The sequence below is a fragment of the Euleptes europaea genome, chromosome 20, assembly GCF_029931775.1.
Source record: "Euleptes europaea isolate rEulEur1 chromosome 20, rEulEur1.hap1, whole genome shotgun sequence".
Lineage (NCBI taxonomy): Eukaryota > Metazoa > Chordata > Lepidosauria > Squamata > Sphaerodactylidae > Euleptes > Euleptes europaea.
In genome coordinates, this window is record NC_079331.1 from 21,013,260 (window position 1) to 21,151,220 (window position 137,961).

The following is a 137,961-nucleotide window of genomic DNA, read 5'->3' on the forward strand; positions in this document are numbered from 1 at the left end:
CACTAGCTGATATTTCCCTGGAGAATTCACACAGGCGCTTGGTGCAGGTCTATTTTCCCTTGAGGACTCGTACAAGTTGGTACACCCTTGAAAGTGGTAAAATCTGTCCCTGAGGGCACCAACCCAACAGCCCTTTCCAATATCGCTGTGGATGGCAAGACCAATGAACACATGAAGCTGCCTTATACTCAATTAAGCCCTTAGTCCATCAAAGTCAGTAATGTCTACTTGGACCAGAAGAAGCTTTCCAGGGTCTCCGGCAGAGGTCTTTCACATCACATCCTTGTCTTTAACTGGAGATGCCAGGGATTGAACCTGGGACCTTCTGTATGCCAAGCAGATGCTCTACCACTGAGCCACAGCCCCTCCCCATGAATGGGGACTTGTGTGAGGGAAGATCTTTCGGAGCTCACATTTCATTACAACATCAGTCAGGAGGGAAATGCCACCTCCCGCAAACCCGGCAGCCAAAGCCAAAAGGAAAATCCAGTGTCAGCCAGCATATTTCGGAACTAAGATGGCAGTGGACAGAGCCATCAAGTTATCTAGGGTTATCGAGGCATGAGATGAGCCAATCTGGTTTGCCACTGCCTGCCTCTGCCTAGAGACCATGGATTTCAATTGTGGTCTTCCATCCAAATACTAACCAGAGCTCAGTACTGACCCTGCCCAATAAGATACCCATCACCAAATCTTCTACTAGCAATCAGATCTGGACACGTCAAAGAAATTTAAAAAAAACTTTGAGTTTGTAGCAGAAGAAGTCATGTCCCCTCCCCCATGGACATTCTTTGCCGAAGAGTAATTGCTAAAGCTCAAACCTGGATGGCTCAGGCCATCCAGGTTTTGTCAGATCCTGGAATCTAAGCAGGGTCAGGCCTGGTGAGCACTTGGATAGGAGACCACCATAGAATCATAGAGTTGGAAGGGACCACCAGGGTTATCTAATCCAACCCCTGCACAATGCAGGAAATTCACAGCTACCTCCCCCCATACCCCTAGTGACCCCTACTCCATGCCCAGATGGCCAAGATGCCCTCCCTCTCATCATCTGCTTAAGGTCATAGAATCAGCATTGCTGACAGATGGCCATCTAACCTCTTCTTAAAAACCTCCAGGGAAGGAGAGCTCACCACCTCCTGAGGAAGCCTGTTCCACTGAGGAACCGCTCTGTTAGATAATTCTTCCTAATGTCTAGACAGAAATGCTTTTGATTTAAGGAACGGGGTTGCTACACAGAGGCAGGCAATGGCAAACCGCCTCTGTTCATCTATCGCCTTGAAAACCCCATGAGGGGTTGCTACAAGTCGGCTGCGACTTGACGGCAGTTTCCACCACCAGTCGCTAGAAGCTGGGGGTAAGGGACTGGGTCAGCCACCCTATAAGCCTGATCTGTAGTGGGACAGACAAAAGGAAGCACTTTTGCACATTATATATACAAGATGTGGGATTTACTGCCACAAGGACTGGGGATGCCAGCTTTTTTAGATAGCTCTACAATCAGGTGAAGGCTAATACCCAGGATAGTTAAATGATACCACCAGGGTGCCTCTGAACATCTTTTGCTGGGGTGTAGCCAACAGGGGAAGGCAGCTTTCTTTGTGTCGTACTTTGTGGGCTTTCTGGAGGTATCTGGTTGTCCGCTGCAGAATGCTGGATTGGAACCCTGCAGGACTCCCTTTAGGTTTGTGTCAAAGACCCGCGTGAAATAACGCAGGAAAGGGAAGCGAGCATCCCTACGCTTTGGCCAGACTCAAACCAGGCTTTGTACTCGAAGAAGAGTTGGTTTTTATATGCCATCTTTCTCTACCTTTTAAGAAGAATCAAACGGGTTTATGATCGCCTTCCCTTCCTCTCCCCACAACAGGCACCTTATGAGGCTGAGAGAGTTCAGAGAGAACTGTGACTAGCCCAAGGTCACCCAGCTGGCTTCATGTGGAAACCAACCCGGTTCCCCAGATTACAGTCCGCTGCTCTTAACCACTACATCACACTGGCTCCAAAAATTTTGAAACCCAGTGACGGAAAGGAACAGAATGTTGCTGGATTCACAGCTGCAAGTCTTGAAGGTGAACAAACTAAAAAAGAAAATCACATTTCCCCCTAAGTCCTTCAAACTTTGGGTTTCTCTGAAGCTTAAATACTCTGGTCATAGAGAACTTTATTTCGTAAAAAATAAACTGCAGCTTTGTTCCCTGCCATTTCATCTCCCCAACACCCCTTGATGAAACATTTAACACTGGTCGGAAAAAAAACACACCAAACCCCACACCTGCCTGGCGCAAACAGAGACACCCGCCGGCTCTGCTCCTCATCTGCAGCCAGGCTTGCAAAGCCTCCGGCCTCCCCTCCCCACGTTTCCTCCCCCCAATCTTTCTTTTTACATATATACACAGGACTAAGGGCAAATGCGGAACCATTTAAAAAACAAATAGGAACTTGTTCGAAGCAACATCGGGAAATGGCTGGTGTGCTCTCTCCCCCACCCCATTAACACAATTTCCTAGTTTTTTCACAGTTCTGAGAAAAGCAAGGCAGGGATGTCTGAAGATGGACAACTTTTCAGAGGCCGAAGCTGCATACGCCATTTTGAAGAAGAAGAAGAAGAAGAAGAAGAAGAAGAAGAACTGGTTTTCATATGCTGACTTTCTCTACCACGTAAGGAAGAATCAAACTGGCTTACAATCACCTTCCCTTCCCCTCCCCACAACAGGCACCTCGTGAGGAAGGTAGGCTGAGAGAGCTCCAAGAGAGCTGTGAGTAGCCCAAGGTCGCCCAGATGGCTTCATATAGAGGAGTGGGGAAACCAATCCGGTTCTCCAGATCAGAGTGCACCGCTCCAAACCACCACTCTTAACCACTACACCACGCTGGCTCTCATAGCAGCCTCAACGGAGTGGCTGGAACCGGCACACAGGTCTATCTTTCTTTCATGCGTCCTGCACTTGCCTTTGAATCGGGAGAGGTAAATTCGAACAAATGCCCCAGAGATGCAAGATTTGTCCATAGGGCTGCTGGAGCACCTGACTGAACAGAAATGGGTGGATTTAAAAGTACAGCGCCAACCCCTGATCGGTAGCAAAGTTACAGGGATCTACTGCTGTCTTCCTTTTCGGTCTCATTCACATTATTGCTGATTTAAAATACAAATCACTGTGGTATTATCTTAAATCCTCTGTGGTGGATGAATAAATCCCAGTACTATCACAGAGGAATGAAGAGAGAAAGACAGAGAGACAGAGAGAGAGAGACAGAGAGAGAGAGAGAGACAGAGAGAGAGAGAGAGACAGAGAGAAATGAAGCAGATTACATTTGGCAAAGACCGGAATGGACTAGGATTCCCTATTGCAACAGCAGACTCTGGGTCTAACCTTAGCTGGATCAGGTCCGGTGGCCACTACCTGCCCCCGAAACAAACGGGTGTCCTGCACCAGTGCTTTCCTTTCAAGTAGGCCTGTGTACAAGACAAAGGTGACGGATCGTGGCCAAAAGCTGGTTAACGTTTCTTTTTTTCTCCCTGAGGTAGAAACCATCTCTGGTGAGTTTGAATGCCAGCTGCCTGGACCATACTCAGTAGAGGCGCCCAACAAAACTTTCTTCTACAGAATGGTGAAAAACAGTGACATCAGGCACGCTTCCAGTGTCCTTCATGTACATCATCTCCTTACCATGGCTGTGTAAGGTAGGACAATATTATCGAGCACGTCTTGTAGCTGAAAGAACAGTGGCTCGCCTGAGGCCGTGTAAGGATTCTGGGGGAGAGGTGAAGTGGGGCCTTCCCAATAAATGCCAAAGTATTCCTTAGGACTTTTTCCTGTCACAACTTCCTCTTGTAGCAACCAGGAAATATAGGGGAAAGTACAGCAGTGCTTTGAAGCAATTCAACCTGGTTTAGTTTACAACATAAGGTGGGGTTCACTCACCAACATTGCCCGTCTTTTCACACGCCAACGCTGCTGGTCTTTTTACCAGTCAGTGAGAGTTGAAAACAATTATCTCTGGGGGGGGGGGGGTCAAAATATTTTTAGTACACATCCTGGCACAATTTGGAGATCCCCAATTTTCATGGCCAAACATTCTTGAAGAATTATTTAGAGGCTCAAACTGTCCCACTTGCAAGATTAACCCTAACCCTTTTTGTGTGAAGGGAGGGAGATTGCTATTACAAAGCTCTGTCATTTTCCCACTTTTGTGCTGAATCCTGGCTCAGAAGCAGAAGTCGCAGAGGGCTAAGAAAGTCACTTCTAGCAGAATGTTTCATACCTGAAAAATTCCCAGGAAAAGTCCACATTCAGGTAAGAATCCCTTCCTCGGCTGCAGAAACAACGTTACGCTCTTACGAATCTCTGCCCATTATGACATTTCTGTGCCTATTTTGATACGAAATTTTCAAAAGCTTAAAGAAACCCCAAAAGAGAGAAAAATCTAATCATCTAAAAATAACAATAATAATGATCTTTAGTAATTCACATCCATCATCAGTTGTCTCAAACCAATGGGAAGTCCACATTGGGTTAAGACATCACATTTCCGTATATTTAAAAAGAAAGAGAAAGGAAAAAGAAAAACAGAATCTCTACCTGATAGGCTACTGTAACCTTGCTTAATCAAATGGCACAACATTTCCCCTTTTAATCAAGGGAAACAGTGACAAATTTGTTTACAATATCACAATAACATGATATTAAATTAATAGCAAGTTCACACAGTCCTGGGTATTTGGGGCCAAAAGCTAGTCTAAAATAATGTCTTTTGCTTTGGCAACAGTTCTTTATTCAAATCAGATACTTCACATCGCTACGAAGAGTGGTTGTATTTAAAAAAAAAACAATTAATGGATGACTTTCACCCTGAAGAAAAGGTGTTATGAGTTCACCCTGAAGAAAAGGTGTAATGTAGGGCACACGCACAGAAATCAATGTACATTTTTCTTCTTGTTTTTCCTTAGCTGTAAAATGTAATCTACGCCTTGAACAATTATTGGGGGATGCAGCAAGCTGGGTGAACCATCAAAGGGGGACTCTAGCCAAATTTAGATGCCGGACAGAAATCTAGATTCTCTTCCTCAATCCTGAACCATTCTGCTAAACGTGTATGCTTTGTCTGAGGTCACCAATCCCCTTCTGGATGCCGAAAGTAGCCCTTCTGACATGGGGAAGCATGTGGGAAGATCTGTATCCACGAAAAGCTGTCCTCTTTAATTCATTAGCCTTCTGTTTTGCACAGCTGTTCCCTGAAGCCACTTTAGGTTAAGGGCAATGCAGGTTTTGTGTGTGTGTGTTTTTTTAAACCTGGGATGAAAAAGTGTGACCAGTCTTAACCTGGTTAAACAGGGGACTTTTCAGCCTCAATTAGCCTTGGAAACTCCAGTTCCCAAGGTGCTTTGCTGTGGGTGGAGCTAGACAATTAAAGGGGTATGTAGCTGATATAAACAAACAATGGGTACATCTGGAAAGAGCCTCTTGAAAAGCGGTGGGAATAAAGAATGTAGTTTCATTCTATTCCTTCTCTATCGGTTTGGGACCTTTTTCGCAGCTGAGCCTAGACAGGTCAGGCGGAGTATGGAAGGGGACTGCTCTCTGTTTCTCTTACCACCGCTGGACTAGCTCAACTGCCACAAAACGAGCTCCACCAGCCCGTTTCTGTTGCCACATTTTTGACGACGACCCCGAAACAGAGAGTAGTGTACATTCCATCCGTGATATTTACACATTTAATGCATACACTCCATTCGATGAGCAAAACGGGACGAATGGGGAAGGGGCGGGGTGGAAGCTGCTGGTGCTCACAATGGGACATTTTAGGACATTTTTAGTCAGCTTTTAAAAGGCCATAATAGTTTTATTAATGTCAACTAGTTTTTTCTCCTCCCCCCCTTGATTCCTTTTGCTTATCCTTTAACAACGGGTGTATCTGCACACTTCACTCAGCTAAACTGGGATCCCACTCCATGGATCTCTTACTCCAGAGAAAGTCTTGTTGTGCTGGAATGTGCCCTCATTAACTGAGCGATGGTGCTAGGATACAACCTCCAAATAGATTTTTGTTTTTTTTAGAAAAAAAACATCTTTTTTAAAAAAAAATTAACCACCTTGTACAAAAATAGCTATTGGAATAAAACATTCTGAAAGAAAGAAAAAACACACACACATGATAATGAAACGACTGCTCTGGAAGCAGTAAGCCCAATCCACAGAGCTCCTGCACGCATGGGAGAAATTTAGGGTCCATTTGCTTCTTTCCTGGAAGAGCATGGAGGAGCTCCAGCCAAACGGAGCTCTATGCAAGTTTGTGGAACCCTTTCCCTTACATCGCACCAATGAAACTGAGGAGGGATCCCCCTCCCTTACCAATGATAACAACATCACAGAGGTGATTCGTCCTTGTTCTACACTGTGTGGCTGCTTGACTGTATGTGGATTGAGGTAGGTCATCAGCCCATAGAAAACGCGCTACATTCTAAGGCTTCAAATATGAGGTCTACAACCAACAGCGCCACCCACTGGTGACCTGAAGAATTGCCAGAGGGAACGCCCACCCCCACCCCGAGGTCAACGAGGGTGCCAGCCGCACCCGGGTGCTCGGAGGCTCGGTAGGGGGCGCTCATCCTTCACAAACAGGCCTGACTGCGGTTCGATTCACACAGACGTGTCCATAGCTTGGATGGCAACATACTAAAACTGGAATGATACAGGATTTAGCAGTCACACACACAAAAGCCCAACAACTGTACCCCACAAAAATGCAAATTTGTGCAAACCTGGTGGGGAAGGACCAAGACTGCAGAGCACCAAAAGGGCCTCAAGGCAGCAGGACCAGGAAAGAAAAAACCCCTACTGGTGGTCTTGGAGGGCAAATATCTGCCCAGAGCAGGCTGTGCTGGACAAAACAGACACCCTACCTTACTTGGTATGAGGCATCTGCTGACTGGTAGCCAAAGGCATGAATTTCATTCCCGATCATTGTGTGCGAGGGAATATGACGGCCCTCTCTGTGGGAGACCACACATGTGACGGCCAATTTCCCCATGCAATTATTACTTAAAATTGCAACCATCCAGCAATCAATTGGCACAGGTGTGTGAACCGGTGGAGAGTGGGCGCTTCTAGTCATAAGCCTGTAACTTGACTGCGCCCCCCAGCACCTCAGCATTACAGGTCACAGTTATCTTTAGGTGATCGGTAGCAAACAGCAAGAAACAGCACAAAATTTCAATGCAAAAAATATATATTATAAGTGCACAAGGTGTGAAGTGAGTACATTAAAGACACACAATAGACAATTACAATTAACAAACTGACAAAAAGATCGACTATTATAAGTAAGTACACAGTAATTATTACTAATGGTATTGATCAGCTGATCAATTTCTCAACAAAATTAATAAATATGTGCCACCATAATAGGTATAATTCTCAGCTGCCTGGAGGGATTGGTATCAAATCAGTATAAAACCTGAGAATTATACCTATTATGGTGTTGGCACATATTTATTTTGTTGAGAAATTGATCAGCTGATGAAGCCTTGGCAAAACGTGGACACCGATCTAGACAACACGTCCATCATATTCTGGCTGTTTTGTTGACTGTTGTATTCTTCTTAAACATTTGGGAAAGAACTGTACTTACCTGGAATTTTATGTAAAAAAGGAAAAGAATACCATTAGTAATAATTACTGTGTACTTACCTATAATAGTCGATCTTCTTGTCAATTTGTTAATTGTAATTGTCTATTGTGTGTCATTAATGTACTCACTTCACACCTTGTGCACTTATAATATATATCTTGCGCATTGAAATTTTGTGCTGTTTCTTGCTGTTTGCTACCCTATACAGCACAGAGCCTTTCTTTTTTAGGTGATCGGTGGCATGCCTTTTGCTACAACTCTAACAATCTTTAACAAAAAATTCTTTTTAAAAAAATTAAACACCATGATATAAAATGACTCTCGACACAGTAAAAAACTCTACACCAGTTAGCTAGCAACTTGACTAAAAGTAAAGCTTGTAACACTATGGGGGAAACATCTTCAAGATTCCACACCTGCTCCTTTGTCATTTAGCCTTTTGGAACGGCGGGACAGAGCAGAAACCGAGAGATGAAGGGGCGGTCCAGAAGACTCAAAACACCACGGGTTCTTCTATAAAAAACGTCTTGAGGTAGAACATTGCTTTCAAGGTTTTGGAAGTGCTTTACATTGGAACGACGATGACAACAAAGGAATACTTAAAAAAAAACCCGACAACAACGAAACAAAAAAATGGAACAACCAACACGGTAGACATGGAGTATGACTTCTCTGAGGTAGTACCAAAACACGTACTGACCAAATGCTACACTACTCGCTTTGAAAAAACAAAAGGAAGACACAAGGTATTTGCTTCTTCCCAGGAGACATTCAATTCCGGTTGAGGTAGGTTCAGAGTTTACTCGGGATGTTAGTCCAAGTCTTTTCTTTTCTTTTTTTCAGTAGCCTTCTCGAAGGCCCTCATTTTGACACGCTAGCTTTGCCATTAAAACAGTCAGAAACAAAGCATCCTGAGAATTAGAGAGAGTTGAATGCACACCGTGACAAGTGTCATCAAATCCCATGGAGAGATTTGGCCAACCAAAAGCCTGATATTTTTATTTTTTGGAGTCAAGTTGAACTTTTCTGTCGTAATCAGTTATCTCGACATGTTACAAAAAAGTGGATTCATGGAGTAATCCTTCTAAAGCTGCCCATAGGGGAACGTGTTGGTCGACCAAGACAATAGAAGGTCCCCGTTGCGTTTGGCATCAATACAAAGTAGTCTTGAGGAACTGCCAAATTGGCTGCCGTGGAGCGAACAGCTGAGATCCAGAGAGGAAGGAATGTACTAAGAGTCCTGAGACACGTCAGGAAGATAAAACTTCATGGAGCTTCCACAAGGCTGCCCTAAAGAAATCTAAGGAAGGGGCCGTGGGAATCTCTCAATTGACCTGAGATTGCGGAGTCTTCGTAAAGTCATTGAAAACAAGACTTGGCAAAATTATCCTTCATTGGTTGGAGCGGGCTTCAAAACGGGATCTTCCTGGCTGACGCCGATCAGAGACCTGCTGTGGGAGCCAGAGGGCAGGTTTTGGAACCCGGGGTCGCTCTGCTCTTCTACGATGTTGAATTCATCTGGCAGAAGCGTGGAGATCTGGGTTTCGTTGTGTGAGGTAGGAGGAAGAGGATCGAGCTGAGGACAGGAGAGAACAACATTACCGTGGGATGCCCCAGAGTCATTAAAAACAACAACAGATGCTGTCACACATGAACACATGAAGCTGCCTTATACTGAGTCAGACCCTTGGTCCATCAACATCAGTATTGTCTACTCAGACCGGCAGCAGCTCTCCAGGGTCTCAGGCAGAGGTCTTTCACATCACCTACCTGCTTGGTCCCTTTAACTGGAGATGCCGGGGAGTGAACCTGGGACTTTTTGCACGCCAAGCAGATGCTCTACCACTGAGCTAAGACCCTTCCCCAGAACACATGAGTATATGAAGCTGCCTTATACTGAATCAGACCCTTGGTCCATCAAAGTCAGTATTGTCTACTCAGACCGGCAACGGCTCTCCAGGGCCTCAAGTAGAGGTATTTCACATCACCTACTTGCCTAGTCCCTTTAACTGGAGATGCCAGGGATTGAACTTGCGACCTTCTGCATGCCAAGCAGAGGCTCTACCACTGAGCCACAGCCCCCTCCCCTTATAGCTGCCCTTCTACTGAATCAGACCCTTGGTCCATCAAAGTCAGTATTGTCTACTCAGACCGGCAGTGGCTCTCCAGAGTCTCAGGCAAAGGTCTTTCACATCACCTACCTGACTGGTCCCTTTAACTGGAGATGCAGGGGATTGAACCTGGAACCTCCTGCATGCCAAGCAGAGGCTCTACCACTAAGCCCACTAAGCCACAGCCCCTCCCCAAGCACCCGCCCCATCTGTAGCAGGTCCACATTCAATCCCTAGCATCTCCAGGTAAAGGATTTCAGACGGTAGTGGTGGGGACAGACCCTTCTTTGCCCGGCATCTCCTGCCAGTCCAAACAAACAGTACAGAACTGGATGGCCCAGCTCAGTATAAGGCAGCCTTGTTTGTTTGATGGCCTACCCCAGTAGTCCCCAACGCGGTGCCTGTAGGTGCCATCGCTGCCATCTTTCTTGGTGCCCACCAAGTGATTTTAGAAAGTGGGCAGGGCCAGGTCAGGCTCTTGCCCAGCCAGGCTTCTGACTGGCTGTGGAGATTTCATTAAAATGTTGTTACAGCAGCAGCTGCCATCACAGTATTGGTTTTATTTTCTCTCACTCCCCTTACTCCATGTATTTTTTTTAATTACCCCTTTCCTCCCCTGAACTTGAGCTTCCTGTGTGTGTGAAAGAGTGGATGTGTGAGAGATTCTCCCCCTCCCATTAAACAAAACTTCTGCCTGAAATGTTGAAGAACCACTAGCAGAATTATGAATAACTTCATTCTCCGACATTCATTGGTTGGCTCTGCCTGGCGCTGCAGCTATTTTGTAGTTGACTCCACCTTCTGCAGTAGCCATTTTGTGGTTGCGCCCGCTACCCTGTGTCGGAATTTAAAGGGGGTCCACAGGCTCAAAAATATTGGGGGCCCCTGGTCTAGCCTTTTCTCTCTCTGCTGGGATTACTTTATTTGTTACTTAATCTTATACCCCACCCTCTTCCCCTGCTGAGGCCAGGCTCTCTGCCCACTGCCTTGGTGAAGATTTTGGGGCAAAATCCTGTCTATATAGGAAGGTATAAAATGACTCTCATCTCACATTGTTTTACCAGGTTGATAACTGCACACATTTTATATGGGAGACATATACAGCATAACAACTTGAGACAATCTTACCAGATGTTTGTATAATTGGTAATATATTATACTACCTGTATACATGCCTGGTCTGACATATATTGTCTGTATATGTATATATATCTGTAAATGTGTGTATGTTTTACCTGGGTTTCAACTGACCACTGAGGAAGGCCAAACAGGCCGAAATGCGTCTGGCATGCAGTTATAGATATCAACCTTAGGAAATGCCATTGTGCTGTTTTAACGTTTTTTAAATAATTTTTATCTTGACATAGCACTTTAAATAAATTATATTTTCATTATCTATATATTTCATTTATCCCACCCAACCTTGGGTACCCTACAAAATCTTGTCTGTCACACTCAACCAAAGCTCAGCATACAACTACGCGGAGCTGCATTCGCACACATCCTGCCTCTGTTATCCAATTCTCTCCCTTCTCAGTCTCTCTCCATCGACTTCCTGACCGTCAACAATTTAGAGTACCAGATCTTGGACCGGTGGGGATCTCTCTTTCTGGGCTTATGTTTACATACAGATGATCGTGCTGAAGCGCTACCATCTTTGCCACGCGTTCCCCCAACCTGAATTCGATTCTCCCCAATGTTAAAGCTGAGGTGGACCTGCCACGTGGGGCACGTTTACACTTTGAAGATACGAGGTCTGGTCTACCATTATCACGTATTACACTGGACAGGGCTGGTCTTCCTTTCAGGAGCCTGCAGCAGCATATGCCCAGATCCTGGTCACCTTGCATCCAAGTGGTTTATGGTCCTTTAAAGGGGTATCTGAGGGTCTCTCTTCTCCCACACGTTCCTGCCCAGGAACTAAGATTACAGGGAGAGGCTTTCCTGACTGCCCCACCCATCAAAGAATCTTGGCTAGTGGGGACATGAGAGAGGGTCTTTTCGGTGGCGGCCCCATGATTATGGAACAACTTCCCCTGGGAGCTGTGCCTGTCCCCCTCACTGTCGATCTTCAGGAGGCAGCTGATGACAACTTTATTTAGGATGGCATTTAATTACTTTAGTTTTTATTTACTGCCAGTCCTAACTGGAGATTTTAAATAGATGGTGCGGAAATCAAACCCGGTTCTCCAGATTAGTCTGCCGCTCTCAACCACTACACCATGCTGGCTAGATTTCAATAAACAGAGAGGCAGAGAAGCAAGTTCATGAAGAAGTAGTGTTGCTTTTTCTATGCCGACTTTCTCTACCACTTAAGGCAGAATCAAACCGGCTCACTTTCCCTTCCCTTCCCCACAACAGGCACCTTGGGGGTAGGTGGGGCTGAGAGAGCTATGACTAGCCCAAGGTCACCCAGCTGGCTTCTTGTGTAGGAATGGGACAAATCCAGTTCACCAGATCAGAGTCCACTGCTCCAAACCACCACTCTTAACCACTACACCATGCTGGAAGGCACGGGACCGCATTCCCTCTCTTCCTAAGACTCAGCTTTGCTTAAAACCTTGAGGTTTCAAAAGGAGGAGGGGGAACCCGGCCCACCTGGTCGCCTTCCTTTCCTTACCGCAATCCCTTTGTTGTGATGCTCGGGCAGGGAAGACAATGCCGGAAACAGCCTTTCCAGTTCATTCATATCCAGCTGCTTCCCATTGGTGTCTGGATCCTCCCTGTCCCTCCGGGCTGATCCGTTCGAGGCCAACCCGGCAGCGTTCCTCTGGCTTCGTGGGACCTGTGGAGTGGACAACTGCTCCTGGACATTCTTACACATCAGCAGCCTACAGGAAACCAGAGAGAAGGGGAGCTGAAGCAGACAAGTCGTCGTTCCAGGGACGGTGCAGAAGCTACAAAACCTGAGGCCCCACAGTCCCTCCCTGATCCTGCCATCAGGAACTCCATAAGAACACAAGAATCCAGCCCTGCTGCATCAGACCCAGGCCCATCTAGTCCAGCATCCTGTTTCACACAGTGGCCGACCAGGTACCTCCAGGAAGCCCACAAACAAGACGACTGCAGCACCACCATCCTGCCTGTGTTCCACAGCACCTCATAGAATAGGCCTGCTCCTCTGATCATGGAGAGAATAGGTATGCATCACCACCAGTATCCATTTTTACTAGTAGCCGTGAGTTGTTATTCTCTTTCTCCTAGAAAGCTTACCCACACTTTTTCAAAGAAACTGAAAAGAGCTTGTTTCCCAAAATGCAGTTCCTGACTGAGCTGGTCAGTGGACCACTGCTGCCGTGTTCATTTGGGCTGTGTCACGAAGCTGCCTTATGCTGAACCAGACCCTCGGTCCATCAGAGTCAGTATTGTCTAAGACCGACAGCAGCTCTATGGGGTCTCAGGCAGAGGTCTTTCGCATCACCTACCTGCCTAGTCCCTTTAACTGGAGATGCCGGGGATTGAACCTGGGACCTCCTGCATGCCAAACAGATGCTCTACCACTGAGCCACAGATCCGAATTGGCTGTATGAGCAGTATCATTAAAGTAAGTAACTGCAGAGGAGAACCCCTGCCTCCTTTCCTCAGGCCTCCTCAACCAAAGGGCCTCACTGTGCAGCTCAATCCCAGGGCAGACCAGGCAAGAAGAAGAAGAAGATGATGATGAAGAAGATGATGATGACGAAGAAGAAGAGTTGGTTTTTTATATGCTGACTTTCACTTAAGGGAGAATCAAACCGTCTTATAATCACCTTCCCTTCCCCTCCCCACAACAGACACCCTATGAGGTAGGTGGGGCTGAGAGAGCTCTAAGAAAGCTGTAACTAGCCCAAGGACACCCAGTTGGCTTCATGTGCAGGAGTGGGGAAACAAAGCTGGTTCACCAGATTAGTGTCCGCTGCTCATGTGGAGGAGTGGGGAATCAAAGCCTGTTCTCCAGATCAGACTCCACCGCTCCAAACCGCTGCTCTTAACCACTACACCACACTGGCAAGCAAAGTGCTCCAGGTGGATGACAAATTATGGGGAGGAAAAGAGACTTCGCCGCAAATTCTAAAGCAGGCTACTCTACACCCGAAGCGTTCCTTGCGGGACACCCCTCAAAGTCCTCCAGGGCAGTCAGGTAGCAAGGAGATTTCACAGCTTGTCCCAGGGCTTCCGAATGCCATGCCGGCCTCACTATCCCCCCATCCCAGTCAAAGCACCAACAGAGAAGACCGTACCGTCCCCTGTACCCAAACATAAGGAAGAGCACGCAGAAGATGATGCAGGTGACTCCGATATGGATCCCAATGATGATCCCTGTCGCCGAGGTCTTGTTGGCTTGTTCGTCTTTCATGCAGTCGCACGGCGGGTTCAGACCTGGTAAGCAAAAGCCAAGGGTAAGCGAGATCCGGGGTGGTGGGTGGGGAACTGTACTAGCGAGATCCCACACGACATCCAGAATCAGAGGACGGAGAATGGGAATCTCTGCACCATCGGGCCTTTTGCAGAGGACTGGCTGTACTAAAAGGCGAGGCAAATGGCAAATGTAGTGTAGTGCTTAGAGCAGGGGTGTCGAATTCAATTGTTATGAGGGCCAGATATGACATAAATGTCACTTGGTCGGGCCGGGCCATGCCTCACCAGCCCAGATCGAGAGTGGGGTGTGTGTGGGGCTGCCTTGGCTGGCTTGCGGGCTGGATAAGAGCTCTCAAGGGGCCAGATCCGGCCCTTGGGTCTTATGTTTGACACCCCTGGCCTAGAGTATCCCTGACAAGTGTTTGCCCAGCCTCTGTTTAAAGACTGCCAGTGAGAGGTAGCTCACCACCTCCCTAGGTAGCTGATTCCACTGTCAAACAACTCTTAATGTAAAAAACATTTTCATAATATCCAGCCGGTACCTTTCTGCCCTCAATTTAAACCCATTATTGCGAGTCTTATCCTTTGCTGCCAACAAGAACAGCTCCCTGCCCTCCTCGAAGTGACAGCCCTTCAGATACTCCAAGAGAGCAATCACATCCCTCTTCAACCTCCTCTTCTCCAGACTAAACATTCCCAACTCCCTCAGCCCTTCCTCATAGGGCTTGGCCTCCAGGCCCCTGATCATCCTTGTCACTCTCCTCTGCACCTGCTTCATTCTGTCCACATAGAATCATAAAGTTGGAAGGGGCCATACAGCCCATCTAGTCCAACCCCCTGCTCAATGCAGGATCAGCCTAGACCATCCCTGACAAGTGCTTGTCAAGCCTCTGATTAAAGACTGCCAGTGAGGGGGAGCTCGCCACCTCCCTAGGTAGCTGATTCCACTGTCAAACAACTCTTACTGTAAATAGTTTCCCTAACATCCACACTGTACCTTTCCACCCATAATTTAAACCCATTATTGCAAGTCCTATCCTCCGCTATCAACAGGAACTACCCTTCTGTAAGTGACATCACAAACAGCATTCCCAGATTAATATTTCTGTGGGTGCAATCACCCACGCAAAGACCCATGGAGCATAATTTCCCCACCTTCCCCCTCCCCGGATAACCCCAAGGATTCGGGGGAAACATGTTGGTCTCCCATGGGAGGGGAAAGCAATAAAATCAACTCCATGGGTAAAATTCCTTGCCCTCATGGGAAAAAAAGTAGGTCTGGATCCAACCCTTTCTGTCACCCAAGATGTCCTGCCCAAAGATGTTCCCCAAGACCACCTGGCCCCTCACCTGTCCTTTCGACGGACTCTCGCAGTGACACAAAGCGGATGGTAGCGTTCCCGTCCCCGTGCTGGTTGTAGGCAAGAAGCTTGACTTCGTACACTACCGATGGGTCTGGAACGAAAATGGTGGAAGAGATGTCAACTGATATTGGAAGCCCACAAGTCCATTTTCTGGTGCATTTCCCCCAAGAGGCTGTGACTCAGGGAACATGGTGGCAAGCAGTGGGGAGTCAGGAGCCATCAGAGGGGACAGAAGACAAGGGTCATTTATGCATGGGTAGTTTCATTCATGTTCGCCCCCAATCTGAATCGGTTGTTCCTTGGAGGCATGAGTTTACTGTCCATTAGAGATGACCTCACTGCCAGCCCTCACAATGTTGGGGTCTTCCCATACCTCTGTTAACCCGGCTCTTCCATCTTCCCTGAGCAAAGCTCAGATGAAATCCCCATGCAGAAGGCAAAGCACGGGACACACAAGCTTGGTTTTTCTCACAGCCAATTACAAAGCAGGGTGTAAAGAAATGGTGATTCAAATGCTTCCTGCTTCCTGGGAGCTCTTTCTGAGCAGAAGAAAGGCTTTTTAAAACCGAGGCTTGGATTCCCCCACCCCTGTCAGGCACTAGCCTGGGAGCCATGCCTAGAGCGCAGGTGGCTTTCCAAGGTCTCGGAGTTGTGTGGTTTTACTTTTGTTTTGTCTGCAGAGACTTCTGAGAGTGTGATAACTGTAATCCTTCCTGGGAACCAGGGAATCGCCCTGGCAACCAACGTGCATTGTGATTTCCTTTATTATGTTCTGCCCTGTCTATTTTCCCCCATTAGAGTCCATGAATAGCTTAACATTAGTTTCTGCTCCTCACTGTGTGCTTTCCTTAATAAATCAGCTCCTTTACCTGCCGTCTGGCTTGGATGTCTGTTTATTGGGATTTCTCTGGTGAACTCAGAGCTGACACCCCGCCCCTGTTCCTTTCAGATCGCTCCGTTTTCTGTTTCTTGTTCTTAAAATGCTTTTTTATACAGCAATTGGGTTTTGGGGGGAACTTTTCTCTCACAATAAGAACTATAAAGTAAGCCAATTACAAACCAGCATTTAAAAAGGCAGGGCCTTGATTTGATCTTGGAGACTGCTGGTGCATAGCTTTCCAAACCTAAAAGTGTGGGTCCAGTGAGCAATGAACCTCAGGTAAAACTCCCATGCATAAGCGACCAAGGGTGGAGGAGTGGGAAAAGAAGGGAGAGGCCAGGTTCACCCCAGGACAGCCAATGGCCCCTCCATCCCAGGCCCTTCTGAAGGGCACCCAAGACTGGCCAATGGGCCTCCGACCTGCTCCCCTGCCATACTCACCCAGATGAGAGATGTTGTAAGATGTGGTGTTACTGGGCAGCAGGATCGGGCCAGTGAAATGGGAGAGGTGAACCCTGCGGTAGTACAGCCTGAAGCCTTCATGCTGGCCCAGTTTAATGGAGGGCTCCCACATGGCCTGGACAGTGGTGCTGTTGAGAACTTTGATGAAGAGGGATGGGACAGCCGGCACTGAAAGGAAGCAGGAAGTGAAGAGACCTCTTGGCAAAAGCTCGGCCTTTTCTCGGTCCCTCCTCGTCAAGAGAGGAAGTTTGCAAAGGCCCTTCAATGCAAGGGGCCTTTGTTTAGTTAGTTTTGTATCATGCCCTCACTCCCCGGCCAAGGCCGGGTACAGGGCGGCTTACCACATGACAATTGATGTTGTAAATATACAATAAAATTTCAACAAAATTGTAAAAAATAAAACAATTTACAAAACCAACTATTTTACATCCTCATAAACATTAGACAATAAAGAAGAAGAAGAGCTGGTTTTTATATGCTGACTTTCTCTTCCACTTAAGGAAGAATCAAACCGGCTTACAATCACCTTCCCTTCCCCTCCCCGCAACAGACACCTTGTGAGGTAAGTGGGGCTAAGAGAGCTGTGACTTGCCCAAGGTCACCCAGCTGGCTTCATGTGTATGAGTGGGGAAACCAGCCGGGTTCACCAGATTAGTGTCCGCCGCTCATGTGAAGGAGAGGGGAATCAAACCAGATTCTCCAAATTAAAGTCCACTGCTCCAAACCACCACTTTTAACCACTACACCATGCCGGCACTACACCACGATCTGCCTGGGTTCCAGCCACCTCCCTCTCCTGGCCTTCCTCACTGGGATGAGTCTGGGCCCTGGCTCTCCTCAACTTAGGCAGCCAGGGCGGGATCAATTGGGAACCGGACGTCGGATCCCAACAGGGGCAAGAACACAGCCATGCTGTAATCCCCTGCTGACTGTAACCAACTCAGAAAGAGAGCCTTGGGAATTATAGCGTCCTTTCAATGAGGAGGGTTTACACAATGGCTTAATTAGAAATTAGAAATGTCACCCAGCTCAATTTCTCCAGCCCTGTCCAAATGAAACCAAAACCAATCTCTAACCTAAAGGAAGGACTTCTTCTCTGAGGACATGCACTGGAGGCCCCAGTGGACTTTTGCTTCCATTTCCCCCTTAGATGGCTTTTGTAGCTTGGCTCACTTTCCTGAGCCATCTAGTCCTTGACTACTCCAGATCTCTGCTTAATGCCTCTCATGACCTGAGTTCATTGTGACCTGAATCAGGGCTGTGTGCATTTCTCAGTCACATGCAGATGAAGGGTTTTGGCTACCAGCAACAGCAGTCACCATTCTGACAGTCTTGGTTTTAATTCAGAACAAAAAACCTCTCAAGTTTCTAGTCCTTAATGCTGCAAAGACTGCCTGGAAGGTATGTGTAGGCAGTGCCTGGTGAGATCTCAGAAGACAGAGAAGGAGGGACGCATAGGGTTTTCACAGAAGTCGAGGGGAGATGTTTCAGTACCTTGGATAGCTCACTGCCCCTTCTCATGCAGAAGATAATTTGCAAAATTGGCATATGTATACGGTGCAGAATTATGGGTTTCCTTGCACAGAATTTGAGAAAGGGGGGGTTAAGCAGCAAAGAAATTATCTTGTACTGTTAGCACCACACTGTCTTCTAGCCAGCGTGGTATAGTGGTTAAGAGTGGTGGTTTGGAGCAGTGGACTCCGAACTGGAGAACTGGGTTTGATTCCCCACTCCTCCACATGCGCGGCGGAGGCTAATCTGGTGAACTGGATTTGTTTCCCTGCTCCTACACAAGAAGCCAGCTGGGTGACCTTGGGCTAGTCACAGCTCTCTTAGAGCTCTCTCAGCCCCACCTACCCCACAGGGTGTCTGTTGTGGAGGGTGGGGGAAGTGAATGTGATGTAAGCTGGTTTGATTCTGCCTTAAGTGGTAGAGAAAGTCAGCATATAAAAACCAACTCTTTTTCTTCCCTGACTGACAGTGACTCTCCAAGGTCTCAGGCAGGGGTGTTACCCGCCTCTGTTACTCAAGATCCTTTATTAAAGGGAGATGGCAAGGTTCAAACCCAGGACCCACTGCATGCAAAACAGGCGCTCTTCCACAGCGCTGTGGCCCCTCTCGCTTACCTTCCCCCAGCGTGCTCACCACCATGATGTCAGAGGCCTTGCTCGCGCCCCGAGAGGTGTACGCTTTGATGTAGAAGCTGTAGCTCGTCGAGGGTTCGAGATCTGTCACGAGATGCTGGAAAGTGTTTTTGCTGACGGCCTCTTGGTACTCCATCTTCACGGGGTCTGAAACCCAAGGGAAAAGACACTGCAGCCGTTGCAAGAATCCCGCTACGGACCTGAGATAACGAACTGGCATTCCAAGGTTCGTTTATTGTACAGGGCCAAACACCATTACAAAAATTAGGCTAAAAACACAATAATTTCATATGACAATCTTTGGTAGCATTTATATTTACATTTTAGTACCAAGTTAAAACTCAACAAGGAAGAAGAAAAAAGGTTTCTCTAGACCACTGAAACTTACAAAAGACATTCGAAGTTATCAAAAAATTAGCTAAACAAAACCCATAACTGCTCATGACTTGAAATCATAGCTTTTAACGCTTGCCTGAATAGAGCTCACTTTTGTGAATGGAGAATCTCGCCTCTTACCATGTCAGCCACTTATAAACGGGATATGCAGTTCAGTTCTGATCTCTAACAATACTTTGGGTCAGCTTAGCCCGAATTTTCTTTGCCACTAAAGCAAAGAGGGTGAGAATCAATGTTCCAAAATCACAGCCTGCCAATTCTGATCTGTGACGATTTGAGGGACGTCTGTTATGTCACATGGGTCTTTAAAGCTGAGCATGACAAAGATTCTGTGTCCTTAGGCAGATGATGAGAAGGAGGGCATCTTGGGCATCTTCTGGGCATGGAGTAGGGGTCACTGTTCAAATTCTCTCAGTCATAAAGATGTATGAAGTCAAAATGGATGAACAGGGCTCGATATAAGTTGTTTATTTGTGTGTGCATTAAATTTATTATGCATCATTCATAAGATCACTTGTATCAATATTAGCCCCATGGTGCATGCTCTTTCTTACCCTTAGGGTACCTTATGCAAACATTCCACAGCGATGGCTGCTGTTCCCGTTTCCACTCCCCCCGCCCTGCTCCCGGCGCCTACCTGTTGCTCTCCTTATGTGCAGGACATAGCCAATGATCTCCTTGGTGTTCTGCAGCGGCTCGCTCCACGACACTTGGATGGTCGTCGCTGAGACGATCGTGGCTTTCACTTTCTGGGGTGGGCTGGGCAGCCCATCAGCCCAAAGTACCGTCAGCCGGGCGCTGGCTTGCGTGGAGCCGGCGCTGTTCTCGGCGATACACTGGTAGATGGCCTCGTCTCCCTGGCTGATGCCGTAGATGGTCAACGTGCTGCACAGGCAGGCAGAGAAAGAAATGCAAAGGGGGGCCGAGCTGAGTATTTTCTAGCAATGATCCTAGAAATCACTAGCGGTTCCATAATCCCCCTCTTTCCCCCCCGCCAGGCTGCATCTAGGTTAATCCTTCTGTGTCTGAAAATGACATGCTAAGTTCGCTAGTCTGCTTAGTCAGAATTTCACTACTTCCTTCTCCTCCCTACCCTGGTTTGAACACTTCCCATTTCTCAGAGGCAGCATTATGTAGTGGTTAGAGTGTCATAGGATCTGGGAGACCCAAGTTCGAATCCCCACTCCGCCATGGAAGCCTGCTAGGTGTTCCTGGGCCCATAAACAATCTCTCAGCTTAACCTATCTCAAAGGGTCGTGAGGAGAGGAGAAGAGAACGGAGGAGAAGAGAACAGTGTAAGTCGCTTTGAGTCCCCAACAGGGAGAAAGTCGGGGTATAAATGAAGCAAATAAATAAAATAAATTCTTTAAGGCTTGTGAATAACACTGATTGACAGTGTTGGAGTGGGGGTTGTGGTAGCTTTGATTAAATATGTTCTCTTCCTATGTTTTAGAACTGTTTTAATATAGTTTTTGGAGGAAAATTGGCACGGTATAGAACGATCTTGTCAGATCTCGGAAGCTAAGCAAGGTCGGTACTTGGAAGGGAGACCACCAAGGAAGATTGTGCAGAGGAAAGCAATGGCACCTCCCTTGTCTTGAATGCCCCTTGCTGGGGTCACCTTGAGTTGGAAGCTAAGCAGGGTTGGTACTTGGAAGGGAGACCACCAAAGAAGGCTCTGCAGAGGAAAGTGATGGCAAACCACCTCTGCTTCATCACAGGCCTTGAAAGCCCCTTGCTGGGGTCACTAGAAGTTGGAAGCTAAGTAGGGTCAGTATTTGGATGGGAGACCACCAAGGAAAGCTCTGCAGAGGAAGGTGATGGCAAATCACCTCTGCTTCTCGCTTGCCTTGAAAGCCCCTTGCTGGGGTCATCATAAGTCGGTTGTGACTTGACAGCACTTACATACATAATTATACTGTTTTAACAGGCAGAGGTGCTTTGGGTGCAGTGACGGCAAGGAAACCCAGCCAGAAGGTGCCTGCCCTCAAGGCATGCGCAGAGCACCGCAAGCCTCCCAGGGTAAGATTCTGTGCCAACTCTGACCGAAACTCCCTTGAACAGGGGTATCAAACTCAATTGTTACAAGGGCTGGATATGACATCAATGCCATTTGGTCAGGCCGGGCCACGCCTCACCAGCCCAGATCGGGACTGGGGGGAGTTGGCTGCCTCGGCTGGCTCGCGGGCTGGATAAGAGCTCTCAAGGGGTGTCAGGCTGCTATCTCGGTTTCGTTATTGCCTCTGTCTCTGCGCTGTACTGTCTGGCCCTCAAGGTCGCATACCTAGGCCTGGGAACTCAGCTCCTGGGAAACTGTATTCAGCCTATGCTTGTAATCTCCCGCCTTTTCTGCCTTATATTATCTCCCAGCTAGTGAGTCTCTCATAGCTGTCATTTTATTCGTTTGCACTGTATGCCTATTTGACCAGTAAAAGCCATCTGTTTGGACTCTATATGACTTTGTGGTGATTTCTGGTTCTGTGGGCCAAGGGCTGACATTATGACAGCTATCTCTTCACCATTCTACTAGCCAGGCTGGAGCCCAGGGGGGTTCGCCTGCCACTTGGATGGGAGCTGTGCAGCTCTCCAGGTGATCTACTACCCTGGAGCCCTTCTCTGAGGATCCTACTCTGTTACAAGACTTAATCGCTGAACTTTTCCGGACTACCCGAGAGGTTTGCCGCTTGAGGGGACTGGTACAGGAACAGTGGCAATCTCTTAAAGGAACTCTCTGGATGTTGACGTCGGAGGATACTGATACTCGTTTAGATCTTCAAGACTTGGATCAATTACTGGACGATGCCCGGTTGGCAACTGAGGATTTACAAATATTAACTGGACTTTTGGATAATCTTATTTCTCGAGAAACTCTTTCTACCATGGCGGGAGCCCCGCCGGAGGGTTTTTCCCTGATCCCGGATGCAGCCAGCTGTCAGGCTGAGGCCAAGCGAGTCGCTATTAGCACCGCTCTTCTCCTTGTGGAATGTACAAAGGACACCCCGGTAGCCACCTTGGCTCAAGTTTTGACCTCGACTTTTGGAGCCGAGGCACCCGCACTGGCGGTTCGAGTACAACCTCTGCTGGGCGGGGAACCCGACCCCATACTCTCACTCCTGGAGACAGAACTTTTGCCGCGCATTACGGCAGAGGCTGCCCTAAGACTTGAGAACGCCAAAGTTCTTGCGGATCAGCAAGCCGCCGAAGCGGCTAAGGTCGCAAGAGAGAGAGAAGCTGCGGAAGCAGCCAGGGCGGCTGCAGCAAGGATTAGGGATCGGGCGAACGTGGACACGCGCCCCAAGGACAATGTACAAGGGCTATCAGGTCTGTCTTTTTCCCCGGCGTTTGTCCCGTCGCGCGCGACCCAACGCGCACGCCGGTTGGCTGACCGACGTCGAGACTCAGGAGAGTCTGAAGACGAGGATCTATATGGGGATAGCTCTCAATGGGCCACAAGCTTCCGGACCAGTAAACCTCATCTTACTGGTGGCCCAAGTGAGGAGGTTCATCTCTTACGAGCCCAGAATCGGGAGCTCTCCGACCGTGTTGATCAACTCCAGGAACTAATGGAACGTATGCTTCAGGAGAACAGGCAATTACAACAAACCCTGATAGCTCAGAGACAGCCCGTTCCGATACCGGGTCAGGGGGTACCCGTACAGCCACCCCAACCACCCGCTAATGTGCCTGCTCCACCCTTGCCTCCTGGAGCTCCTGTTGTTCCTCCGCCTGGACCACCCGTGCAACCGGGCCAACCTGCGCCCGGCCCTTGGAAGCAACTCAAATTGAGGACTACGTACGACGGATCTCTCGAGACTTTGCCTTGTTTCTTGCATCAAGTGGACAGTTATATGCGAGAACAAGGACAGCTTTTCCCCACGGAAGATAGCCGGGTGCGTTACGTAGCTTCCCTTCTGACAGGTAAAGCGGCTGACTGGATGGTCCTCCAGTTTGACACCCGCTCTCGTGCTATTCGTTCCCTCAACAACTTCATGACTGCCCTGAGAAGGAGGTTTGAGGACCCCTTCCTGGGGGAAAGAGCCAAAACGGAACTCTTACAATTAAAACAAGGCTCTGCTACAGTTCGAGAATTTGCCGATGAATTTCAACGACTGGCAAGTAAAATTGTAGGTTGGCCCGAGACCACCCTGATCCATCATTTCAGGGAAGCCTTGCATCCTGACATTCTGAACTGGTCTTACATGCGGGGCGATCCCGATACCCTCGAAGACTGGATCCTATTAGCCGAGGAAGTGGAAAGCCGCCGACGCTTTATTTCTCTCGTCCGTCAAAAGCACAAGGAAAAAGGCACCCAAAAGCCTCAACCCAAGGCACCACTGCTCGTCCCACGAAATCCCCCACGTCCGCCCCAGGAACGTGAAGCCCGATTTCAGAGGGGTGCCTGTCTTACTTGCGGAGAAATGGGCCACTTTGCAGCCGTTTGCCCGCGCCGCCAGGAATTATTTCGTCCCAGCACGACAACCCGCGCCCGAGGTCGTCCACCACGCAGAGGCACCGCGGCCACCCGCAGCGCAGCTCCGGGAAGACCCACACCCTCTGCACTCCATGCCGGGGACCCAGCCTCCCTGCCTACTACCAACGACCCCGCCGGGTCTCGGATTACAAGTGCCCCATTGGGGGACAACTTTCCCTCTTCGGATGAGGAAAATCCTTGGATTTCTCCAGCCTTAAACCTGGAATCTCCCCTCGACTTGTCAAAAAACGGCTCCGGTCTGTGGTGAATGGAGCGTCTCCACAGACCTCTCAGGATCTTCCTATCAAACCGAATGCTCCTACCAAAATCAAAGAAGTGGACTCCACCGTCTACGTGGATGCAGTTTTACAACACCTTAACGGTGGCCCACAACTCCCCGTCAAAGCACTAATTGACTCCGGTTGCTGTCGCACTCTCATAAGCGAAGCCACTTTTGCTGCACTCAGAGCCGACTCTGAGGCTTTACCCGCCCCCGTCCAATTTGCCCAAATGGACGGAAGCCATTTCCAGGGGGGTCCAGTTGATCACCGCACCATAGGGGTGGCAATGGGAATTGGTTCCCACTGGGAACAAATAGACTTCACTATAGCCCCTATCCGATTTGAAGTGGTCTTGGGAATTAACTGGATTAAAGGACATAGTCCCAGTATTGATTGGGAAACAAACACTATCTCCTTCGCTAGTCCCACCTGCGACCAGCATCGGCAGAACTTTGCTCTGCTATATCCGCCCGTTCCAGCATTAACCTCTACTGCCCCAGCACCACCGGTTCTACCTGCTGTATACCGGGACTTTGAAGATGTCTTCGACCTTAGGGAATGTGATGCCTTACCCCCCCACCGGGCCTCAGACTGTGCGATTGAAGTGGTAAAGGACTGCACATTAACCAAGAGTAAGATTTACCCTATGAGCGCTTCCGAGCGCACTGTCCTCCGGGACTTTTTGGACAAAAACCTCGCCAGAGGGTTCATTCGCCCTTCGAATGCCCCAAACTCGGCCCCCGCGTTTTTCGTCCGGAAAAAAGAGGGCGACCTTCGCCTGTGCATTGACTTCAGAAAGCTCAATGCGGTTACCCAGACCAACGCCTATCCTATCCCATTAATATCGGATATTTTGGGACAATTACAGGAAGGCCGTGTGTTCTCTAAATTAGACTTGGTGGAAGCTTACTACCGAGTCCGTATCCGCGAAGGGGATGAGCACCTCACTGCCTTCTCTAGCTGTTTCGGAATGTATGAATTCCTTGTGATGCCGTTCGGATTAAAAGGGGCCCCGGGGGTCTTCATGCAACTCATCAATGAAATCCTACATGACCTTCTATATCGTGGGGTGGTGGTCTATTTAGATGACATTCTCATTTATTCGAAAACTATGAACGAGCATGTGGCTCTGGTCCGGGAAGTTCTGCAACGCCTGCGTGACCATCAACTTTTCGCAAAACTAGCGAAGTGCGAATTTCATCAAAGCAAACTCACGTTTTTGGGATACATCATCTCCCACCAAGGTCTTCGCATGGACCCCGCCAAAGTCCAAGCCGTCCTCGATTGGACTCCCCCCACCAACCGTAAGCAAGTACAACAATTTCTGGGATTTGCAAACTTCTATCGGGGATTCATCCCTAACTTCGCCCAGGTGGCTCTACCCATTACGGACCTACTGAAAACTAAGGGAAAAGTAAGCTCGGCTGCCTTGCCCTCCGCAAAAATCCTATGGACTGAGCAATGCCAAGCCGCTTTTCTGGCCCTCAAACGCCTCTTCACTTCGGAGCCGGTGCTACGGCACCCAGACCCAAATCAAATGTTCATTGTGCAAGTCGATGCTTCCGATGTAGCCATGGGAGGGGCTCTCCTCCAGCAAGGACCGGATGGTCTTCTTCACCCTTGCGCTTACTTTTCAAAAAAATTTGCGCACGCTCAATTAAACTGGCCCATCTGGGAGAAAGAGGCCTCAGCAGTTCATCATGCACTGACTCTATGGCGGCAATTCTTGGAAGGGTCTAAAGTCCCCTTTGAGGTTTGGACCGATCACAAAAATCTAGCTGCCCTCACGGGGTCCCATAAGCTATCGGCGAAACAACAACGGTGGGCGGAGTTCTTTGCTCAGTTCCGTTTCACCCTGAAGCACGTCCCTGGGAAGCAGAACGTTCTCGCGGATGCCCTCTCCCGTTTACCACAATATCCGGTAAAACTCGAGAGACCCACCAACTCTCTGTTCACCCCTATGCAACGTGGGGCCCTACCTATGCTGGCTGTGCAAACTCGATCCCAGCATCAGCACGCCTTACCCAACTTACAAGCTCCGCCAGCCCAACCGGCTGCCCAGCCGCCACCGCAACAGACCGGCGTTCCCGCCCTTCCTACCCCTCCGGCCGCCCAGCCGCCTGCAGTCTGCGCGCCGCCGCACGTAAGCACTAGCCCCATAACTGTTTCTAAGATCTCCATGGCCGACGGGGGGGCCCCCTCCAAAATCCCCATCTCCGAGTCCTTTTTAAATGTCCTTCGGGACCAGTGCCTTTTAGAACGCTCCGCTCATACCCTACCTCCTGGTGTTTTGGAACAGGGAGGGTCCTGGTACAAGGACTCGAAATTGTATGTACCCAAAGCTCTCCGGAAGGACGTTTTACATTTAGCTCATGGAGCCAAAACAGCTGGGCACTTTGGGTTTCTGAAAACCCTTCACTTATTGCGCAGACAGTTCTGGTGGGGGGGAATGCGTTCCGACATTGACTCCTTCATCCGCAGCTGTCCCGTTTGTGCCGCTGCGAAACGATCGCAGGGCAAACCCCCGGGACTGCTACAACCTCTTGACACGCCCAGCAAACCTTGGGAAGTGATTGCTATGGACTTTATGACTGATCTCCCTCTTAGTGGGGGTAAAACTGTGTTGTGGGTTGTTACTGATTTGTTTTCTAAACAAATACATTTGATTCCATGCGCAGGGATCCCCTCTGCTCAGAAACTGGCCCGCCTCTTCGTGACGCATATCTTTCGTTTACATTCGTTTCCGCGTAAGATAATTTGTGACCGCGGAAGTGGTTTCGTTTCTAAGTTTTGGAAAGCTTTCCTCAAGTTGGTGGGAGTGGAACAAGGGTTGTCTAGTGCATACCATCCTCAAACTGATGGTCAAACTGAACGTGTCAATGCTGTACTTGAATGTTATTTACGCTGTTATGTTAACTACCACCAGGATGACTGGGTGGAACTGTTACCTTTAGCAGAATATGCCTACAATAATGCCATGCATCAATCCACAGGTTTTAGCCCATTTTTTGCTGTGTATGGACAAGATTTCAGTCCTATTGCTCCTGCAGATGATGTAGAGGGGGAGGGGAACCCCGACATTGCCTCCTGGGCACACGCCCTCCGTACCACTTGGCCCTGGCTCGTTAGCAACCTCGACCGGGCCAAGCGTAAATACAAAGCGCAAGCTGACAAACATCGCTCCCCCGGGGGTGATCTGCAAGTGGGTGCTTTGGTTTACCTTTCCACCAAAAATCTCCGTTCCACCCGTCCGTGCCATAAGCTCAGTGCTAAATTCATTGGCCCTTTCCCCATCACCCGGGTCATAAACCCTGTCACGGTGGAACTGGCTCTCCCCAAATCCTTGAGGCGTGTGCATCCCGTTTTCCACATTAGCCTCCTCAAACCCCATGTTGCTTCTCCACAGTGGCATCCGGATCCACCTCCTGCGCAACCCATCATGGTGGGGGGGGAGGAACACTTCGAAGTCTCCAAGATCCTTGACTCCCGTGTTCACCATGGCAACCTGCAGTATTTAGTCCGTTGGAAACATTTCCCCCCTGCCTATGACGAATGGGTGCGCGCATGGGATGTCTCCGCCCCCGACCTCGTCAACGCCTTTCACATTGCTTACCCGGATAAGCCAGCCCCCTTGCGAACTGGGAGGGGGCCTTGAGGGGAGCAGAATGTCAGGCTGCTATCTCGGTTTCGTTATTGCCTCTGTCTCTGCGCTGTACTGTCTGGCCCTCAAGGTCGCATACCTAGGCCTGGGAACTCAGCTCCTGGGAAACTGTATTCAGCCTATGCTTGTAATCTCCCGCCTTTTCTGCCTTATATTATCTCCCAGCTAGTGAGTCTCTCATAGCTGTCATTTTATTCGTTTGAACTGTATGCCTATTTGACCAGTAAAAGCCATCTGTTTGGACTCTATATGACTTTGTGGTGATTTCTGGTTCTGTGGGCCAAGGGCTGACAAGGGGCCGGATCCAGCCCATGGGCCTTATGTTTAACAGCCCTGCTCTAGAATGTTCCAAAGCTGAACACACACACACATACCATGCACGGGACTGCACCACGTACATGAAGAAGAACTGAGTGAGGTGGTACGATGCTGTGATAAAACGGTAACTGAATCCACGCACGCACACACAACGATGGAGAAATCAAAAGGGCAGGAGTGCGAGTGAGCAGAAAGAGTTGCTGCGGTTCTCCTCTTCTGGCACACACTTCAAAAAGGATGTGGACAGAATGGGGCGGGTCCAGAGGAGAGCGAAGAGGATGATCAGGGGCCTGGAGACCGAGCCCTGCGAGGAAAGGCTGAGGGAGGTGGGAATGTTCAGCCTGAAGAAGAGGAGGTTGAGGGGGGGATATGATTGCTCTCTTGAAGTTTTTTTTAAAAAATTATTATTTACTTTTTCAACACAACACAAAACACAAGATACGATACAAAACATGTAACATAAAGTACATGTTTAATCGTACACATCTCAGACAAGACACTTCTCTATAAATATCTGAAGAGGGTCTACAACCCGTCTAACTCCAATTATTCTTAAACAATTATACACGTATTACAAAATCTTATTAGATATATGAGTATTAAATAAATCTAATATTTTTGCCCTAATATTTTGCCCTGTCACTTAGAGGAGGGCAGGGAGCTGTTCCTGTTGGCAGCAGAGGATAGGACTCGCAATAATGGGTTTAAATTGCGGGCGGAAAGGTACCGGCTGGATGTTAGGGAAATATTTTTTTACAGTAAGAGTTGTTCGACAGTGGAATCGGCTCCCTAGGGAGGTGGTGAGTTCTCCCTCCCTGGCAGTCTTTAAGCAGAGGCTGGACAAGCACTTGTCAGGGATGCTCTAGGCTGATCCTGCATTAAGCAGGGGGTTGGACTAGATGGCCTGTAGGGCCCCTTCCAACTCTATGATTCTATGATGCCTCTACATCAGCCTGAGTAACGGCAACACCACGTCTGCAACGGCAACGGCACATCTGAGTAACGGCAACACCAATTTACACCCTATCCCATCTGCTAATTTTAGGACAGGCAGCGACATTATCCCAATTCAGCAGTTCGGGGGAACAAAATCCGGCCTTTGCTTTTCCAAGCTGGGTGCTTCTCCCGTGACCAACGCAAATACCAACACCCAGCCTCCAGTTCTCCTCAAAGAGAAGCCCCCAACTCCTCCCAGAGCTGCCCCCCCAGAGGGCCTCTCTGAGCACAGGAAAACTATGCAAGATATGTGCCTGGTGACCCCTACTCGCCAGGGGTCGGGTGCCCCTCTCGGCAGAAAACATTAATTCTCTCCTGAGGACTGGAGAGGGTTAGCATGCCCACAGGGAGGGGAGAAGATGGGGTTGCAGATATTATTCCGGGCCTTCTGCAACCAGCGAGGCTCTAATTTATGTCGAGGCACCATCTGGCAAGTGTGTGAAACAGTCTCCGTTTAAAGACCTTCGAGGGGCCGCGAGTGGTAGACACAACACAGCAACCAGGCGACCCCCCCACTCCGCCCTTCGGCTGTCAGGGGAAGGGAGCAACCTTCTCTGTCACTGTAATGAGGGGCAGGGGGGGAGATTTGCCAGCTGCTACCCCCCAAAAAAAGGATGTATTTGATACCTATAATGCCTTACCCCTCAATGAATTAATGGGCAGATTTCTGAATACCCCCGTCAAACAGAGGGTCCACTCGCGTAGAAAGGCAAAGGCAGAAACGCGTACCCATTTTTTTACTCTGTTGTGATTTATATTCTTCTATAAAATCTTCTTTGATTACTCCATTGATTGCACACTTCCCCATATGCCCTCATGACCACCACTTAATCTATCTGCTGTCTGGTAAAGGTAAGGTTGTTATTCTATCCGTAGTTTATTACTTAACGGCCGCTTTGAAGATACGGTGAAAGTTATAATCAAGTTACACCTAAATGCTCATTTACATACTGAAGAAGAAAAAGAAGAAGAGTTGGTTTTTATATGCCAACTTTCTCTACCACTTAAGGGGAAAGCAAACAAGCTTACAATCTCCTTCCCTTCCCCTCCCTACAACAGACACCCTGTGGGGTAGGTGGGGCTGAGAGAGCTCTAAGAGAGCTGTGACTAGCCCAAGGTCACCCAGCTGGCTTTATGTGTAGGAGCTGGGAAACAAATCCAGTTCACCAGATTAGCCTCCGTCGCTCATGTGGAGGAGTGGGAAATCGAACCCGGTTCTCCAGATCAGAGTCCACCGCTCCAAACCACCGCTCTTAACCACTATACCACGCTGGCTCTTAAATTAATTCTCTCACAATACATGGGCCAGGAATACCTCTTTCCTCAGAGACTATTCCTCCCCAATGTGACTAGAGCAGGGACCTTTCCCCCACAAACTCTCTCTTTCGTCACCCTTCAGGTTTTTTCCCCAGTCACACTAGGCACAACCATCACACCGGAACCCAGAGTAAAGAAAACACACCTTTTCCCCAGCAGCTCAAGAGTCTCCTGTCTTAAGCTCTGTTCCTTCCCTGCAGGCCCCTCTCACAAACGGTCACTGACAGACAATAACCCTTAGTCAGAGAGCCAGCATGGTGTAGTGGTTAAGAGTGGTGGTTTGGAGTGGAGGTGAACTGGATTTGTTTCCCCACTCCTCCACATGAAGCCAGCTGGGTGACCTTGGGCTAGTCACAGCTCTCTCAGCCTCACCTATCTCACAGGGTGTCTGTTGTGGGGAGGGGAAGGGAAAATGAATGTAAGCCGGTTTGATTCTTCCTTATGTGGTAGAGAAAGTCGGCATATAAAAACCAACTCTTCTTCTAGTCTGTCATATATGGTTTCCAAACAGAGAAATCTGGTTCAGGTTGCCAGAATTTCAGGTGTTGTGCAGTTTCTACATTTTAACACAGGGTTAGCAATGGCTTTGCGTAGCCCATGCTATGTTAATGGAGCCTCCACATTTGGAGGAAGTCTACCACTGAGTATCAAAGGCCAGCAAAGCAACAGAGGGCTCACACTCGCGTGCATGCTGTGTTTGTCAGCCTCAGGCTAACCGCAGCTTGGTCTGACTCCCCAAAAAAGCAATTCTTGCCACTCTTGTGCTTGGCAAATAGCCACAGCACTTGAAAGGGCGAGATAGCGACCTTGGAGGGAGATTGCTTGGCTGTGGCTCAGTGGTAGAGCATCCGCTTGGGCATGCAAAAGGTCCCAGGTTCAATCCCTGGCATCTCCAGTTAAAGGAACTAGGCAGTAGGTGATGTGAAAGACCTCCACCTGAGACCCTGGAGAGCCATGGAGTGGGGCTGTGGCTCAGTGGTAGAACATCTTCTTGGCATGCAGGAGGTCCCAGGTTCAATCCCCAGCATCTCCAGTTAAAGGGACCAGGCAAGCAGGTGATGTGAAAGACCTCTGCCTGAGACCCTGGAGAGCCGCTGCCGGTCTGAGCTGACAATACTAACTTTGATGGACTGAGGGTCTGATTCGGTATAAGGCAGCTTCATGTGTTCATATGTGAACCCAAGTTGCCCATAGATATTTCGCAGGTGTTCTGAGGGTTGGATGCACCAGTCAGGGTTGGGGAAGGACGGGAGGAAAGGTCGTGTTAATGTGCAAATAGTTTCAGAGGGTAGCTGTGTTGGTCTCCAGTAGAAGAGCTGGATTCGAGTCCAGTAGCACCTCAGAGACCAAGAAGATTTTCGGGGGATAAGCTTTCAAGAGTCAAAGTTCCCTTCATCAGATACGATTTTCTGGGGATAAGCATTCGAGAATCAAAGCTCCCTTTGTCGGATAAGATTCTCGGGGTATAAGCTTCCGAGAGTCAAAGCTCTCTTCATCAAATAGCTGATGAAGGGAGTTTTGACTCTCAAGAAGAAGAGTTGGTTTTTATACCCCAATTTTCTCTAGCTTTTAAGGACAATCAAACCATTTTACAGTCTCCTTCCCTTCCACCCCCCACAACAGACACCTTGTGAGGTAGGTGGGGCTTAGAGAGTTCGGAGAGAACTGTGACTGGCACAAGGTCAACCAATGACTGCACGTGTAGGAGAGGGGAAACCAACCCGGTTCTCCAGATTATAGAGTCTGCCGCTCATGTGGAGGAGAGGGGATTCGAACCCAGTTCTCCAGATTAGCGTCTGCCACTCATGTTTAGGCATGGGAATCAAACTCGGTTCTCCAGATTAGAGTCCACCGTTCTTAACCACTACATGCTGGCACTCAACAGCTTATCTCTCCCGCCCCAATCCTGTTGGTCTGTAGAGCATTACATGCAAAATTCAGTTTCTCAGGTTGGTTAAAGATATTCCTTTTTGTGATGGCCAATCTGAAGTGCATGATCATTTCCCTCTGCATGGAAATTTACCACCTCCAGACATCTGCTGTCTGGGAAATCTTGCTGCATCGGCCAAGCAGGAGGTTCCATTAACAATGAACTAGTGCTGGAATCCTGCTTTCCGTGGTCACTGAAGATACCATCCGAGAGGCACGCTGGTTTGATCAAACCTTTGCACAATAACCGCTGGCAGTCCTTGAGGGAGGACAATTTCAGAGGGTAGCTGTGTTGGCCTGCAGTAGAAGAGCTAGACTGAAGTCCAGTAGGACCTTAGAGACCAACAAGATTTTCGAGGCGTAAGCTTTCGAGAGTCAAAGCTCCCTTCGTCAGATAAGTTGGAATGACCCGTCTGCATCTGACGAAGGGAGCTTCTCGTATATATTCTCGTTTGGTTAAAATAAGAAATTTGAAATGATATAGAATCATAGAGTTGGAAGGGACCACCAGGGTCATCTAGTCCAACCCTCTGCACAATGCAGGAAATTCACAACCACCTCCCCCCCAATTACCCAGTGACCCATACTCCATGCTCAGAAGATGGCCAAGGTGCCCTCCCTCTCATGATCTGACAGATGGCCATCTAACCTCTGCTTAAAAACCTCCAGGGAAGGAGAGCTCACCACCTCCCGAGGAAGCCTGTTCCACTGAGGAAACGCTCTAACTGTTAGAAAATTGTTGAAGGCTTTCACGGTCAGAGTTCATTGGTTCTTGTAGGTTATCCGGGCTGTGTAACCGTGGTCTTGGAATGCAACTGTGGCAGGCATCTTCAGAGTAGTAACACTGAAGGACACTGTCCTTCAGTGTTACTACTCTGAAGATGCCTGCCACAGTTGCTGGCGAAACGTCAGGAAAGAAAATTCCAAGACCACGGTTACACAGCCCGGATAACCTACAAGAACTAATGTTAGAAAATTCTTCCTAATGTCTAGATGAAAACTCTTTTGATTTAATTTCAACCCGTTGGTTCTGGTCCGACCTTCTGGAGCAACAGAAAACAACTCGGCACCATCCTCTATACAACAGCCATTCAAGTACTTGAAGATGGTTATCATATCCCCTCTCCTGGCTAACATACCCAGCTCCTTCAACCTTTCCTCATAGGACTTGGTCTCCAGACCCCTCACCATCTTCACTGCCCTCCTCTGGATACGTTCCAGCTTGTCTAAGTCTTTCTTAAATTGTGGTGCCAAAAACTGAACACAGTACTCTAGGTGAAGTCTAACCAGAGCAGAGTAAAGCGATACCATCATTTCGTGTGACCTGTTATATATGATTTTTATACTATTTTTTTACCTGTTGGTCTTTGAGCGGTAAATTTAAAAAATTGGAAAAGTCACCCAGCTGGCTTCATGTGGAGGAGTGGGGAATCGAACTGCTACACCAAGCCGGCTCTCTGTCCGCACTCTGGCTTTGTCGGTCACAGGCTACAAAAGCCACAAGCTTCATCTTGGCCACAGAAAGCCAACCCGGATGACAAACTTGCCCAAACTGCTCAGGCAGTTTGGCAAACCTCCACGGTTGCTGAGCTAATGCTTCTATCTTCGCCATTCCCCAAAATGAAAAATAAATTATCGCATGCAAACTACTACAATCAATTAGCAAACAATCCGACCTGAGAGGGCTCGCTGGCTCTTTCTCCTTATTAACGAAAAGAAAACCCTTTGGGGGCATTCTGTCTTTTTATTACTCTATGATGGGTTTTTTAATCCATGCAAAATTTTCGGGGTTGGGTGAGGGAGGGCGTATAATCTAATTAAGAGGCTCCTGCTATAGTTTCATTGGACTCATTACTGGAAGATAAGAGATCCCTCATTATGCAGAAAAATATTTTTCCTAAACGCAATTGGCTGATATGTGATGAAGGCTATTTTGCAAACCGATTCCGCCTGGAACTAAGCATCTCATGGCCTTTAGTCATGCACGTAAGAATGGGATAATGGGAGAGGCTGAGGAAAAACAGTTGAAGCCATCACGAAAGGCTTCTTCTCTGCCTGGCTTTGTTTGAAGAAGAAGAAGAGGAAGAGGAGGAGGAGAACTGTACCACTCTACCACTTAAGGAACTCTATCACTTAGATCAAACTGGATTACAATCACCTTCCCTTCCCCTCCCCACAACAGACACCCCGTGAGGTAGGCAGGGCTGAGAGAGCTCTAAGAGAGCTGTGACTAGCCCAAGGTCAACCAGCTGGCTTCATGTGAAGAAGTGGGGAAACCAATCCGGTTCACCAGATTAGAGTCCACCGCTCCAAACCATCAGTCTTAACCACTACACCACGCTGGCTCTCTAATACTTCTAAGAGCATTCCATGTGTTCACAGGCACACAAAACTGCTTTGCTCACTTCCAAGGGGTTAGAATCATAGAATCATAGAGCTGGAAGGGACCATCAGGGTCATAGAGTCCAACCTCCTGCACAATGCAGTAAATTCACAACTACCTCCCCTCCACACCCCCAGTGACCCCTACTCCATGCCCAGAAGATGGCTAAGATGCCCTCCCTCTCATCATCTGCCTAAGGTCATAGAATCAGCATTGCTGACTGATGGCCATCTAGCCTCTGCTTAAAATCCTCCAGGGAAGGAGAGCCCACCTCCTCCTGAGGAAGCCTGTTACACTGAGGAACCACTCTAACTGAAAATTCTTCCTAATGTTTAGACGGAAACTCTTTTGATATAATTTCAACCCATTGGATGTGGTGATGGCTGCCAACTTGGAAGGCTTTAAGAGGGGAGTCCTAAAGATTCGTCGAAAAGAGAACTTGGGGTAATCTGATGTATTTAACTATGTTTCTATGGTTGTTTGATATCTGAATGAAATTTATATTAATTGTTATCTTATGCCATTAAAGGTTATTTGATTTTAGTTGCTGAAAAAGCGTTCGATAGGGTTGAACACTGTTATTTGAAGGAAACAATAGCTAGCTGGTTTCGAGGGGAAATTCCAGAAATGGGTTAATATTCTATATAACAAGTGTCAGGCTAAAATAAGAATTAAAGATGAAAGAACAGAAAGTTTTGATATCATGCGGGGCGTTAGGCAAGGCTGCCCTTTGTCAGTTCTCCTATATGCTCTCTCTCTAGACAAGAAATTTAAATTAAGCCTATATGCGGATGATATAGCGCTCTTCCTAACTGAAGCAGATAAATCTGGATTAGAGGTTAGAAAAGTGATTGCAGAATTCAGTAATATATCTGGATACAAGTTAAATGCAAATAATTCTGAAGCTCTTTTTTTAAATATCGATAACAAAAAGGAGAAACAATTATGGGCAGAAGATCTAAGAGAAGCTGATAATGTTAAATATTTAGGAATATGGTTAAGTAAAGATAGAACTAAATGTTTAAATTTAAACTGCGGAAAAATAGCAAAAGAACTGAAGGATTGTTTTCAGAAATGGCTCCCTTTGAATTTTTCTCTCTTAGGCCGAGTCAACCTAATTAAAATGATAATCTTGCCAAAAATGAATTTTATTTTTAATAACTTATTTGTAGACATACCGAAAAAATGATTGAAGAATGGCAAAAGATCTGTAATAGATTCATTTGGCAAAATAAAAAGAATAGATTTAGAAACAATAACCTATATGAGATTAAAAGCAAAGGAGGGATAGGTGTGCCAAATTTATTAACGTATTATCAGGTGGCTAGGATAAAGTAGTTAAAATCATGGGTAGTAAATTATGAAAAAGAACCATATATCATAATTGAGCAGGACTTTGTTAAATTCCCGCTAAATAGATGGCTTTGGGTTAAAAAAACTTGTAGGAAAAATTTCTACAACAAAGATAAGAATTGCATTAATACCATTCTAAAGCAATGGGATGCGTTAAGAGAGAAACTAGCTCCAGATATTTCCCCAATGTCTTCCTTTTTATGGAATATCTTAGCTGAGAACCCAGAATTCCAATTACCACATAGAATAAAGATAAACAGAATGAATGTAATTATTGGATTAGAAATAATAATTTAGAACCTTTACGTAAAATTATGGATAAAAAAGAAATTAATATTACATTTTTAGAATATTTACAAATAAAAAAATATTGGAATAACCTAAAAGAAAATGACATATCTGAAATTAGAGATAAATCAAAGTTTGAGAAGCTGATGTTACAAGACAAAACTCCAAAAATATATACAATTATACTTAAAGATAAATTAAATCAAACAACGGGATATTGGGATAAATGGAACACTTACTTAGAGAGTTAAGTGACCAAGAATGGGAACACATTTTCACAAAGGGATTAGATTTTACAGTCAGTATGCAAATGAGAGAAAATCTAATAAAGATGGCATATATGTGGTATATAGCCCCACTTAGACTAAGTAAAATCCATAAATCAGAAAACGACAGTTGTTGGTACTGTGATCGAAAACAAGCAGATTTTATACACATGTGGTGGAAATGTGAGAGAGCTATATCATTTTGGTCTGAAATAGTGAAATGTCTAATGGTTGGAATGGAGGTTGATATTCCATGTAAACCCGAGATATTCTTGTTAAATCTGGTACCTAATCTAGCTAAAGATCAACTTTGTATGGTGTTACATATGATAACTGTGGCTAGAACAACCTTTGCCAGTCACTGGAAACAAAAATCAACTCCAAAGATAGAATGGCTGGTTAAAGTTAAAGAAATATATGTTTTAATTAAGCTAACAGCATATCAGAAAAACAGAGATACAATAAAATTGGATGGGGTATGGTCACATACAATAAGTAAAACAGAGAATTTCATAAATAAGGGCGGGAAAGAGGAATGCGTTGCTCTCAGTCAGGACGTAATGATGAATATGAAGACATAGAAATAAGCTGTAGCATGGGAGACTTGATCTTATTTTAGTGTGTGTGTGTGTGTGTGTGTGTGTGTGTGTGTGTGTGTATAGTATTTTAAATTACGAAGACTGTCAGTAATTCTGCTTTTTTTAGTTGTTACTGTCACTGGTTTTTTTCTAATAAAATTATAAAAAAAATAAAGGTTGTTTGATTTGAAGAGAGGAGTGGATATGTTCATGGAGGAGAGGGCTATTCATGGCTATTAGTAAAAGTGGATACTAGTCATGATGCGTACCTATTCTCTCCAGGATCAGAGGAGCAGGCCTATTATATGAGGTGCTGTGGAACACAGGCAGGATGGTGCTGCTGCAGTCGTCTTCTTTGTGGGCTTCTTAGAGGCATCTGGTTGGCCACTTTGTGAACAGACTGCTGGACTTGGTGAGCCTTCATCTGATCCAGCAGGGCTTTCCTTATGTTCTTATGAAGGTGGTGTGAAAGACTTTCCCTGAAACCCTGGAGAGCTGCTGCCAGTCCGAGTAGACAATACTGACAGTGATGAGCAAGGGTCTGATTCAGTATAAGGCAGCTTCATGCATTCATGTTTGTCAGTGTGTGTCAGTCAAGACCTGACAGGCAGAAAGATTGAAAACCACTGAGCTAGCACAGTGCTGGCTGCTTCCATGCTCTGGGGAATCCCCCCACCCCAGAAAGCAGGAAGGCTCTGGATTCAAGAGGACATCCAGGTATCATCATAGGCTCATTCTAAGCATGGTTGGTAGCACTCCAGGGGCTTCCCTCTCTCAGCTGGAGCACAAGTAACTCAGTTTTTCTCTGGTTTAAATGAGAATCTTTTGAAAGAGGCCAGGGTGGCTCCATAAACACCTGGTTTCTTTAAATGAAACAAAATCCTCTGGGCCAGATGAATTGCACCCAAGGGTACTCAAAGAACTTGCAGATGTAATTTCGGAACCTCTGTCCATTATTTCTGAAGTCTTGGCAAACAGGTGAGGTGCCAGAAGATTGGAGGCGGGCAAATGTTGTCCCCATCTTCAAGAAGGGGAAAAAGGAGGATCTGGGTAACTACCGACCCATCAGCTTGACTTCTATACCAGGAAAAGTGTTCGAACAAATCATCAAACAGTCTGTCCTTGAGCATTTAGAAAGGATGGATCTGATCACTAAGAGCCAGCATGGGTTTCTCAAGAATAAGTCATGTCAGACTAATCTTATCTCCTTTTTTGAGAAAGTTACTACCTTGCTGGATCAGGGGAATGCTGTAGACATAGTTTATCTAGATTTCAGTAAGGCTTTTGATAAGGTTCCACATAGTATTCTAGTTGACAAATTGGGAAAATGTGGGTTAGATCCTATTATTGTTAGATGGATCTGCAACTGGTTGACAGATCGTACCCAAGAGTGCTAGTTAATGGTTCCTCGTCCACTTGGAGACAAGTGACTAGTGGAGTTCCTCAGGGATCTGTGCTGGGCCCTGTGTTGTTCAACATCTTTATAAATGATTTGGATGAAGGAATAGAGGGGATGCTTATTAAATTTGCAGATGATACTAAATTGGGAGGGGTAGCAAATAAGGTAGAAGACAGAGCCAAGATGCAGGATGATCTTGACAGGCTGGAGAAATGGGCTAGAACTAATAAAATGCACTTCAACAGCATTTAGGTAGGAACAATCAAATGCATAATTATAGGATGGGGGAGACTTGTTTGAGCAGTAATGTGTGTGAAAAGGATCTTGGGGTCTTAGTAGACCAAACACTGAACATGAGTCAGCAGTGTGATGCTGTAACTAAAAAGGCAAATGCAGTCTTGGGCTGCATCAACAGAAGCATAGTGATGGTATCGCTTTACTTTGCTCTGGTTAGACCTCAACTAGAGTACTGTGTTCAGTTTTGGGCACCACAATTTAAGAAAGATGTAGCAAGCTAGAACGTGTCCCGAGAAGGGCAACAAAGATGGTGAGGGGTCTGGAGACCAAGCCCTATGAGGAAAGGTTGAAGGAGATGGGTATGTTTACCCAGAAGAGGAGAAGACTGAGAGGGGATATGATAACCACTTGAAGGGCTGTCATATAGAGGAGGGTGCCGAGTTGTTTTCTGTTGCTCAAGAAGGTCAGACCAGAACCAATGGGTTGAAATTAAATCAAAAGAGTTTCCGTCTAGACATTAGGAAGAATTTTCTAATAGTTAGAGCGGTTCCTCAGTGGAACAGGCTTCCTCGGGAGGTGGTAAGCTCTCCTTCCCTGGAGGTTTTTAAGAAGAAGTTAGATGGCCATCTGTCAGCAATGCTGATTCTGTGACCTTAGGCAGATGATGAGAGGGAGGGCATTTTGGCCATCTTCTGGTCACTGGGGGTGTGAAGGGGGGAGGTAGTTGTGAATTTCCTGCATTGTGCAGGGGGTTGGACTTGATGGCCCTGATGGTCCCTTCCAACTCTATGATTCTATGATTCTATGAATGGCTGGGTGGAGAGTGTCTCTGTGGTCTCTCCCTCCATCACCCCCAAGGGGAGGGGTTAAGCATTCGTTATGAGAGCCGGATATGACATAAATGTCACTTGGTTGGGCTGGGCCATGCCTCACCAGCCCTGGAGGGGGTGGCTGCCTCGGCTGGCTTGAGGGCCGGATAAGAGCTCTCAAGGGGCTGTATTCGGCCTACAGACCATGTGTTTGACCTTAGGTAGGATGCCTGGATTAGAGCTAAGCTCCAGTTTCAAAATGTCATGGGGCCATGAAGTGATGAGATCCTGAATAATGTTTCCTAAACATTTCCCAAAGAACCCCAGAGAACTCTATGCTCTAAAAAGAAGAAGAAGAATCATAGAGTTGGAAGGCACCACTAGGGTCATCTAGTCCAACCCCCTGCACAATGCAGGAAATTCACAACTACCTCCCCCACACACACACCCTCACTGACCCCTACTCCATGCCCAGAAGATGGCCAAGATGCCCTCCCTCTCATAAACTGCTTAAGGTCATAGAATCAGAATTGCTGACTGATGGCCATCTAGCCTCTGCTTAAAAACCTCCAGGGAAGGAGAGCCCACCTCCTCCCGAGGAAGCCTGTTCCACTGAGGAACCACTCTAACTGTTAGAAAATTCTTCCTAATGTCTAGACGAAAACTCTTGTGATTTACTTTCAATCCCAGCCTTGTGGAACAGTCTCCCTAGAGCCTGAAAAACGGAGCTGTTCCGCCGGGCTTATGAATGAGGGCAGCCACAAGTTTTTCTCCCTTTGTCATCATTGCTGGTCTCCCCATTCTTCACCCCAACTGGTGTATGGGGGGCTTACTGCCTGGCCAGGTTTTTCTTTTTTTTATTTTATTTTTTTTTATTTTCTTTCAATAAGGATACAGGAAAGGAAAAAGGGAAAGGGGTAAATGTTAGCATAGTAAAAACAAAACAGTATTGTAAGATGATTTCTAATAAAGTATGGTTACAGAATGACTTTGGTATGTTGTTCTTACTTCTAAATAATCTCTGGTATTTTAAAAATTATAGTTCTTGTTTAACAGTTAACTTAGCTAAAAAAAGAAGAAAAATTTTAAAGCAAAGTTGGTTATAGTATTTTAGCATCCCTTATTCGTGCTAATTAGACTTCATATATAAATAAAAAGATGCCCACTTCTCCTGAAATTGCTCAGAAGATTCACTGGATTTAGCATTCAGTTCATCAGTCATTTTTGCCATTGTTGCATATTCTAACAGTTTTTCTTTCCAATTGTCAATATCTGGTATATGAGTTTGTTTCCATGTCCTTGCTAAGATTATTCTAGCAGCTGTTGTGGCATATTTGAAAACGTCATGTTGTTTTTGAGGTAGGCTTGACGGTACTATGCTGAGTAACTAAAATTTTGGATCAAGTATAAATTTGGTATCTAACATCCGTTGTAGTTCATAATGAACTCTTTTCCAATATATTTGTAACTTAGGGCAAGTCCACCAAACATGGAAATAGGAACCGTCAGATTCTTGACATTTCCAACATGCACCCTTTTTCCCAGGAGTTGCCATCTGAGAAAGCATATTTGGAGTCAGGTACCATCTGTAGAAGGTCTTATACCAGTTTTCTTTCACTTCTTGAGAAACTGTGTATTTCAATTCAGAGGAGCAAAGTTTTTCCCAGGAGTCGGTATTAATCATTTCTCCAAAATTTTGCATCCACTTTATCATGTTTGTCTTCACTTGTTCTTCTTCTGTATCATATTTCAGGAGGAGCTTATATATTTTTCCTGGCCAGATTTTTCTAGTGGTTGCTGTTTATGAGTACTGAATGCCATCCTGTGTTGTTAATTATTTGGAGTACAGAGTTTTAAAGTATGTTTTAACTGATGGTTTATGACGTATTGAACACAAGAACACATGAAGCTGCCTTATACTGAATCGGACCCTTGATCCATCAAAGTAAGTACTGTCTACTCTGACCGGCAGTGGCTCTCCAGGGTCTCAGGCTGGGGTCTTTCACATCACCTACTTGCCTAGTCCCTTTAACTGGAGATGCTGGGGATTGAACCTGGGACCTTCTGCATGCCAAGCAGATGCTCTACCACTGAACCACAGCCCCTCCCCATTGTTGTAACCCACTCTGAGCCCGGCTTGCTGGGAACGAGGGTGGGCTATAATTAGAAGGAATAAATAACAAAGAAGAATTAATTTGAGAAAACATATTAATTATACCATAGGGTGGTTAATTTTGTATGAAGAAGAATTAACGCCCTCCCATAATCCCAGGTACGCGGTGCTAGCTGTGGTGGCTGATGGAAAAGCATTTTACACAGGCCCAGAGGCACTCTCTTCTTTACAGGCATTTCAGCGCCTGTCCTTAGAGGAACTGCCAGATTCCAAGATGACAGTGGGTGCAATGGGAACACTGAGGCTCTTGAGATGATTAGGATCGGGGAGACCCAGGTTCGAATTCCCACCCTACCATGAAAAAGCTAGATTCAAGTCCAGTAGCACCTTGGAGACCAAAACGATTCCGGGGTATGAGTTTTCGAGAGTCAGAGCTCTCTTCGTCTAATGCCAAGGCAGATATACTCTGCCATAGAGGCTTGCTGGATGACCTTGGGCCAGTCACATACCTTCAGCCTAGTCTACCTCACAGGGTTGCTGTTGTGAGGGTAAAATGGAGGAGAGGAGAATGACGAAAGCCGCTTTAGGGAGAAAGGCACGGCAAAATGAAACATAATAAAATAAATAAATGGTGTTTTATTTGTTGATTGATCCCCCATGTGCATACACACACACAAAACACAAAGAGAGCAGTTAATATATTTAACACTTAGATATTAGATTAGGGGATTACACTAGCCTGCAGATTTATAGCTCAATATCCGCTATTTCCAGCCACGCTGTTCTAAGTCATTTCCACAGCAACTGAGCCCGCCAACCAGTAATTTTCGCCCTAAGCTTATCCCACCCGGCTATTTCTACAACACAAATATCGCCACCTTCTGCCATGAAAACACGGTTATTTGGCCCCCACTGGAAGAAAAATACGGCTCCATGGGGAAGTTGGCAACAAGGGCACCATTATCTCCAAGGGCAGGGAAAGCAGACTCCGTTTGCACTCCGCAGGGAAGCAAAACAAGACACAAGCAAAAACGCAAACCCGCTCTGCCCAAGATTATAGAATCAGCATTGCTGACAGATGACCATCTAGCCTCTGCTTCAAACCTCCAGGGAAGGAGAGCTCACCACCTCCCAAGGAAGCCTGTTCCACTGAGGAACCCCTCTAACTGTTAGAAAATTCTTCCTAATATCTAGATGGAAACACTTTTGGTTTAATTTCAACCCGTTGGCTCTGCTCCGAACTTCTGGGGCAGCAGAAAACAACTCTGCACCATCCTCTATACGACAGCACTTCAAGTACTTGAAGATGGTTATCATATCCCCTCTCAGTCTTCTCCTCTTCAGGCTAAACATACCCAGCTCCTTCAACCTTTCCTCATAGGACTTGGTCTCCAGACCCCTCACCATTTTCGTTGCCCTCCTCTGGATACGTTCCAGCTTTTCTACATCCTTCTTAAACTGTGGTGCCCAAAACTGAACACAATACTCTGGGTGAGGTCTAACCAGAGCAGAGTAAAACGATACCATCACTTCACGCAATTTGGACACTATACTTCAGTAGTGGTTAGTGAGTCAGACTAGGCTCTGGGAGACCCAGGTTTGAATCCCCATGGAAGCCTGATGTGTCACTGTGGGCTGCACGTTAGTCACGCACTCTCACATCTACCTCACAGGGTTGTTATGCAGATGAGAAGGAGAAAGGGAGACTAATTGCAAGCCGCTCGGGTTCCCATTGGGGAGACAAGCGGGGCAGGAATGAAAAGAAGAAATAAATAAATAAACGTCTGGATGCTTTTGGCCAGGGGCTGTTAGAATCATACAGTTGGAAGGGACCACCAAGGTCATCTATGTCAGGAACAGGTTCTGAGAATGGTATGTTGTGGTTGGAAGCAGCTGCTGTTGTTCCCCGTTCAAGGTCTCTTGCCTCGTTCTCTGGTTAGGCTTCACACCTTGCGAAGCACCGAATGCCCCTTTTGATCTCCTTTGGTCTTTGGAGGGGGGAGGTGGTTGCCCTGACCGTTTATCTCCGTTTAGCTACTCATGTTCTGTAACTGCCTATTGCCTGCATTAGAGTCCATTGGACTGTTAGGCTTCTGTAACCTGTTGAATTTTCTGAATAAACTTGATTTACTGGACTTTGCATCTCATGGACTTTATTCATGGAATGATCACAGGGCTAGAGCTTACATTTGGACTCTAATCCGACCTTCTTTCTACAATCCTGGTGGGCTTTCAGCCTGGGGCGCAAGACGAATTCCCCGAGGACGACCTTCTACATACCATCCTCGTTGAGGCCATGCGGACTTGTGCGGAGGCCGACCGTTTGGGCAGCCAAGTGGTGCGCCAGTGCTTTGTATAGCGGAGGCAGCTCCCTGGCACATGAGGGACACTGACCTACTAGCCCGCAACGAACTTTTGTGGCTGGAGCAGTTGCTGGAGGAGTTCCAGGCGGCTCGGCAGGATTTTGCTCTCCTGGTCCGGTTGTTCAGTGAGCTTGCTCTCCGAGAGGCGCAGCCAGCGGCCCCGATCCAGGAGGGCGAATTGTGTTTCCAAATGGCTGGGGCCCCAGAGGTTGTTCCGGACCCTACCAAGTCTTGCGACCTACATTTAATGCTGCCGCCGCGGATCTTGCCCAGCAGGTGCACCCATTGCTGGGCAGGCACAAGGAGATCCTTCCAATTTTAGAACAGGTGGCTTTATCTCTAACATCTGCTGCTGAAGCAGCTAGATTGGCTGCATTAAAGACGCTCGTTGACCAACAGCGGGCGGAGGAGGAAGCCGCGGCTCAGGCTCAGGGCGCACAGGGGGTGCAAGCGGTGAGCCACGACAAATCGGAATGGTCTTTTCCTTCGTGGTCCCCGGAGCCCCGTGATGCGGCCCGTAGACGGCGACTGGCGGCAGGTCTGCCACGGGACAGAGACTATGAGGATGACTATGAGGATTGGAATACCCACCTCCGGGCTAGCCAAGCCCGATGGACTGGAGGGGCTGAGGAACAGATCCTCACCTTGAAGTATCAAAAACGAGACTTAATGGATCGTATGGGCCAGATGCAGGACCAGATCGACGTCCTAGTGTGCGAACTAGCATGACAGCATCAGGGGCTGCCAACTCCGGGGCAGCCGGCCGGCTCAGGACAACCAACCGCGCCGCCTGCCGGCTTAGGGCAACCGGCCGCACCACCTGCCAGCGTAGGGCAACCAGCGGCACCTCCAGCTGCTCCCCCAGTTGCCCCGGTAGGACCAGTTGCTCCTGCCACCCCGTGGAAGGTGCCTTGGTTGCGTATTACTTTCGACGGCTCCGCTGACGCATTGCCGTGTTTTTTACATCAAGTAGACAGTTATATGAGAGAACATGGGCATGCCTTCCCCACGGAAGACAGATGAGTGCGATTTGTCTTGTCTCTGCTGACAGGGAGGGCTGCTGAGTGGAAGATCCTGCAATTTGATACGCGGGCCCGATCCATATACTCTCTGAATGAATTCATGAGGGCATTGCGGAGGCGTTTCGAGGACCCATTCCAGGGGGGGAAAGCCAAAACTGCCATCCTGCAACTCCGCCAAGGTTCCACCCCAGTGCGAGAGTTCGCCGACGAGTTTCAAAGACTGGCGAGTAAAATAGTCGATTGGCCGGAGGCCACTCGGATCCATTACTTCCGCACTGCCCTCAATCCCAATATTCTCAATTGGGCCTACATGCAAAGAGACTTTGGAGGAGTGGACTTTACTGGCCGAGGAAGACGAAAGCCGCCACCAGTTCATCACCCTTACCCGTCGCCAAGCCAAGGATGGGGGGGGGGACAAAGAATCCACCCGAAGTCGCCGCGGAGGCAGGCTCAACCTACGCCTGACCGTACCTTGCGTTTTCTGCGGGGGGCCTGCCTCGTTTGCGGCGCGGTGGGACACTTCGCTGCAACCTGCCCATTACGCACGGAACGGCCGGGCCCCTTACCACGGCCCGACGGAATTCCCCGAGGGAGAGGACGAGCTCAAGGACGGGGCACCGCGGCCGAGCGCAGCATCGCTCCGGGACGGAGAGCGCCCCCAGCCTTCCACGTCAACGAGGCGACCCCAGAGGTATCGCCAGTGGACCTGTCGGGGTCCAGGATTATAATTACTGTCCCCCCAGGCGACAGTTCTTCTTCATTGGATGAGGGTGATGGCTGGGAAACCGCTGCCCTCAATCTGGATTCACCCCAGGAGCAGCCAAAAAACGAGCGGTGTCCGCGGTAGAAGGAGTGCTGCCGCAGACAACAGCAGGACCTCCTGCAAAACCTCAAGCTCCCTTAATGGTGAGTGCAGTTGAAGAGACAATGTATGTGGATGTACTTTTACGACATTATAAGAAGGGTCCCCAATTAAAAGATAAAGTCTTAGTTGACTCGGGGTGCGCCCGCACTTTGATTAATAAAGTCACTTTTAATGCACTCCGGGTGAAATCCCAGCCCTTACCAACCCCCGTCCATTTCGCCCAGATGGATGGCAGCGATTTCAGGGGTGGGCCAGTGTCTCGACACACAGTTGGGGTGGCGATGGGGATTGGCCACCATTGGGAACAAATTAATTTTACCATAGTACCCGAGATCTGATACGACGTAGTACTGGGTGTGAACAGGCTCAAAGGACACAGCCCTACTATTGATTGGGGGGCTGGAACATTGGCATTCAACAACCCGCTGTGCAACCAACACCATTACGAGGTGGCAGTTAAAACTGTCACTACTCCAACCCCGGCCCTGGCCTCGGAACCCACTGAATTGCCTGCACTGCCCCCCCCAATATTTGGACTTTGCGGATGTGTTTGACGTGCAAGAATGCAACATCTTGCCCCCCCACCGCCCGACGGACTGTGCTATTGAGGTGGTGGGCGATGAAAAACTATCAAAAAGTAAAATTTACCCTATGAGCCCTACAGAACGGGGGGTACTTAGAGACTTCCTGGACACAAACCTAGCATGAGGTTTTATCCGTCCCTCCACTGCCCCCTTTTCAGCACCCGCTTTCTTTGTGCGCAAGAAAACAGGTGATTTACGTTTGTGTATAGACTTCCGCAAACTAAACGCAGTTACACAGACCACAGCTTACCCCATCCCTCTCGTTTCAGATTTTCTTGGACAACTGAAAGAGGGATGTATCTTCACTAAATTGGACCTTGTTGAAGCGTATTACAGAGTTAGGATCCGGGAGGGGGATGAAGCGCTAACAGCGTTTTCTAGTTGCTTTGGGATGTTTGAGTTTGTGGTCATGCCTTTCGGATTAAAAGGGGCTCCGGGAGTCTTCATGCAACTCATTAACGAAATCCTACATGACCTCCTATACGAGGGGTTATGGTTTATCTAGATGATATCCTTATTTACTCTAAAATGATGGACGAACATGTTGCCTTGGCTCGGAAAGTGTTGCAATGTCTCAAAGACAATCAGCTCTATGCTAAGGTATCCAAGTGTGAATTCCATCAGAAGCAGTTGACTTTCCTCGGCTATGTCATTTCACACCATGGACTTACTATGGACCCTGACAAAGTGCAAGCAGTACTCGATTGGGAGCCACCCTCCACCAGTAAGCAAGTCCAAAAATTTCTTGGATTTGCTAACTTTTACAGAACCTGCCTCCCTAATTTCGCTCAAATTGCACTCCCCATCACGGACCTCCTTAAGACTAAGGGGAAGGGGAATGCAGCTACCTTGCCCAACTCTCAAGTAAATTGGACCCCCCACTGTCAAACAGCTTTTGACACCCTGAAAAGCCTGTTTACTTCTGAGCCTGTTTTACAACACCCAGACTGTAATCAACCGTTTATCGTGCAAGTTGATGCATCCGATGTGGCCATGGGGGGAGCCTTGTTACAACATGGGAGGGATGGTCAATTGCATCCATGCGCTTACTTCTCTAAAAAATTCACACAGTCCGAGCTCAACTGGCCCATATGGGAAAAAGAGGCTGCTGCTGTCAAGCATGCACTGACTGTGTGGAGACAGTTCTTGGAGGGTTCCAAACTGCCTTTTGAAGTCTGGAGCGATCACAAGAACCTGGAGGCCCTCACGGGAGCTCGTAAACTGTCCGCAAAACAGGTGCGCTGGGCGGACTTCTTTGCTCAATTCCGCTTCGTTTTAAAACATGTGCCTGGGAAACAGAACTTACTGGCCGATGCTTTGTCTAGACTTCCTCAATACCCTACCAAAGTTGATTGGCCCATGGACTCGCTCTTCACCCCTGCCCAGCGTTGCCTCTTGCCCACGCTAGTGGTGCAAATGCGGTCCCAAACCCGATCGCTGCCACTGTCGTCTGAGACTGGGCAAACCCCTGCAGAGCCAGCGGGGTCGCCCATCCCGCCGCCCCCACCGTCCTTCCTTCCCCTGGTAAGGAGCCCCAGCCACTCAGTCCCACTCCCGTCCACGGCACCGATTCTGCCTACATCACCCACCACCAAAGTTAAGGGGATGGAAAAATTGCCTGATTCGTTCAAAGAAACTCTACGTCATAGCTACCTAGCTGACAGCTCAGAACAAACTTTATCGACTACTCTGGTGAAGCGAGGAGATTTTTGGTACAAAGACTCCAAGTTGTACGTTCCTGCTGGGTTAAGGGGGGAGGTGTTGGGCTTGGTTCATGGTGCCAAGACGGCTGGTCATTTTGGTTTCCTCAAAACGTTGCATCTGTTACGGCGTCAGTTCTGGTGGGAGGGCATGCGGTCAGACGTGGACTCCTTTATTTGCAGCTGCCCTATCTGCGCCGCAGCCAAACGACCCCAAGGTAAACCGCCCGGACTCTTACAACCCTTGGAGACCCCCTCTAAACCCTGGGAAGTGATAGCAGTGGATTTCATGACAGATCCCCCCCCCCAGTGGGGGAAAGATGGTGCTTTGGGTAATTACTGACCTGTTTTCTAAACAGGTACATCTCGTTCCTTGTGCAGGTATTCCTTCTGCCCCAAAACTAGCCCGCCTCTTTGTGTCACATGTCTTCCGCCTACATAGCTTTCCGCGCAAGATTGTGAGTGACAGGGGGGGCACCTATGTGGCCAAATTCTGGAAAGCCTTCCTGAAATTAGTTGGGGTGGAACAGGGTCTGTCTAGTGCCTTTCATCCTCAAACAGACGGTCAAACTGAACGAGTGAATGCTGTACTGGAATGCTATTTGCGCTGTTATGTTAATCACCACCAGGATGATTGGGTAGACTTTTTGCCATTTGCGGAATACGCTTATAATAATGCAGTCCATCAGTCCACTGGATTTAGTCCCTTTCAGGCAGTGTATGGCAAAGACTTCCGCCCCGTCGAGCACCTCGATGTGTCCGCGGAGGGGGAGCACTCAGACGTGAAGGAATGGGCACACACTATCCAAAAAACATGGGCATGGCTCATCAAGAATTTAGAACGGGCCAAACGTAAATACAAATGTCAAGCTGACAAGCACCGTTCGCCAGGGAAGGAGTGTAAGGTGGGTGACCTAGTATACTTGTCCACCAAAAATCTGCGCTCCACTCGCCCCTGTGGCAAACTCAGTGCTAAATATGTAGGACCGTTTCCCATCTCCCGCATCATCAACCAGGTCAGTGTGGAACTCTCCCTTCCTAAGTCTCTACGTAGAATTCATCCGGTCTTTCATGTCAGTCTCCTCAAGCCATATGTGCCCTCGCAGAAATGGCACCCGGAACCGCCGCCCGAAGTGCCCGAAATGGTGGGGGGGGAGGAGCATTTCAAGGTTGCTAAGATACTGGACTCCCGCTGGCACCGAGGCAGCCTTCAATATTTAGTTCGCTGGAAACACGATGAGTGGTTGCATGTCAGGGATGTCTCCGCCCCTCGGCTGATTCAAGACTTTCATGACGCCTACCCACACAAACCTGCCATTGCGAAGTGAGGGGGGGCCTTTGGAGGGGCAGAATGTCAGGAACAGGTTCTGAGAATGGTATGTTGTGGTTGGAAGCAGCTGCTGTTGTTCCCCATTCAAGGTCTCTTGCCTCGTTCTCTGTTTAGGCTTCACACCGTGCGAAGCATTGAATGCCCCTTTTGATCTCCTTTGGTCTCCGGAGGGGGGAGGTGGTTGCCCTGACCATTTATCTCCGTTTAGCTACTTATGTTCTGTAACTGCCTATTGCCTGCATTAGAGTCCATTGGGCTGTTAGGCTTCTATAACCTGTTGAATTTTCTGAATAAACCTGATTTACTGGACTTTGCATCTCATGGACTTTATTCATGGAATGATCACAGGGCTAGAGCTTACATTCTAGTCCTACCCCCTGCTCAATGCAGGATCAGCTTAGAGCATCCCTGACGAGTGTCTGCCTCATGGAACACACCCGTCCCTCCCAAAAACTCCACATGGCATTCATTTACCTGTTGTTGTTCTTCAGCTTAATGTGATCCGTCGGTTCCAAAATCTGCCCGTTCTTCAGCCATGTGATCTGCGGTGTTGGCTCCCCCTGGGCCAAGCAGGTGAAGATGGCGGTGGTCCCTATGGGCCTGGAAATAGACTGAGGGTGCTGGACGAATTCTGCGGGGGCTGTAAAGAGAAGGCAAAGAGATATAAGCCAGGCTCCATTGTTTGCAAAAAAAAAAACCACACACACACAACAGAATGTCAATGGAAAATTTCTCTGCACCAGCCCTAAAGAGCAGACGTGCAGAAGAAGCTCTTTCCAGTGTATGACATCCAACAGCAAACTGAAAATTCTTGATTGTTCAACATCTGATTTCTCCTGTTGAGACTTATAACTGACAGCCAGGGGCAGGAGGCACATTCTGAAATCTTGGGGGCTATTTGGTTCTCCAAGAGGCAGCGTGGTGTAGTGGTTAAGGTGTTGGACTAGGACCTGGGAAACCCAGGTTCGAATCTCCACTCGCGCTTTTCTTATGTTCTTATTATAATTATATTATACATAATTAAATGAGGTGCTGTGGAACACAGGCAGGACAATGCTGCTGCAGTCGTCTTGTTTATGGGCTTCCTGGAGGTCCCTGGTTGGCCACTGTGTGAACAGACTGCTGGAGTCGATGGGCCTGGGTCTGATTCAGCAGGGCTTTTCTTGTGTTCTGTGTTCTTGGGCATCTAAAAGTGTGACACTCACTGCAAAAAGCTGAAATGCATCAGAGCGAGGAATGCAGGAAGGGCTTCTAGGAAGGGAAGGGGTACCGTATTTTTCGCTACATAGGACGCACCTTTCCATAAGACTCTATTTTTTAGAGGAGGAAAACAAGAAAAAATCTTGTTTTCCTCCTCTAAAAACTTGTCCTATGGAGTGAAAGCCGGCTGGGCGCGTGTGCTTCGGGATGGCGTGAACTGGCGTTCCCCGCCCCGACGGCCAGCTGGGAGACGGGTGGGGCCGCACAGAGCGAGCCGGAGCATGCGCCCAGCCGGCTCTGTGCCGCCCCGCCCGCCTCCCAGCTGGCCGTCGGGGCGGGGAATGCCGGCTCACGCAGTCCCAACGCGCATGCGCCCAGCCGGCATTCGCTCCATAAGATGCACGGACATTTCCCCTCACTTTTGAGGAGGAAAAAAGTGTGTCTTATGGAGCGAAAAATACGGTAATTGTTCATTCGGGTCCAGCAGTCGGAGTGGGTCATGAGTGAGGCAGAGGTCCATGAACGCCCCGGCACGACCGGGTTTGAGTCCCCATCCTGTCATGGACGCCCGCTGAGTGACCCCAGGCCCATCACAATCTTTCAGCCTAGTCCACCTCACAAGTCATCATTGTGGGGATAAAGTGGACGAGGGGAGACTGACATCCCAATCTATCAGCCTAACCTACTTCAGAAGGTTGTCATTGTGGGGATAATGCAGAGGAGGAGAGAATGATGTGATAAGCTGTTTTGGGGGAAAGCCAGATAGAAATAAAAAAAATAAGCACAAACAAAATAAAATAATGGAAACTAAGTGCTTTGAACCCGTTAAAGTGCTATGTAAGGTTATTATTATCCTATGTCCTTCTAGTGATCGCTTAAACCAGTGGTTCTCAACCTTTTTCGAGTCGCGACCACCTTTTACAATCGCCAAGTAACCTGTGACCCTCGTCACATTTGCATAAATTTGCATAAATGACATTTTCAATAGGATAAAGAAAACACATTTTTTTTTTGGCAGTCCAGGGTATCCATATATATAATTACTTTAAATTTTAAAGTTTAAAGCAGACAAGCAAACGGTACTACCACCTGTTGCGCAGCGGCTGTGACTGTGTGGCGCGGCAACCTTTCCTGGCACGGAGGAAAGAGTGCCTCTGAGCATGCACTGCGATCCTTGTCCTCCCCTCTCTCCCCAAAAATTCTTCCAAGCAGGCCGGGGCTCTCGCGAGGAAACCCCCTCTCTTGTGACTGGGACGCTGCTTGTGCACAGAACTGCAGTTATCCATCAAAGCGGAGCTCCGTTTAACCACCTCACGAGAGCGAAGGGCCAGGAAAGAGCCGAGGGCCGCTTATCCCGCTCGGACTTTTTGTGCCTTTTTCTCCCCTCCGCCAGTCACCGCTCCTTCTGCGCCTTACCAAACCTGCGCGCTTGAGGGGGAAATCCTGAACTGCGCATGCACCTCGACTCTCTCCCCCTTGGCCTTGCCAGAGCGGAACTGATGACTCAGGGCAGAGCGGAACTGATGACTCAGGGCAGAAAAGCGAAGCCACACTACAGACATGCGCACTTGGATTCCAGGCTGAAGCTCCCGCCCCACCCGAGTGCGGCTAAAAGTAAAAACAACGTGGCTGTAGCGGCCTCAAGAGGGACCGCCCTCTTCTCCTCCGAGACCTGAACTGGCCGAGCCAGGGGAGCTTCCTCGGCCTCCCACACATCCTGCCGCATCATCCGCCTGGCGCAGGTGCGACCGCGCCCAGGGCTGGCCCGTCCGCCTCTCAGCTGGGCAGCGGGGCTACAGCTGGTGTGCGGCAGCACACCGCCACGTCTCTGCAGCCCGGCTCCTTCTGGCTGTCGGTCGGCCAGTTCCTCACCTCTCTGCTTGGGGTCTTCCCTGCCCTCGCGGACGGATCAGGGTTACAGGGTGTCTGGGTTAGTCCTGGACAGCCCGTGATGGGGGCTGTCCCAGGACAGTGGCAGCGACCCCCCAGAAAACACTTCGCGACCCTCTTGGGGGTCCCGACACCCAGGTTGAGAACCACTGGCTTAAACTCTTAAGTATAGAGACACAATCAGGAGGCACAGCAATTGTACAGCTGTCTTGTGTTTCGGCCGTACCTGGATCTTTTCCAGCTCCTTCCTGATTTACTGCCCCAAACCTTCAGCCTGCCTGCTCAACACCTATTCATAGAATCAAAGAGCTGGAAGGGACCACCAGGGTAATCTAGTCCAACCCCCTCCCCCAAAAACCCCCCAGTGACCCCTACTCCATGCCCAGAAGATGGCCAAGATGCCCTCCCTCTCATCATCTGCTTAAGGTCATAGAATCAGCATTGCTGACAGATGGCCATCTAGCCTCTTCTTAAAAACCTCCAGGGAAGGACAGCCCACCACCTCCTGAGGAAGCCTGTTCCACTGAGGAACCGCTCTGTTAGAAAATTCTTCCTAATGTCTAGACGGAAACTCTTTTGATTTAATTTCAACCTGTTGATTCTGGTCTGACCTTCTGGGGCAACAGAAAACAACTCGGCCACATCCTCCATATGACAGCCCTTCAAGTACTTGAACATGGTTATCATATCCCCTCTCAGTCTTCTCCTCTTCAGGCTAAACATACCCAGCTCTTTCAACCTTCCTTTCGAGCCATCATTTGCATCTATTTGGCAGCATGCAAGCAGAAGAAAACAAATGTACAGATGTTCCAGACCCTGCTGTGCCTCCAAACCGGTGCTCAGCCTTGTGTTGCCCCCTCTGGCCTGGGAAATTCCTGGAGATTTGGGGTGGAGCCTGAGGAGGGCAGCGTTTGGGGAGAGGAGGGAGCTCAGCAGGGGTGCAATTCCAGAGAGTCCACCCTCCAAAGCCACCCTGTCCTCCAGGATAATTGATTTCTGTAGTCTGGAAATCAGATGAAATTCCAGGAGAACTCCAGGCCCCATTCGGAGATTGTCAATCGATCAGAGGCCTTTCACATCACCTCCTACCTGATCCTTTTTAACTGGAGATGCCAGGGATTGAACCTGCAACCAGTGTGGTGTAGTGGTTAAGAGCAGTGGTTTGGAGCGGTGGACTCTAATCTGGAGAACTGGGTTTGATTCCCCACTCCTCCACATGAGGGGTGGAGGCTAAACTGGTGAACTGGATTTGTTTCCCCACTCCTCCATATGAAGCTAGTTGGGTGACCTTGGGCAAGTCACAGCTCTGTTACAGCTCTCTCAGCCCCACTGACCTCACAGGGTGTCTGCTGTGGGGAGGGGAAGGGAAGGTGACTGTAAACTGGTTTGATTCTGCCTTAAGTGGTAGAGATAGTTGGCATATAAAAACCAATTGTTCTTCTTCTTCCACTTCCTCTTCTGCATGCCAAACAGATGCTCTACCACTGAGGCACGGCCCCTTCACCTGTGGCAGGCCAGAACTGCCTTCCAGCAATGGGCCACAGAAGCTTTGTGGAAGTTCTTTTAGGTGAACGATGACTACCACAAGTACATAAGAGGGCACGCTAGGAAAAGATTCTGGTGAAGATCTTTGTGTGGCTAAAGCAAACCAAAGAACTGGGGACCTGCGGGTCAAATTAACGTCATCCTGAACCGCGGGAAAGGAGCAACAAAGGAATTCCTCTGCAGGCGCCAGCATAAATAGCAGGTGAGCATCCCTGCATGCCAAACCCCTGTGAAAATGTCCAATTAGGCTGCTCAGGAGGGAGAAATATCATTTTAGATTCAGGAGCTCATCAAGCCAGCCGTTAACGAGGAAAGCTGATGAGAATGAGAGGCTGCTTGAAACGGGCGATTTCAAAGATGAAAACGAGGGCTCGTAATCAGGGACGGATTAACGCCATTCAGCTCCGCGCTGCCAGCTGGGTATATCCCCCCCCTTCTTTCTTGCAAAAGGAGTTCACTTTGCTGAAACTCTCGCCATAGAAACGGGATGCTCCACAAACATTCGAGAAACTCGTTTCTGGCCGCCATCAGCCAAGGTAATTAAAAGTGGCTTTTCAGAACATTGTTAGGGGGCCGGGGGGAGGAAAAATATTTCCTTGATGAGAGCATGCCGAGTTTCAAAGAGCCGCCCTGCGTGCCCGACTCAGAGATTTAGCCCCAGGACCGTAGCTACAGGGGGCATTCGCTGGTAAATCCAACCCACCTCCCTAAATGTTCAGTTTTCATTTTGTTCCCCCACCCCCCAAAACAGGTCTTTTACTTATGGAGAGATGAAGAAAAATGTATAGACAGGATTCCACCTGACCGTTCAGTAAGAAATCAACTTGTGATCAACCTTCAGCCTATTTATTGGACGAATGCAAAGAGATGGTTGACAAGAGCCTTGGCTCTTTTTAAAAAACCGCTAGAATTTAATCTGATTTAAAGATATCATTTGATAAATAAACGACAATCTGGCTGTTCTAAAGAACCATAACGCATGCAGAAGATGACTCCTGAGGTCAATTTCTGGCACTGCTAGAAGACCTTTCTGTGCCGCAGAACGCTGCAGCCTCTCTCAACGAACAGTCCTGGCCTAGTCAGACAAACTGTCCAACTCAGACGAAGGCAGCTTCATAAATTCACAGTGAGAGAGACAGAGATACTCTATTCTGGAGAACTGGGTTTGTTTCCTCACTCTTCCACACAAAGTCAGCTGGGAGACCTTGGGCCAGTCACAGTTCTCTCCAAACTCTCTCACCCCCACCTACCTTGCAAGTTGCCTGTTGTGGGGAAAGGAAGGGAAGGTGATTGTAAACCGCTTTGAGACTCCTTAAAGGGAGAGAAAATCAGGGTATAAAAAACCAACTCTTCTTTTTCTTGAGGGAGAAGTTAATTGGGGTAAAACACATAGGTTTCTTGTGATGATAAAATGGAGACAGATTTATGAGAACCCATCCATTAATGTCACCTAGCTAGAGGCTGGTTTAGCCGATCCTCAAAAGGTAACGTTCAGGACTCTGTGGGATGAGATACTGCTCAGTTGTGGAACACATGTAAGGCAATCTGGGTTCAATCCCTAGGATCTCCCATTCAAGAATCTCAGGTACCAGGTGCTAAAAAAGACTCTGAGAAAGAGCCAGTGGAGTGTAGTGGTTATGAGCGGTGGTTTGGAGCAGTGGACTCTGATCTGGAGAACCGGGTTTGATTCCCCACTCCTCCACATGAGCAGCGGATGCTAATCTGGTGAACTGGGTTGGTTTCCCCACTCGTCCACATGAAAACAACTAGGTGACCTTGGGCTAGTCACAGCTCTCTCTCAGCCCTACCTACCTCACAGGGGGTCTGTTGTGGGGAGGGGAAGGTGATTATAAGCCAGTTTGATTCTGCCTTAAGTGGTAGAGAAAGTCAGCATATTAAAACCGACTCTTCTTTTTCTTCTTCTTCTTCTCTGCTCTGAGATCCCAGAGAGCTGCTACTGAGCAAATCGGACCAACGGTCTGATTTGGTGTTCAACAGCTCCATGCGTTCGCTGCTATGCCCGATAACTGAAGACATACCGTATTTTTCGCTCCATAAGACGCACTTTTTTCCTTCTCAAAAGTGAGGGGAAATGTGGGTGCGTCTTATAGAGCGAATGTGCGCACAGAGCCGGCTGGGCGCACTGGGAGGCAGCCGGGGAAAGCTGCCTCGCGCCGTTCCAGTGCGCCCAGCCGGCTCTGTGCGCCCGCCCAGCCCGCTCTGTGCGCTTGCTCGCCTCCCAGGTGGGAAGCGGAGGGGGGGCGGCTTGGCGCGCCCGCCCGCCTCCTCCCCGCCCGCTCTGAGCGCTTGGCGCGCCTCTCCCGCCCGGCTCCTCCCAGCTCGCTCTGAGCTCTTGGAGCGCCCGCCCGCCTCCTCCCCGCCCGCTCTGAGCGCTTGGCGCGCCCGCGCGCCCGCTCCCTGCCCGCGTTTTTAGAGGAGGAAAACAAGATTTTTTCTTGTTTTCCTCCTCTAAAAACAAGGTGTGTCTTATGGAGCGGTGCGTCCTATGGAGCGAAAAATACGGTATTTGAAAAGTAATCATTGTTATTGGAGACTTTCATGAAGGGTGTGTCCGGACGTTGTTGGATACTGGGCTTCTGTTGAGCTATGGCAATAATAGTCAACTGTATTTCCTCATTTAGCCCGAATAATCTAGCCCTGTAGGATTACTGTGGTGCTGCCATAGGGTAGAAATCAAACAAGGTAAGCATGCATCCAATGTGACACTTGGAAGGAACGCCGCTTGGAACATGTCACTCCAAATGCCGCTTATGGGAGTAGAAGCAGAGTGATTTTAAAACAAAGTGTCTCTTCCAGTCCCTTGGCCTACCTACACTGGTTTCTAATTTGCTTCCGGACACAATTCAAGGTGCTTGCGTTGACCTTTAAAGCCATATATAGTTTGGGACCAACATGCCTGAAGGAACGTCTACTCCCTTATGAACCCTCGACTACTACTTTCATCTTCTGAGGCCCTGCTTTGGATGACCCAGCCTTCTGAGGTTAGGTTATGACCTTAGGCAGATCATGAGAGGGAGGGCTTATTTATTTTATCACAGCCAAAGGCCAGCATAAAATATAAAATATACATCTTATAAAATTATACAGCTCCCACTTACAGCATCTCATTCATACTAATTAATCTGAAGGTTTGCCCATAAGGTCTTTGTTCTTCATAAATGCCTTCCGTTTCCAGCAAAAGTTTGCTACCGAATATGAAATGTAAGTCACCCTATCTTCTAGTCGATATTCTTCCAAGGAGGCCTCAGATGTGTAAGAGTGTACAAATCAAGATAGGAGGGGAGTAATTAAACAATTTCTGGCATCATCATAATGTTCACATGGGAGCAAAGTATGTGCTAGCATCTCCATTGTATCCATGGAACAACAGCATCTCTCTTGGACAATGAAGAAACCTTCCTGAAAATATAGCAGATGGAAGGGCATCATATTGGGCCCTAGAAAAGGCCCATCTTAATGTTGGGGAAATGTTGGAGAGGGAGGGCATCTTGGCCATCTTTTGGACATGGAGTAGGGGTCACTGGGGGTGTGGGGGGAGATAGTTGTGAATTTCCTGCATTGTGCAGGGGGTTAGACTAGATGATCCTGGTGGTCCCTAGTCCTGGTGGTCCCTAGTCCATAGAACTCTATGATTCTATGATAGGTGGGTGGCAACCCAGGACAGGGTCTTCTCGGTCATGGGCCCAAAGCACTGGAACTCTTTCCCCAGGAATTTTTTCTGTCCCCTTCTGTCGCCATCTTCCGGTAAGGGCTTTCTTTCTTTGTTTGGCATTCCCTCAGTGAGCCTCCCTTCCTACTCAATGTTTCAATTGTTATTTTTTAGATTTTTGTATTTATTTTATTTCTGCTCTTAGTTATTTTAATATGTTGTTGTTCCTTTTGGTTGGTTTCAATGGTTTTAAAATGTGATTTTATTATGTATGTTTTAATTTTTAGCCACCTTGGTAGCCTTTGTGAGGAGTAGAAAGGTGGGATATAAATTTTGTAAAACAAGTGAACAAAAAAATGGCCAACCTCTGTTCCATTAGCAGATGTAGGAAACACACTCCATTTCTCTGCTTTGGCTATGTGGAAATCCTGACACGGACTACCTTACCTTGGACCACTAGCCGTCCCTGGGCTGTCCTCCTCACTCTCGTGCCGGGCTTGTTGGCTGCACACACGTATATCCCAGAATGCTGCACAGTGAGGTCAGAAATCATCAGGTTGCCCGTCCCGAGGACCTGAATCCCCTCCACTCCGATCGGCCGCCCATCTGCGTAAGAGCAAAGCAAAACAGTTCACCGTGTGGTCTGGTAACTCTGAGAGGACTTACAACCTCTGCACCCATCAGCTCCAGACATAAATTTAGCAATGATTGTGGGGAAACACAATTATAGTGTGGTTGATCCATGTGGTTCTCCTACACCACATTGGCTTTGAAGTAAAGAAATAAATAAGTTAAATGAATAGGCTTAAGATGCTTGGTGGTGAAAAGCACCTCAAGACATAGCTGACATATGGTGATCCCGTAGGGTTTTCAAGGCAAGAGAAGAACAGAGGTGGTTTGCCATTGCCTGCCTCTGCGTAGAGACCCTGGACTTCCTCAGTGGTCCGAATACTAACCAGAGCTGACCCTGATTTGCTTCTGAGATCTGATGAGATCAGGCTAGCCTGGGCCATCCAGCTCAGGGCAAAATAGTGGTGGAAAGTGCCATCAAGGCACAGCTGACTTATAGTGACCCCATAGGGTTATCAGGGTAAGAGACGTTCAGAGATAGTTTGCCTTTGCCTGCCTCTGCGGAGCCACCCTGGGCTTTCTTGGTGGACTCCCATCCCAAGAACTAATCCTGCTTAGCTTCCAAGATCTGATGAGATCGGGCTAGCCTGGGCCATCCAGAGCAGGTCAAAAGTGATTTGCCATCGCCTGCTGCTGCATAGAGACGCTGGATTTCCTTGGTGGTCTCCCATCCAAGTACTAGCCAGGGCCGACCTTGCTTAGCTTCTGAGACCTGATGAGATCGGGCAAGCCAGGTCGGAGAAAAATGGCTGGTCAAGTCTGTACTGTGGCTGGGAAAACAGGCTCAGAAACCAAAAGCAGTCCAGCTTTTCAGGGCGGTTCTCCCCTGCCCATTCGTACCCTTTCCCTTATGGCGCATGAGCATCAATCTCAGACATCCACTACAGATCCTGCCTTCCAATGTGAAGATGACACCCTGTTTCCCCTTCCGGGGCAGTGATTAGGTAAAAAAACAATGACCATCTTAGGGTGACTGTTCTCTGGCCACTGTCCAGAAGCCATGTGCTTTTCAAGCAAAGAGACTTTAATCCGCGATACACCAAGCAACCTCTGGAATTTGCATATAGAATAGAATTCATAGAGTTGGAAGGGACCTCAAGTGTCATCTAATCCAACTCCCTGCACAATGCAAGAAATTCACAACTACCTCCCACAAGCACCCCAGTGACCGCTAATCCATGCCCAGAATATGGCCAAGGTGCCCTCCTCCTCATCATCTGCCTAAGGTCATAGAATCAGCATTGCTGACAGATGGCCATATAACCTCTGCTTAAAAACCTCCAGGGAAGGAGAGCCCACCTCCTCCTGAGGAAGCCTGCTCCACTGAGGAACCACTCTAACTGAAAATTCTTCCTAATGTCTAGATTGAAACTCTTTTGATTTAACTTCAACCCGTTGGTTCTGGTCCGACCTTCTGGGGCAACAGGGAACAACTCAGCACCCTCCTCTCTATGACAGCCCTTCAAGTACTTGAAGATGGTTATCATATCCCCTCTCAGTCCTCCTCCTCCTCAGGCTAAACATACCCAGCTCCTCCAACCTTTCCTCATCTCAAGTACGCGGAGACAGGTGACTGTTCAAAGGGTGGAGATGCTGAAATTTACTGTTATGTTATGAACAGTGTGCCTGCAAGCCAGAAGTCAACGTCCTGGGCTCAACAAAGTATCCAATTAATCGGGTCCTTCCATTGTGATCTAGATTCACTCTGAATAGCTCCTTACTTAGTTATTTCTCGCTATATCCCCTGTTTTGACAGCTATCTGACGATCCTTGAGCTTTCTGATCCTGCTTTTCCAGCTCTCTGTTCAGCTTTTGGATCTTTTCTGGAGTCCAGACTGCAAACTGCAGAGTTAAAAAGATACACGCGTCTAAAAAAATTAAAAATTAAAAACCCTCTGTGTGTTCTGAAAGTTTTTGGAAGGAGCCGGAGAGCTCATTAGAGTCTGAGTGGGAAAATCTCAAATGAGGATTTCTGATTATCCTCAGCGAAGCAAAGACTTAATTGTTTAGAAATGCTCTCTGAGATAATCTCCTGTAAATTAACTTTGCAATGAATTGTGCCGTAGGGGTGGGGGTTACTGGGACCCTGGAATTCCGCCCTCAAGGGTCGCAGTATTCAGGGAGGGAAGGAAAACGGCCTCGCACTTCCGAACTGGGGGATTGCTCAAGGAGATCCCCCGCATCACTGCAAATTCTTCAATTAGAGTTTTCCTCCAATCAACACATTTTCAATTGGAGTTTTCCTCCAATAAACACATTTTCTTGCACATCAATTCAAACTAAAACAGTGGAGAAGAGGAGAATGTTGTCACCACCAGGAAGTAAAATAAAGTAACTGAACAATAAATAAAATAGTAATGAAATCTTTCTACTGCCTTACCAAATAAATCCAAATCGCTATATTGTGACACATGCATGAATATTCTTGATATTTTTTATGAACGTGACATTGTACTGTTTATCTTATTTGGGCTCCTATAAACAATCGCAAAATAAAACAAGACATTAAATGACAGTTGGAATTTCCACAACCCTTTTCAGCTTTCAAAGCAAGGCAAATTATTTGAGTGGGCTGTACAACAGCCCCCAAAAGGTAGGCCAATGTGGTGTAGTGGTTAGGAGAGGCGGACTCTAATTTGGAGAACCAGGTTCAATTCCCCACTCCTCCACATGAGCAGCAGATTCTAATCTGGAGAACCGGGTTCAATTCCCCACTCCTCCACATGAGTTGCGGACTCTAATCTGGAGAACGGGGTTCAATTCCCTGCTCCTCCACATGAGCCGTGGCTCTAATCTGGAGATTCTAGTTTGATTCCCCGCTCCTCCACATAAAGCCTGTTGGGTGACCTTGGGCCAGTCACAGTTCTCTCTGAACTCTCTCAGCTCCACCTACCTCACGACGTGTCTGTTGTGGGGAAGGGAAGGGAAAGTGATTGTAAGACACTTTGAGACTCCAAAGGTAGAGAAAAATGGGGTATAAAAAACAACTCTTCTTCTCTTTTTATGAGAAAATTGAGGTAGAGAGAACAGGGGCTTTCCGAAGACTACCCAAGGGTTTCCTGGTCCACAGGTGAAGTCTCTACTACCCTACTTCTAACAAACATGCTCTGGGCAACCCAGCAAAGAGGTTTCCATGCAAAATCGTCCACTTCATCAACCCTCCAATCATACTTAGACTCAGGACTCTTATTGAAGAGTACATTTAATATGCTCATAGCACACAAGCAAGATGACTGTGGGCACTATCAGAAGTACTGTGATGCAACATCTCACCACCTCTGCTTGCGGTTTGTGAATTTTGATAGCTCTCATAAGCTACCTCAAAGCAGCGGGTGTCAGAAGGCAGGGCAAAATGTCAGCAGGAGAAGAAGAAGAGTTGGTTTTTATATGCGGACTTTCTCTATCACTTAAGGGAGAATCAAACCAGCTTACAATCGCCTTCCCTTCCCCTCCCCACAACAGACACCCTGAGGGGTAGGTGGGACTGAGAGAGTTCAGAGAACTGTGACTAGCCCAAGGTCACCCAGCTGGCTTCATGAGTAGGAGTGGGGAAACCAACCTGGTTCTCCAGATTAGAGTCTACTGCTCTTAACCACTATACCACACTGGCTGCCCAGACAGGCCGGGGGTGGGAGACTTTGTTAGTTAATAATAGAATTTCATATTTGTTTTAGAATAGCATTGCATGTTGGTTAGCTGACATGGGTGTTTTTCTAAATACCATATTTACTCAAAAGGGGGACAACACTGAATATAAGATGACCCCCCCCCTTTAAAAAGTTATCCTGCTCCAAAGTTTTTTACTGGACATAATGGTAACTGGTATGCGGATGTAAGATATACTCCTCTTTTCTTTGATGGCATATCTGGGGGGAAAGCTCTGTAAAATATTATAAATAACACTGACGCTACTATCAGAACTCTCAATGGGCAGGTATGATTAATTTCAACCTGAAGGTCGGACCAGAACCAACAGGTTGAAACTAAATCAAAAGAGTTTCCGTCTAGACATTAGGAAGAATTTTCTAACAGTTGGAGCGGTTCCTCAATGGAACAGGCTTCCTCAGGAGGTGGTAAGCTCTCCTTCCCTGTAGGTTTTTAAGAAAAGGCTAGATGGCCATCTGTCAGCAATGCTGATTCTATGACCTTAGGCAGATCATGAGAGGGAGGGCATCTTGGCCATCTTCTGGGCATGGAGTAGGGGTCACTGGAGGTGTGGGGGGGAGGTAGATGAGAATTTCTTGCATTGTGCAGGGGTTGGACTAGATGACCCTGGTGATTCCTTCCAACTCGATGATTCTATGATTTCTCCACCACGGTGGCAGGGCCAAACCACTCAAAAACATTTCCTACTTACCGAGCCGGCTCCAGGATACGATCGGCCTGGGGTTCCCCGTTGCCATACATTCCAGGACGGCAGTTTGGTGTACAGTTAGAGTCAGGTTCTCTGGTCCGACGAGGATCATGGGATCCTTGTACACCGCAGAATGGGACCCTGTGCAAACAGGACAACGGTTAGGTGTTGAAACCGAAGTGGTCCCTTGTGCCTTCATACACCTGACACACCAAGCAGAATTTATTGCCTAAACCACGGTTTAGGGTGATGTCTGAATGCAGCCTACGCCCCTGATCTTCTAACACTTGCGTAACTCTTTTGAGGAACATCTTTGCTCTTCTGATCTAAGCAACAGGAACTCGAAACTGTTCACACTACGTCCATTTATCAACAGATTATTCCCAACTTAAAGACTGGGTCTACAAATCCGATGCCCTGATGGACAGAACACAGATTCTGAAATTGGGAACTGCTCCTTAGTTTAAACTTTTCAAAACTGACCATCTTAGACCTTATTTAGCCAACACACCAAATCCAAAGAGCAGCCTTTAAGTCCCTATGGTTTCAAACAATGCCAATGGCTGTATTGTCCGGGCGTTATTGCTGAATTCCCAAAGATCATCATTTTTGCATCTGTGGAAGGTTTGCTCTGGAGGACTTAGACCACTACTTATTTGAATGCCCTCTATATGTGGAACCCAGGGCTAAATTTCTTGCCGGGTTGGTTTCTGACCTAAACACTTGTCCAAGTACTAAGAAATGAGTATTTTTGTTAAAAAAGACTCTGATAGGTTTGTTTCTTACAGGGCCTCCCTGTATGCTCTGGCGGCAAAGAAAACAAGGTCCAACATGGTTGCTAAGAGAGCTGACCCTTCGAGTTGATTTTAATGATTGCCAGGTCTCACTGGCTGATTGGGACACCACCGCAATTTTTAGTTATTATTGCCCTGTATGCATCAATTTAGCATAGTTTTATTATGTATATTTATTATCAATCTAGCATTTTAACCTAGCATTTTTCTTTTATTATATATTTGTGGTATCGTTGACATGTTTGTAATGGCCTAGGGCTATATGCAAATAAAACTATTCATTCATCCAGCGTGGTGTAGTGGTTAAGAGAGGTGGTCTGGAGCGGTGGACTCTGATCTGGAGAACTGGGTTTGATTCCCCACTCCTCCACATGAGGGGTGGAGGCAAATCTGGTGAACTGGATTTGTTTCCCAACTCCTACACATGAAGCCAGCTGGGTGACCTTGGGCTAGTCACAGCTCTTTTAGAGCTCTCTCAGCCCCACCTATATCACAGGGTGTCTGTTGTGGGGAGGCGAAGGAAGGTGATTGTAAGCTGGTTTGATTCTTCCTTAAGTGGTAGAGTAAGTCGACATATAAAAACCATCTTTTCTTCTTCTTCATTCACTACGCCCATGTGCTCTTATGGACCTCCATTCCAGACCTTGCTCTCTCCTCCATTCCTGTTAGCTGTTTGCCTACCTGTCCTCAGACAAATCTCTTGGGAGATTTCAGCTCTAGATTTCTTGGCTGGGGTCACTCCTGCTTTCCACCGAAAAGCAAAACAGTGTTTGCATCGGCGGCCGACATGAGCAAGGATGTCTTTCTGAAATAGGCCAGCAGAGTCACGAACAAGAGACAAAGTCCAATTTCTAAGTGCCCGGGAAGTCGGTTTCAGCGACATTCCGTAAGCAGGAGGGAGCTGTCATTTGCTAAGTGGGTGTCCAGGCTGAAGGAAGGTGGCAGATAATGGTGGAAACAACTTTCGAGAGGGTGTGAGCAGACGGGAAGCTCTTCCATTACTTCCATGTCTGTCTTGCCAGGTGAAGACAAAGATCTGCAGACAGCAGCTTCCTCTTTACATCATCAGCCAGATAGCTGCCAGTGGGTAGGAAAGTGAAGACTTCCTCTTTATCTAGCATAGTCAGACGGTGCAGGGTGCTTACAAAAAGGTTTATGATGATCAGGGGGGCTAGAGCTACTTCCCTATGAGGAGTGGTTAAAATGCTTAGGGCTTTTTAGCTTGGAAAGAAGGCAGTTAAGGGGAGGTTTGATAGAGGTCTAAAAATTATGCATGGTATGGACAGAGTGGACAGGGAGAAGCTCTTCTCCCTCTCTCATAATGCCAGAACCCAGGATCATCTGCTGAAGCTGGAGGGAGAGATTCAAAACAGATAACAGGAAGTATTTCTTCACAAAATGCATAGTTAAATTGTGGAACTCCTGCCTCAGGTTGTGGTGATGGCTCCCAACTTGGAAGGCTTTAAGAGGGGAGTGGGCATGTTCATGGAAGAGAGGGAGTGGGCATGTTCATGGAGGAGAGGGCTATCCATGGCTACTAGTAAAAATGGCTACTAGTCATGATGCACACCTATTCTCTCCAGGATCAGAGGAGCATTTCTATTATATTAGGTGCTGTGGAACACAGGCAGGATAATGTTGCTGCCGTCATCTTGTTTGTGGGCTTCCTAGAGGCACCTGGTTGGCAACTGTGTGAACAGGCTTCTGGACTTGATGGGCCTTGGTCTGATCCACCAAGGATTTCCTTATGTTCTTATGGAGGATGGAACTATCAGTGGCTACTAGTCAAAATGGATACTAGTCATGATGCATACCTATTATCTCCAGGATCAAAGGAGCATGCCTATTCTATGAGGTGCTGTGGAACACAGGCAGGAGAATGCTGCTGCAGTCGTCTTGCTTGTGGGCTTCCTGGAGACACCTGGTTGGCCACTGTGTGAACAGACTGCTGGACTTGATGGGCCTGGGTCTGATCCAGCAGGGCTTTTCTTATGTTCTCATGTTGTAGTGCCAAGAAAACACAACATCCTTCCTGTGGTGCTTGCCTCTTGTATCTGATGCTCAGAAAGATATACTGCATCTGAACATGGGGGTTCTATTTAGCTGTTGAGGCTGCTAGCTGTGACCAGACCTGTCTACCAAGAACTGGTGTAATTCTTCTTTTTTTAAAGAGCAATCAAAGCAAAGTGGTCAGCACCCACTCAGAAATTTGCTGGAAAATGGAGCACCCCTCCCTCACCTCTGGCTTGGCCACTGGGGTCTCCATATGGTCCAAGTACTAAACTGTTGGAACCGACCAACCAGAAAACAGAGCCAGTGTGGAGTAGCAGTTAGAGTGTCGGATTAGGGTGGGGAAGACCCAGGTTTGAATCCCCACGCTGTCATAGAACCTTGTGTGGCTCTCAGCCGAACCTACCTCACAGGGTCGTTGTGAGGATACAATGAAGGAGAGGAGGAGGATGAAAGCCGCTTTGGGTCCCCTCTCAGGAGAGAGGTGGGGTATAAATCATAGAATAATAGATTCCCTAGGCAGCTGATTCCGCTGTTGAACAACCTTTCCGACAGCAATTTAAACCCATTATTGCAAGTCCTATCCTCTGCTGCCAACAGGAACAGCTCCCTGCCCTTCTCTAAGTGGCAGCCCTTCAAAAACGTAAAGAGAGCAATCATGTCTCCCCTCAACCTCCTCTTCTCCAGACTAAACATTCCCAGGTCCCTCAGCCTTTCCTCGCAGGGCTTGGTCTCCAGGCCCCTGATCATCCTTGTCGCTCTCCTCTGCACCCTCTGAAGTAAATAAATGTAACTTGAGATGAGGGTGACACAAATCTATCCCAAGTTCTCTGGGGGATGAGAGCAAGGGGTATATTCGAATTAAATATGCTAACTTTGGCTCTAGCTGCCCAGTGCAGGACAGTAAACTGACTCTTCAGTCTCACCACTGCGCTCATTTGCCCCTCGGTAGAATAATTCTTGTCCAAATATCCGGAGGTGAGATTCAGGCCGCAGAATCCCAGGAACCCTGCTGAGAACAGCATTGCCGAGCAAAGAGCTTGAGGAATTTCAACCCTCTACTGCTTGCTGCTGGCAAAACAGGTCCCTACGCCGGCATCAAGCAAACCTTACGCTGTTGGGGTTGGGTTTTTTTTAAGTCTTTGGAAGGACTATCAGCAGCGTTACAGCAGGAGTGGAAAGAGGCAAAACGGGCTGGAATAGAGTTGCCAGCTGTGGGTTGGGAAATACCTGGAGATTTTTGGGGCAGAGCCTGATGAGGGCGGGGTTTGGGGAGGGGCTTCAATGCCATAGAGTCCAATCGTCAAAGCAGCCATTTTCTCCACCTGGAGAAAATGATCTCTATCGTCTGGAGATCAGTTGTAATAGAACGACCTCCAGCTAGTATCTTCAGCAACCCTAGGCTGGAAAGATGTAACTGGCTGTTTATTTAATCTGTCAAAGGGGGCTTTGTCTCTCGAAAGCTCACTCCCCGAAAATCTTGGTCTCTGAGGTGCAACTGGGCTCGAGTCTTGCTCTTCTACCGCTTTCACGCATGCTGAACAATGCACTTTCGATCCACTTTCAATGCACTTTGCAGCTGGATTTCACTGTGTGAAACGGCAAAATCCACTTCCAAACAATTGTTGAAGTGCATTGAAAGTGGATTGAAAGTGCATTATTCAGCACGTGTGAAAGTGCCCATAGTGTGTTTTGGGGGGGGGGGTGTGGACACTACAAAGTTCTTATGCAGAAAGAAAAATTTTCTAGCAAATACTTGGAGAATAGCTTCCAACTCATTGTCGCAATCAGGTGCAAAGGAAGAGCGATCCGGATAGGGAAAGAAGTCCTCCCACTGACCGAGAAGCCATGTTCACAAATGCTGTCTGATGGGTCATGGGGAAAGGACAAGAACGGCTGTCACCCACCTGAAACCGAGAGTCTGGCCTCCCGGCTGAACTTCACGCTGGCAATGTTGGTAGCCACGCAGCGGAAAATCCCGGCGTCTTCGGCTCGCAGGCCAGTAATCTGCAAGACCCCTTTGGGGAGCAGCGTGAATCTGTGGCAGAAGGAACACAGAAGGAAACTTGTAAGCTGAGGAGAGGGAGTCTTGCAGGCAAAAAGGAGCCCCTCTGTCCGCCCCCGAAGCGGAGGGGCCAAGTGGATGGGCCTCACAGCAGTAGCTTTGGGGGGCCATTCCCAGAAGCACTCTCTGGAAAAACAAACATCCTGATTCCATTTGAATTCAACATCCAAACACCCATTCTATCTCGATTAGACTCTGAATTTGGTGGAAGAGTTAGATTTGTGTCCAGTAGCACCTCTAAGACCAGTAAGATTTTGGGGGCATCAGAAATCAGAAATCATGACTGAAGCCTATAGTCTGATTAGCCTATAGTCTGATAACCTAAATGTTTTAGGTATGTTCCTGTAAGCCAGGGACCTCCAATGTGGTGCCCGTGGGTGCCATGATGCCCGCCGACACCTTTCCTGGCATCCTTCTGCCTGAAAAGCTGAAGAGGTACTATTACAATTATATATAACCTCTCTAAGTGACATTATGTGGTTGGCTACCCCTCCTGTGGTGGCCATTTTGTGGTTGACTCCACCTGCTGTGGCAGCCATTTTGTGATTGTTCCCACCTCCCTACATCAGAATTCCAAAGGTGCACGTAGGCTCAAGAAAGGTGGGGACCCCTGGCGTATAAGAACCCTAGAACACCTCTCCGAAGCCTGTACAACACACAAGGAGCACATAAGACAATTCTATGCAGAAAGGTGATTTCTAAAGCTAGAAAGTTCAAAAGCTGCTCCGGGGCACACGAGACCCCCGTAGCAGAGAACGGGCCCCGCATCCCTTACCTGTCATTGTCTGTATCAATGGGGAGCTGATTCATCTTCCACGAGATCACCGGCTCCGGCAAGCCATGAATCTGGCACTGGAACCTGGCCACACCCCCTTCTTCCACCACTATGCTCTGGGGATGGACGTGGAAGTTGGACATAGCTGTAGGAAGGAAGGGAGACAGGGAGGGGAGAAAAGAGAAAAGAAACACTGATGGTGGATATGTTTTCTGTTCGAAGGAGAGCGCTTTGCTCTACTGAGACATTCTGCCAAAAATAACCCGTTCCAGGCGACACAAATGAAACATGCTGAGGACGCCACACCAGACTTATGGTGGAAAGTGCCATGCGATTTTAGCCAACTTATGGCGACTCCGTAGGGTCGCCAGCGTGGTGTAGTGGTTAAGAGCGGGGGTTTGGAGCGGTGAAGTCTGATCTGGAGAACCGGGTTTGATTCCCCACTCCTCCACATGAGCAGCGGAGGCTAATCTGGTGAACTAGATATGTTTCCCCACTCCTACACATAAAGCCAGCTGGGTGACCTTGGGCTAGTCACACTCTCTCAGCCCTACCTACTTCACAGGGTGTCTGTTGTGGGGAGGGGAAGGGAAGGTGATTGTAAGCTGGTTTGAGTCTTCCTTAAGTGGTGGAGAAAGTCGGCATATAAAAACCAACTCTTCTTCTTTTCAAGGCAAGAGACAAACAGAGGTGGTCTGGCATTGCCTGCCTCTGCACAGCAACCCTGGACTTCCTTGGTGGTCTCCCATCCAAGTACTAACCAGGGCTGACCCTGCTTAGCTTCCAAGTTCTGACAACATCAGCATGACCTGGGCCCTCCAGGGCAGAGCAAAATACATACAGAGGTGATTTGCCATTGCCTGCTTCTGCATAGCAACCCTAGATTTCTTGGTTGGCCTCCCATCCAAGTACAAACCATGGACGATCTTGCTTAGCTTCCGAGATCAGACAAGACAGGGCTAGCCTGGGCCATCTAGGTAAGGGCAAACCTATACACGACCTCATTTTGCAAATCAATCCATCTGCTCCACTGACATCGTGCTTTTGGTGAGGGGCCGTGGCTCCGTCGTAGAGCATCTGCTTGGCATGCAGAAGGTCCCAGGTTCAATCCAGTTAAAGGGACCAGGCAAGTATGTGATGTGAAAGACCTTTGCCTGAGACCCTGGAGAGCTGCTGCTGGTCTGAGTAGACAATCCTGACTTTGATGGAACAAGGGTCTGATTCACTAGAAGGCAGCTTCATGTGTTCATGTGTGTTCCTTTGAAGAGTATCTTCTGCTTCCCAGGTGCTCCTCAATATCATGGCCTGAGAGTGGCAGAGAGTGGAATCTTTTTGCCGTTCCTCCCTCCCTGACAAGATTCTTTCTCACTGCAGACATGCACAGGCATACATGTGAGCGCCTCACACCAATCTCCTTTCTTCGACATAGATAACACATGCTCATCTCGTTGGGGGAGTCTACAGACCTGTCAGGAGGGATCCATCACTCATCCGTCGTCTCCCTTTGGGCTCCGACAGATGGAAGACCCCGGATTCCTTTTCATACATTAAACATGAACCACATTAAACATGCACCTCTCGCGCTCCTCTGTCATAAGCCCCAACCGGCTAAACAAAAAAGGTTTGAAAAACGCACTCCGGTTGTGCTTTTAGGGGATGCGACCCTCCCAATCTTTCACAAACAAAATCCAGTTCAGACTGGATTTCCCCGTAATCTGAGAGCAATTTATTAAATAACACAAGTTCCTCGGGCGCTAATTGCATTATATTGCATTAAGAAAAGCTCCCCGGGACACTAACCAACCGGGGCAGAAGTCTAACAGAAATGCAGTTATTTCATTACTGCTTATTGTGATGATTCATTGTTATTGTCAAGCTATTATCATCGTAGAGGAAGCTAGACATTCGCTCCCTGAGCTCAGCTGTATCGAGAGGTATCCATGGGGCTACTTTTGAGTAAGTGTTCTTTCGGGGGGGGAGAAGACCCTAATTCTGGTTTTCAAGCTGTGTTAGAGAGAGCTTTTTCTCCCTTTCCCATCATACTAGAATTTGGGAGCACCCAATAAAGTTGCTGGGAAACGGGCATAGGACAGACAAAAGGAAATATTCCTTCACTCAACATGTAATTAAACTATGGAATTCACTCCCAATAGAGGTAGTGATGAGAGCCAGCATAGTGTAGTGGTTAAAGTGTCGGACTAGGGTCTGGGAAACCCAGGTTCAAATCCCCAGTCTGCCATGGAAGCTCACTGGGTGACCTCGGGGGAGTTACACACTCAGTCTTGACCCTGGCCAGTATTTGGATGGGAGACCTCCAAGGAATACCAGGGGCGTGATGCAGAGGCAGGCAATGGCAAACCACCTCTGAATGTCTCTTGCCTTGAAAACCCTCTGGGGGAAGAAGAAGAGGAGGAGGAGCTGGGTTTTATACCCCAATTTTCTCTTCCTTTAAGGAGTCTCGAACTGACTTAAAATTGCCTTCTGGAGAAAATGGCTGCTTTGGAAGGTGGGTTCTATGGCATTATACCCTGCTGAAGTCTCTTCCCTCCCCAAACCCCACCACCCTCAGGTTCTGCCCCCCAAAATCCCCTGGAATTTCCCAACCTGGAGCTGGCAACCCTATGCATCACAGACGAACTGGAACAAAGAGAAGTGACAAAAACAAATATTTTTGCAATGTGAGTTTACCAGTTAAAGGTTTATTGGGACAAAAGAGAAAGGAGAGCTCAAGAATAATATTAGTCTCTGGAAATCCCTGGTACGGCAGTCCTGCAGTTAGTGAAACGGTTAGCTAGAAGGCAAAGGTACGCCATACACGAGGTCAGCAACAAGAATTAAAAAAAATGAATTTTGCAAAGATCGTGTGTGAAATTTATGAAAAGCGAAATACTAAAATAATTAAATTTGTGTCAAAATATGACAGACAATTCATCAATAGTATCAAATGTGTGAAAGAAGAACATGTTGTTAGGCATTACACCATCAGAAATATCCCCGCAATTGCAAGGTCTATTTAAATACGCAACAACAGCTGCTAGAATGGTTATAGCAAGGAAATGGAAACAGGCACTCCTCCCAGATGTAGAACAGAAGGTAAAACTAATGGAATATGCAACCATGGCTAAAATGACTATTATGGCAAATAGCAACAAGAACTATGCGCAGTTTCATGAAAAATGGAAACTATTTTATCAGTATATTGAGGTTTAATAATAATAATCAAGCATATTGAGATCTAATAATAATAACAATAATAATCACAATAGAATAATAGAGTAGATGTATACTTTCAATAATACAATTAGCATCTGGCTGTAAGATTAGTAATGTTAAACTTTAAACTTCCCTCTTTATGTAGGGCAGTCACTCCGGCCATAAGACTATGTTGACAAGCATGGCATTGTAATCTGTTTCATTTGCTTTCCTTTTTTCTGGTTTCTTTTAGATCTGTTGTTGATATTCCTATCCCCCCTCCTTTTGTATACCTTTTATATCAAAAATAAAATTTAAAAAAAATGTGTGAAAAAACTATTTACAAAGTCACACATCAAAAACTGTACTCATAATAAGGAATAAGTCTTAACAAAGTCTTAATTCTTAACAAAATCACACAGCAAACTTACAACAAGACCCTAATGCCGGCTGATAGTTTCTGTTTCGTTTTCTTCTTCAGTCAATACGGCACATATCTATCTAAACCACAAATTTCCAGCAGAATCAGAATAAACAACTGAACTCATGTCCTAGAGTCGGTAAATGTTATCCATTAAGGTATGTTGTCAAATGTGTTAAGAATTATTACTTATTATGAATGCAGTTTTCGATGTGTGACTTTGTAAATAGTTTTCTCACACATTCGATACTATTGATGAATCGTCTGACATATTGTGACACAAATTTAATTATTATTTTTTGTTTTAAGATACAGAAAAAAGTAGGGAGGAAAAGGGGAAAAGCCAAATAAACCATACTTTGTCCTCTGATAGGTTTGCCAGGTCCCTCTTCACAATTGGCGGGAGGTTTTTGGGGCGGAGCCTGAAGAGGGTGGGGTTTGGGGAGAGACTTGCCATAGAGTCTAATTGCCAAAGCGGCCATTTTCTCCAGGTGAACTGATCTCTATCGGCTGGAGGTCAGTTGTAATAGCAGTTCTGCTATTACCTGGAGGTTGGCAACCCTATCCTCCGAGCTTTAACAAAATTTGTATTAAAGAGAAAAATAAAAGTTTTATCCGAAATTCAATCCTTAATCTTTAGCCATAAAACATCTTGGAACTTTATCAAGTATATAAACATGCCTACTCTTTATATATAAGTGTAAGTTCTTACTACAAATACTGTCGAGTTATTTTAAATTATTTATGTACAGTTTGAATAATAATCATAAAAAGGCTGCCATTTCAACCCAAATTCTTCCATTGGTCCACTCTGTAATATCCAGAATTGTATTGGATTTCCAGAGTTTAGCGTACACAATTCTGGCAGCTGAAGTTGTGTATTGATAAAGCTCTTTGTACATAGAGTTTAACAGAGGGAAACATTCCTAACAGCATATATTTGGGGTCCAGTTCGTAATTTTCCCGAAGCATTTTCTGGAGTTCTGAATGTATCATTCGCCAGTATTTTTGGCTTTTGTATTTCACTTTTCATAAATTTTACATACAATCTTTGCAGAATTCTTTTTTCATTGAATTCTTGTTGTTGACCTTGGGTACTGGGTACCTTTGCCTCTATGACATTTTGAGGTCTTCTTTTACCTCTTTCCTACTTAGCTAGAAGGAAAGCAGGCCAACTGAGCCCCAGGTAGGGACCTGGATCCCTCTCGCTCCCTTTCAATAATATCATTGCTATCTGGTAAAATTTCTGCAATAACCTCCTCTCTTAGAGACACTGGTATTAATATTTACCATGCATAAAACATGGATGGGGGGGCATCAATAATTCAGCGACGAGATGTTAAGTCAGACGTGGCTCTCTGGTGACCCTGAAATGTGGCTTGAAAGCACAGTTCCAGGTCAGATGCCAGGGAAATGCCACAACCTTTGCCAGAGCAAATGGTTCTTAGAGAGGGCATGAATTTTTCATGCCCGGCTCTTACCACCCCCACCCCAAATAAATGGGCTTTATGCAAAGGTTCTGCAAACTTTAATTACAGATGCAAAGACAACTAGATTTGAGTTTAGTAGCACCTAAGTCCAGGAACACCTTTGAGAGCAACGAGATTTTTGGGGTGTGAGCTTTTGAGAGTTGGAGCTGTGGCTCAGTAGTAGAGCTTCTGCTTGGGATGCAGAAGGTCCTAAGTTCAGTCCCTGGCATCTCCAGTTAAAGGGACTAGGCAGGTAGGTGATGTGAAAGACCCTCTTCTGCCTAGGACCCTGGAGAGCAGCTGCCGGTCTTAGTAGACAATACTGACTTCGATGGACCGAGGGTCTGATTCAGTAGAAGGCAGCTTCATGTGTTCATGTGCGTCTGACAAACGGAGCTTATACCCCGAAAATCTTGCTGGTCTCAAAGATGCTGCTGGACTTGAATCCAGCTCTTCTACTGGAGACCAACATGGCTACCCTGAAACTAGTTGCAAAGTCGGCGGTTCTAAGTGGCTCTCCGTGACACAACTTGGGGGCAAAACACATACTGTAGTGGCTAGCTTGTCAGGCTAGGGGCTGGAAGACCTGGGTTCTCTTCCCTACCCTGCATGGAAGCTTACTGGATTACCTTGGGCCAGTCACAGACACACGGTTTAGCCTACCTCTCAGAGTTGTTGTGTGGATAAAATGGAGAAGGGAAGGATTATGTAAGCCACTTTTTGGTTCCCACTAGGGGGGAAAGGGGGGTATAAATAAAGTAAATAAGCAAAATTCTCCAAAACTGCTCAAGAGCAGGCATGAAATGACTGACTAACCGCAGCTACTGGCTACACCAAAAAAATGTATACCCTTTCTCACAGCTGCCCCTTCGCCCCCCAAATTATCTTTTGTCCTCACCAATGGAAACGGCTTCCCAACAGAAGCTCAAACAGAGTCAAGTCGGCAGTCCCTATGAGGAGCAGTTAAAATGCTTAGGGCTGTTTAGCTTGGGAAAAGGGCGGTTATGGGGAGACATGATAGAGGTCTATAAAATTAAGCATGGTATGGAGAGTGTGGACAGGGAGAAGCTTTTCTCCCTCTCTCGCAATAACAGAACGTGGGGTTATCTACTGAAGCTGGAGGGTGAGAGATTCAAAACTGATAAAAGGAAGTATTTCTTCACACAATGCATAGTTAAATGGTGGAACTCCCTGCCCCAGGATGTGGTGATGGCTGCCAACTTGGAAGGCTTGAAGAGGGGAGTGGACATGTTCATGGAAGATAGGGCTATCCGTGGCTACTAGCCAAAATGGATACAAGTCATGATGCATACCTATTCTCCTTAGTATCAGAGGAGCATGCCTATTTTATGAGGTGCTTTGGAACACAGGCAGGGTAACGTGGCTGCAGTTGTCTTGCTTGTGGGCTTCCTAGAGTCACCTGGTTGGCCACTGTGTGAACAGACTGCTGGACTTGATGGGCCCACAAACAAGACGACTGCAGAAGCATTATCCTGCCTGTGTTCCACAGCACCTAATATAATTATATATACTATAATTATAATAAGAACATAAGAAAAGCCTTGCTGGATCAGACCAAGATCCATCAAGTCCAGCCGTCTGTTCACACATCCTGGGGCAGGGAGTTCCACAATTTAACCATGTGTTGTGTGAAGAAACACTTCCTTTTCTCTGTTTTCAATCTGTTTTGAATCTCTCACCCTCCAGCAATGTCACAAGCCCCGCCCTGCTCTTCTGCGATTTAAAGGGCAGATCAAAACCTCCTCCGTATTCGTAGGCCTGGCCAGAGCCGTCTTGCTAGCCTGGCAGCAGAGGCAGGAGATCTGATGTAATAAAGAAGAAAACAGGTATTGAATAAAATGTGCTTTGCTCCACGAAAGAAGTAAATGGGAGCCATTAGTGGGCAATCCGTTTTCATTCAGCGGGGCATTAACGCTAAGGAGGAGCCTGACCTAGATTTGGTGTGGGAAAAGAGGAACATTAACTCAGTGTGTCACAGCAAAGCCGAGGCTAGTTGGAAACATTAAGGCACAAATGTTAGGCTCAGAGGCAAGCCGTGGAAACTGAGACAGGAGGGCTACATATTCCCCAGCAGTTACAAAACACCGGTTTTTTGCATCAAGTGGGAGGTTTTTGCACTAGTTTGATATCCATTTTTAGGGGAAGCGTCCACACAACGTCAGCCCCAAACCATCTACTATCCAGGTCCCAGGGTAATCCATGGCTATTAGTCAAAACTGATACTAGTCATGATGCATGCCAATTCTCTCCAGGATCAGAGGAACATGCCTATTATATTGGGTGCTGTGGAACACAGGCAGGATAATGCTGCTGCAGTCGTCTTGCTTGTGGGCTTCCTAGAGGCCCCTGGTTGGCCACTGTATGAACAGACTGCTGGACTTGATGGGCCTGGGTCTGATCCAGCATGGCCTGTTTAGCCCGTATCGGCACTATTTTTCTCAAATCGCCCCCCACCCCAACCACCATTTCCCCCCACCATGGACGGCTTTTAAAAGAACAAATGTGTAACTGCAATATTGCTATGGCGTACAATGATTTTCTAAGCCCTCCAGTGACATGGGAGGGACGTCAGCCCTCAGGGGGGCAAGGAAAGTGCCCCCTGTGGCAAAGACAGCAACAATGCTTGCAAATCATGAGAGTGCCTGAGAGCCCGTATGGTGTAGTGGTTTGGAGCGCTGGACTCTGATCTGGAGAACCAGGTTTGATTCCCCACTCCTCCACCTGAGCAGCGGAGGCTAATCTGGTGAACTGGGTTGGTTTCCCCACTCCTCCACATGAAGCTAGCTGGGTGACCTTAGGCTAGTCACACTCTCTCAGCCCCACCTCCCTCACAGGGTGTCTGTTGTGGGGAGGGAAAGGGAAGGTGATTGTAAGCCGGTTTGATTCTTCCTTAAGTGGTAGAGAAAGTTGGCATATAAAAAACAACTCTTCTTCTTCATGGATCCCTCGAAGAAGGGATCCCTCTTTTTCAACAAGTGTCATTTCTCCAGCTTGTGATCAAGTCTACTGCCATCCTCAGCAGAATTAGACCCTTCCGAAGTCTAGCGACCTGCCCCAGATGACCCAGGCTAGCGTGATCTCATGAGGGTCATCTGCTGCAGCTGGAGGGTGAGATTCAAAACAGACAAAAGGAAGTATTTCTTCACACAATGCATAATTAAATTGCGGAACTCCCTGCCCCAGGATGTGGTGATGGCTGCCAACTTGGAAGGCTTGAAGAGGGGAGTGGACATGTTCATGGAGGAGAGGGCTATCCATGGCTACTAGTGAAAATGGATACTAGTCATGATGCATACCTATTCTCTCCAGGATCAGAGGTGCATGCCTATCATATTAGGTGCTGTGGAACACAGGCAGGACGGTGCTGCTGCAGTCGTCTTCTTTGAGGGCTTCCTAGAGGCACCTGGTTGGCCACTGTGTGAACAGACAGCTGGACTTGATGGGCCTCGGTCTGATCCAGCAGGGTTTTTCTTATGTTCTTATGTGCTACTGGACTCAAATTTAGCTATATATATGTCCGTTCTGCAGGGAAAAAGTGGAACCGTCATCACATTTAGAGAACACCCACTTCTCCGTGTTCTATGGTCTCTTTATATATTGAATTTATGCTGGGGTTGTTGTTTTTTACAGATGTAGCAAGTTTTATAAAATCAAAGGAAGTGAAGGTGCCACCTTGCAAAGGGGTAAGATTAACAGGAGCCCACCCCAGAACCTCCCTGAGAAAGTCGGAAAGACCCCCATGCTTTTATCATTCCAATTTGTAGGACCAGAATTGTTCGGTGGAGCATTTTTATAAAGGGGAAACAGGGTGGCCATAAAACAGAATTGGGTAGCAGTAAAAGAGGAATTGTTCAGGAAGGCACTTTTTAGGGTTGCAGTTTTAATGTCTGTGGAAAACAAATCAGACAGGATTTTTTTTACTGCACTGTTTATTGGATGCCCTATACTGCTTTTATTTAGTTGTTCTCTCATTTTGTGATCCGGTTCCATTGCATTATTTGTCGCTTGCATTACATCGCCCTTTTTCTAGCATTGTTTTCTAACTCTGGAATTTGCCTCGATTCTGAACAAGAAAAGCAGACTATAAATGAAGTTAATAAAACAAATGTTTAAAAGGAAAAGACCGTCTAGGTTTGTACAGCTGGATGAGCCCCCACCACCTTGGGTTGTACCTCTCGGTTTTTCGAAGAATCGTTTTTCTGGTGTATCACAGGAGGCTCCCTAGACCCCTTCTGCACACCACCATGGAAATCTGCGGCAGTTGTCCTGAGGTCCGGTACAAGCAAAACCCCCAGAGCATCAGCAAAAGGGATGGTCGAAAAACCACCTCCTTGGACACTCCCTGAACACATTTCACTTATTGTGGTTTCGCTGTTGAGATTCGAGTTAGGAAATGGATTCGTGGGGGAGGTGCATTTAAAATTTTAAAAGTGCATGTGAGCAGTCGGCAGGGGCTGTGGCTCACTGGTAGAGCATCTGCTTGGCATGCAAAAGGTCCCAGGTTCAATCCCTGACACATCCAGTTTAAGAAGAAGAATAGTTAGTTTTTATATGCCAGCTTTCTCTACCACTTAAGGGAGACTCAAACCAGTTAACAATTGCCTTCCCTTCCCCTCCCCACAACAGACACCCTGTGAGGTGGGTGGGGTTGAGAGAGCTCTAAAAGAGCTGTGACTAGCCCAAGGTCACCCAGCTGGCTTCGTGTGTAGGAGTGAGGAAACAAATCCAGTTCACTAGATTAGCCTCCGCAGATCAGAGTCCACCACAAGGTAGGAGGTAATGTGAAAGATCCCTGCCTGAGACCCTGGAGAGCTGCTGCCAGTCTGAGTAGATAGTACTGACTGTGATAGATCAGTGGTCTGATTAAGTATAAGGCAGCTTCATGTGTCCATATATAATTTTTAGGGGAGGGGCTGTGGCTCAGTGGCAGAGCCTCTGTTTGGCACGCAGAAGGTCCCAAGTCCAATCCCCGGCATCTCCAGTTAAAGGGACTAGGCAGGTAGGTGATGTGAAAGACCTCAGTCTGAGACCCTGGAGAGCTGCTGCGGGTCTGAGTAGAAAATACTGACTTTGATGGACCAAGGGTCTGGTTCAGTATAAGGCAGCTTCATGCGTTTTTCATGTGTGTGTTTTTCATATCTCCCCCCAATCCTAACTCTTTGGCCATTTGTTCACAAAGAAAGCAGCCTTCTTTGGGGTTTTTTTTGGGGGGTGGGCATCGAGGGAAACACTGACTGCAACTAGGCTAAATTAGCAGCATTATAAGATCACAGGCAGATTGCGCCTCACTCTGGAATCCACCCAGATGGTAGAATTTGATGGGGGGGGGGGGCGTTTTGGCAAAAGGTTGCTATAGGTCATGCCAATTAAAGGAACTTCGGGGTTAGGCATGTGGGGAATGCAAAGGGTGCCAGAAACAACCTCCAGCCTCCATTTTGTTCCTGATGTAGCTGGCCTCCCCTAGGGTTGCCAACTCTGGGTTGGGAAATTTCTGGAGATTTGGGGGGTGGAGCCTGGGGAGGGGAAGAACTCCAGTGGGGTACAATGCTATAGAGACCACCCCCAAAGCCACCATTTTCTCCAGGGGGACTGGAGAGTTATTATAATTCCAGGAGCTCTCTTGGAATTGGCAACCCTAGACCCCCAAAAGACTTGCTTGACTTTCCATACCCAAATTGCCAGCCCCCCCAGCCCGATACCAGGGTACCAATAACCCTGCTGGCCCACTGGGACTTTGTCAAGCAGGCCGGCCTTAAGCGAAAAGACTCCAGACAGCAATTCCATCGGTAGGGTTGCCAACTTCGGGTGGTGGCAGGACATCTTCTGGGATTACAATAGATCTCCAGCCAATAGAGATCAGTTCACTGGGAGAAAATGGCCATTTTGGAAGGTGCGCTCTATGGCATTGTATCCCATTGAAGTCCCTCCCCTCCTCAAACGCCGCCTTCCTCAGGCTCCGCCTCCAAAATCTCCAGGTATTCTCCAGCTCAGAGCTGGCAACCCTATCCATCGGCCTTTCTGCAAGAAGGGGAGGGAAACAACTCAATTTGGATTTTCCTTTCCACTCTAGATCCTCAGAGTTACAGTTGCCAACTCCAGGTGGGGAAAATCCTGGAGGGTTTTTTGGAGGGTGGAGCCTGGGGATGGCTGGGTTTGGGAAGGGAGCTCTGCAGGAAAGGTTGAGGAAAGGTTGAAGGAGCTGGGTATGTTTAGCCTGAAGAGAAGACTGAGAGATGATGTGATAACCAAGTCCTTGAAGGGCTGTCATATAAAGGATGATGCCGAGTTGTTTTCTGTTGCCCCAGAAGGTCAGACCAGACCCAACGAGTTGCAATTAAATCAAAAGAGTTTCCGTCTAGACATTAGGAAGATTTTCTAACAATTAGAGTGGTGCCTCAGTGGAACAGGCTTCCTCTGGAGGTGGTGAGCTCTCCTTCCTGGGAGATTTTTAAGCAGAGGCTAGATGGCCACCTGTCAGCAATGTTGATTCTATGACCTTAAGCAGATGATGAGAGGGAAGGCATCTTGGCCATCTTCTGGGCATGGAGTAGGGGTCACTGGGCGTGTGTGGGGGAGGTAGTTGTGAATTTCCTGCATTGTGCATGGGGTTGGACTAGATGACCCTGGTGGTCCCTTCCAACTGTCTGATTCTATGATTCTAGGATATAACGCCACAGAGTTCACCATTTTCTCCAGGAGACCGGATCTCTATAGCCTTGAGACCAGTTGTAATTCCAGGGGATCACCAGGCCCCACCTGCAGATAAAAGGCAGGGAGCCTTGGAGGGGAAGAGCAAACTTGGTCTTCTCCTTTCCGTGACCCCAGCTTTTACATTCCTAACGGTTTTCACAGGGCTGAGGACATTAATGCTCACAAGGGGGGGGGTGCGCATTGTATCTTCCTTCTGCATCTTTTCTTTTAACAAGACGCATCTCTTTCCCTCCTTCTGGATCCAGGGCCTGCTGGCTATTCAAGGCACCTCCCTGCAGACGGGAGACCCACTCCCCGTGACTAATGAGGCTATTGTCCCTAGTCGCCACAGCATGGCCTCCGAGCCAAAGTCTGAATGCGCCCTTCCTTTATGCGCAGCGAAGCATGAACGGCAGCTCCGCCCATTTATGTTCCAGGAACGTCAGGAATCCGGGGCGGGGGTGTGTGTGTGTGCAAAGTGATGCTTTTATCTGAGGGAAGAGAAAAGGTGGTTTAAAAAAAAAGGCGGGAAATATTTAAAAGCCTCCAGGTCTTTTGTTTCTTACTCCTTCCACACGTAGAAAATCCTCCTGGGTAGAATACTTATTCCAATGTGGTCTCAAGCTTGGGAGCAAGTCTGGTTCAGGGATTCCCAACCAGAAAAGTCCACCTAATCTCTTCTTGAGCAGCCTCCGTTTATACCAGTGGTGGCGAACCTATGGCACGAGTGCCAGAGAGGGCATGCAGAGCCCTCTCTGTGGGCACGTGCGCCATTGCCCCAGCACAGAAAAGCAGCCCCAGCAGCAGGAGAGGTGACGGGAGGGATCCCCCGATCTGCCTCATGGTGGCCCGCAGCCCCGGCTCTTGCACCGGGCAGCGTCTCTCCTCTCCTTCTTTTGGCAGCCACGAGGGGAGGGGTAGGGGGGAGAAAGTTGAGCTCCCCGGGGTCTCTCACCGTCGCTGGGGCGCCTGCGAGCTTCCCTCTCTCTCCCCCTCGGTGGTGCAGGGCGACCTTGCTGTGGCCACCCCCTAGGCGCCGGGAACGGCTGGGATGGCTGGTGGTGTGTCTGGGCTCTCCTCGAGCGGGAGCCGCTGCGCCGCTCCTGCTTTGCACCGCCAGCGTCTGTCCCGCATGGCGCAAGCAGCGGCAAGACTGGAGCTGGCTCCGGCTGCCTGTGCCACCCCCGGCCCTGCCCTCGAAGGAGGAGACCCACCGGGGCAACCTCCGCCCTCACTTCTCACCCAGAACTGCTGCTGCTTGCGTGACCTGGCCAACTTCCCCGAGGCTGCAGTAAGTGGGCGATCCTGAGGTAACACGGCGACGTCGCCTTGCTTTTCCTGCCATCGCAGGGATTCCTTCCCTGGTATGATTGCCTAAGATAGGACTTTTTGGAGGACTTTGATTCATAGGCACTTAACACACACACACGATTGCCAACCTCCAGTTGGGGCCTGGGAATCTCCCGGGATTACAACCGACCGCTGCTATACCCAGATCAGTTCCCCTGGAGAAAATGGCAGCTTTGGAGGGTGGACTCTATGGCATTATACCCCACTGAAATCCCTCCCCAAACTCTGCTGTCCCCCAGATCTCCAGGAATTTCCCGGCCTGGAGTTAGCAACCGTATCCCCAGGGCATACTCCTTACAAGCACAGTGTGTTTTTCCCAGGAGAAAACTGTTCCAAAACCTCAGTATTCAGGTTAAATTGCCATGTTGGCACTTTGCGATAAATACCGTAAGCGGGTTTTGGGTTGCAGTTTGGGCACTCGGTCTCTAAAAGGTTCGCCATCACTTGTCTAGACATTAGGAAGAAATTTCTAACAGTCAGAGCAGTTCCTCAGTGGAACAGGCTTCCTTGGGAAGTGGTGAGCTCTCCGTCCATGGAGGCTTTAAGCAGAGGCTAGATGGCCATCTGTCAGCAATGCTGATTCTATGACCTTGAGCAGATCGTGAGAGGGAGGGAATTGTGGCCATCTTCTGGGCATGGAGTAGGAGTCACTGGGGGTGTGTGGGGGAGGTAGTTGTGAATTTTCTGCATTGTGCAGGGGGTTGGACTAGATGACCCTGGTGGTCCCTTCCAACTCTATGATTCTATATATAGGGGAGGAGCCATGGCTCAGTGGTAAAGCATCTGCTTGGCATGCAGAAGGCCCCAGGTTCAATCCTCGGCGTCGCCAGTGAAAGGGACCAGGCAAGTAGGTGATGTAAAAGACCTCTGTTTGAGACCCTGGAGAAGCCGCTGCCAGTCAGAGAAGACAAGACTGACTTTGATGGACCAAGGGTCTGATTCAGCATGAGGAGGTTTTTCAGCAGAAGCTAGGTGACCGTTGGTCAGCAACGCTGATTCTGTGAATTTAGGCAGATCATAAGAAGGAAGGCAGGAAGTGTTGTGTCTGTGTCTGGCTCTTGCGGCCCTTTCTTACATGCCCAGGGTATTGCCAATCGCTGCTTTGGGGTCAGGAAGCAATTTTCCTCCAGGCCAGATTAACCAGGGATCCTGGAGGTTTTTTGCCTTCCTCTGGGCACAGAGCAGGAGTCACTGGGGTGTGTGTGTGTGGGGGGGGAGGTAGCTGTGAATTTCCTGTATTGTGTAGGGGGTTGGACTGGATGACCCTGGGGGTCCCTTCCAACTCTATGTTTCTATGTTTCATCCTGTTTATTCCTTCCACATACAGCACATGCCCCTTTTCCATGTGCCCCTTCATCTTCCTCCCCCCAGTCAAATTGAGCCTAAGAACGTGCAGCTGGAAATGGTGCATTCGTCCCATTTATCTGTTTCCCATCTCCCTTATTTCAAATTTTAGATTGTACGCTAATATAGGCAGAGACCTTTCTCCGTGTACTTTGTAAAGTGTGCACGGATGGCTGTTTTACATTTATTTACACCCACTTTTCTCCCCAGTGGGGACCCAAAGTGGCTTATACCATTATCCTCCGTCTTATTGTCACAACAACCCTGCGAGGTAGGCTAGTGGCTGAGAAGAGTGTGACTGGCCCAAGGTCACCAGGAAAACTGAATGGCAGAGTGGGGATTCAGGCCTGAGTTTCCCAGATCCTAGTCTGACACTCTAACCACTATGCCATGCTACGGCCTTGGCTATTCTAGTACTGAACGGCGGTCATGAAATCAGATCCACAGCCACACCTTTGTTCAAATGAAGTTCATTGGGTGGCTGGTGACACCGGCGTCACCTCCACCCTGCCGAATCAGGAGCAAATTAGGAACGGGAAGCTGGAAATGCCAAAAGCAGACAATCCTGCTGTCTTGGACAACGCAGAAGGACAGACCTGGCCAATCCAGAGGGTCTATACTGCAACACTGTCAGCCAATCCCAGGGGAGGCGCCATGGCTCAATGATGGAGCATCTGCTTGGCATGCAGAAGGTCCCAGGTTCAATCCCCAGCATCTCCAGTTAAAGGGACTAGGCAAGTAGGTGATGTGAAAGACCCCTGCCTGAGACCCTGGAGAGTCACTGCCGGTCGGGGTAGACAATACTGACTTCGACGGACCAAGGCAGCTTCATGTGTTCATGTGACCCATGTTGCATGCTCCTATTTGCTTGTGTGCCTAGGGTTGCCAGGTCTCCCACCCAGCGGCCATGTTTGTTGCCTGCTGCTGCTCCAAGTGGCGGCAGGAGAATTATTTTTTAAACCCGGCATTGCGCACAGTATGATGTCACTTCCAGTTCTGCCATAGAGTGATTCCTAGAGCAACGTCATCTCATTTCCACTTTTTCCCAGAAGTGATGTCCCGGCCCACAGCCTGACAATTTTATGTGTGCCTGAGTCTCAGGACTGACCACTTATACCCTTTAATGCTCACTCGGACTCAGCCAGATTTCCAGTTCAAGACCCTTCACTAGATCTTTTGACAAACTTGCAAATCCCCCCAAAAAGACAGATGGATAGTGTTACCGACCTCCAGGTAGTAGCTGGAGATCTGCTTTTACAACTGATCTCCAGACAATAGAGATCAGTTCCCCTGGAGAAAATGGCCACTTTGGCAGTTGGACTCTACAGCACTGAAGTCCCTCCCCTAGGGTTGCCAACCTCCAGGTTGTAGCTGGAGATCTCCTGCTATTACAACTGATCTCCAGCCGATAGAGATCAGTTTGCCTAGAGAAAATGGTGGCTTTGGCAATTGGATTCGATGTGGGGTTGCCAACCTCCAGGTACTAGCTGGAGATCTCCCACTATTACAATTGATCTCCAGCCGACAGAGATCAGTTCACCTGGAGAAAATGGCAATTGGACTCTGTGGCATTGAAGTCCCTCCCATCCCCAAACCCCGTCCTCCTCAGGCTCCAACCCCAAAATCTCCAGGTATTTCCCAGCCAGGAGCTGGAAACCCTACAGATGAAAATTATCCCCTTCCCCTCACAGCAATTTAACCGGACGTCCCACTGCCTTTCACTGATCATTCATCAGATTCAAACTCCTCATCCACTGCGCGATGGTTGTTGTTCTTTTCCTATTGAGGGATGGTTTAGCTCTGCCTTTAACTGAAACAACGGGTCCATATAATTCTACATGTCATTAACCATCATAAAGGCTAAAAGGTTCTATCCCCCCATTAAAAAGACCCATTTCATTGGCCCGCGTCCACCAGTAAAACCATCATACACCATACCAAACGCCATCAAGGCTAATGAATTCTGAATGAAATGCTATTTTTAAACGTGATGCCCGGGCCTTCCGGAAAGCAATCATTTCCAATAATAGCCTGTAAAGCTTTCACAATGACATTCACGCAATTAGCCCCCTTAATGTCTTTTTATCCCGGCTTTGTTATTTTTGGAGAATTACTTCATTCCCTGCTCTCCAAGATAGCAGAGCACGCCAGTCTATAAGGGGTTTCACCTTTTGTTCTTTTCCCCTGGTTACCCGCAGAAGGGGAAGGCGGCACAGTTGAATGACAGGCCGGGTCTATCGCTGAGTCTTCCCCCCCCCCCATTTAATGTCTTCATACCGGCTCATTAATTACCCCAGAAAGTGCCTTCCCAAATGGAACCTGTGATTTATAGAAGGCTCGGGCAAGGTGCCATCTTCATCAGCCCGACGGCCCTCGCTGGAGTTAATTACCTCCTCCTTCCTCGACAAACCAGGGTAATCTTTGCTGTGTTTTGCCTTTGTGGCGACGGAGGTTTGGCTGGTACGTCCTGTGAGCTGCATGCTCGCGTACCCCGGAAGGATCCGCTCGCGCACTCTCTTTCTCTTATGTAGACACACATACATCCTCATGGCTTAGGCCTCCCATGAGATGAGGAAAACAGATACGGGATGCCATAACAGATATGGAATGCCATGACAGCCGGCGTGGTGTGGTGGTTAAGAGCAGTGGACTCTAATCTGGACAACCAGGTTTGATTCCCCGCTCCTCCTCAGGAGCGTCAGACTCTAATCTAGAGAACCAGGTTGGTTTCCCCAATGAGCAGAGAACTCTAATCTGGAGAACCGGGTTTGATTCCCCCCTCCTCCACATGAGCGGCAGACTCTAATCTGGAGAGCTGGGTTGGTTTCCCCACTCCTCCAAATAAGGGGAGAACTCTAATCTGAAGAACCGGGTTTCATTCCCCAGTCGTCCACATGAGTGGCGGACTCTAATCTGGAGAACTGGGTTCAATTCCCGACTCCACATGAAGCCTGCTGGGTGACCTTGGGCCAGTCACAGTTCCCTCCAAATTCTCTGAGCCCCACCTACCTCTGTTGTGAGGATTGTAAACCGGCTCTCCAAACCCTGTTCTCCAGATTAGAGTCCACCACTCTTAACCACTACACCACACTGGTGTAGCGGAAAGGAGAAAGCAACATTATCTACATAATTTATGATTGGGTGGCAATCGTCCCTGGCATAAGACCCACACCCTTTTAACGGTGGTGAAGCCACCTTGGGTCTACATGCAGGAAAGCGGATAAAAGCAATTTAAATAATGCATTTACATAAATTAATCTGCAAATTGGGGGAAGAAGCAGCTGTGACCAGGCAGCAGAAGTGATATGAAAAAGATACAGAAAGGAAGGGGTTGTGAAGCTTTGTAAATTTTTGAAGGTGGAAGAAGTTCATCACCGCTCTAGTGAATGAACTCGACTCCCTCCCCAAATTCTAAGACTGAGTAGATGCCATTCCTCTGTATACGTAGCCCCCTTGTTGTATTGGGGGCAGATGACCACACACACAGGGATAAAATCCAAGGTGTAACATTCCCTGCCGTTGCTAATCTTATTTGGTAAACGTTTTCCACTCCTTGAGTTGGAATTCTCGTGGCTGAACACATCCGCTCCTTTGGCACCTGTAATCGTTTCGGGATTTTCCTGGCAACGCTTCAAAATAACTATAACAACAACAATAATAATAAAGGCATGCTGAATCAGCCGTTCCTCAGAATATAGGGCAAATCCCGGGAAACGGGTCACGTGACTTCACACACAGGGCCACCCCGCGTTCTATTTATTCACTGGGAAAAGCCCCGTTGGCTGAAAATAGCTTATCGCTGGAAGGTTCCCTCTTCCACCACAGCCTTATGCTTCCATTGGCTGCCAGCCAAACTCTCGCTGCCTGAAAGAGACGGCCCACAGCTCAAGTGTGCGCACTGCAGTGACAGTACGCCACTCGCACAATTTCACCACTCATCGCAAGAAGGGTTGGTGACAATCCTGCTGACTCAGAGTCTATAAAAAGCATTTTTTTGATAACCCATCCGTTCCTGGCTGTCTCCTGTACTATGCGAGCTTTGGGTTGAACATGTTTTGGATGGTGATCTGTTCAGGGATCACAGGTTTTGCCCAGAGAAAACCCAGGCAGTGAGAATGTTAAGCCAGATATCAAAATCTACAAACTGCTGAAGAACAATTTTTTTAAAAAAAATCCTATTTCCTTCATCAACAGTATAGTTAACTGACTCAACCACCTCTCCTTATAGAAGAACAAATAGATTTGAGTCCAGCAACACCTTAGAGACCAAGATTTTCGGGGTATAAGCTTTCAGGAGTCAAAGCTCCTTTCATCAGATACAATTTTGGGGGTATAAGCATTCTTTACTTACTTAAATGATACAGTTCATATGGCCAATTCAGCCCTGAACAATGTCACACTAAGATCAAAATTAAAAAGGAACTATATATCTCTATATGAACAGATATCTAGATGAACAATAAAAGAATTAGTATTTTTTTATCTTGATCGACTGAGATTAAAACTTGGCAACTGCCAGTGTAGTATTAAAATCCCCCCCTGCTAAAAAGAACCCTCAGATTTTCCAATTCACAAGCAGATTCCCAGATAAAAGGCTTTATCCATCCGTCTCTCACTTTGTTGAGCAGGTTGCAACTAAACAAGGAATGCTGAAGAGTGTCTACTTGGCGAGAACTATATTTGCACACTCTCTCTTCAGACAACCCGTTAACTCCCCTGATGGAATGGCATTTAGTCTAGCCAACATAAATAATCGTCTGCATCGCAGGATTGTTAGAAAATCAAAATACATCGGGAGAGACTGCGGAAAATTTAGACCTAGGTATAGAGGTGAGTATAGAGCCAGAGTGGTATAGTGGTTAAGAGCGGTGGTTTGGAGTGGTGGACTGTGATCTGGAGAACCGGGTTTGATTCCCCACTCCTCCACATGAGCGACGGACACTGATCTCGTGAACAGGGTTGGTTTTCCCACTCCTACACATGAAGCCAGCTGGGTGACCTCGGGCTAGTCACAGCTCTCTTAGACTACCTCACAGGGTGTCTGTTGTGGGAAGGGGAAAGGAAGGTGATTGTAAGCCGATTTGATTCTTTCTTAAGTGGTAGAGAAAGTCAGCATATAAAAACCAACTCTTCTTCTATTTCCTCTTCTTCTTCGCATTCGAGAATAAAAGCTCCCCTCGTCAGATACGATTTTCGGAGTACAAGCTTTCGAGAGTCAAAGCTCCCTTCATCAGATACCATATCTGATGAAGGGAACTTTGTCTCTTGAAAGGTCACACCGCGAAAATCTCGTTGGTCTCTAAGGTGCTGCTGGATTTGAATCAGACGAACCCTCTGAAACTCTCCTCATAGTAGAGATTTCAAACCAAGGAAGAAGACCATTTTGAAATGGAATTTCTCTGCAGCAAGATTCACTGAGGAAATCTTGGCTGTCAGGTTCCCCTTTGCATTGTTATTCTCCAGAGAACCTCAGGCACTAACTGCGAACCTCACAACAACGCCGTGCTTACAGACTTGAGCTATATCATCTATACAACAGAGAGGAGAATAACTCCAAATGCATAGAGAAATTTAAAATAAACCGATGAACAATTCTACAGTTCATGAGTACACTGCACAGTCAGCAAGCCACAACTTTGACTGTATGGGAAAAACCCTCTCCCCCCTCCCCGAAATGTCCAGTAATATTTTTCAGCCTAGTGTTAACAAAACTACAGCACAGGTAACGACGCCCTAGGAGACCTAACATACCACCTTAACAACTTGTTTACACCACGAAACTAAGCCAGGACAGGTGTTTCCATGTTTGAAATGAGTCAGTGGGGCATCGACCAAGAGGAAAACAACCTTCGCTCCTGAAATGGAAGTGCCTACGGAAAAATTTACGGCACAGATCCAGAAGGGTTGTTTACGGCACAGATCCAGAAGCCTTTCCATTGTGAAATTAATTTCAACCCGTTGGTTCTGATCCGACCTTCTGGGGCAACAGAAAACAACTCGGCACCATCCTCAATATGACAGCCCCTCAAGTACTTGAACATGGTTATCATATCCCCTCTCAGTCTTCTCCTTTTCAGGCTAAACATACCCAGCTCTTTCAACCTTTCCTCATAGGACTTGGCCTCCAGACCCCTCACCATCTTTGTTGCCCTCCTCTGGACACGTTCCAGCTTGTCTACATCCTTCTTAAATTGTGGTGCCCAAAACTGAACACAGTACTCTGGGGGAGGTCTAACAAGAGCAGAGTAAATCAACCGCTGCTTTTTAGTGTGTGTTAATTAAGTAATTTCATTTGTGCTACAGTGGATTTGGAAGGAGGGGCTTATTATCAATTCAATCAGTGTTTTCACTGCGCATCCAAGTGCTGAGTTCTGGCACCACAACCAACTTCCTTGGAAGCCTGAGCAAAACTGAACCCATCACTAATGTCCCTTTCCAACAGTTGTGCACTGTCGTTCCACATGGGCACTGCTAGCAACCCCCCCCCCCAAGATGCTGCTATTAGCTCGCATGTAAAGGAAGAAAGCAATCCGAATGAAGAAAACAGGCCACACCACCAAAAGCCCCATTAGTCAAACCCAAGGAAAGCCGGGGGGGGGGGGTCATGCCACAGGAACCTGAGCCCCGAGCTAAGAGTGCATTCAGTCAGGAACCCCCGGAAGGAGAGAGGCTTACTTTTCTTTTAGCAGGATGCTTTTTAAATGTCAGGTATGGCTTTAATTAGCAGGGTCAGTATGAGAATTGTAGCCGGCTTTGCAGCCTAGAGGGCGGTCCAAACAAAGCGCCCATCCTCACAGGCTTTGGATAGAAAATCCAATCTCCCAAATTTAGCCCTTCACCAGTAGTTCGATTTCAACGAACAGATTTGCTCTTAAATATTTGTTAATGCTGGAAGATGAGGGAAATGGAGTCAATCTGGAAAAGGTTTACTATGGCAGGAACCCTACACAGATTGGGCAACAACAACAATAATAATGTGTTGTTATCATTATCATCATCTTTTTCTTCAATTATAGCTTGCCTTTCTCACTGAGACTCAAGGCTGATTACAATGTATTTTTATTTGCTTATTTTCTTCATTTATAGCCCACTCTTCTCCCCTACGGGGACCCAAGCCAGCTTACAACATCCACCCCCTTCTCCATTTCATCCTTCACTTCATTTTATATTTATTTAAAATATGAAAAGCAATTCAATCAGAGCAGCAAAGACCTCCAATGAACAAGACTGTCAGGCTAGGATTAAAGAAACAGGGAAACAACGCGAACAGAAAAAAGCTGCCTAAGAAAACAAAAAGTTGTCTATAAGGCGTGACATCCCATCATGCAGAAAGAAGGTTACAAAGGTAGAGGACCTAGCAGTAAAGAAAGGGAGGGGATGCAGACAGTAAACATTGCAACAGACGACAATAGTTTGTCCCTTACAGGAGGGACCGCCTTCTGTTCTCCCAGATTTCCCACCAACTGCCGACTGGAGACTCCAACTTAGGCCCCTTCTGGCAAATTTCATCTGCCGAATTTTCAGTGTGGGGAGCACACTAGGACGAAAATTATGCAGGCCTTCACAAATTTTCTTTCGTTTTACAAGCCACCCCCCAAGATTTAGGAACCTGTTTTTCAGCTTTCACGGATTCATGTTTTAATGGCCACACTTTCTAATTACTGCCACCACAAAACCTAACCCTAAAACCTTCGCAGTTTCTCGCAATTTTTTAAAGCAAAAAGAGAGGGGACCAAACCCGAAACAAAACAGAGACAAGAAGCGATGAATGGTGCAAGGGAATAAAATTTAACAAAGTATCCCAACGCGTTTCTCATGAGCTTCTTCAGGGGGGTCTTTCTTTGCTCAAGAGTCCCACGTGACTCCATTTTTTAAAGTTACGACAACAGCATTGCGGCATATAAATAAATACAGGATAACCCCAGTTGTCATCACAACAAGAAGATAACCTCCTATCCCTCACCTTTGTACTTATTATGAGAATCACCAAGAAGCACTTACAATAAATGCCTGCTGAAAATTCTAGGTGCCACAGTGAAAACTCTAGGTGCCACGTGGCCCTGGTGCCTAAGATTTGTCTAGCTCTTCAATACTGCCAGGCATGTGATCAAGATGTCCAAGCGTCAACTGCCAACTCAGGATCTTCTGATCTGTTCTCAACAGAGGCGACGATGTCTCCAACACACACACACACACACACACACACACACACACACACACACTAATCCTCACCTGAGCAAAAAGAAACTGGGACCACAATATGTTTTTGTGACAGTGACGAGGCCCACCACCAAGGCAGGGCTGGGGAGGGGATCTCTGCCAGGTAACCGGATCAGGAAGTGGACAAGCGCCAATGTTAAGGAGCTGGTTCAGCTGACGCAGTCGAGCCAGCCAAGATCACAGCCAGGACTGAGCTTCGAGATGGAGGAACAGACCAGCATGGTGTAGTGGTTAAGAGCGGTGGTTTGGAGCGGTGGACTCACAGTTCTATTAAGCGCTCTTTCACCCCCACCTATCTCACAGGGTGTCTGTTGTGAGGAGGGGAAGGGAAGGTGATTGTAAGCCGGTTTGATTCTTCCTTAAGTGGTAGAGAAAGTCGGCATATAAAAACCAACTCTTCTTCTTCTTCTCTTCCTCCTCCTCCTTCCTCTCCTTCTTCTTCTTCTTTCCCTGATTCTGCAAGGAACACTCAGTCCTAAGCCTCAGCCACACATAAGACTGCCAGGCTGTGTGCCATGACATCGCTTCCTGGAAAAATGGGAAGTGATGTCACGTTGCTCTAGGACTGACACAGGGGCTGGAAGGTTAGCTAAACACTCTGATGGGATTGGTTGTTGAGCAGGTTCCCCTGATGAGGCCTCTGAATCTAGGGGATTGGGTACTAGGGGAGCCTTGGAAGAGTTGTGTGTGGGGGGGTCTTTTGAGCCCTCTGACAGAGAAGGAGTCCCCCACTCCCCATTCTCACCCTCCAGCTTCAGCAGATGACCCCACGTTCTGGTATTATGAGGGAGAAAAGCTTCTCCCTGTCCACTCTCTCCACGCCATGCATCATTTTATAGACCTCTGTCATGTCTCCCCTTAGCCGCCTTCTTTCCAAGCTAAACAGCCCTAAGCGTTTTAACCGCTCCTCATAGAGTAGCCCTACCTGTTGTGACTGGATGGGAATGTTTCTGACCAAATATATTTTTTACTAGAAAGCTTTCTAATATTAATGTGTATTTTTTTCACGACCTCTCGGTTGGCAAAAACTAATATATATGTGCAAAGGCAGGATAGATGTAGCAGTTTGGAGCACTTTGTCAAGTTTGGGCATCGAACTCAGTTGTAGAAACTGTACCCAAACTCAGAAGAGCAGGGGAAAGAAACACATGGACATCCACACGCCTGAAACACGCACACACACGCTTTCCAAGACACCTTTGATCCCAATGAAATCTAAAACAATTAACTTCCTAATTAGTCAACAAATGACTGTTTCACCAAAGTAGATATTAAGTTGTTGGGGAAAACTGTTAGCGTTCCCAGTGCAATTTCATGCTTTGCTGGCGATGGATAAAATTAGGCTGAGCGGGATCCATTTGCAGCCCAGGCACACGGTGGGAGAGGGGCCAGGACAACTTGGCCAGAAGCTGCAAGGACTGAGCTCTGCAGCGGACTGCCGATTGTTCCGAGGAGAGGACATTTCACACAATACACATCTGCCCCAATCCCAGCTCCTCAGACACCTGCATTTGCAGAGATGCAGAGCTGCCCAACGAGGGTCCCCGATCACTTTAAGGAAGGGGGTCAAATAAATTATGCAAATGGAGGAGAAAGAGGAGGAAGAAGAATCGGTTTTCATATCTCAATTTTCTCTGCCTTTAAGGAATCTCAGAGTGGCTTACAATCGCCTTCCCTTCCCCTCCTCACAACAGACACCTTGTGAGGTAGGTGAGGCTGAGAGAGTTCTGAGAGAACTGAGACTAGCCCAAGGTCACCCAGCAGGCTTCATGTGGAGGAGTGGGGAAACCAACCTGGTTCACCAGATTAGAGTTTGCCGCTCCTGTGGAGGAGAGGGGAATCAAACCCGATTCTCCAGATTAAGAGTCCACTGCTCCTTCCCACTGCTCCTTCCCACTGTACCACACTGGAGTGGTTGGACTAACTTCCTTCTTGGCTGATTGCCAATATTTTATGTGCCATGGGAAGGAACAGACTCGCAAGCCCTTTCCTGTTCCTTTGGGTTGCCCCCCCCCCCAAGGAGGTAGGAAACCCCTGCAGTCATCTCCAAATCTCCACTCGGTGACTTTCCTCTCACTCCCCGGGTTGCCAAAAACAAATGGAGTCGCTCCCGCTGACACAGGCATCTTGGAGAGTATCTCCTGCTAAAGAGTCACACTTGGACATGAGTTGCTGTTTAAAGGATCCAGCTAGTTACCATGCCTCCTATTTCACCCCTACAAGGGGACGATCCCTCACAACTTTGTAATTTTGAGCAATCACACCCCAGAGATGCAGAGCTCACCCACTGCCCCTCCCCATTACCACACATAGCAAGACTGAATAGGCACAGTGTGCTTCCAGAGACCAGGCTTAGAGCATTCAAAGCATAAGAGCCAGTCTGGTGCAGTGGTTAAGAGCAGCGGACTCTAATATGGAGAACTAGGTTTGATTCCCCAGATGAAGCCTGCTGGGCCAGTCACAGTTCTCTCAGAACTCTCTCAGCCCCACTGACCTCACAAGGTGATTGTTGTGAAGAGAGGAAGGGAATGTGATTGTAAACCACTTTGAGACTCCTTAAGGTTGAGAAAAGCAGGGTATAAAAACCTACTCTTCTTCATAAGTTATAAAAAGAATGCACAGGACCTGTTCGAGCATTAGGGCTGAGCAAGGGAATAAAGAAAAGGTGGAAACACACAGCCACCTTTTCTTAAACTCGGTACTTATCTTGTGTGCGTGTGTGCATGTCGTCAAGTCACAGCTGACTTATGGTGACCCCGTAGGGTTTTCAAGGCAAGAGTTGACAAATTGGGAAAATGTGGGTTAGCTCCTATTATTGTTAGATGGATCTGCAACTGGTTGACAGATCGTACCCAAAGAGTGCTAGTTAATGGTTTCTCGTCCACTTGGAGACAAGTGACTAGTGGAGTTCCTCAGGGATCTGTGCTGGGCCCAGTGTTGTTCAACATCTTTATAAATGATTTGGATGAAGGAATAGAGGGGATGCTTATTAAATTTGCAGATGATACTAAATTGGGAGGGGTAGCAAATACGGTAGAAGACAGAGCCAAGATGCAGGATGATCTTGACAGGCTGGAGAAATGGGCTAGAACACTAATAAAATGCACTTCAACAAAAACAAATGTAAAGTTCTGCATTTAGGTAGGAAAAATCAAATGCATAATTATAGGATGGGGGAGACTTGTTTGAGCAGTAGTGTGTGTGAAAGGATCTTGGGGTCTTAGTAGACCAAAGACTGAACATGAGTCAGCAATGTGATGCTGTAACTAAAAAGGCAAATGCAGTCTTGGGCTACATCAACAGTAGTATAGTGTCCAGATCACGCAAAGTGATGGTATCGCTTTACTCTGCTCTGGTTAGACCTCAACTAGAGTACTGTGTTCAGTTTTGGGCACCACAATTTAAGAAAGATGTAGACAAGCTGGAACGTGTCCAGAGAAGGGCAACAAAGATGGTGAGGGGTCTGGAGACCAAGTCCTATAAGGAAAGGTTGAAGGAGCTGGGTATGTTTAGCCTGAAGAGGAGAACACTGAGAGGGGATATGATAACGATGTTCAAGTACTTGAAGGGCTGTCATATGGAGGAGGGTGCCGAGTTATTTTGTGTTGCTCAAGAAGGTCGGACCAGAACCAACGGGTTGAAATTAAATCAAAAGAGTTTCTGTCTAGACATTAGGAAGAATTTTCTAACAGTTACAGCGGTTCCTCAGTGGAACAGGCTTCCTCGGGAGGTGGTAAGCGCTCCTTCCCTGGAGGTTTTTAAGAAGAGGTTAGATGGCCATCTGTCAGCAATGCTGATTCTGTGACCTTAGGCAGATGATGAGAGGGAGGGCATCTTGGCCATCTTCTGGTCACTGGGGATGTGGAGGGGGGAGGTAGTTGTGAATTTCCTGCATTGTGCAGGGGGTTGGATGTGATGGCCCTGGTGGTCCCTTCCAACTCTATGATTCTATGACCTTCAGAGGTGGTTGGCCATTGCCTGCCTCTGTGTGGGCTGAGAGAGTTCGGAGAGTTGCTGTTTAAATCTGATTGGCCCAAGGTCACTGTCGCGTCCCTGCCGGGGCTGCTGCGCCGTCGAGAGGGACTTCTCCTGTCGATGCCCCACCTGGCTGAGCCCAACCCTTTGCAGGTAGGGTTTCCTCGGCCTCAGACCACTCAGAGGAGGAGGACAGCCCTTCCTCCCCTGAGCTGGCCAGCTTGCTAGCTCTCCGGAAACAGGGAGCGTCAGTCACCAGCCATCTCATTGGCCTCCACCCACGCTGCTTTATTCCCCGCCACCACCTGTGCTCCACCATCTGCCTCCAACCGAGGCTAGAAATGACCCCTCCCTCTCTTCCCCTGCCCCGGGGAATCCCGTCAGTGGGCGTGGCCCCCATCTCTGCCTGGTCCGAGCTCTTCTGCCCGCCCCGAGTCGGTCAAGCTCCGGGCGGGTCTTCATTTCGGGCGCCTTTCCTCTGCGCCTGATCCCTCCCCCATCCCAACCATGACCTTCCCTCGGCCGCTGGGGCGGGAGATGCGCCGGTTCGTCTGCCGCCCTGAGGCTGCTGGCCCCTGCTGCCCTCCTCCCTCCTGCCAGCCGATGGGCGGGGTCTCTGAAGCCTTCTCGGGGTCCCTGGTCGCCAACCGGCCTGGGTGCCCCACAACTCCGCGGCTGTCGTTGCGTCCCGCTTGCTGGGTGCGGTACGCCCCCACCCCTTCTCCCGCTCGCCAGCTGATGAGCAGGGCCGTCGGCGGTTGCGGGGGCCGGGGCGCGTGGAGGAGGCTCGGGCCTGCCTCCACTTGCCGCCCCTTCCACTTTTCCCGGTGAGTGGGGTTTTCCCGGGCCCTTCTCCTCCCTCTCGAGGGCTGGGGCTGGGGTACTCGGGACAGCCCGGGAGCCCGGGCAGGAGGGCGACCCGGGACAGTCACCCAGCACGCTTCATGTGGAAGAGTGGGGTAATCAAACCTGGTTCTCCAGATCAGCGGAGGAGTTTTCTTCTTCTGCCATTTGGTGAATACACAACATGGTGTTCTATCTAGCCCAGTCCCCGCCCTAGTTCTGCTGAGCATAGCTGAATAATACACATGTTTGGCGTACACATGAAAAAAATCTCAGGTACAACACGACTAGCATTGCATCCTCAGCAATAGCTGGTTGATGACGATTACTTCTGCTCTCTCCTTGTTCAGGGAAGGACCTGTGAGTTCCAAGAGCTGGTGTGACCTTGTGGTTAGAGTGTCAGGTGAGGATCTAGGAGCCCCAGGTTCAAATCCCCACTCTGCCACGGAAGCACGCTGGGTGACCTGGGCCAGTCACACACTCTCAGCCTAAGCTACCTCACAGGGTTGTGAGGTAGTTCTCACACACACACACAATTTTTTTACCCAAACAGCTCTGTCCGTAAGAAAGACCTCACTGCTAAGTATTCCAGTTCAGTTTTTGAGGTGGACGCAGGGTGGAAACTTCCCGAGCTTGCAAAGCTACATCCAAGTTTTAAGAAATTTAGACTAAATCAGGTGCAAAACTCTTTGGTCATTTGTGCCATGGGAGTTTTACTTGAGGTTTGTTGCTGGCTGGACCCACACTTTCCAGTTGGGAATCTCTGCACCAGCAGCCTCCAAACTCAAATCAAGTCTTGCCCCTTGAAATGCTTTTTTGTAATTGGCTTGCTTCACAGTGCTCACTGTGAGAGAAGATTCCCCACCCCAAAACCCAATTGCAGCATTAAAAAGCATTTTAAGAACAAAAAATAAAAAACAGAGCAATCTGAAAGAAAGGGAGGGGAGAGAAATCAAAGCCTTGGTTTTAAAAAGCCTTTCTTTTGCTCAGGAAGAGCCCCAAGGAAGCAGGAACGTTTGAATCCCTGCCCCTTTACACACTGCTTTGTGAATGGCTGTGAGAGATGCCAGTCTTCCTGTGGCCCGCGCTTTGCCTTCTGCTCAGAGATTTCAGCAGGGCTGAGCTCAGGGCAGATGGAACAGTCGGATTAACTGAGGAATGGGAAGACCCGGACATTGCGAGGGCTGGCAGCGAAGTCATCTCTAATGGACGGAAAACACATGCAGAACTCCAAGGAACAACCGAGTTAAACCGGGGGCGAATGTGAGTTCAAGTGTCCATGCATAAATGACCCTTATTTCAGTGCTGAACTGTAACTGGATTTGCAAATGAACTCTTCGAGACTGGCTCGGTAGCCAGATTATAAATTGAACTTTATGATTCTGTATGTTTTAGTGTCAGAAAAATGTGTGTGCCATGTCCGAATACATGCACGCACGTGCACATTTCACATTTCGTTGAAGAGTCTCGGCTCAGCGCACCGCTTGTATCAAGAAATCGAACGGCGCTGCTAAGGAGCTCCATTTAGCCTGTAAAACCTTTAAAAAGCTCATAAAATCCTTGCATTATTAGCCCAGACATATTATATGTATTTGAAGTAATACTCAGAGGTATTGTTAAGCTACTGGTGGAGAGGGCGGCAGGTTTCTCTCTGTTTTTTAAACGCATTTTCCTTCTGGTAATAACAGAAGCTTTGGCCATAGCAGCCCTGCGGGAGCCCCGGCTTAGAAGGCCTCTGCTCTCCATCAAAAGGGAAGAGAGACACCAACTCCTAGATTTGCCAACCCCAACCCTTGCCCCATTCTTTGCTAGCATCCTTCTTGCTCTTTCCAGCTAGTACACGTTTACAATAAAATGGGGGGAAAATTAAAAATGCCAAGGCCAAATGCCATGGCCAAATGCCAGACATGTAAGAGAATCAAAACTGGACCATGTTTAGTAATGCAGGATAAATCAAAAATATTTTTTAGATTAGAATACCAGTATCTAAGCAATAGATTAAATGATTTTAATAAATAGATCAGTTTGGAAACATTAGAGGAGATATAGAAAAAAGTACAAATAATCTGAAAGATAAGCTTAAATAATAAATATAGTGATTACATACTGTAAGTGAGGAAATGATTAAATATAACTTTGGTTTTGTCAGTCTACACTGGAAATAATAGCAATGTGTTTAGAATAGATGATCAATTAAGTAACCTTTGTAAAATAGATATAGATTGTATTAGAAGGCAATATATTTACCAATGCCCTTGTAAGTTTGAGTATGCTGTATGTATGAGTTAGTATGTGTGTAATTTGATTTTATGTAATATATAAAACTTTAATTTTAAAAAGGGGGGGAAATTGGACCATGTTAATCTCTCACCCATCCCTAAAGGGCTTCTCGTCCCCATCTGAATCCAGTAGAAACCTCCCTATCTTTAATTTTAGCCCCCTCCCTCTCACTGTCTTATCCCACCTTCTTCTTGCCCATTTTGTCTCTGTCCCCATGAACCCCGTGTGGCACAGTGGTCAAAGTGTCAGACTGGGAGGCCCAGGTTCGAATCCCTGCTTTGCCGTGGAAACTTGCTGGGCAATCTTTGGACCAGTCGCTTTCTCTCTTGGCCTAACCTACTTCACAAGATTGTTGTTGTGAAGGTAAACTCAAGGAAGGAAGGATAAGGTCTTAAGCTGCTTTGTAAGCTACCCACTGGGGAGAACAGTTGGGTTATAAATATTGACAGCCCAGACTAGTCCAATCTCATCAGATCTTGGAAGCGAAGCATAAAACACAAAACACGTCTGCGACAGCCACCACCCAGTCCTTATGACAAGGTGTTTTGTGTGCTGGCCAGATGACCTGGCCACAAACCATTCCTCAGGAACGTACGGCCAAACCACCCCAGTTTGACAGTTATCGCTGTTCCTCAGCGGAACAGGCTTCCTCAGGAGGTGGTGGGCTCTCCTTCTTTGGAGGTTTTTAAGCAGACGCTAGATAGGCATCGGACTGTATTGCTGATTCTGTGAACTTAGGCAGATCGTGAGAGGCAGGGCAGAAAGGTTTGCACCAGTGTTTGACTCTCATGGCCCTTTCTTGCATCCCCAGGGTAGTGCCGATCGCCACTTTGGGGTCAGGAAGCAATTTTCCACCAGGCCAGATTGGTCAGGGATCCTGGAAGGGTACTTTTGGCCATCTTCTGGGCATGGCATAGGGATCATGGGGTGTGTGAGGGGAAGGCAGTTGTGAATTCCCTGCATTGTGCAGGGGGTTGGACTAGATGACCCTGGTGGTCCCTTCCAACTCTTATGATTCTTTGAAAGGTGCAGCTCTTTCAGTTTGACATTATTTTCTGGTAAGGTATGAGCTTTCATGTAGGAGCCCCGTGGCACAGAGTGTTAAGCTGCAGTACTGCAGTCAAAAGCTCTGCTCATGACCTGAGTTCGATCCTGACGGAAGTCAGTTTCAGGTAGCCGGCTCAAGGTTGACTCAGCCTTCCATCCTTCCGAGGTCGGTGAAATGAGTACCCAGCTTGCTGGGGGTAAAGGGAAGATGACTGGGGAAGTCACTGGCAAACCACCCCGTAAACAAAGTCTGCCTTGGAAACGTCGGGATGTGACGTCACCTCATGGGTCAGGAATGACCAGGTGCTTGCACAGGGGACCTTTACCATATATGAGCTTTCATGAGCCACAGCTCACTTCTTCAGACACATGAACACATGAAGCTGCCTGATACTGAATCAGACCCTTGGTCCATCAAAGTCAGTCTTGTCTACTCAGACTGGCAGCGGCTCTCCAGGGTCTCAGGCCGAGGTCTTTCACATCACCTACTTGCCTAGTCCCTTTAACTGGAGATGCTGGGGATTGAACCTGGGACCTTCTGCATGCCAAGCAGAGGCTCTACCACTGAGCCACAATGTATTCTCCTAGATTGACTACAGAGACCTGTCTCATTACCAATGCTGATTTCTTCACACCTACTACCCCTCTGCATATCACACCTAATCCGATCACGCTTGCTATGTCATTTACCTGCTACTGACACTGGGTGTCTGAATTCACTCTTCTCTACTTTAAGGGTAGATGGATTCCCATTCGAGCTGTGGTATAACATGCCTGTGACGCTAGTTTCAGTGGGCAGCCGTGTTGGTCTGCAGTAGAACAGCTGGATTCGGGCACAGTAGCACCTTCGAGACCAACAAGATTTTCGGGGTATGAGCTTTTGAGAGTCAGCTTTGACCCTCAAAAGCTTATACCCCCCCCCAAATCTTTTTGGTCTCTTAAGACGCTACTGGACTCGAATCTAGCACATCTCTGATGCAGCTCTTTGCCGGGTGGAGTGGGGTCACCATCAAGCACAGGAAAAGAGAAAAACATTGCACTCAGCACTAGAGATGCCAGCCTCCAGGTGAGACCTGGGGATCTCCTGGAATTACATCTCTAGATCAAAAGGGCAAGAGTCTAGTAGCACCTTAAAGACTAACAAAAATATTTTCTGGTAGGGTATGAGCTTTCGTGAGCCACAGCTCACTTCTTCAGATACAGCTAGAATGTGAATCCATCTGTCTTTAAGTAGAGGAGAGTGAATTCAGACAAGCATTAGTATGTAAATGTTAACAGTATGTAAATGTGAACAGCAGGCCATCACCCAGCTGGCTTCATGTGAAGGAGCAGGGAAACCAACCTAGTTCACCAGATTGGCATCTGCCGCTCATGTGGAGGAGTGGGGAATCGAACCCGGTTCTCCAGATTAGAGTCCACCGCTCCAAACCACCGTTCTTAACCACTGGCTCTCACCACACTGGCTTAGCATGATACGTAAACACAGGCTTCACTCCAGAATTCCTACAGTTGCACAAAATTTCCTTCCTTCTCACGCAAATTAAACCAACACAAGAATCCACGCTTCACATTTGCAATGTAAAGAAAGAACCAAAGCTGGTGAGTTAGAAGGTTTTAAAAAAAAATCAACAGAAAGGAAACCATCTTTCTGGCTGAGTCCCTAGTGGTCAAGGGCTACAAGAGAACAGGCATGCCCCCCCACAGCTTCCTTTCACAGCCCCCCACCCATCGAAGAGGCAGCTGCATTCCAGGTAAGGGGAACCAGTGGGTCTCTCCACAAACAGGCAGCGGTTCTAATTGGCTCCTAGCTTCCCATTCTCCCTCCCCTCTGCCCCCCTGACCCCCTTTTCCTTTGAAGCTGGGCTAATGACAAAATGACATCCTGTGCTCCCCCCCTCCAGCCCCCTTTTTGCCTTTGCCCACAAAGAGGGGGCCCCTCGCCCTGACCTCGAGGTGTTGCTGTTTCTCAGCTCCGAGTTTCAAGCTCCCAACAAGCTTTTGAAACTCTCTCCCCCACCTTTTGCATCCGGAGGAGGAGAGACCCCAAACTGGAACTGAATTTTGGCACATTTAAATTGTTCGGGATGTAATCTCTGAATACAAGGCTCACTTTTCCTCTGCGGAATAATTTTTTAAAAAAGACACCTAAAGAGTGAAACATTTAGAAGGAAACAAGCCGGTGAGATATAGGGGATTGCGGAGACTATATTTATTTCTAACGAGAGGGGGGGAAATCCTCTACATTGCTAAGAACTGCATTAACCAGAAAAGGTTGTAAAGTGAACTACCTGGTCTAATTGCTTATAATCAGCAAATTTACCGTCTGCGTATTCTATTCCCTAGAGGGGAGAGAAGGTAGAAAAAAGAGAGGGAAGGGTAGAGCATAACCAGCATTATTAAAAGACAAGCTCTCTTGCAAAACTGCTATTTTTGTGCTTGGGGAGGGGCCGTGGCTCAGTGGTAGAGCATCTGCTTGGCATGCAGAAGGTTCAGTCCCTGGCATCTGCAGCTAAAGGGACTAGGCAGGTAGGTGATGTGAAGACCTATGCCTGAGACCCTGGAGAGCCGCTACCGGTCTGAGTAGACAATACTGACTTTGATGGACCAAGGGTCTGATTTAGTATAAGGCAGTTTCATGTGTTCATGTGATTGTTGTTTTAATATGCCACCAGATAATCACATGCATCTATCATTCCACAACGGTTAATCGCATGCACATGGAGTGGATTCTTCTCCTCCATCCCTTCCCACAATTTTGCTGCCTTCCTCCAAGAGATCTGGTATTAATTTTTTAGGACGTAACTAATACCGATAAGGAGGTGTTATTAACCAGCAGATGGGCCAATTCATTCGCAAAATGCTTGAAATAGGGAAATGAGGACATGCCTAATCAAAGGGCAAAGACGATTGGGGGGGGGGAACCTGTAAAAATCCACCTCCCCTTTGGGGTACGGTGAAACGAAGTACAGGGGAGTGAACTGGTATTGTAGCCAGAGGACCAAGGTGTTTTGGTTGGGGCTTCCAGCCAGGATACCCTTGCCATGGTCTTGGAAACCCACCCCTGTCCTTCACAACCAGGGAAAGTAGAAACTATAGAGCAGGGGTATATAGATCCGACACCTTGAGAGCTCTTATCCGGCCCGTGAGCCAGCCAAGGCAGCCAACCCCCGCCCCTGATCTGGGCTGGCGAGGCATGGCCCGGCCTGACCAAGTGACATTTATGTCATATCCGTCCCTTGTAACAATTGAGTTTGACACCCCTGCTATAGAGCATGTCTTGTTGCACTACCCTTTCTATCATGATCATAGAATCATAGAGTTGAAAGGCACCACAAGGGTCATCTAGTCCAACCCCCTGCACAATGCACAAAATTCACAAAAACCTCCCCCTCCACCCCCTGTTACCCCTACTCCATGCCCAGAAGATGGCCAAGATACCCTCCCTCTCATGATCTGCCTAAGGTCACAGAATCAGCATTGCTGACAGATGGCCATCTAGCCTCTGCTTGAAAACGTCCAGGGAAAGAGAGCTCACCATCTCCTGAGGAAGCCTGTTCCTTCCTATCTTCTGAGGCACACTCGGGACCCTCCTCTATGTGACAGCCCTTAAAGTAATTGAAGATGGTTATCATATCACCTCTCAGATATTAGATCCCAGTGCATAGTCCCCATCCTGTCAGCCTTTCCAGGAAGATCTGAGGAATTCTATGTACCCCTTGTTCTCGCAGACTCATCCCGGGAGATAACCATCCAGGTAGCCAAATTTTGTCTCCGGGCTAGTGGGATACGCAAACGGAAAAGCTGAGACTAGCAATCCTACTCCATAGATGGCATGGCCCCCTCTTTTATAGCCTACTCCTTTCATTTAAATTTATAATCTGGTAAACTTATTTTAATTCCTTTGTCTTTGATGTATCTATGGAGCTGATTTTGTATTGAAATAAAGACTGACTGACTGACTGACAGACAAAGGTTTGGGTCCCTTTGTGGCAGCCCTAACCAGTCAGGGGCCTCCTTCCGGGATACATCTGGGCCCAACCCAGCATACCTCGGGAATTCCACATCTAGAACTCAAGAATCTGATTTAAACGGAGTCATCAGACACACAGGGATCTCGATTGGCCAGTGCCATGCAGCAATCCTCCTTGATAAGAACATAAGAAAGGCCATGCTGGATCAGACCAAGGTCCATCAAGTCCAGCAGTCTGTTCACACAGTGGCCAACCAGGTGCCTCTCGGAAGCCCCCAAGCAAGACGACTGCAGCAGCACCATCCTGCCTGCGTTCCAAACCGCTTAATATAACGGGCATGCTCCCCTGATACTGGAGAGAACAGGCACGCATCATGACTAGTATCCATTTTGACTAGTAGCCATGGATAGCCCTCTCCTCCATGAACATGTCCACTCCCCTCTTCAAGCCTTCCACGTTGGCAGCCATCACCACATCCTGGGGCAGGGAGTTCCACAATTTAACTATGTGTTGTTTGAAGAAATACTTCCTTTGATCTGTTCTGAATCTCTCACCCTCCACCTTCAGCAGATGAACCCACGTTCTGGTATTAGGAGAGGGAGAGAAGCTCCTCCCTGTCCACTCTCTCCATACCATGCATAATTTTATAGAACCGCCTTCTTTCCAAGCTAAACATCCCTAAGCATTTTAACCACTCCTCACAGGGCAGTGGCTCCAGCCCCCTGATCACTTTGGTTGCTCTTTTCTGCACATTCTCCAGCCCTTCCATCCGCAGGGTTGACCAGAATGTCTCGAGCAGATTAGAAATGTCCACCTTCTTATGCTCCGATTCTGAGATTCTTTGTTGGGGCTCCCAACAGTTCATCTGGCTTCATCCAGTTCCTTCTTCCATGAAGACAGGTTCTGGAAGGTAGCCGTGTTGGGTCTGCAGTAGAAGAGCAGGATTCGAGTCCTGTAGCACCTTAGAGGCCAACAAGATTTTCTGGGTCTGAGCTTTCAACAATCAATCTGACGAAGGGAGCTTTCATTCTTGAAAGCTTATACTCTGAAAATGTTGTTTCTGGTGGACTTAAATCTAACTGTTCCACTGCAGAAATTGAGGATCGGGGGGGGGGGGGAACAGCCAGCAAATGGCCTCCCATAGTGACACTCTAGGAATTTCCCCAAGACTCTGTGGTCCTTACCATATATATTTGGGGCATTTCCTAGAGTGTCACTCAGAAACAATGTCACATCTTTCTCAAGCTCCAAGGAAATAGATCCCTGCCCTAAAATGTGACATGAAGGAAACAATGAAATGAAGATAAGTGCTGGAAGAATATGTGCTTGCTCCAGTTTCAGGTGGTTTGGGTTAGCTTACGTAGTGTAAGGGAATGAAGAAGTTGTGAACGAGCTGTGGCAAAGGAAAGGGTCAGCCTGAAGGAGGGGCCGTGCTCAGTGGTAGAGCCTCTGCTTGGCATGCAGCAGGACCCAGGTTCAATCCTTGGCATCTCCAGTTAAAGGGACTAGGCAAGTAGGTGATGTGAAAGGCCCCGCCTGAGACCCTGGAGAGCTGCTGCCGGTCTGAGTAGACAATACTGACTGTGATGGACCCAGGGTCTGATTCAGTAGAAGGCAGCTTCATGTGTTCATGCAAGGGGCTCTACTGAAAAGCCTTCCAATATCTTGCAGAGCATCCTGATACCAGAATGTTTCAAACTCTGCTTCTCCAGGGCTGCCCCCACCGGAGTAGCCGTGCTCAGTTTCCCCCGGCCTGGTCTGCAGTCTGTCTGGGGTGGTGGTGGTGGTGGAGGGGTCCAGAGAAACGACACAACATCCGATATGACCCAAAGCTCTGATAGGAAACTCGTGCGGCCGCTCGGACATTATGAAGTTTTGCAAAAATGGCAGGCCTCCGGTCAAATCCCACGCATGTTTATTCAGAAGCAATCGAGTTCGAGGAGGTTTCCCTCCGAGCGATCGCATGACCATTTCATAAGTTTAAATAAACATCACCTCCCCACTCCGGGCATGGGAATATTTTTGACCGTTTCAGCACCTAAGGGGTCTCCGTGACCAAATGCGCTCCCTGGACTCAGAGAGAGGCCGCCTCTCTCTTGATTCCCTCCCTTGCAGAGAGGGGAAGAGAATGCACGCCTATTAGCCGGCATACCAAAGTCACGTTTGAGGTGCTCTGGCATTCTGCTGAAGCAGAGGTCACGGCCCGTGCCCACCCCCCAAGAGAGAAAGGCTGGGAGGAAGGGGAGGGGCCATCTGCTCCACCACTTACTTAGGAATGGCTGCTCTCTGTCACGCCCCCCCCCCTTTGACTCCCAGGACCTCTAAGGGGGGGGAGACCCATATGATGAAAGCCAAGCCCTGATGGAAGGAGACAACTCAGAGAAAGAACGCTAAGTGGAAACAGCCGCAGGCGCCCCGAGCTTAAAGGGGCAGCAAGGAGAGCCGGCATGGCGCAGTGGTTAAGAGCGGTGGTTTGGAGCGGTGGACTCTGATCTGGAGAACCGGGTTTGATTCCCCACTCCTCCACGTGAGCGGCGGAGGCTAATCTGGTGAACTGGATTTCTTTCCCCACTCCTACACAGGAAGCCAGCTGGGTGGCCTTGGGCTAGTCACAGCTCTCTCGGCCCCACCTACCTCACAGGGTGCCTGTTGTGGGGAGGGGAAGGGAAGGCGATTGTAAGCTGGTTTGATTCTTCCTAAAGTGGTAAAGAAGGCTGGCATATAAAAACCAACTCTTTTTCTTCTTCTTTCTTACAAATGTCCACCCAAGACAAGACCCCCCTGTCCCTTTCTAAGAACGCTACAATCCTTTTCCCCCTCAGGTAGGCCCAACTCTGTTTCCAAAATGAAGCCATTGGGAATGGACTGATAACACATTTTATTTATTTATTATTAAATTTATGCCCCACCCTCCCTGGCACACCCGGGGTCAGGGCGGCTTCCAACAGATAATGCAATAAGCATAGAAACACATAAATATAACAGCATTTAAAACAAACAGTGCAAGTTAAAAAACCCAATTTAACAAGGTGTCGCCCTATCTCAATGGCCAGCATTCAAAAGACAGCCCTGCCCTCTGCTTTGTCTCCAGTATCTGATACTCAAGGATATACTGCCTTTGTACAGAAAAGTTTCATTTCACTACTGCAGCTATGAGCCATTGATTGGCTCCACAATATTTTATTTTTAAACTGCCACCTCTTATGGTAATTAACCCCACAAGCCCTCTATCCCTCTGAATCCAGTAGGGGTGGGGTGTGGAGGGGGGGATTTGCATCTTATTCTGAAGCTCAGCGGGGTGGGGAGGAGGAGAAGGAGAGTTGGTTTTTATACCCCGCTTTTCTCTACCTTTTAGGAGTTTCAAACCAGCTTATGGTCGCCTTCCGTTCCTCTCCCCACAACAGACACCTTATGAGGTAGGTGGGGCTGAGAGAGTTCAGAGAGAACTGTGACTAGATCAAGGTCACCCAGCAGGCTTCATGTGGAGGAGTGGGGAAAACAACCAACCCCGCTCACAGAAGAGCTGGCCAGTCACTTGCTGGAAACTCGCATTTCTGCCCCTACATCCTGAGATCCTGATAACTCCCAATGCAGAGTTTCAGCAGAGGAGTCTGCCTGTTGTAGCTCTGCTCTGCACTATTTCATTCCAGCTAGGAGCCACACTCCAAATTTAGCCAGAAACATGGCGGTAGGCTTTTCTGAGCAGCTGTCATGCAAATCCTTATGTGGGTGTGTGTAAAGTGCCCGTCAAGTCGCAGACGACTTATGGCGATCCCCTTTTGGGGTTTTCATGGCAAGAGACTAACAGAGGTGGGTTGCCAGTGCCTTCCTCTGCACAGCAACCCTGGACTTCCTTGGTGATCTCCCATCCAAATACTAACCTGCGCTGACCCTGCTTAGCTTCTGAGATCTGACGAGATCAGGCTAGCCTGGGCCATCCAGGTCAGGGCAAATCCTTATGTACTCAACAACAAAAAAGCAAAACTTTCGGGGCGTATGAAAGAAGGGTATTCCCAACATTAATTCAGAAGAAAAGCAAGCCTTGGATTTGTTTGCTACTTGAAGTTTTTGCTACTTGAATTGGAAAAGGGCTTTGTTTTGGGGTTTTCTAGGGAGCAGTGTGTCCTCCTGAAATCATAAGAACATGAGAACATAAGAAAAGCCCTGCTGGATCAGACCAAGGCCCATCAAGTCCAGCAGTCTGTTCACACAGTGGCCAACCAGATGCCTCTAGGAAGCCCACAAACAAGACGACTGCAGCAGCATCCTGCCTGTATTTCACAGCACCTAATATAATAGGACTGCTCCTCTCTCTAGTATCCAAGGAGCACACCTATTATATGAGGTGCTTTGGGACACAGGCAGGGTAATGCTGCTGCAGTTGCCTTACTTGTAGGCTTCCCAGAGGCACCTGGTTGGCCGCTGTGTGAACAGCCCTGATGGGCCTTGGTCTGATCCAGCAGGGCTTTTCTTATGTTCTTATGATTTCAGGAAGACACCCTGCTCTCTAGAAACCCCACAAACAAGCCCTTTTCCAATTTAAGTAGGAAAAACTCCAAGATTGTAATGTGAAATATTTCCATATATATATATTTTTTCACTTTAATCAAGCTTCACAGGAAGACCGGAATGAGAGGATGTGGGTTCAATCCATCTGCAAATGAAATTAAACGGCGCTGCTAAGATTTAATCGCTAATTTTCTCATCATATCACCTGAGCAACGAATTACAAGGTAACTCAGCTCCATCCTTGGCAGTGTTATGTATAATGCATCTGACAAATAGCAGGAATAAGAAAGATTATGTTCTGAACCCCACAGTGAGTGAATTAAATGAAGGTGCTGCAAAGTGAATTGAAATACATATCAGACTTCTTACACCGTCGAGTTTAATATCCACTAGCGGTCTGGACTTCCCTGTGTGTGTGTGCATGTGTATACACACACACATATACACACGTGCACACATATACACACACATGCACGCACATATCAATCACACTATCAAATCCTCCTAGGACTATTCAGCAATTTCAACTTTTTATCTGTAATTGATATTGATATTGATATTGATATTGATATTGAGAGAGAGAGAGAGAGAGAGAGAGAGAGAGAGAGAGAGAGAAGAACGAACAAGAAGAGTTGGTTTTATATGCTGACTTTCTCTACCACTTAAGGGAGACTCAAACTGGCTTACAATCACCTTTCCTTCCCCTCCCCACTACAGATACCTTGTGAGGTAGGTGGGGCTGAGAGAGTATGACTAGCCCAAGGTCACCCAGCTGGCTTCGTATGTCAGAGTGGGGAAACAAATCCAGTTCACCAGATTAGCCTCTGCGTCTCATGTGGAGGAGTGGGGAATCAAACTCGGTTCTCCAGATCAGAGTTCCCAGCTTCAAACCACTGCTGTTAACCACTACACCAAGCTGGCTCTGCTTCTCACTTGCCTTGAAAGCCCCTTGCTGGGGTTGCCATAAGTTGGTTGGGACTTGACTGCCCTTATATACATATATGTAAGCTCCGTTGTCACTAGGGTTGCCGACAGGCCCAGAGAAAAATATCCTGTTCCTTAACAGAAGCTTAATCAGAAGTTATTGACAAGGAGATGGGTCTCTGCATCAGGAAAAGCTTCTGTTTTGACTTTCTCCTATCCTAGTCCTATCACTGCTTAATAGATACATCACCCCATTGATTGCATTGATTTACACTGTATGATCTATAAGCCTCTCACTAAGGGGCAGAACTTTTTTCTCCAGGCCTGTTGGCAACCATAACTGTAGTCCTCTGTACTTTAATTGTGTGTGGGGGGTTGTTAATCAATAAGAGGGAAGAAAGAGACCAAGTAAACAAGCAAGGAGAGGGATGAAAACCTTATGAATCAAAGCCTAAAGATGGGAAATTGTTGTATACTTTTCCAAGTGTAAAACCATCCACACAACCGAACAGGGGTTATCGCAGTCAATCTACAAAGCAGGTGTGCTAGGGAGCACGCCTAAGCTGTTCTACTCAGAAGTAAATCCCATTTTATTCCATGGTGTTTGCTCCCAGGAAACTGCTGTTAGCAACTGCGAGTTTTATCAGAGGGTACAGGTCAATCCAGGTTGGAGAATCGTATGGATTTCAACTGAAGTGTAAAAAGGTATCCCCTGCAGTTGTAATGCTATAGAGGAGTATCACAGTCTTCTACTGCGGTACCAACTACTGCGAGACCAGTTTACACCCAGTCCAAATCCACAGGAGCCACGCATCCCCATCTTTCAACTTGGAGCATCCAGGCAGATGGCTCCAAAACTAAATAAAACGGGGATTGACTTCTGAGTAGACAAGCTTAGGATCACTCCCTGGACTGCCTGCTTTGCGTACTTGACTGGATGACTCCTCTGGCGAGACAAACCATTCACAGTTCAGGTGAACCTTTCTTCCAAAGGCCATTTCTTTCTTCCTGTCCTTGGATAATGACTTTGAGGCCTTCCATAGACCAGGGGTCCACAGACTGTTATTTATTCTGCAGCGCTGTGTGTGTGAGAGAGAGTGGGAGATGCAGCAAGGTATTGTTCCCAAATCTGTCCCTTCCACAAAATAAACCTTTTATGCATGGCTTTAAAAAGTGAAGAGAGACTTCGTGCTTTTAGATTTATTCCCCAGTGCTCCCCGGTGACCTCCAGCGACCTCCATTACTCAAGAATCCCCCAGACGAATCCTTAAAAGGCAGACTTGTAATTACGGACTTTCACGCTCATTTGTTTGCTCAGGGCAGGGTGGTCTGGATACATCCGGACCGAAAAAGAAAAAAGAAAAAGTCCAGAATTCATTTGTGAGGAAAGGGCTCTCTCTCTTTTTTTGTTTCTTCCCTTCCTAAAATTATTATCATTATCCCCCTTTGCTTAAACTTGCAAATCCCTCTCTTATCCCAAGGGGACGTGGGACCCTAATAAGCTTTGTGAATTTGCGGGCTCGGTGTTCCCAGCCTTGGATTTAAGGGGAAAAGGGGTTCATCTACATTATAAAACTAAGCATGCCCCTCTTGAGAGGATTTCTAGTGGTGTGAGAACTTGGGGAAGAGAAAAAAAGGGGGAAATGCTCTTTTCGGACATCTGCTTCCTGATGCCTCGGCTGCAAAAGCGGAGCCGTGAAAAGAAGACGGAAAGAAGGCGGGTGGCCGACAAACGGGGGGACTGAAAATCTTTAATTCCCAGCTGTGGGTGGTAAAGAGTGGAAAATTTTAAACACAGGGCGTAGGGCAGTGTTCAACAGATGAAGCTGCCTTATACTGAATCAGACTATTGGTTCATCGAAGTCAGTATTGTCTGCTCAGACCGGCAGCAGCTCTCCAGGGTCTCAGGCCTTTCACATCACCTATTTGCCTGGTCCCTTTAACTGGAGATGCAAGGGATTGAACCTGGAACCTCCTGCATGCCAAGCAGATGCTCTGTCACTGAGCCACAGCCCCTCCCCTAAAAGGAACACGTGAACACATGAAGCTACCTGATACTGAATCAGACCCTTGGTCCATCAAAGTCATTATTGTCTACTCAGACCAGCAGCGGCTCTCCAGGGTCTTAGGCAGAGGTCTTTCACATCACCTCCTTGACTAACACCCTAAAGTGCTACCTTTCCACATGCAAGGAACAGGACTGTGCGGATTTTTAAAAAACGTCAGGGTGTTATGTGTTATTTGGTTGATCCTAACAGAAGGTCTTGTGTGGAATATTTGGATTTTACTTTAGGACAGACATGGCTGCTAACCACTTCTGTGTTCCAATACCGTCAAGTATGAAGTGGTACAGTCCGGAAGGGGCTCCATCATTTTGCTTCCTGTCTGCACACGGCTGCTGGAACCAAGGACACCAGTACAAGCACAGGAGGATGGGAACTGTTTGACACAGGGCTGCCATTTTGGGTTGGCCGCACTGTGTTTACTGTAGCGTGTAGTTCTACCCAAGGAGCATTTCAGTTTAAAACAAAAAACAATATATGGTTTGAAGGAAACATTTTCACTGACCTACACCAGGAAGGCCAATCTTCCTGCAGAAATCAAAATGCATCTCAAATAACACAACATGTCAGAAAACGCCTCAAATGGCAGAATTACTACTCCCTCACATGAAAACATTTTGCTGGATAATGCAAGTTCTGCTCCCACCCAGGGCAGCCACAAAGTTTTAAGGATGAGAAAAAGGGCTCCCTCGGCAGACTGTTAAAACACAGTTGGGAAACAACTGAGGCCTTTGTTGTGGAGCATTCAAACTTTGCAGAAGAAACGTTGTGGGGAACAAGACAACACGCTTTTACAAGACCGGGCCTTGTTTTGCCTTCCACAATTGTTCCAAGTTCCGGATAAAACCACACCCACCCACATGAAGTGATCCTCCATTTACTCCCGACTGTAAGCTATTCTAGTTGTCTAAATTGGATTCCAAGCGACAGTATTTTACATTTGCGGCATGTGGAATCGCACTGTCAAAATGTCACTCGTAGCACAACAAACCACTACCACCACCTCTGATATACGCACACACAGTAGCTTTTTTGCTGCTGATTTTTTTTGGGGGGGGGGGTAGGGGGTCAGAATGAGCAACCACAGAAGAAAAAACTACTATGAGGAAAGAGCATCTCATAATTATGTGGAAGTGGTTTAAGAAAAACAAACCCACAGCCCTCATTTGCCTGCTCATTCCAGGGCCCGGGCCATTCCGGGGGCCGGCAGCAAGCCAAACTTGGCTGTAATTTCATGCCACTATGTTAGCTGAGTCGTTGGCATAAAATTCACCGGGGGTTCTTCCCATACGCAGTGCTACGAAAAGGACACACCGATTTTTCACCGTAATGGCGCTGTTTCCTGAGATATATAATTCTGTCTTCTGTCTCACCACCGTACAGCAGCCACAGACCAGTCAAGAACTTCCGGGTCCTGCCAACGGCCTCCATGTCTTGAAGCCCAAGAGTGTGCAGAGCTGAGTTCCAAATACAGGGAATGTATCCCCTCCACCACAGGTCTTTTTCACACTATGATGCAGCTATATGACACTGAGATTTCCACCCAGTAAACAAGTGTGAAGGGCAGATACGTACAGAGGACAGCCATGTTGTTTTGCAGTAGAAGAGCTAGATTCGAGTCCATAGCATCTTACAGACAGAAAAGATTATCGGGGTATGAGCTTTCGAGAGTCAAAGCTCCCCGCATCAGTTATAATTTTTATTTTATTAAGATTGATATCCCACACTTACTCGGCCAGAGCCCTCCCCACAACAGACACCCTGTGAAGTAGGTGGGCTGAGAGAGCTCTAAGAGAACTGTGACTAGCCCAAGGTCACCCAGCTTGCTTCATGTTTAGGAGTGGGGAAACAAATCCGGTTCACCAGATTAGCCTCCGTCGCTCATGTGGAGGAGTGGGGAATCAAACCCGGTTCTCCAGATCAGAGTCCACCGCTCCAAACCACCGCTCTTAACCACTACACCACGCTGGCTCCCACGCTGTCATCTGCCTTGGTGGCCCTAATTGGGCAGAAAGGCAAGACATACATTTTATAAATAAATATACTGCTTCAGATTCTGGAGGTTTCATTTAGGTATTGCGGCTAACAGCTTCTGTCAGGCCTGTTTCCTGGCATCTTCCGGTAGCCACATGAAAAACGAAAGGGCCCCTTTTCCAGTTACACAATGCCTGAAAATTACCAAAGGGGCACATGAGATTTTTCTCCAAGGGCTAGCATCTCAAGGCCTTAGGTAATTAACCCACTGCCTCAAAAGCTAAGTGTTATAAGTATACTGTTTCCGGAGACCAAGATTAAGGTAATTCATACTGTGGTATTCCTCATTACTATGTATGGATGTGAAAGTTGAACAATGAAGAAAGCTGATAGGAAGAAAATTCATTTGAAATGTGGTGTTGGAGGAGAGTTTTACAGATTCCACGGACTACCAAAAAGACAAAGAAGCAGGTTCCAGATCAAATCAAGCTTGAATTCTCCCTAGAAACTAAAACAAATAAACTGAGGCTATCGTGTTTTGGACACATAACACTTTTCTGAGAAGACAAGACTCACTGGAAAAGACAACCATGCTAGGAAAAGTGGAAGGCAGCAAGAAAAGAGGAAGACTCAACCTGGCTGAAGAGCGCTGAGGCTAGGCTTGCTGACCCAGGTGGGCAAGCCCTGTCCTTTTTTGTGTATTTGTGTGTATGTGAGTGTTGTGCGCACTGTGGGACAGGGGGGTGGGGTGTTAGGCCCTTCCTAGACTACCACCCTGTTGCATGCCACTACCCAACCTCTCCACCAGCATGGTGTAGTGGTTAACAGTGGTGGTTTGGAGCAGTGGACTCTAATCTGGAGAACCGGGTTCAATTCCCCCCTCCTCCACATGAGCGGCGGAGGCTAATCTGGGGAACTGGGTTGGTTTCCCCACTCCTATACATGAGTGTCAGACTCTAAGCTGGAGAACCGGGTTCAATTCCCCATTCCTCCACATGAGCAGCAGACTCTAATCTGGAGAACCAGGTTCAATTCCTGACTCCTCCACATGAAGCCAGCTGGGTGACCTTGGCCTAGTCACAGCTCTCTTAGAGCTCTCTCAGCCCCGCCTATCTCTCAAGGTGTCTGTTGTGGGGAGGGGAAGGGAAGGAGATTGTAAACTGGGTTGATTCTTCCTTCTTCTGCCCCAATCCTTTGCCACCTCTACCACTCATAATTAGGGCTCTCTGTTGCAACAAAATCCCGGTTAGTTTCCCCTCCAAAAACCCCGTGGCCTCTGTGGCCATTGTTCCCTTCCTGTGATCTGTGAAAACGGGGCCATTCAGCTCAGTGACAGCAGTGGGCGTGATGGATGGCATCAAAGGGGCATTACTGGGGGGTGGGGGGAGGGAGAGAGTCGCTCTCGGCCTTGACAAAGAGCTGCCGTTAGTTAATCATGGGGAGGAGGATGGAGAGGTGCCGGCTGATTCATCCCGCCATGTGCTGCATCTCCTCTTCCAGGGAATGGGGGAGGGGAAGCCAAAAGGACCCCCAAAGGCATTGGAGGGGCCTGGCTGGAGGAAGGACGTCGCAGAGAGGAGAGGTCACCCTGTCATAAGAAAAGCCCCGCTGGATCGCATCAGGACAGCGTCTGGTCCGATCTCCAACAGCGGACGCTTCTGCAGAGCCCGCAAGCGCCGTCTTCCCCTCTTGCGTTCTCCTCACCGACTGGTACTTAGAGGTACATTGCCTTTGAGCATGGAGTTTCTCGTTTGTTGGTTTCCCCACTCCTACACATAAAGCCAGCTGGGTGACCTTGGGCAAGTCACAGTTCTCTCCGAACACTCTCAGCCCCACCTACCTCACAGGATATCTGTTGTGAGAAGGGGAAGGGAAGGGTGATCGTAAGCTGGTTTGATTCTTCCTTAAGGGGCAGAGAAAATCAGCTTATAAAAACCAACTCTTCTTCTTCTTGTTCTCTTTTGAGAACTCTGCCCCCTTATTAAGCAAGGGTCGTGTGTTTTCTCAGCGCCTCTCTTCTCCCACAGCGGGAGGGGACAGGACAGGACTACCTTTGTCCAGTTTCCCAGGAGAACTTTTCTACACTGGATCCTTGAGAAAGAGCAACAACAAAAACCCACACAGAGCAAACTACCCTATTTGAACAGGGCGAGAAGAGGAAAGGGGGGGGGGACAAAGCCTCCTCCCAAAAAACGAGGCCTGCAGGCAAATAAGGCACCCGTTGTGCAGGACAGCGCAAGAGAATATTCTCTGCTCCTCTTAAAGATGCAACCCCGGCCTCTTTTCAGCTGCTCTTGAGAATCCGCATGGCTGGAGCAACGTCTCCCAGGCTCCGCAAAAGCAAGCGGGCTTTCGCTTTCAGCCGCCCTCCATTCAGTCCTGAACAATGGGGGGGGGAGGGACAAAGAGAAAAGGAGAAAGGGGTGGCGGTTTTTTAAGCGGCCTTCAAGAGGCCATCTGCTCCAGCCGGCTCTGCCGAGGCTGGGAACCAGGGAGATCCCAAGTTCTGACTTAATCGGAGCCACTTAGCGAGCGATCCCGGGGGCAAAACCAGATGACCCCCCTTCTTTGCTACGGCCAAGTCGACTGTTGCAAATTACATATAAAGCCACAGCCGCCGTTAAAACCATATGCCACGATCTGGGGGTGGTGGGGGGAAGAGCATCCACACACCTCTCAAACCCAGTCTGGTCAGCTGTAAAGACACAATGTTATTACCACGGCTACAAATCATCAATGCCCTATTGATGCAGACATCACTTGCTATGTCAGAACAGGCAACAAGAGAGGTCTCTGTCCTGATGAGCTTACACTCTTGATTTAAGGAAAGAAAGAAAAAGAAGAAGAAGAGTTGGGTTTTTATATGCCGACTTTCTCTACTACTTAAGGAAGAATCAAACCGGCTTACAATCCCCTTCCCTTCCCCTCCCCATAACAGACACCCTGTGAGGAAGGTGGGGCTGAGAGTGTTCGGAGAGAACCGTGACTAGCCCAAGGTCACCCAGCTGGCTTCATGTGTAGGAGTGGGGAAACCAACCCAGTTCACCAGATTAGCCTCCGCCGCTCATGTGGAGGAGTGCGAAATCAAACCCAGTTCTCCAGATTAGAGTCCACAGCTCCAAACCACCGCTCTTAACCACTACTCTATGCTGGCTCCCCCTTGTTCCTCAAAGCTGAGCCAAGTTCGGTGTTCGGAATTCCCATTAAAAACAGAATTACCAGCTGCACAAATTTGCACAAAGGCAAAATTCGGATTGTGGCCGCTCGCAGTAGCACAATAGCCTCGGAGACCTGCCACTGGCCTCTAGGAGGCCTCTTCGTGGCAGAACTCTTCTGAGAGAAAAGCTGCTAACTCTGGCAGGTATCTTGTCTCCTGAACCCCCTCCCTCCAGTCTTTGCTGGGCAACTAGCTCACCTTGTCCTCACTGGCCCCATCCCTGATGGTGGCCTTCATCTGCAACCCTTTTCGGGGACAAAAATTTCAACCCAGTAAGAATCCTGGGGGGAGGGAAGACGGCATGGTATGACCTGAGCTCTTCCGATCTCGGAAGCTAAACAGGGTCAGTACTTGGAAGGGAGACCGCCAAGGAAGGCTCTGCAGAGGAAGACGATGGCAAACCACTTTTGATAAGTCACTGGCCTTGAAAGGCCCTTGCTAGGGTGGCAGAAGTTGGAAGCTAAGCAGGGTCGGTACATGGATGGGAGACCACCAGGGAAAGCTCTGCAGCAAGTCGGCTGTGGCTTAACAGCACTTTAAACACACACACACACACACACACGAGTCTTGGGATCTTGAATGCCTAGCTACACACCCAGCACACTCCGATCCCATGGGGAACGCAACGAGTTAACTATGCTAGGCCACATTTCTGCACACACAGGTTTCGTCTCCCCTCCAGAACTTCTCTCCCTCTTTCTATCACAAGCAGATTTCTGCCACCATCCACTCTAAGACTTCCATGAAACCGTAAATTAAAAACATAACAAATAAATAAACACAAACAAACAGGACTAAAGGTTTTCCAGGCAAAAGTCAATAAAATTCTGCGCATACATTTATGTAAATGGAGCAAATCTGCAAAATCTCTCCCTCTCCCCACTTCTTATCTTACATAGTCTGTTTTGGGTTTGCTACAGAGAAGAAAAAGGAGCCCTGCCAGGTGCCAATACTCTTTCCAAACAGCTGGCAATCTTATCCTGAATTTTAGGGTTATCTGACGGCATCGTCCACCACACCTATTCTGGCGTCTCCTTGCAGCCATAAGGCCTAGGGCCTTTAAAACGGAGGCTGGGATTTGAGAGATGCTGCATTCCACAGCCAATACCACTTGTGACCCTTCTGCCGAATCGACAGGAAGATGAGGAATAATGCAAAATGTGAATCCTCCAGGGCTTCGGATTGGCTGTGCCCAGCACCCTGTGACAGAATTCAAAAGAGGAAGGTTTTTATATGCCGACTTTCTCTACCACTTAAGGGAGACTCAAACTGGCTTACAATTCCCTTCCCTTTCCCTCCCCACAACAGACACCCTGTGAGGGAGGTGGGTGTGAGAGAGTGTGACTAGCCCAAGGTCACCCAGCTGGCTTCGTGGGTAGGAGCGGGGAAACAAATCCGGTTCACCAGATTAGCCTCCGCCACTCATGTGGAGGAGTGGGGAATCAAACCCTGTTCTCCAGATCAGAGTCCACTGCTCCAAACCACCGCTCTTAACCACTACACCATGCTGGCTCTCACTCTACAAAGCTGCTCACCGGCTCAAAAAGACTGGGTACCCGTGGTCTACTAAACCTAGCTATTGCGCATTTATTAACCCTAACGCCAAGCTTTTTCTGCAGAGAAGAAAAGAGAAGGGATTTTCAAGGAAAGCGAAGGGGACTTACTGGCCGCCTGAATCCGAGCCTTTCGGCTCACCACCAACCCAAAGCGGTTCCGTGCCGTGCATTCGTACTCCCCTTCGTCGGAAGACCCGTCACCCCTGAGTTTCTGGAAGTGGGAAAAGTACAGCGAGCCATTGGCGAGGGTGAAGGCGTCCTCACTGTCCTCTAACGTGGCCCCGTTCCTCCGCCACGTGATGCTGATCGGCTGGATCCCTTCCACCTGGCAGGGCAGGACCAGCGGCTGCTCCTGAACGGCGATGTGGTCACTGGGCTCTATGGTAAAAGCCAGTTCTGTGGAATGGCTCATGTCTATGGAAGAGAGAAAAGGCACAGATAATTTCAAGCGTGAGGCAGTTGATCTTCCCATATGGGTCACCAGGTGCATATTTTCTCCCCTCTCTCATAATACTAGAACACAGGGTCATCTGCTGAAGCTGGAGGGCGAGAGATTCAAAACTGATAAAAGTATTCACATAACGCAGAGTTAAATTGTGGAACTCCCTGCCCCAGGATGTGGTGATAGCTGCCAACTTGGAAGGCTTTAAGAGAGGAGTGGATGTGTTCATGGAGGAGAGGGCTATTCATGGCTACTAGTAAAAATGGATACTAGTCATGATGCATACCAATTCTCTCCAGGATCAGAGGAGCATCCCTATTATATCAGGTGCTGTGGAACACAGGCAGGACAATGCTGCTGCAGTCGTCTTGTTTGTGGACTTCCTAGAGGTACCTGGTTGGCCACTGTGTGAACAGACTGCTGGACTTGATAGACCTTGGTCTGATCCATCATGGCCTTTCTTGTGTTCTTATTATAAAAGGTGAATACAGGGGTGTCAAACATAAGGACTGCAGGTTGGATCTGGCCCCTTGAGAGCTCTTATCCAGCCAGCAAACAAGCAGAGGCAGCCATCGCCCCTCGATCTGGGCTGGCGAGACACGGCACGGCCCAACCAAATGGCATTTGTCATATCCAGCCCTCGTAACAATTGAGTTCGACACCCCTGGGTTGATATCTAGTCACTAGTTTGAACATATTTATTTATTGCATAAAACCGTAGGGTGACGCTGGCATTCCAGGATAACAGCAAAAGAAGGGGCTGTTAAGTGAATCATTCATATTTGAGATTTATTGATTTCATCTAAATTCCAATTTTCTCCCCATTGAGGAGCCAAAGCACCTGACATTATTTCCCTCTCCTCCATTTTCTCCTTGCAACAACCCTGTGAGGTAGGTTAGGCTGAGAGACAGTGACTGGCCCAAGGTCACCCAGTGAGTTCCCATGGCAGTGTGAATTCGAACCTGAGTCTCCCAAATTGTACGCTAACCACTGCACCACAGGGGCTCTGTTAAAAATTATAATAATTTGTTTAAAAGGTAAAGGTAGTCAACTGTGTAAGCACTGGGTCATTACTGACCCATGGGGTGAAATCACATCACGACATTTACTAGGCAGACTGTGTTTACAGGGTGGTTTGCCAGTGCCTTCCCCAGTCATCTATCTTTACCCCCAGCAAGCCGGGTCCTCATTTTACCAACCTCAGAAGGATGGAAGGCTGAGTAAACCTTGAGCCGGCTACCTGAAACCAAATTTGAGATGGAAATCAGTTCATGAGGTTGTGTAATTTGTTACACAGCATGCTTGGTATAGTGATTAGGAGCAGTGGACTCTAATCTGGAGAACTGGGTTCGATTCCCCACCCCTACACATGATGCCAGCTGGGTGACCTTGGGCCAATCACAGTTCTCCCAGAACTCTCTCAGCCCCGCCTACCTCACCAGGTGTCTGTTGTGGAAAGAGGAAGGGAAGGAGATTGTAAGATGATTTGAATCTCCTTAAAAGGTAGAGAAAATCGGCATATAAAAAACAACTCTTCTTGTTCTTCTAAAATGGATTTGTTTCACAATAATAGTTAACTAATTTGTTTTTTTAATTATAAGTACCAAATCAAACCTACGTAGGATGGAAAGCATTTTCCTTGTTCTTCTGATGAGGTTAATTCTTCAAAAAATACTTGACGAACATTTGATAACAGTTTAATGTTCAGTTGACCAAATCTTTTTCAACTGGTCAAATAGTCATCCTTACACCATTAAAATCTTAGCACTAAAGCTTCCTAATTCCAGTTTCAAGTCCTCATCATTGCAAAGAACTGCCTGAACTCGCTCAGGTAATTTTTTGCATAAATCACTTGAAGCTGGAATAGATGGGGACAGAATTTTATTTTGGCATACTAGCCCAAAATACTAATAAAGGGCTCCAGGATGATAACCTGCATGGTGTAGCGGTAGAGTATCAGACTAGGATCTGCGAGACCCAGGTTCGAATGTGGATGACTTTGGGCCAGTCACACACACTCTAAGCCTAAATGAGTTCACAGGGAGCCTGTTGAGAGGATAAAATGGAGAATGGGAGAATCATTTGTAGGCCTGTTTGGGTCTCCATTGCGAGGGGGGGAAACAGGGTATAAATACATCTAAAAAAACAATCTCAACTTTCAGGGAACCAGTGTTGTATTTTTAGATACCTACCCTGTATGGTCCTGCAGAAAAAAATGGCCAAAATCATGTTTTTTGGAAAGCACTGACAGTCAACATGGTGTAGTTGTGTTGGACTAGGACCTAGGATACTCAGGTTCAAATCCCACTCCATGGAAGTGACCTTGGGCTAATCATGTTTGCTCAGCCAAAACTACCTCACAGGGTTGTTGCAAGGATAAAATGAAGGAGGGGAGAATTATGTAAGCCACACCGGGTGGAAACATATAAATGAACTAGAGAAAATAAAATAAATCGTAACGATCCCTGGGATGAATACCACTCCCTTTGAAAACACTTGTCACCCTCCAGTGTTTTAAGAGTCCCAACAACCTCCCTACTTTAAATACGGGTAGTCCTTTAAATGGAGAGGGAGGGAGAACTTGCATGGATCCTAGCGTGACAGGATGAAACCCGATCTTTTAAGATGCTTAACGGGTTAATAAAGGCAGCGGACAAAGGCCTGGTTTATTCTCTGCCTCCGGAGGAGTTCGGCAGCCTCACCTTTGACACCGGCACGGTAACCCGGCCTTCCTTTGTCTGCCCCGTCCATCTGCCTCCGATCAGGTTACACCAGGCACAACCCACCCCCTTAATCCAATTTAAGTCGCCATATAAAGTGACAGGGAGGATTCGAATGCGCCCCAGTCTTCCAGGGCCTTGAGACAGGTCCTTTGGTAGAAAAGACAACTTTGCTGCCTCTTTCCCTTTATGGAAATGCCTACTGGCAGTTTCAAATTATTGATTTTAATTAGTGTTTTTTATGTCCTTCATTGAACAGGTTGAGTATCCCTTATACGGACATCTGATATGTGGACTGATCTGAAAACTGGACCTTTTGAGCCGGAATGTGGGCATTACTCACAGGCCCTCAACAATATACACAAAAATATTAAAAATATTGTTTAAAATTACATTAAGGCTATGTGTATAAAGTATCTGAAGAAGTGAGCTGTGGCTCATGAAAGCTCATACCCTACCAGAAAATATTCTTGTTAGTCTTTAAGGTGCTACTGGACTCTTGCCCTTTTCTACTACTGTATAAAGTGTGTGTGTGTGTGTGTTTGTGTGTTAAGTGCCGTCTGACTCATGGTGACCCCATGAATCAATGTCCTCCAAAACATTCTATCCTTAACTGCCTTGCTCAGGTCTTGCAAATTGAAGGCCATGGCTTCCTTTATACAGTCGATCCCTCTCTTGTTGGGTCTTCCTCTTTTCCTGCTGCCCTCAACTTTTCCTAGCATGATTGTCTTTTCCAGTGACTCTTATCTTCTCATAATATGACCAAAGTACGACAGCCTCAGTTTAGTCATTTTAACTTCTAGGGTTCGTTCAGGCTTGATTTGATCAAGTTTGTTTGTTTGTTTAGCAGTACACTGTATCCGTAACACTCTCCTCCAACACGACATTTCAAAGGAATCTACTTTCTTCCTTTATATAAAACATAAATGAATTTCATGTTTAGACGTGGGTCCCATCCCCAAGATATCTCATTATGTATATGCAAAAATTCCAAAATATTCCAAAATACAGACCACTTCTAGTCCCAAGCGGTCTGGATAAGGGATACTCAGCCTGTATTTTTTATTATTTAAATGGTAAAACATCTTGCGTTCCTATAAGGCAACTAATGAGAGCCGGTGTGGAGGAGGGGTTAGAGTGTCATACTGGATCTGAGAGACTCCAGGTTCGAATCACTACTCTGGCACGGGAGCTCACTGGGTGACCTCTGGCCAGTCACGCACACGGCTGAGCCCACCTCACAGGGTTGTTGTTGTGAGGATAAAATGGAGGAGCGGAGCATTATTTAAGCTACCTTGGGTCCCCATTGGGGAGAAAGGTGGGGAATAAACAAAGGAAATAAATAAATGTTTAAGCAAATAAAAAAATAAAATTCCACCCTCAGGCATGCAAGCACTACTGTAAGTACAGGTGGGAGCAAAGCATGCTTTCTCAGCCATCCAGGACCAATGGATGTACAGTGGCAAGGACCCCATGTTTATTATTCATTTACTTCATTTTATGCCCTACTTTTCTTCCCCATGAGCACCCCACGCGACTTACAATATTTGCTCTTTCATCCTCACAACAGCCTGGGAGGTAGGTTGGGTGGAGAGGGCGTGACCGGCCCAAGGTCACTCAGTCAGCTTTCAGGGCAGGGTGGAGATTTAAACCCAGGCCTCCCGGATCCTTGTGTGACTGACCACTCTAACCACTGTGCAACGTTTGTCTACAACACTGCTGAGTCAGGTCTAATGACTCACAAACCAAAATAAGGGTTGCCGGCTGCAGAAAAAGAGACTCTGGCCGTTTATGCAAGGCTGTTTCCCCACAGTCACCCCCTGTTGACTGCTCCGGGGCTTTCTCTTGATTATGCATGCCTTTCCCGACCGTTAGAGGTCACCTCACACTCCCTGCGCGTTTCCGCGTGTTTTGCCCATGTTTTCGGGATTCTGGCTAAAACAGCATCTGGAAAACATGGGCAAAACATGAGAGCCAGCGTGGTGTAGAGCAGTGGTTCGGAGCGGCGGACTCTGATCTGGAGAACCGGGTTTGATTCCCCACTCCTCCCCATGAGCAGTGGATGCTAATCTGGTGAACTGGTTTCCCCCCCCCACTCCTACACATGAAGCCAGCTGGGTGACCTTGAGCTAGTCACAGCTCTCTCAGCCCCACCTACCTCACAGAGTGTCTGTTGTGGGGAGGGGAAGGGAAGGTGATTGTAAGTCAGTTTGATGCTTCCTTAAGTGGGAGAGAAAGTCAGCATTTAAAAACTAACTCCTTCCTATCTCCAAAACATGCAGGGAGAGCAAGGCGACCTCTGACAGATGGAAAAGGCATGCATAATCAAAGGGAAGTCCCAAAAGAGTCAGCGGGGTGACTACGAGGGAAACAGCCCTGCATAAATGGCCAGCGTGGTGTAGTGGTAAAGAGCGGTGGTTTGGAGCAGTGGACTCTGATCTGGAGAATTGGGTTTGATTTCCCACTCCTCCACATGAGCGGCGGAGGCTAATCTGGTGAACTGGGTTGGTTTCCCCACTCCTCCACATGAAGCCAGCTGGGTGACCTTGGGCTAGTCACAGTTCTATTAAGCGCTCTCTCAGCCTCACCTACCTCACAGGGTGCCTGTTGCGGGAGGGCATATAAAAACCACCAGCGCCTCCTCCTCCTCCTTCCTTGGACCAAATCAGGTTGCCCAGAAGGAGCCCTGCAAAATTCTGACTCTTCCCTTATCAAGCTGTGGACCCTAAAACTCTGAGCCTTCTGTCTGTAGAATCACAAGAAACGGAATGAGGGCAGCGAGAATCCCCAACTCCTCTCTTTCTCTCTCTTTCCCCTGACACACGTGCCCGTCCACCCCCTCCCCGAGAGGGGTCCGGCAGCCGCTTTTTAAGACAAAGAAATGTTTGCTTTAGAGATCGGCTCGGATTGACTAGCAAGAGCCAGTTGAGCTAACCAAGAAGGCCCTTTGGGATAAGGAAGAGGAGGTTTCGTCCTCGACTGACTGAGCCACAGGCCCAGATGGGGACAGAAAAGGTGAAAATGGGGTGCTTTCTAGCCATGTGGAAAGGGCAGCACTGGGCAACAGACTGAGAAGTAAGGAAAAGGACTTCCTTCATGTTATTGAAGGGAGGCGTATTTGGGACCAATTTCTTAATACACGCCTGTGTACATCCTGAACCCATATCATATCTATCACCCCTGCCACAGTTTGGAGGGGAAGAATGCAGATTTATCAAACGTGAATGATATTCACGCAGCAAAAAAACAAAGAAACAAAAACACACAAAAAAAACCCCCAAATCAGTGCATTGTGATCCTAAACATATTTACAATACTTGGAAGTAAGACCCACCCAGTTCAATGGAAATAATAATGATAATGATAATAATGATGATGATGATAACAACAACAGCCAACAGCCAACAGTAGAGTGTTGGCCTAGGATCTGTGAGACCCAGGTTCAAATTTCCACTTTGCCACAGAAGATCTCTGGGTGACATTGGGCAAATTGCACACTTTTCACCTAACCTACCTCACAGGGTGGTTGTTGTGAGGATAAAATGAATCGGGGAGAACATTGTAAGGCACTCTGGATAGGTATATAAAGGATAGGATAGATTAGATTAGCTAGATTAAATAGGATAGATTAGATAAAATAGATTAGATAGGATGGATTAGATTACTTAGGAGAGGAGAGGATAGATAAATTAGATTAGACAGGTGTCAGGCACTGGCCTGGAAGGATGCATTTAAATCACAATCTCCGGGCTAGATGGCTGCGAAACTCTCTATACAGAGCCCATTTTAATGGTGACCGAGAAGCTCCTGCTAATTAATGTAGGATGCAAACAGGCCGCTGTTCAACAGGCTAGCCACAGGCTTGCAGACCAGGGTCACCTCTGCCTCCCCCATCACATTCAGAAGAATACACTCAAGAAGCTCAACTGGATCCAGAAGAGCTTCGCCAGCTTAGATCCAACAGGTTCTTAAAATATCCCTTCCATCCCCAGTGGCCAACTCTGGCCTTTGGTGTGGTAATGCCCAAGCCAGATACAATCGAGAAAAATGACCTGGATGTGTATTGTACATATTGTGTATGTATGACCACTGAGGAAGGCCTGTAAAAGGCCGAAACGCATCTGGTCAGATTTCGGTCATTTTATGTACTAACATGTTGACGTTATGTGTTGGTAATATTTGTAACTATGTTTGTGTGTTTTAGAAAGCCTGTATTTTAGGCCCTGTGTTTTTAAATACAATTGTAAACACAATTTATTGGTTGTTATATTAGATAGTATTTAGCTCAACTCCTAGTGTTTAGCCCTTTCCCCCCTCCCCATTCATGCTCCCCCAGTTCCAAGGGTGTGCAGACAGTCTCGAAAGCCCGGTCCTGGTCGACCCGGTACCACTTTGGCACCACTGAATATCACAGGCAAACAGAGGTTCTATGGCTGCGCTTCTGCTCTAGTGGAAATTGGCTATTTTGAATCATAGAATCATAGAGTTGGAAGGGATCCAGTCCAACCCCCTGCACAACACAGGAAATTCACAACTACCTCCCCCCCACACCCCCAGTGACCCCTACTCCATGCCCAGAAGATGCCCAAGATGCCCTCCCTCTCATCATCTGCTTTAAGGTCATAGAATCAGCATTGCTGACAGATGGCCATCTAGCCTCTGCTTGAAAACCTCCAGGGAAGGAGAACTCACCACCTCCCAAGGAAGCCTGCTCCACTGAGGAAAATTCTTCCTAATGTCTAGACGGAAATTTTTTTGATTTAATTTCAACCCGTTGGTTCTGGTCTGACCTGGAGCAACAGAAAACAACTCTGCCCTTCATATCCCCTCTCAGTCTTCTCCTCTTCAGGCTAAACATACCCAGCTCCTTTAACCTTTCCTCACTAAGGCTGTGAAGAATGTATTTATTGGAAAAATTCCAAGACCACGGTTACACAGCCCGGATAACCTACAAGAACCAATGAACTCTGACCGTGAAAGCCTTCGACAATGTATTTATCTGTTTGCTTAACTTATACCCCACCTTTCTTTCCAGTGGGGATTCCAAACAGCTTACACCGTTCTCCTCTCCTCTATTTTCTCCTCACAACAACCACCCTGTGAGGTAGGTTCGCCTGAGGGTATGTGACTGGCCCGAGGTCACCTGGCAAACTTCCATGATTCTTGCCTAGCGTTACAGCCATCGAATATCACAGCCTGGCAAAGTGTCGTGGCTCAGTGGCAGAGAATCTGCTTTGCGTGCAGAAGGTCCTGGGTTCAATCCTTGGAATCTCCAGTTGGATGCATCAGGTAGAAGGTGATGTGAAAGACTTCTGCCCAAGATCCTGAAGAGCTGCTGCCAGTCTGAACAGACAATACTGACCTTGATGTACCAAGGGTCTGATTTAGTGTGAGGCAGACTCATGGGTGTTCATGCCCATGTAATACCTTCCACTGAAGTCAATGGGTTTAGGAAAGGGGAACTCTGCTTAGGATGGTGCTCTAAGTTACTAGTCCTTGTCACGTTTATCAACCAGCCAAACCTACACTAGTAAATTGCGGCACAAACAGCCTGAAAGAAAAACTCGTTCCTCCCATTTCTGTATCTGATGACCTCATAAGAACATAAGAAAAGCCCTGCTGGATCAGACCAAGGCCCATCAAGTCCAGCAGTCTGTTCACACAGTGGCCAACCAGGTGCCTCTAGGAAGCCCACAAACAAGACGACTGCAGCAGCATTCTCCTGCCTGTGTCCCACAGCACCTAATATAACAGGCCTGCTCCTCTGATCCTGGAGCGAATAGGTGTGCATCATGACTAGTATCCATTTTTACTAGTAGACAAGAATACCCCTCTCTTCCATGAACATGTCCACTCCCCTCTTGAACCCTTCCAAGGTGGCAGCCATCACCACATCCTGGGGCAGGGAGTTCCACAATTTAACAATGCTTGTGTGAAGAGATACTTCCTTTTATAAGTTCTGAATCTCTTACCCTCCAGCTTCAGCAGATGACCCCGCCTTCTGGTATTATGAGAGAGGGAGAAAAGCTTCTTCTTGTCCACTCTCCATACCATGCATAATTTTATAGACCTCTATCATGTCTCCTCTTAACCGCCTGCTTTCCAAGCTAAACAACCCTAAGTGCTTTAACAGCTCCTCATAGGGCAGTTGCTCTAGTCCCCTAATCATTTGGGTTGCTCTTTTCTGCACCTTCTCAAGTTCTGCAATATCCTTTCTTAGGTGTGGTGACCAGATCTATACACAGTGTAGTCTCACCAAGTGTGGTCTCACCATAGATTTGTACAAGGCTAATATGATATCAGCAGTTCTATTCTCTATTCCTCATCTAATTATTAGAAAAGGGCCAGAGTCCAGTAGCACCTTAAAGACTAACAAAAATATTTTCTGGTAGGGTATGAGCTTTCGTGAGCCACAGCTCACTTCTTCAGATACAGCTAGAATGTGAATCCATCTGTCTTTAAGTAGAGGAGAGTGAATTCTGACACTGGACTCTTGCCCTTTTCTACTACTGCAGACAGACTAACACGGCTACCCACTGTGAATTATCATCTAATTATTGGCTCTGTTCCAACTCTTCCTCATCCCAGGCTATCGCTAGCTGCTTACAAAACAGTCTTACACGTTGAACTGGTTACCAGACCCTGGAATCTTATACCCCCAACGACAGTGGGAACTTAGCTGTGGGACGGAGTCAGTAGTAAACGCCCAACCCCAATTGCATTTTAACAAAACACCCTTCCTAATATTTTTCAGATGCTCCCAAACCGGCCCGAAACATTCCCAGGTGTTCGCACTGCAAATACAATTGCTAAAAGGAAACAGGAAGGAAATGTTTTTTAAAAAAACACTCTAAGGAGACCGCCAGAAAGAGATCAAGCTCGCTTTGACCCTTTTTTTATCCGTACCCTTTAAAAAGAAATAATGCAAAACTACAGGAGACTTGCTCACGGATTCCGCGAGGGACACCCGCAGAGGGTTTGCCAAACGAAATCTATTTACTGCTATTACGAAGAGGGCTTGTTGTTCCGTTATCTGATCCGTGTACCCGTGCTCCAGTTGAAGAAATTCTGGGCTGGATTTGTGCAGCCAAACCACTCAGACCTGTGGACGCAGAAAAAACCCTCTCTGCTTCTGTCATGGGTGAAGTGAGGCCAAAATTGGTGACTCCCTTGCTGACAACTGTCTCTTAGAAGACCAGGACGGATGTCTCCATGTGCCACGTTCCTCCACTGGCAGCTCCCAATGAAGGTCTGGGATCTGGGAAGCTCCAGAGGGATAATCCAGTCTAACTTTTAACCACTGTCTTGAGGGGACATGGTACAGGCCTAACAGAGGAGGAGAAGAGTTGGTTTTTATATGCCAATTTTCTCTACCTTTTAAGGAGAATCAAACCGCTTACAATCTCCTTCCCTTCCTCTCCCCACAAAGACACCTTGTGAGGTAGGTGGGGTTGAGAGAGTTCAGACAGAACTGTAACTAGCTGAAAGTCACCCAGCAGGCTTCTTGTGGAGGAGTGCAGAATTGAACCCGGTTCTCCATAGAGTCCACCACTCATGTGGAGGAGCAGGGAATCAAACCTGGATTTCCACCACTCCTAACCACTCCACCACGCTGGCTCTCAAATAAAAGAGAAATAAAAGGGCTGCACCAGTAACAGGAGACAAAAAATAAGGCCAAGGCCAATGGTGCAAAATAGGTTTTTAAAAAGTACCTATTTTTTGTTCCTTTGAAGGACCACTGCAGTAACTACAGATTCCCCTGAAGGAGCCTTTTGGGGGAAACGCGTAGGGAATTTCTATTCTGATTAAGATGTTTTTTAACCTATTTTGCATCACAGGCCTAATAGTGCAATCCTAAACAGACCCACACCCTTCTAATGCCATTGAAGTCGATGGACTTAGAATGGAGAAATTTTGCGTTGGGTGGCACTGTGAAGACGCGGAGAAACATAACTTTCAGACCTCCCCCCCCCAAAAAAAAACAACAACAACAGATGAAGCTACCTTATAATGAATCAGACCCTTGGTCTATCAAGGTCAGTGTTGTCTACTCAGACTGGCAGTACTCTCCAAGGTTTTATGTAGATGTCTTTTGCATCACCAATTGCCTAGTCCTTTTAGCTAGAGATGATGGGGATTGAACCAGGGACCTTCGGCATGCCAAGTAGAAGCTCTTCTACCGAGCCACAGACCCTCCTCGAAGAAGGAGGAGAAGGTTGGTTTTTAATCAAACCGGCTTACAATCACCTTCCCTTCCCCACAACAGACACCCTGTGAAGTAGGTGGGGCTGAGAGTCCACCGCTCCAAACCACTGCTCTTAACCACTACACCACGCTGGCTCTTAACCACTACACCACGCTGGCGAAGTTGCCTGAGATCAGACCACTGGTCCAAAAATGTCAGTGCTGTCTACTCAGACTGGCACCAGCTCTTCAGGGTCTCGGGGCCTCACATCACCTACTGGGACCCTCATACGGGTGGGACAGCCTCTCCCACTATGTCCCCCAAAGGTTGCTTCGCTCCAGTTCCCAAAATCCACTGGAAGTCCCTGGTCTGAGAGCGGTCTGGTTGTCCTCGACCAGGATCAGGGCCAGGGCCTTTTTGGCCATGGCCCCTGCCTGGTGGAACTCTCTGCCTGAGGAGACCAGGGCCCTGTGGGATCTGGCTCAGTTCTGCAGGGCCTGCAAGATGGAGACATTCTGCCAGGCACTCAGTTGAGGACTTTCGGATGCTCTATTACATCCACCAGTCACCGAGCAGAGCCCCCCCCCCTTCTATATACTCCCCTTGGTCCCCCTCCTCACTTACTTTGTGGAGGGTTTGTTATTCTTGGGTGTCAGCTCTGCTGGGAACTCAGGGCACCATCTTTTTTGTATTTTATGGATTTTTATCTATTTTAATTGTTTCTGTTTTATGTGTTGTTTTGATGTGTTGTTACCCGCCCCAAGCCCTGCTGTAGTAGGGGAGGGATATAAATCTAAAATATAAAGAAAGAAAAACTGCCTGGTCCTTTCAACTGGAGATGCCAAAGCAGATGCTCCACTCCAGCAGCAGGATACTGATCTCCCTAAATTGCTCCTGGTGGGGGGGGGGAGTGGGGGACCCTCAGGAATGGGCCGAGGGCCAAACTATGTGACAGGAAGAGGGAACTGGTGGAAATTGCACTTCGCTTCCCGTTAGCTGAAAACTGAGCTTGGCTCTAAAACCCGCTGAGGACTTAGCAGGGTAGCGTTACTACTAGGGTTGCCAGCTCCAGGTTGGGAAATACCTGCAGATTTGGGGGGGTGGGGCCTGAGGAGGGCAGGGTTTGGAGAGGGGACTTCAATTGCCAAAGCGGTCATTTCCCCCAGGGCATGCCTGGAGATCAGTTGTAATAGCGGGAGATCTCCAGCCACCACCTAGAGGCTAGCAATAAAAGATACCAGTATTAGGCTCTACTACTGATGTTTATCAAAACCACTAGCAACATATATATACATGTTAAAGACCTACAGTGCAACAATGTGAAACAACACTACACCATGTGAACATAAATGATAACCTATATATAAACAAAAAATCAAATCTCCAAAAGTCCATCGGACTTCCCTTCAAAAAAGGGGTTCTTGGATTAATTCAATGGGTCCCAGTGACAATGGGGGTCCTTTTCCGTCCTCTTCTTAGAAGATATTTAATGGAGAAGAACCAAAAGTCGCTGGAAACCCTAGCTGTTACTCCTTGAGATGATCTCTTGGCAAGGCTGTGCCCAAACTGGTCCTGAGTCCTCTCGAGGCAAGCTTGCCGTGAGAAAATGCAACCCTGTCCTGGGGAGGGGCCATGGCTCAGGGGGCAGAGCATCTGCTTGGCATGCAGAGGGTCCCAGGTTCAATCCGCAGCATCTCCAGTTAAAGGGACCAGGCAAGTAGATGATGTGAAAATTCTATACCTGAGACCCTGGAGAGCTCGCTGCCGGTCTGAGTAGTCAATACTGACTTTGATGGACCCAGAGTCTGGTTCAGTATAAGGCAGCTTCATGTATTCAAAACAGACTTGGCCATAGCAATTACCGGCATGTTGACTTCCGTCGCTCTAGCTTTTATGGGCCTGCTAAACACGTGAAAACAATTATTTTTATTCTCCTGCAAAACCCAAACTTTCGGTATTCTTTGGGATCTGCCAGCCACGGAAAGCCATTTTCATGAGCTCTGCTACATAATTTATTAGTTTTTAAAAACTCTGTAAAACTGAAAACAGCTCCAGTAAAAACACACACACACACACACAGGCCAGTCGGAAAAGCTGAAGTAATTTTGAATTTTACGCACACGCTTTAATTATTTGGGCTGTTGGGTTTGTTTATAGCTCAGAGAACTTCCCGGGATTGATTACTGACATAATATAATTAAAAAGAGGATGATATTGTTCAGGAGCTCAGGAAAACAGAAACTCAAAACAAAGGGGGGAAATGGCAGAGCCAGCGTGGTGTCGTGGTTAAGAGCGGTGGTTTGGAGCGGTGGACTCTGATCTGGAGAACCGGGTTTGATCCCCCACTCCTCCACATGAGTTGTGGAGCTAATCTGGTGAGCTGGATTTGTTTCTCCACTCATCCGCATGTAGCCAGCTTGGTGACCTTGGGCTAGTCACTGTTCTATTAAGAGCTCTCTTAGCCCCACCTACCTCACAGGGTGTCTGTTGTGGGGAGGGGAAAGGAAGGTGATTGTAAGCCAGTTTAATTCTTCCTTGAGTAGTGGAGAAAGTTGGCATATAAAAACCAACTCTTCTTCTTCTTCTTCTCCTTCTTGCCTTTGCCTCCAAATTAAAAAGCATATTTTGACAGTGAAGCTGTCTCAAGTTAGGCCCAAACAGTACACGAGGGTAAGCGCACATCTGCCAACAAAAACAGCAGCTGCGTGTGCGGTTTCTTCTTCTCTCCCGATCCACAACTATTATTATTATTTAGTTTCTTTATTTGTACCCTGCCTTTCCCCCGATGGGAACCCAGAGCGGCTTCTATTGTTCTCCTCTTCTCCATTTTATCCTCACGACAACCCTCTGAGGCAGGCTGTGACTGAGCACTGCTCAGGTGCATTAGCCAGTCTACGAAGATATGATAGTATAGCCATCTTACAGCCTATTTCATTATTTGCCTGGAGGTGCAGTAGGAGATTTTAATTCACTACTGCCTGAAAAGAGAAGGCGACAGTGGTGGTAGATGAAATGAATGCAGATGCTGACCATGTAACTGGCTATGAGCCACGGTAACCAAATAAAACTTCCATGTTCAGGGACAGCGTACCTGAATACTAGGTGCTGGGACAAACAACTGCAGGTGCTCTTCCTGAGGACTAGTCCCTGTTGGAAATGGATGCTGCACTGGATGAACTCTTGGTCTGTTAAAACAAGAGTCTAGTGGCATTTTGCAGACTAGCAGAATTGATTCCAGGTTAAATTCTGCTCACTTCATCGGATGTGTGAAGCCATTAGGGCATTTATATGAACAATGGAAAATGGACCACTACGCCATGCCGTTTAAGTCTGTAGTGTGAATATACCAGGAGTGTATCTAGTGTAAAATGTTGAAATTTGAAGAGTCAGGATCCACAGATAATTCTGGTACAAATAAAACATGTGTGGAAGTTGCCTATCTAGGAGCAGATCAGAGCAGCACACAGCCCACGGATTGGGACTGCCCCTTGAGGGTGGGCTAAGACCGGAACCACTGGTCCCTTCTCTGGAATGACATCATGGGATGGGTAGTTGCTGGTGTTAGTCTCTGGTCTGTTACTACAGGTTGTATCACCATAGTAACCCCAGGACATAATTTCTGACTGTTTTTACAGACTCTGGGGTGAGTCTCTGGCCATGATCCAATTCATAGTTAAGCACTCTTAAGCCCAGTTTTTTCCACTGGACTTGAGTCTGCTTATCTCTGCATCGGGCTGTTTGGAGCCGTGGGTGTCAAGCACTGGCCCCCTTGCCCCATGGAGGAGTTGACTCCTCTATGGGTTTGTAAGTAAGAAAGGTTTGTAAGAAAAGTAGTTTCCTTTGAAAAGTAGGTTCCTATGGATTTGTAAGAAAGTAGATTGCTTTGAAATGTGGTGTTGGAAGAGTTTCACGGATACTGTGGACTGCCCAAAAAACAAAAACAAATAACAAAGCGGGTTCTGGATCAAATCAAGCCTGAACTAATCCTAGAAGCTAAAATGACTCAACTGAGGCTGTCGTATTTTGGTCACATTAGAGAAAACAAGAGTCACCAGAAAAGACAATCATGCTAGGAAAAGTTGAAGGCACCAGGAAAAGAGGAAGACCCAACATGAGATGGACTGACTCTATAAAGGAAGCCATGGCCCTCAATTTGCAAGATCTGAGAAAACTCATAATACTAGAACACACGGTCATCTGCTGAAGTTGGAGGGTGAGAGATTCAAAACAGATAAATGGAAGTTATTTCTTCACACAACACATAGTTAACTTGTGGAACTCCCTGCCCCAGGATGTGGTGATGGCTGACAACTTGTAAGGCTTTAAGAGGGGAGTGAACATGTTCATGTAGGATAGGGCTATCCATGGCTACTAATCCAAATGGATACTAGTCATGATGCACACCTATTCTCTCCAGGATCAGAGGAGCGTGCCTATTATATTAGGTGCTGTGAACACAGGCAGGAGAATGCTGCTGCAGTCATCTTGCTTGGGGGCTTCACAGAGGCACCTGGTTGGCCATAGTGTGAACAGACTGCTGGACTTGATGGACCTTGGTCTGATCCAGCATGACTTTTATGTTCTTATGTTCTTAAGGCTGTGAACAATAGGACATTTTGGAGGACACTGATTCATAGGGTTGTCATGAGTCGGAAGCGACTTAACGGCCCCTAACACACACACACGGGTTTGTAACAGCTCAGAGAGCATTTCTGTCGCCCTATCCTAGCTGTGTTTATTGGGCAGCAAGTCTTGTCATGGGTAATCTTTTAAAATTCTTAATTTTAAAAAAGTTTGCTTTCATGTTTTTGATCGTTTGAGGGACCCTAAGTTGGGCCGGAAAACGGCACGAATGGGTTTAAGAAATATTGGTTTTGATGGATCATAAAATCATAGAAGGGACCGCCAGGGTCATCTAGTCCAACCCCCCTGCACAATGCAGGACATTCACAACTACCTCCCCCCCACACACACATCCAGTGACCCCTACTCTGTGCCCAGAAGATGGCCAAGGTGCCCTCCCTCTCATCATCTGCCTAAGGTCATAGAATCAGCATTGCTGACAGGTGGCCATCTAGCCTCTGCTTAAAACCTCCAGGGAAGGAGAGCCCACCACCTCCCGAGGAAGCCTGCTCCACTGAGGAACCGCTCTAACTGTTAGAAAATTCTTCCTAACTTCTAAGTAAGTTTTTGGAAGTGCATTTCTTATTATGAGAGTATGCTCACACAAAGGGAGAGGGACAGAGGCAGGGGTCCCTTTGGGCTTTGGGGGAATTTTGGTACGCTGTCACATTGCGTGCTGCTGTCTTTTCTCCCCCTTTCTTTCCTCGCCCAACTTTCTTTGCTCTGCTTTTGTTCTGGGACTCTCTCAGGCCGTCCTTTCTTTCTTTCTCTCTCTCTCTCTCCCAGCTGCTGTGTGCTTTCCCCCATCCCCGGCCTGCTCTTTTCTCCCGCCCCCACCGGGCCTTCCCATCCCCTTCTGCCCCAACCAACTCCTTTGTGTGGTGCGGAGAGATCAAGGGAGCCGGGGTTTTATCACCATGGTGCAGCCGCGGCTATTTGGAAGCCCTCGCTCCTGTTCCCATGGCATCCACCAACGGTTTGGGCACCTCATCTATACAATCGAGTCTCCAACGTGTTGTTTGTACGGCCGAGAATGTCTTGTCAAAATATAGCTGCGTGCCTGGCTTTCTCGTCTTACGCCAGGGAACTAAGGTCTAAACTCCACTTTATGGTAAACACAGGGTTGCTGCTGAAAACAGGAGCCATGCGCCTAGCTCCCTTTGTTTTCTCTGTCATGTCTAGTAAAACTTTCATCATGTCATAAGATCGTGTTTTTGCTTTACACCGGTGAAGTTCTAGTTAGACTTGGATCTGGAAGACCGAGGTTCAAATCCCCACTCTGCCCACGTGACCTGGAGGCAGTCACACACTCTCAGCCTAACCTGCCTCGCAGGGTTGTTGTGACCCTAAAATGGAAGAGAGGAGAACGATATAGGCCACTTTGGGTCCCACTGGGGAGAAGGGCAGGGTCTGACTAAAATAAGCCAACGTGGTGTAGTGGTTGAGAGTGGTAGTTTGGAGAAGTGGACTCTAATCTGGAGAACTGGGTTTGATGCCCCACTCCTCCACATGAATGACCTTGGGCTAGTCACAGCTCTCTTAGAGCTCTCTCTGCCCCACCTACCTCACAGGGTGTTTGTTGTGAGGAGGGGAAGGAACAGTGATGGTAAGCCAGTTTGATTCTTCCTTAAGTGGTAAAGAAAGTCGGCATATAAAAAAACAATTCTTTTTCTTCTTCATCTTCGTCTTCTTCTAAATAAAATAGGCTGAGGATTGTAGTTCTTCAAAGGGAACCTAAGGGTCTGCAACAGAGAAACCTCAGGCGCTTATCAGGATTCTTTGCGGAGAAGTCCAGGCAACGAAAGTCACAGAGTGTGTTCTAAAGGGATGTGCGACGCAGCCATCTGTGGGAGCTACACAGGTCTCAGTCAAGGCAGAGCTCGGAAGAGAAGCCACGCAGATACACATGCACTCAACTCTCCCCTGTACATTCATCCTCATTCCACAAGAGACAAAAGATGGGGCATGCAGCTGCTGAGGAAAGGGATAGTAAACTTGTGCGTACTGAAGGAATGCTGCCGTGTAAATAACCAGGAAGAGCTGAGGGGGAATGGCTGGACTCTGAGTTTACACCTTCCCATCAACATTCTTCAACACACACACACCCTCCTCAACTCTGTTCACAGCACGGCCTCTCTTCTCTTTTTGGTAAGCCGGCTGTTTTGATTAGAAATGGGAGCGGATCCAATCTCCGCGCTTTCAAATGCACTTCCACGCTGAACACCGGCTCAGGTTTCATGTATTATGTCGAAGGGGTTTTTCTTTATTATTATTATTATTAGCAAAACGATACCCAGCCCGAATAGAGAGAGAAGATGGGGTATTACACCCGTTTAGGCAAAAGCAATCCTGCTCCGCGTCCAGAAACAAAACTCAAACCGTGCAGGCAAAGGAATGAATGAAAGCTTACACCCCTGAATAATTTAAAAAGTGAAGTTCTGGTTAAATATAAATGACAAGATTTCATTCCAGGGCTGTAACGGAGTCGAAGCAGAGTGCATGTCTCATATCCTGTTCTTTTTCCCCGGGTACACTCCACGTCAGCTGACAAAAGCTGTCCATCAACCAAAACAAAGAGGAATTCTTGGGTTTAAAAAGAGAGAGAGAGAATCTGGCAAAAAGAGCGCTGGGTAGATGGCGCTTGCGTCCTCCAGGCCAGGCCGAAATTCAGAATTCCAAACAATCACCCAGTCTGATTTAACTTATAAGGCACAGAGGACGAGATGTAGCCAGTTGAAGCATCCTTAATTTGGCAGCATCCTTAATTTGAAAATATATATATATATATATATTTTCTTTGCAAACTTAGGGCTTCACTGAAGAAGTGATCTGTGGCTTGCAAAAGCTCACACCCTGCCAGAAATTTTGTTCGTCTTTAAAGAGCTCTTGGACTCTTGCTCTTTTCTACTGAAGAAGTAAGCTGTGACTCATGGAAGCTCATACCCTCCCAGAAATTGTGTTAGTCTTTAAGGTGCTACTGGACTCTTGCTCTTTTCTACTGAAGAAGTGAGCTGTGACTCGCAGAAGCTCACACACTGCCACCAATTTTGTTAGTCTTTAAGGTGCTACCAGACTCTTGCTCTTTTCTACTGTTACTGACAGATTAACATGGTTACCCATCGCAATATTCCTCGCAGGGTTGTTGTAAAGATACAATGGAGGAAGGAAGAATTATTATACCACCCTGAGTCAGAGGAAAGGCGGAGCAAAAATCTGCAAGATGCACCAATTAGTAAAATTTCACACAAACATGAATGTAACGGGAAATCAAAGGATACTTAACCATTTCCCCTGAGTCCCAACGGGGCGCTTTAACACATGCTGAATAATGCACTTTCATTCCACTTTCAATGCATTTTAACAATCGTTTGCAAGTGGATTTCACAGAGAAAAATCCAGCTGCAAAGTGCATTGGAAGTGGGTTGAAAGTGCATTATTCAGCATTTGTGAAAGCTCCCAAAGTCTTCCAAACAACGAGGTAGTATCCTGGCTACCTAACAACAACAACAAAAAGAGTCAACCCTGGCTTCAGCTATTGCCCTCCTAACCAACCCAAGCTGGATAGTTTGCATTTATGAAGGGTTTGGCTTTCAAGAGATTGTCAGGGGTTGGGGAGAAATCAGCATTATTTCAATCATCTTAATTGCATACTATTATCTACCCTGACCTCATGCCAGCCACATGCTAATAAAAACACCCTAATTGCGTTCCCTTAATCAGCAGCTCGTGCTTCTCAAGGGCCGTGAACATGAACACACCCTTCACCTTTCCCGCTGAGGAGCACCGGCGTCAGGGACTCCATCCCACCAAAATCAAGGATCGAGTCCCTCTAATTGCTTTTCCCTAAGAGGCATCTGATCTCCAATTAACAGAATAGGCCCTCTTGAGCTCCGCAGGCAATTCACCCCTTGTTATCCTCCCTTGCTTTTCCCTATGTTGCGACCCCCACTCTTTGGGGCCGGGAACCTCTTTTTTTAACATTTCCTTTATGCCGGAAAACACCACGTGAACTGACGCCATGTAAACAAAGAAGCCTATGAATCGATCAACATCTCCCCCGAAAGATGGAATATCAAATAAACGACATCCCTCTCCCGACATCATCTTAACTCCGCCTCACCAAAGAGGCGCCCTGTCAGTTAGGGGACCAAATGGCAATGGGGGAAGACATATCAGCGAGGCTTTGTGTACAAGGGAGAAAATGCGGCGCATGTTTTTGTAATCCTGCTTCGGCCCAGTGGGTGGTGTCAGTCGGTTGAGTCCTCGCATCTGTTGGAACGTAAAACCGCAATCAAGCATATTACTTTCTCGGATGATGGGGGGTGCTAATCTCCTACACAACGATCCATTCCACTTTCCGAGGGATTTTGCAAACCTTTGTTTCATCCAATTAGGTTCGTCTGG

General features: G+C 47.6%; 1 protein-coding gene across 1 annotated transcript; it reads right to left on the minus strand.

Annotated features, from left to right (window-relative positions):
* Nucleotides 1-9,013: 9,013 nt before the first annotated feature.
* IGDCC3 (immunoglobulin superfamily DCC subclass member 3) lies at nucleotides 9,014-118,001 on the minus strand. Its single transcript, XM_056866121.1, has 13 exons — nucleotides 117,695-118,001; nucleotides 68,521-68,665; nucleotides 67,588-67,718; nucleotides 62,880-63,017; nucleotides 58,340-58,498; nucleotides 50,062-50,227; nucleotides 19,962-20,209; nucleotides 18,911-19,075; nucleotides 16,764-16,952; nucleotides 15,429-15,533; nucleotides 13,961-14,099; nucleotides 12,361-12,571; nucleotides 9,014-9,205 (listed from the first exon to the last, which is right to left on the minus strand). The coding sequence occupies exons 1-13, from the start codon at nucleotides 117,996-117,998 to the stop codon at nucleotides 9,014-9,016; spliced, it is 2,292 nt and encodes a 763-aa protein (XP_056722099.1). The 5' UTR covers nucleotides 117,999-118,001.
* Nucleotides 118,002-137,961: the final 19,960 nt, after the last annotated feature.

Excerpts from the sequence above, each read along its gene's own strand:
- IGDCC3 (XM_056866121.1), bottom strand. The coding sequence starts at position 117,998 with ATGAGCCATTCCACAGAACTGGCTTTTACCATAGAGCCCAGTGACCAC. Across the intron at positions 68,666-117,694 it reads GGCTCGGATTCAGGCGGCCA|CTATGTCCAACTTCCACGTC; the intron begins GTAAGTCCCCTT and ends TCCTTCCTACAG. Across the intron at positions 12,572-13,960 it reads ATGTTTGGGTACAGGGGACG|GCTGCTGATGTGTAAGAATG; the intron begins GTACGGTCTTCT and ends GGTTTCCTGTAG.